This window comes from Euleptes europaea, chromosome 20 (assembly GCF_029931775.1).
Source record: "Euleptes europaea isolate rEulEur1 chromosome 20, rEulEur1.hap1, whole genome shotgun sequence".
Classification (NCBI taxonomy): Eukaryota; Metazoa; Chordata; class Lepidosauria; order Squamata; family Sphaerodactylidae; genus Euleptes; species Euleptes europaea.
Window position 1 is genome coordinate 9,101,772 of NC_079331.1, and position 143,670 is coordinate 9,245,441.

At 47.6% G+C, this 143,670-nt stretch overlaps 2 protein-coding genes across 3 annotated transcripts; one reads left to right on the forward strand and one right to left on the reverse strand.

The window, feature by feature from the left end:
• Positions 1 to 21,430: 21,430 nt before the first annotated feature.
• On the forward strand, positions 21,431 to 34,956 carry GLDN (gliomedin). Its single transcript, XM_056865881.1, has 7 exons — positions 21,431 to 21,526; positions 22,310 to 22,456; positions 23,785 to 23,913; positions 30,623 to 30,706; positions 30,805 to 30,930; positions 32,383 to 32,533; positions 34,486 to 34,956. Exons 1-7 carry the CDS (start codon positions 21,448 to 21,450, stop codon positions 34,943 to 34,945), a joined length of 1,176 nt encoding a protein of 391 aa, XP_056721859.1. The 5' UTR covers positions 21,431 to 21,447; the 3' UTR covers positions 34,946 to 34,956.
• A 3,662-nt stretch (positions 34,957 to 38,618) lies between these two features.
• Positions 38,619 to 112,135, reverse strand: DMXL2 (Dmx like 2). Of its 2 annotated transcripts, XM_056865695.1 has the most exons (44): positions 112,032 to 112,135; positions 98,903 to 99,028; positions 95,743 to 95,814; positions 93,180 to 93,258; positions 92,413 to 92,563; positions 91,494 to 91,560; positions 87,153 to 87,331; positions 85,771 to 85,954; positions 84,653 to 84,827; positions 82,984 to 83,214; positions 81,414 to 81,691; positions 79,740 to 80,433; positions 77,451 to 77,572; positions 77,199 to 77,288; positions 75,538 to 75,655; positions 74,434 to 74,553; positions 71,747 to 71,974; positions 69,184 to 70,860; positions 68,680 to 68,790; positions 68,006 to 68,175; positions 67,335 to 67,432; positions 67,019 to 67,184; positions 66,256 to 66,520; positions 64,476 to 65,524; positions 63,306 to 63,497; positions 61,715 to 61,791; positions 61,084 to 61,214; positions 59,849 to 60,097; positions 55,364 to 55,545; positions 54,960 to 55,090; positions 54,085 to 54,170; positions 53,280 to 53,481; positions 51,841 to 51,958; positions 49,759 to 49,821; positions 49,282 to 49,368; positions 48,286 to 48,407; positions 47,252 to 47,402; positions 46,218 to 46,278; positions 45,961 to 46,088; positions 44,444 to 44,521; positions 44,226 to 44,317; positions 44,091 to 44,143; positions 40,152 to 40,369; positions 38,619 to 38,836 (listed from the first exon to the last, which is right to left on the reverse strand). In XM_056865695.1, exons 1-44 carry the CDS (start codon positions 112,116 to 112,118, stop codon positions 38,627 to 38,629), a joined length of 9,168 nt encoding a protein of 3,055 aa, XP_056721673.1. In that variant the 5' UTR covers positions 112,119 to 112,135; the 3' UTR covers positions 38,619 to 38,626. The 2 variants fall into 2 exon arrangements, with proteins under 2 accessions (XP_056721673.1, XP_056721674.1); XM_056865696.1 differs by lacking the exon at positions 49,759 to 49,821.
• Between the last annotated feature and the right edge of the window lie 31,535 nt (positions 112,136 to 143,670).

Sequence of the window (143,670 nt, forward strand, 5' to 3'; positions counted from 1 at the left end):
TTGAGTCCCAGTGGAGAGAAAAACAGGATGTTAATTAAAGAAGAAGGAAGAAAGTAGATTCCTTTGAAATGTGGTGTTGGAGGACAGTGTTACGGATACTGTGGACTGCCAAAAAATACGAATCAGTAGGTTATAGATCAAATCAAGCCTGAACTGACCCTAGAAGCTAAAATGACTAAACTGAGGCTATAGTACTTTGGTCACATTATGTGAAGACAAGAGTCACTAGAAAAGACCGTCATGCTCGGAAAAGTTGAGGGCAGCAGGAAGAGAGGAAGACCCAACAAGAGGTAGGTTGACTCAATAAAGGAAGCCACGGCCCTCAGTTTGCAAGATCTGAGCGAGGCTGTCAAAGACAGGACATTTTGGAGGACATTGATCCATAGGGTCGCCATGAGTCGGAGCTGACTTGACGGCACTTAACACACACACACACACACACACACAAACTGAGGCTATCATACTTTGGCCACGTGATAAGAAGACAAGACTCTCTGGAAAAGGCAATAATGCTAGGAAAAGTTGAAGGCTGCAGCAAAAGAGGAAGACCCAACATGAGATGGATTGAGTCAATCGAGGAAGCCACGGCCCTTCGTGTGCTCAACTTGAACAAGCCTGTTAATGATAGGGTGTTTTGGAGGTCATTCTCATTCACAGCGCTGCCGTAAGTCGGAAGCAACTTGATGGCACATAACACACACATAAATGAAATCTTAGGGCTGCAGCCCTGCCATATACAGAGGTTGAGACAACATGCTGGATCCTCTGGCCTGCGGCATTTTGCAAATCAATCCATTGACTGTTTTGGGGGGTAATCTGTTATCTGTGGGGTTGCAATAGACTGCCTTGCTTTAGGAAGAACACTGCTGTCTAGGGGTTAGATTAGGATCTGAGAGACTTGGGGGTCAAAGCCCCACCCTGCCATAGGTGACTGTAGCCCACCTCCCTCACAGGGATGTTGTTGTGAGGATAAAGTGGGGCAGGGTAGAACAAAGTACACTCCCCTGAGCTCCTTAGAGGTAGGTCAGGATAGAAATGTGATCGGAAGGCCCATGACCAAAGGTGAAGAAAAAGAAAAAGAGTTGGTTTTTATATGCCATTTTTTTCTGCCTTTTAAGGAAAATCAAATCAGCTTACAATCACCTTCCCTTCCTCTTCCCACAACAGACACCTTGTGAGGTGGGTGGGGATGAGAGTTCTGAGGGAACTGTGACTAGCCCAAGGTCTCCCAGCAGGCTTCATGCGGAGGAGTGGGGAAACCATCCCGGTTCAGCAGATTAGAGTCCGCCACTCATGTGGAGGAGTGGGGAATCAAACTCGGTTCTCCAGATCAGAGTCCACCGCTCTTAACCACCATGCTGACAAAAATTTCTCCCACACAGCCTACTGCATGTTTTGACACACAATTGATATCAACAGCGCTCGATCATTGCCTGTTATCTACCCACTGCCGGAGAATTTTTGATAGAATTTGCTGTCTGGTCAATGGTTCTACGATGGAGTAAACCAGGACAAAGCCTCCGTTCGGCTGTTCGTTCTGCAACATACAGCAAGCTTCTCGAGGATCTCTATCGGCTGGAGATCAGTTGCAACAGCAGGAGATCTCCAGCTAGTACCTGGAGGTTGGCAACCCGTCTGGGCCTGACCCCATCAAAGGTTACACATGTTATCTGATCTGGCAGAGTTCCCATTTTAACTGGCCAGTGGAAGCGGAAAACCTGTCCGCTCCCGCCGTTTTTCCATTCCAACGGCAATTTCGTTTCTCAGAGCTATCAGAATTTGCCACTTGAGCGCATTAACGTCCGTTCAGGAAATACGAGCGGGGCAGGATGCACCTGTGTGCCGGAGGACGCGGCGTACAATTAGACGCCATTGGGTTTCATTCACGGCTAATCCAACAAGATTACAGACATTACCTCTTAGGCATCGGTGCACAGAATTACCTCCTTGTGAAACCTTAAATGACTGACGGATTCGGTGCGCCGCAAGAACAGGGAAGTTGATTGTTAGCGCTGGAGAACATAGCTCAGCTTCAGAGAGCTGCAAGAAAGGCAGAGGGAGAGGGAATCTTTCAAAACTAACCGCAATTGTGAGAGTATTAACCAGGCCCCAAATAGAGGAAAATGCAATCTCATCAGAACGAGAATTTCCAGAGCACTTCGGTCGCCCGCAGAATATTGGGTTACCGCTCCCCGTTCCAAAATGAGCAGCTAAATAGGAATACGTAGAGCCATTCCCCAGTTAAAACAACCTTACTGTTGCTTCGTCATACGAGTTTTGAATTTTTAATGCTGTTAAAGTTAATCAATTCATTAACTGGTTTAGCTTGAACGAACGAATGAATTTATTGACGGCAAAAGCCAGAATAAAACGAACAAATGCAACCTGTGAGAGATTAGGATCTCTCTTGTTTAAAAATATCACAATTTGTGTGTGTGTTAAGTGCCGTCAAGTTGCTTCCGACTCATGGCGACCCTATGAATGAAAGTCCTCCAAAATGTCCTCTCTTTGACAGCCTTGTTCAGATCTTGCAAATTGAAGGCTGTGGCTTCCTTTGTTGAGTCAACCCATCTCTTGTTGGGTCTTCCTCTTTTCCTGCTGCCCTCAACTTTTCGTAGCATGACTGTCTTTTCCAGTGGCTCTTGTCGTCTCATGACGTGACCAAAATACGACAGCCTCAGTTTAGTCATTTTATCTTCTAGGATCAGTTCAGGCTTGATTTGATCTGTAACCCACTGCTTTGTTTTTCAGGCAGTCCCCGGTATCCGTAACCCTCTCCTCCAACACCACATTTCAAAGGAATCTATTTTCTTCCTATCAGCTTTCTTCAGTGTCCAGTGTCCCCACACTGTATGCCTTGGGCCCCCAGCCCTACGCGCTTGCGGCCTGGCATTGGCCCAGCAGAGGTTGAGATCCAAGCTGGAAGTCAGCTAAAACCGTGGCCGTTCTGTGGGCCGCGGCCAGAATGGAGTCATGGACTTCAGTTGGATGAAGCACCTCTGGAGCAACCGCTTTGGTGCCCTTTTGCGAGACACTTGCTTTCATCCCTCGATTTGGGTCCATGAATGGGTGAGTTATAAATCCTGGCCTTTGCTTCCGTTTGATTCATTCATTTGCATGGTGCACTTTGATCCTTTCTGATTTCTCCCTCTGGGTCACCTTTCCTGTCTGATTCATCTTTCCTTTTCACAAACAAACGGACGATTGTTTGCAGGAATTCTCTGCAAGTTTTCTGGGAAAAGTGTCCTCTGGCTGCCAGAGAGCTGGTCTTATTTTTAACCGTCGCACCCTAGTTCTTTGTTCCAGACACTTGCCTCACTGAATAGCTGGCTCTCTTCAATGTGTCCTGCTGCAGCTTCACATCGAACATAAATAGGAATTTGGGATATTTTTAATTTTGGGGTGTGGGGGGAGATGGAAAAAAAGGGTACGGCATCGTAGAATATGATAATGGGAGGATGCGAGAGACTTTTCTTGCTGTCTCCTAAAACTGGTTCTCCTCACAAATGGCAGTCTAAAGAAAGTACTTGTGCAAACTTATGGAACTCACTGCCGCAAGGTATGAGGATGGCCTGCATCTTAGATGGCTTGATGGGAGAGTCAGCGTGGTGTAGTGGTTAAGAGCGGTGGTTTGGAGTGGTGGAGTCTGATCTGGAGAACCGGGTTTGATTCCCTACTCCTCCACATGAGCGGTGCAGGCTAAACTGGTGAACTGGATTTGTTTCCCCACTCCTACACACAAAGCCAGCTGGATAACCTTGGGCTAGTCACAGCTCTCTCAGCCCCACCTACCTCCCAGGGTGTGTGTTGTGGGGAGGGGAAGGGAAGGCGATTGTAAGCCGGTTTGAGTCTCCCTTAAGTGGTAGAGAAAGTCGGCATATAAAAACCAACTCTTCTTCTACCTCTTGAGAAGGGGGTTAGTCACATGCAGGGTGGAAGAAAGGCCTGCTATTCCATTCGACGGGATGACTAAATGGAACCTCCAAGGGCAGAGGCAGTAAACTTCTGATACACCACGTGGAAGAACAGGCAATGGTTTTCACCCCCGTGTCCTGTTTGTGAGCATCGAGGCAAAGCAGATCGGCAGAGTGAAGTAGTGGCTGCGGTATTGGACAGGAAAGACCTGGGTTCAAATCGCTGCTCAACTCCAACCTCCACAATGTAATCCTAAACAGAGACACACCTTTCTAAGCCCCCTGACATCAATGGGATTGCAACGTAAGTGGCCCTGTGTGAGCTATGCACCAAAGGCCTCAATGTGGGCTAGTCACACGTCTCTTCGAGCTCTCTCAGCCCCACCTACCTCCCAGGGTGTCTGCTTTGAGGAGGAGAAGGGAAGATGGTTGTAAGCCGGTTTGAGTCTCCCTTAAGTGGTAGAGAAAGTCGGCATATAAAAACCAACTCTTCTTCTCAATCGTATGCACGTTTAGCTGAGCATAAGGCCGGGGGGGGGGGGGCTTATTTCCTAGTCTAATTTTTCAGAGGATTGGATAGGCATCCAGTTTTAAGAAATCAGTATCCTAATTGCTTTGCCGTTTCCTGCTGTGTCCCTCTGTATTTTTTTGCCTGACCGCATCCTGCGTCACACTTGTCTCTTTGTTTTCTGCTGGCCGCCGATGCCATCTGCATTTTAAAAACCTCGCTGCAAAAATTCTTTCTGAGGCCCGACCGAGAGGCATTTCTTCCCGCTCTCGCTTTCCGGCTCCAGCTGCCTCCCTTCTGCCGGCGTCTCCCGTCGGGTGCAATAACACGAAGGATTTTTGTCACTCTGTCGAAAAGTGATCATCACACCTGACCTCTCAGGAGGGGTCTGGTATTTCTTGGCAGGACTTGTGCATGCTAAATCTTCATCTCTCTTCCTCCTTTTAGAAAAAGACTTGGCAGACAAAGGTCGCCTTCTAGCTTTATCTGAAGAAGTGAGCTGTGTCTCACGAAAGCTCCTACCCTGCCAGAAACTTTGTTAGTCTTTAAGGTGCTGCTGGACTCTTGCTCTTTAAACAGAAATAGTGCACAGCTATCCCTGTGGATGCACAACTTTAAGGTTGACAATGAGGAAAGCTGAAATTGTTGAAGACTTTCTATTCCTGGGCTCCACCATCAACCGAAAGGGAGACTGCAGCCAAGAAATCAGAAGGAGGCTGAGACTGGGAAGGGCAGCCATGAAGGAGCTAGAAAAGATTCTTAAGTTAAGGATGTGTCCCTGGCCACCAAGATTAAGTTAATTCGTGCCATCGTATTCCCTATGACTATGTATGGGTGTGAAAGCTGGACATTAAAGAAAGCCGATAGGAAGGTAGTTGATTCCTTTGAAATGTGGTGTTAGAGGAGTGTGTTACGAATACCATAAAACAAATTAGTGGGTTATAGATCAAGTCAAGCCTGAACTGACCCTAGAAGCTAAAATGACTAAACTGAGGCTATTGTATTTTGGTCACATTATGAGAAGGCAAGAGTCACTAGAAAAGACGGTCATGCTAGGAAAGGTTAAGGGCAGCAGGAAAAGACCCAACAAGAGATGGATGGACTCAATAAAGGAAGAAGCCACAGCCTTCAATTTGCAAGATCTGAGCAAGGCTGTCATAGATAGGACATTTTGGAGGACATTGATTCATAGGGTCGCCATGAGTCGGAAGCGACTTGATGGCACTTAACACACACAACACATCCCTGTGGATAGTATTATATTGAAGGGGGGATTATAGCTGTAGCTGAAGAAGAGAGCTGTGGCTCACGAAAGCTCCTACCTTGCCAGAAATTTTGTTAGCCTTTAAGGTGCTGTTGGAGTCTTGCTCTCTTCTAAAGGTTTGGACATATGGGACACCCAGTGTGGTGTAGCGGTTACAGCATCAGACTGTGGGAGACTCTGTGTTTGAATCCCCCCAATGCCATGGAAGTGTGCTGGGTGACCTTGGGTTGGTTACCCACTCTCAGCCTAACCTACCTCACAAGGTTGTTGTGGGGATAAAAGGAAGAGAGAAGCGCAATGTTAAGCCGCTTTGCATCCCCATTGGGAAGATAGTTGGGGTGTAAATGAAGCAAAATAAATTTTAAAAAATGGGATCCTAGACGTGTAAGTCCAACTAAATTCAGTGGGGCTTACTCCCATGTAAGTGTGTAGGATTTCAGCCTTAATTTATTCCCCTGTTGTTATTTGCTTCCCAATGAGGGCCTAAAGCAATTTACAACGTCATTCTACTCTCCTCCATTGGATCCTCACAACAACCACCCTGTGAGGTAGGTCAGGGTGAGACAGAGTGATTGGCCCAAGGTCACTCAGTGAGCTTTCATGGGGATCCGAACCCAGGTCTTCCAGATCCTACAACAATGCTCTAATCACTACACCACACTGCCTTAAGCTTGAGCAGATCAACAAAGGTTTAGCAATCAGCATACTCTGCTCCAGGTCCAAATTTTTATTAACTTAAAAAGTATTTGGATATTATTCAGTATATATCCCACCCCTCGACTAGTCCCCTCACGACAAGCCTGTGAGGTAGGCGCCACTGATAAGTAGCTTGAGGTCACCAGTGAGATTCATCCCAGCACACCGTGCTGATTTCATAGCTGAGCAAGAATCTGAACCCAGGTCTCCCGTCTGTCATCCTATCTGCCACTCCCACCATTTTGTCAAAACAGAATGGGATTCATTGAAAGTGGGGCAGGTTTTCAACAGCCGTTAGCCAGGGGTTGCTAAATGGATCCTCCACAGCTAAACGCAGTATACCTGTGAAACTGTAGACGCTAAAGACAGGAACATTTGGAATCCTAAACAGCAGGTAAGAACCGTGGCTGGCGCCTTCCCATATTTGTCCCTAACTGGGGTGGGGAGGGGGCAGGTAAGAACCAGCTTTTAAAAATAAGTGTAGTAAATAAAGAAAACATCACCGATAAAAGGCAGACCCGCCCCAAGATGAGACAGACGGAGAATCTGGGGTGCTGTTTCTCTCCTGCTGCGTTCCAAATGGCGCCCTGTGAGGGCTATTTTTGCCTATCCCTCTACTTTAAAATGGATCGTTTTAAATATCAAGACCTACACTCTCCCCGGCCTCCAACATGCAACCCCATTTAAGGTTTGCTCGTGATCGAAAAGTGGTTTTACTTGGCGGCTCTGCTTGGGCATGAACTACTTTTGTTAGTGGCAAACGGTAAATGTATGCTTTCTTTGTTGAGGTTACGCTGGCTACATGTCTTCGGTTTACTGTTACGTTTCTAGTTAGTTTTTTTTTTTTGCAAGCTGAACGCAGAGCGGTGCTTTTTAAGCAAGAGGGGATCGGTTCTGCAAAGGAAATCCATGTTCATCACTCTCTCCAGCGATCCAGAAGAACCTTGCCCCTGCAGGTGAAACCTCTGAGTAGATGGGAAAGCCCTAACTTAGTGCTCCAAATGCCAATTTTTAAAATGTTGAACACATGAAGCTGCCTTATACTGAATCAGACTCGTGGTCCATCAAAGTCAGTATTGTCCACTCAGACCGGCAGTGGCTCTCCAGATCTCAAGCGGAGGTCTTTCGCATCACCTACTTGCCTAGTCCCTTTGACCGGAGATGCTGGGGATTGAATTTTAAGAAGTATCATATAGTTTCAGAGGGTAGCTGTGGTGGTCTGCCGTGGAAAAGCTAGCTCCGAGTCCAGCAGCACTTGGAGAGACCAACGAGATTTTCGGGGTCCGAGCTTTGGAGAGTGGAAGCCCCCTTGGTCAGCTGGAAAGGAGCAGCGATTCCAGATCTCCAGACTCCACCTAGAGGTTGGCAACGGGGCCCACTCTGTCAGGATCAGGCCCTTGAACACCTGAAGCTGCCTTCTACTGAATCAGACCCTCAGTCTGTCAAAGTCAGTATTGTCTACTCAAACCGGCAGCAGCTCTCCAGGGTCTCAGGCAGGGGTCTTTCACATCACCTCCTTGCCTGGTCGCTTTAACTGGAGATGCTGGGGGTTGAATCTGGGACCTTCTGCATGCCATGCAGATGCTCTACCACTGAGCCATGGATTGTCCCCATGAAGCTGCATTCTACTAAATCAGACCCCTGGTCCATCAAAGTCAGTATTGTCTACTCAGACCGGCAGTGGCTCTCCAGGGTCTCAGGCAGAGGTCTTTCACAACACTTACTTGCCTGGTCCCTTTAACTGGAGATTCCAGGGATTGAACCTGGGCCCTTCTGCATGCCAAGCAGATGCTCTACCGCTTAGCCACAGACCCTCACCACTTAGTGCTAGCCGTGCCATTTTTTTATTTTTTAAAATATGTACCATATAGGTTCTTGTAGGTTATCCGGGCTGTGTGACCGTGGTCTTGGTATTTTCTTTCCTGACGTGTCGCCAACAGCTGTGGCAGGCATCTTCAGAGGAGTAACACTTGTCCTTCAGTGTTACTCCTCTGAAGATGCCTGCCACAGCTGCTGGCGAAACATCAGGAAAGAAAATACCAAGACCATGGTCACACAGCCCGGATAACCTACAAGAACCAATGAACTCTGACCGTGAAAGCCTTCGACAATATTTTTTACACTGGCATTTGGCAAAAAACAAAAGTTCCTTTAGAAACACAATTGATGTAGGTTTTATTGTATTTGTTCTTTTTATCTGATATTTCGGAAATGTACATCCAGTCCCCCCCCCCCACTTTAAAATTTTTTTTTAGACGCGCTTAGATGTCAATCCGGTACTGGCTGTGAACCCAGATCCAGAACTCTAACCTTTAAACCAGTAGCCAGTAAGACTAGTTGCGAATGTCCCGCACTGTGCCGGGGGGTTGGACTAGATGACCCAGGGGGGGAACCCTTCCAAGACTACGGTCACACAGCCTGGATAATGTACAAGAACCAATGAACTCTGACCATGAAAGCCTTCGACAATATTTTTTACACTGTGTGTGTGTTAAGTGCCGTCAAGTCGCTTCCGACTCATGGCGACCCTATGAATGAAAGTCCTCCAAAATGTCCTGTCTTTGACAGCCTTGCTCAGATCTTGCAAATTGAAGGCGGTGGCTTCCTTGATTGAGTCAATCCATCTCTTGTTGGGTCTTCCTCTTTTCCTGCTGCCCTCAACCTTTCCTAGCGTGACTGTCTTTTCCAGTGACTCTTGTTGTCTCAGAATGTGACCAACATACGATAGCCTCAGTTTAGTCATTTTAGCTTCTAGGGTCAGTTCAGGCCTGATTTGATCCATAACCCACTGATTTTTTTTTTTTGGCAGTCCAGGGTATCCGTAACCCTCTCCTCCAACACCACCTTTCAAAGGAATCTATTTCCTTCCTATCAGCTTTCCTCACTGCCCAGCTTTCACACCCATACATAGTCACAGGGAATACGATGGCACGAATTAATCTAGTCTCGGTGGCCAGGGACACATCCTGACACTTCAAAATCTTTTTTTTCCCCCACACTGGCATTCGGCAAAAAAGACAAAAGTCCCTTTAGGAACACCACTGATGTCGGTTTTATTGCATTGGTTCTTTCGATCTGACATTTCGGAGATGTACATCCCGTTTTTTTTTTCCCTCCCCCCTTTAATTTTTTTTTTTAATTTTTTTTTCTTTTGAGACGCGCTTAGACGTCAATGCTGCACGGGCTGGGAACCCAGATCCAGAGCTCCAGGCCCTGCCGGGAGGTTGGCAACGGGGGCCCCCGCGGCAGGGTCCGGCCCCAGCCTGCCCACGGCCGCTGCCCCACCCTCCGGCCGGCCCCCCTCCCATCCCTTCCGACGGCCCCCGGGCATAAGAGGCTCCGGGGCCAGGCAGGAGGCCGGCAGGGAGGGCGCGATGGGCTCGCTGCGCTGCCTGGTGGCGGCGGCGGGGCTGCTGGCGGCGCTCAGCGCGGCCGGCACCGTCTTCCTGCTGGGCCAGTGGCGGGAGCTCAGCGCCGCCGTCCGCCGGCTGCAGGAGGGGCCGCCGCCGGGGGAGCCGGCCAGCCCCAGCGCGCTCCGCCGCGCCGCGCGCCCCCCGGCCCCGACGGCCGCCGACGGCCGCGCCCCGCGGAGCCGCCGCTGCGCCAAGCTGCGCCTGCGGGTCGCCGACGACGCCTTCCTGCTGATGGGCTCCTCCGCCGTGCCGGTAGGGGGCGCGCCGGGCCGGGGGGTTGGCTCCCGCGCCTGGCGGACGGCGGGCTGGGGGACGGGGGGGAGGAGGGGGGCCGGCTTCGGAGGAGGGGGGGCCAGCCTCCGGGTGCTGTGAGCAAAAAATTGGATTCAGCTCACACTCATTATTGCAAGAGTGTGATATTGTTAGATGCAAGTACAAGAAGCCAACAATATTGGAGATACGTGCAACGAACTATACGCAAGGATAACCTGCGGAAAAAATAGGATTCCGCTCACACTCATTATTGCAAAAGTGTGATGTTGTTATATGCAAGTACAAGAAGCCAACAATATTGGAGATACGTGCAACGAACTATACGCAAGGATAACCTGCAGAAAAAATAGGATTCAGTTCACACGAATTATGCAAAAGTGTGATATTGGTATATACAAATACAAGAAGCCAACAATAATGGAGATACATGCAATGAACTATATACAAGGATAATCTGTAGCTAACCTGTAGAAAAAATAGGATAACCTGCAGAAAAAATAGGATTCCGCTCACACTAATTATGCAAAAGTGTGATATTGTTATATGCGAATACAAGAAGCCAACAGTAATGGAGATACGTGCAACGAACTATACACAAGGATAAAGTGTAGCTAACCTGTAGAAAAAATAGGATTCAGCTCACACTAATTATTGCAAAAGTGTGATATTGTCATATGCGAATACAAGAAGCCAACAATAATGGAGATACGTGCAACGAACTATACACAAGGATAAAGTGTAGCTAACCTGTAGAAAAAATAGGATTCCGCTCACACTAATTATGCAAAAGTGTGATATTGTTATATGTGAATACAAGAAGCCAACAATAATGGAGATACGTGCAACGAACTATACACAAGGATAAAGTGTAGCTAACCTGTAGAAAAAATAGGATTCAGCTCACACTAATTATTGCAAAAGTGTGATATTGTTATATGCGAATACAAGAAGCCAACAATAATGGAGATACGTGCAACGAACTATACACAAGGATAAAGTGTAGCTAACCTGTAGAAAAAATAGGATTCAGCTCACACTAATTATTGCAAAAGTGTGATATTGTTATATGCAAATACAAGAAGCCAACAATAATGGAGATACATGCAGCGAACTACATACAAGGATAAAGTGTAGCTAAAGTGTGATATTATTATATACAAATACAAGAAGCCAACAATATTGGAGATACGTGCAACAAACTATATACAAGGATAACCTGCAGAAAAAATAGGATTCCGCTCACACTAATTATTGCAAAAGTGTGATATTGTTATATACAAATACAAGAAGCCAACAATGTTGGAGATACATGCAACGAACTATATACAAGGATAAAGTGTAGCTAAAGTGTGATATTATTATATACAAATACAAGAAGCCAACAATGTTGGAGATACATGCAACGAACTATATACAAGGATAAAGTGTAGCTAAAGTGTGATATTATTATATACAAATACAAGAAGCCAACAATGTTGGAGATACATGCAACGAACTATATACAAGGATAAAGTGTAGCTAAAGTGTGATATTGTTATATACAAATACAAGAAGCCAACAATGTTGGAGATACATGCAACGAACTATATACAAGGATAAAGTGTAGCTAAAATGTGATATTATTATATACAAATACAAGAAGCCAACAATAATGGAGATACATGCAACGAACTATATACAAAGATAAAGTGTAGCTAACCTGTAGCTACACGTTATCCTTGTATATAGTTCGTTGCATGTATCTCCAATATTGTTGGCTTCTTGTATTTGTATATAATAATATCACACTTTTGCATAATTAGTGTGAGCTGAATACTATTTTTTCTCACAGCTAGTCCATTTAGTATTAGGTGCTTCTTTTTGCTAAGCAACCTCCAGGTACTAGCTGGCGATCTCCTGCTATTGCAAAGGATCCCTGCTTCAGAATAGGGTTGCCAACCTCCAGGTACTATCTGGCCATCTCCTGCTATTACAAGGGATCCCTGCTTCAGAGTAGGGTTGCCAACCTCCAGGTAACTAGCTGGCGATCTCCTGCTATTACAAGGGATCCCTGCTTCAGAGTAGGGTTGCCAACCTCCAGGTACTAGCTGGCGATCTCCTGCTATTTCAAGGGATCCCTGCTTCAGAGTAGGGTTGCCAACCTCCAGGTACTAGCTGCCGATCTCCTGCTATTGCAAGGGATCCCTTCTTCAGAGTAGGGTGGCCAGCCTCCAGGTACTGCAACAGAGTCTCCAGTACCCACTGGCTGAAAGGTGTGTGTGTGTGTGTGGGGGGGGCTGGCCTAGCTCCTCCTGAGTCCCTTGAGGTGCAAACGCAGCATCGGCCGCTGCGTGAAAACCGCATGCGCCTTGCTAGCTCATGGCTCTGCAAGCGCCGCAAAGGTGCTTGAAGCCAGCAGTGGTGGCATGAAGCACATTCAAGTTCCAGGACTGAGGCATGCAGAAAGGCACGTCTTAACTTTTTCTTCTTTTAAACCTGGCTCTTCTCCCGTGCCTTCAATAGCAGCTTAATGCAGACATTTTAGCAGGCAAAGTCGTTCTTGGCATGGAGACCATCAGCGGGTTCAGCAAAATCAGCCGCTGTTTCTCCGTCCCCCCGGTTTTTTTGCCAGCCCCGCGCTGCCAGGCCAAACCCCCCTCTTTTTTTGCGCTTTCTTTTAATAGAATCTCACAGCGATCACCGTTGACAAAATACACTGATGAGGAGGCGCGCCGAAGAGTGGGCAATCACGCCGCCATTGTGCGCAAAGGAGCGCGCCGGGTGTCCCGATAATGATGGTCTCGCGGCTGTGAATTTTCCGGCCGCGGGGAAACGAAGCCCCAAATTTGCAATAAGCGGCTCATTGTTAGTTAAGCAAGAAGCTCGGTCTGGAATGTAAGAACGGGGGCACGGCCCCAATTCAGCGCTCATCAAAACAATCTGTTTGCTTTATTTTCACCGCGTCGATTATGACTCGCCGACGCTTTGTTCTCAAAGGCATCGGAAGGAAAAGAGTCACAAAGGTGACTCTATACCAGTGTGGTATAGTGAATAGGCCCTGGGGGAGATCCAGCATTCTGTGAAGTTTGCCGGAAGACCTTGGGCTAGGCTGAGAGAAGAAGAAGAAGAGTTGGTTTTTAGATGCTGACTTCCTCTACCTTTTAAGGCGAATCAATCCGGCCTACAATCTCCTTCCCTTCCTCTCCCCACAACAGACACCTTGTGAGATAGGCGGGGCGGAGAGAGTTCGGAGAGAGCTGTGACTAGCCCAAGGTCACCCAGCTGGCTTCATGTGGAGCACCGGGGAAACCAACCTGGTTTTCCAGATTAGAGTCCGTGGCTCATGCAGAGGAGTGGGGAATCAAACCCGGTTCTCCAGATTAGAGTCCACCACTCTTAACCACGACTACACCATGCTGGCTGGCCCACCTCTCAGGGCTGTTGTAAGGACAAAATGGAGGTAGGGAGGATCCTGCATGCTTCCCTGAACTTCTTGGAGGAAGGAAGGACTGACTGTAGTAACTGACTGAATGCATTTAGTAAATGAACGGAAAAGATTCGTGACCTGGGCAGTCTATCCCCACCATAGCCTTTAATGTCTACAAGTTCATTAAAAAGTGCAACGTCAGCCAAAAAGGGGGGGGGGAACGGGGTTAGGCTGGAGTGTGCCGAACATCCTGGTCCAAGTCACAACATCGCCCGCCGCAACTTCCCAAGTCACAACAAAAGAGGCTTTACTCAGGCATGTATGTTTGCGATTGGGACACTGTTTGACCTAATCATTATGGGGTGTGATTGTAAAACGTGTGTGTGTGTTAAGTGCCGTCAAGTCGCTTCCGACTCATGGCGACCCTATGAATGAAAGTCCTCCAAAATGTCCTATCTTTGTCAGCCTTGTTCAGATCTTGCAAATTGAGGGCCGTGGCTTCCTTTATTGAGTCCATCCATCTCTTGTTGGGTCTTCCTCTTTTCCTGCTGCCCTCAACTTTTCCTAGCATGACTGTCTTTTCCAGTGTAAAACATGCCCCCCCTTTTTTGGAACAGCCTCAGCGAGTAAGGTCAGCCAGCGGCCTTCTTCCGAAAGTTAGTTTGGCTTACATGTGTGAAAGAATGGCCAAATTTGCCTTTCTTTCAGGGCGTTACTATTTGTTCAGCGTAAGCACTGTTATCTGTACAAAGAGCAACTGGTGGGGCGCTCTGGAGAAAGTAAGGCCTGGTCTTAGGCGGGCTCAGGGGCCATTAACAAATGTGAGGTGGGGGATCCGGCAAGCGGCTCGAGTTACGCAAAAGCCTGATGGCAAAGACTGCAAAAGTTACTAGTCCTGAAGAAGCAGCGTTGGTTTTTATATGCCGACTTTCTCTGCCACTTAAGGGAGAATCAAACCGGCCTACAATCGCCTTCCCTTCCCCTCCCCACAACAGACACCCTGGAAGGTAGGTGGGGCCGAGAGAGCTGTGACTAGCCTAAGGTCACCCAGCTGGCTTTGTGTAGGAGTGGGGGAAACCAATGCAGTTCAACAGATTAGCCTCTGCCGCTCCTGTGGAGGAGTGGGGCATCAAACCCGGTTCTCCAGATCAGAGTCCAGCGCTCCAAACCACCGCTCTTAACCACTACACACTACACAAACTACTAGCCCACCTGTTAACGTATGCTATGGTAAAGGGATGATTTTTAAATTATAGGTCTTTGGGGGGGGGGGATCAGTTTTTAGCTTTTCACGGTTGATTTTGTAATGTGGCCTAAACCTGATACACCCCAAAGTACCTAATTCAGCACAGTCCTGGGTTTGAGAGCATCTGAGGTCAGCCTCCTAAAAGAGATATGCTTTCGGTCAACTGCTGAGTGGCTAAGAGGTGTGCTGCAATAAAACGTTAATGTCCAGTGGAGTAAATGCTCAAGGGTCGATAGATCATTAAACCTGATATGGTGGCAAGGCATAGGGTTTTCATAATATGTTGTATTGTGATTAGCTCAGTGCCCAAATGGCGGCAGTTAGGGCAGTGTTTACCAGATGATGGCAGTTAGGTCAGTGTTTACCAAATGATGGCAGTTAGGTCAGTGTTTACCAAATGATGGCATTTAGATCAGTGTTTACCAAATGGCGGCAGTTGGGTCAGTGATTACCAAATGATAGCAATTAGGTCAGTGTTTACCAAATGATGGCAGGTAGGTCAGTGTTTACCAAATGATGGCAGTTAGGTCAGTGTTTACCAGATGATGGCAGTTAGGTCAGTAATTACCAAATGATGGCAGTTAGGTCAGTGTTTACCAAATGATAGCAATTAGGTCAGTGTTTACCAAATGATGGCAGGTAGGTCAGTGTTTACCAAATGATGGCAGTTAGGTCAGTGTTTACCAAATGATGGCAGTTACGTCAGTAATTACCAAATGATGGCAGTTAGGTCAGTGTTTACCAAATGATAGCAATTAGGTCAGTGTTTACCAAATGATGGCAGGTAGGTCAGTGTTTACCAAATGATGGCAGCTAGGTCATTGTTTACCAAATGACGGCAGCTAGGTCAGTGTTTACCAGATGATGGCAGTTAGGTCAGTGTTTACCAAATGATGGCAGTTAGGTCAGTGTTTACCAAATGACGGCAGCTAGGTCAGTGTTTACCAAATGGCGGCAGTTAGGTCAGTGTTTACCAAATGATGGCAGCTAGGTCAGTGTTTACCAAATAGCGGCAGTTGGGTCAGTGATTACCAAATGATAGCAATTAGGTCAGTGTTTACCAAATGATGGCAGGTAGGTCAGTGTTTACCAAATGATGGCAGTTAGGTCAGTAATTACCAAATGATGGCAGTTAGGTCAGTGTTTACCAAATGATAGCAATTAGGTCAGTGTTTACCAAATGATGGCAGGTAGGTCAGTGTTTACCAAATGATGGCAGTTAGGTCAGTGTTTACCAAATGATGGCAGTTAGGTCAGTAATTACCAAATGATGGCAGTTAGGTCAGTGTTTACCAAATGATAGCAATTAGGTCAGTGTTTACCAAATGATGGCAGGTAGGTCAGTGTTTACCAAATGATGGCAGCTAGGTCAGTGTTTACCAAATGACGGCAGCTAGGTCAGTGTTTACCAGATGATGGCAGTTAGGTCAGTGTTTACCAAATGATGGCAGTTAGGTCAGTGTTTACCAAATGACGGCAGCTAGGTCAGTGTTTACCAAATGGCGGCAGTTAGGTCAGTGTTTACCAAATGATGGCAGCTAGGTCAGTGTTTACCAAATGGCGGCAGTTAGGTCAGTGTTTACCAAATGATGGCAGTTTGGTCAGTGTTTACCAGATGATGGCAGTTAGGTAAGCATCTATTTATTTATTTATTTATTTATTTATTTATTTATCGGGGGGAATAATAAAAAGCCAACAGAGAGAATCAAAACTAAAACCATTGAATTAAAACAACCGATAAAGATCCGAGAGCCTTCAATTAAAATCCCAGTTGGAGTCGGTCAGCATCTGTTAAAATCATGCAACCGGTACAGAGACAGTAACCATGCAGAGATGCAGCGGGGTAGCCTCCTCTGTGTACAGGCGCAGTCCATAAGAGCATTTAATGGGTGGGTGAATTTGCTCCTTGGGACACATCGGCATGACCTCAAAACCAGTTGGAGAACCATGAAGTTACATGCTGGAACTGAGGTCAAACAGGGAGAAACGTCTGTATGAAATGTTTCCTCAAAATGCTAATCTTGTGCGTTGTCTTCATTCTTTTAGGTCCGGGTGATGTTGGAGCTCTGCAACGGCACGAAAGGCGTGTGTTTAACAGGTAGGTTGTCAAAAAATGGGCCTGTGAACTGATGGACATACTTCGTCCCCTTCCACATCAAGTGGTCCGAGAGGCCAAGATGTTGGAAGTTTTAACTTCTGTTCGGTTGGGTATTCCATAAATATCCTTGGGTGGGTTTCTCCTGCAGAGGGTTCAGACAGACAAGACAATTATCAAGTGTCCTTGGTCCCATGAACACCTGAAGCTGCCTTATACTGAATCAGACCCTCGGTCCATCAGTCAGTATTGTCTACTCAGACCGGCAGCAGCTCTCCAGGGTCTCAGGCAGAGGTCTCTCACATCACATACTTGCCTAGTCCCTTTAACTGGAGAGGCCGGGGATTGAACCTGGAACCTTCTGCATGCCAAACCGATGCTCTACCACTGAGCTGCAGCCCCTCCCCCTAACACATGAAGCTACCTTATACTGAATCAGACCCTTGGTCCATCAAAGTCAGTATTGTCTACTCAGACTAGAATTGGCTCTCCAGGGTCTCAGGCGGAAGTCTTTCACATCACCTCCTTGCTTAGTCCCTTTAACTGGAGATGTCAGGGACTGAACCTGGGACCTTCTGCATGCCAAGCAGATGCTCTACCACTGAGCCATGACCTATCCCCATGAAGCTGCCTTCTACTGAATCAGACCCTTGGTCCATCAAAGTCAGTATTGCCTACTCAGACCGGCAGCGGCTGTCCAGGGTCTCAAGCAGAGAAAGGTCTTTCACATCACCTCCTTGCTTAGTCCCTTTAACTGGAGATGTCAGGGACTGAACCTGGGACCTTCTGCATGCCAAGCAGATGCTCTACCACTGAGCCATGACCTATCCCCATGAAGCTGCCTTCTACTGAATCAGACCTTCGGTCCGTCAAAGTCAGTATTGTCTACTCAGACCGGCAGCGGCTCTCCAGGGTCCCAGGCAGGGGTCTTTCGCATCACCTTCTTGCCTAGTCCCACTTTCTAGAAACATTTGGTGGGCACCAAAAAAGGTGTGGGTAGGCACCATGGCGCCCACGACCACCACTTTGGGGACCCCAGCTCTAGAGCGTGTTAAAGTTAGGCATTTATTTTCAAGCTATTTTGGTCTCCTCTTGGCTGGCCCAGTCTTCCCAATGCTGGTCTCCAGTTCAGCTGGCACCGCCCTTAACGCTAAGAACTTCCTTCTTAGTTTTAGTGTCAAGGCATGCTTGTATTTATTTTCTGTTCTTTGTTTGGTTTTGTTCTAGGGCCCCCGGGATTACCAGGTAATTTGCCTTTTTTCCCCTCTCATGTTACTGTCAAACCACTGATGTAGCTCCAGTTTTACAGTGGGTAAAAAACGGGCGGGGGCGGCATGAGGGGGCGGGTGTTTGGGGTGAGTTGCCAAGGCCCCATAGCCATGGGAGGGCAATGGTAATCTCAGCTTTCCTTTCCCCCTCCTGAATGATGGTAGCGCTGACATTAGGCTAGGGTTGCAAGCCCTGCACCAGCGAAAGCCGGGAGTTTTTTCGGGCAATGCCTTGGAAAAGTGGAATTTTGGAGAACCGTGATATCATTTCCGGGTGATGCACTAGGAATTTCCATAGAGATTGGGGAAATTCCTAGAACTTTACCATTGGCACCATCCCCCATTTTTCTTCTGCTGCTATTATTGAGGGTGGGGACTGAGAGCAGGGGCAGGAGAGGGCAAATGGTAAGTCAGCATGGTGTAGTGGTTAAGAGCGGCGATTTGGAGCGGTGGAGTCTGATCTGGAGAACCGGGTTTGATTCCCCACTCCTCCACATGAGCGGCGGACGCTAATCTGGTGAACTGGATTTGTTTCATCACTCCTACACATGAAGCCAGCTGGGTGACCTTGGGCTAGTCACAGCTCTCTCAGCCACACCTACCTCACAGGGTGTCTGTTGTGGGGAGGGGAAGCAAAGGTGATTGTAAGCCGGTTTGAGTCTCCCTTAAGTGGTAGAGAAAGTCGGCATATAAAAACCAACTCTTCTTCTTCTATGTTAGACCTCTCCTTGCCTTGAAGGAGCAAGCCAAGGGAGGTTTGCGGGGGGGAGGTTGTTGTGAATTTCCTGCATTGTGCAGGGGGTTGGACTAGATGACTGTGGTGGTCCCTTCCAACTCTATGAGTATGATTCTAAGAATGGTGGCGGAAGCTTACATTAAAAAAAAATCTGATTCCAATCACAAAAATTCAATTTTTACTTTTTAAAAAATTTGAATTTTTCTGCTTGCAGATGAGAAATTCACATTTCTTCTAAAGGCGGTTCCTGGGTGGTTTCCCCCCCCCCTTTTTTTTGAGAACTGATGTTTTCTAAACAACCTTTGGAAAAAGTTGTCAATGGAGTGTCAGTAAATGTCTTTACACAATAGTGCACTCAGCATCTTTTTAACCACCGGCATTTCAGAACCATCCAAAGCTGCCCACTCCCAGCAAAAGCCATTGGAAAGCCAATTTAACACCTCTGTTCTTAATTTCCGCTGCATACGGGTGCCCTTTTCCTCCAGAAGGCATCAATTAAAATCCGAGAGATTGTGAAACTTGAAGGATGCAATTGCTGCCCTCGCAAACCTTTAGAAGCAATTCTTCCTTTCACTTCGGGTGGTTTCATAGCTTTCAATACTTCTTCACTGGCCTTCAGTCTTTTACGGGGATTCATATATTTAGCAATAACAGCAAACAACAACAACCAAACCCTTGGGTTTTTGTACGATTCTGCAGCATCCGTAGAAATCACCGGCGCGTGGTTAGGGTTGCCAGCTCCGGGTTGGGAAATACCTGGGGATTTTGGGGGTGGAGCCTGGGGAGGGCGGGGTTTGGGGAGGGGAGGGGCTTCAACGCCAAAGAGTCCGATGGCCAAAGCGGCCATTTTCTCCAGGGGAATTGATCTCTGTTGCCTGGTGAATTGTATTATTCAGACCTCTGAAGAAGGCTTCACAGCCGAAACGCGTAGGGTCTGAGCTATGATATTGTCGGGTATATTGTCACACTGTTGTAATTTTGTGTTTTTATGTTTATTTGGCATGTTCAGCACAGATACGTACAGGCTAGAACAGGGCTATATACAAGTTGTTTACATTAATCTTGTGTTTGTATTAAATTTATTATATATTATTCACAAAATCACTTGCATTGATATTAGCACATGATTTCATGTTGATTCCTTACCTTTTGGATACCTTATTGTAGTTTTTTAGGGTTAAGGTTCCTCCCCTTTTGTTGTTGCCTGGTGATCAGTTGTAATAGCGGGAGATCTCCAGTCACCACCTGGAGATTGGCAACCCTATGCATGGTGGTGGGGAGGTCAATAAAAATGTAGACGACAAGCACGGAAAAGGGGGCCATGCCCTGTCTACTCTGGGGGTTTTGCTCATCAAAGTTTGCAAACTTCAAGTGAAAATGTTGGAATGAATCTCCAGCGGTTGCTAAAAAAGGTTGCTCCTGCTATGGGCTGAAGCTGGGAGGATCTGATAAGAAGAAGAAGAGTTGGTTTTTACATGCCAACTTTCTCTACCACTTAAGGGAGACTGAAACCGGCTTACAATCTCCTTCCCTTCCTCTCCTCACAACAGACACCCTGTGAGGTAGGTGAGGCTGAGAGAGCTCTAACAGAGCTGTGACTTGCCCAAGGTCACCCAGCTGGCTTCATGTGTAGGAGTGGGGAAACAAATCAGTTCCCCAGATTAGCCTCCGCCGCTCATGTGGACGAGTGGGGAATCAAATCCAGTTCTCCAGATTAGAGTTTCCCTAGTACATTTGTGAGCATGAGCAAAATTGTGCTCTGAATATGTGATTAGGACAGATGTTGGGACAGTTAAACCTCTTCTTCTTGTCCTCTCCTCTGAGGAGATTGGATCAGACCCTGGCAGGATCCAGCTGTGGTCCTTGTTAGAGCAAAAATCATGTCCTCATTTGCAGGGGAGCCTAAACCGTTGCGTCGTAACAAGGCGCTAGATCTGTTCAATTTTAAATCAAAGTATTCTGGCTAGGTTAGTTTGCATGTGGCTGCTTTTGAACACGTGAAGCTGCCTTATGCTAATCAGATCCTTGGCCCATCAAAGTCAGTATTGTCTGCTCAGACCGGCAGTGGCTCTCCAGGGTCTCAGGCAGAAGTCTTTCACATCACCTACCTGCCTAGTCCCTTTAACTGGAGATGCCGGGGATTGAATCTGGGGCCTTCTGTGTGCCAAGCAAATGCTCTTCCACTGAGCCACAGCCCCTCTCCATGGTTCTCCAGGGTCTCAGGCGGAGGTCTTTCATATCACCTACTTGCCTGGTCCCTTTAACTGGAGATGCCAGGGATTGAACCTGGGGCCTTCTGTATGCCAAGCAGATGCTCTTCCACTGAGCCACAGGTCATGTCCGTGGTTCTCAGACGGAGGTCTTTCACATCACCTACTTGCCTAGTCCCTTTAACTGGAGATGCCGGGGATTGAAACTGGGACCTTCTGCGTGCCAAGCAGATGCTCTACCACTGATCCACGCCCCCTCCCCATGACTTTGGGGTCCCAGGTTGGTTTCCTTTGACTCCCTGCTGGGCTCGTGAATTGCTGGAGCTTGCTTTTTGGTGTAGGATTTCCTGTTCTCTGGGGTAAGACTCTCAGACACCACATTTCATTGATTTCGTCAGGTCCTCCTGGTCTGGATGGGATGCCTGGTTTTAATGGATCCGATGGAATTCCTGGCGTTCCTGGGCAGATGGGAGAACCCGGAAGACGAGGGAAACCAGGTATGCTTCTATGTGGACGGCGTTGTCTCTTAAATTCCCCTTACCCTCTTCCGGTTCCTTGAGGCTGGCTCACAACTCCTGTCAAATCACAGTCCTCCTTTGCAACACTTCAGAGGATGGCAGGTTTGAAATTAGTTTCCAGCGTCAGGACTCTTGGAAAATATGAGTACAAGCAAAATAGAGTTCTTCTAAACACGTGCAGATTATACTCTTCGGAGAGCATCCCTGGATCCCTTTTTGTTTGGAAATTGGCACCCCCCCAAAAATCGGACCAAACATGACAATAGAGGCAAAATTCAATGGCCATTTTTGCATGGTAATTAGCAGCCGTTCCAGGCTGAATTGCCCCGCAATTTTTTTTGAATTTTGCACGCAGAACCATCATTCCGGAAGTGACTGCGAAGCCGGCGCATACCTGCTTCGCATTACTAAAGAGCCCATTTAAGGCGATCTTTGGTGTTTGCCTCGAAGAATCCCTCTCAAGGAACAATGCAAAACAACAGACGCGCGTTAGCTATGCATATGCTAATGGATATGCAAACAGGAACAAAGGAGCAGGCGAGTGGGGGGAGTGGAATGTCTCCTTTTGCGCAGGAACCGTGAAAAGGCATTTTTAAAGTCGCATTTGAAAAAAGAGCTTTGAGCGAGCATCAAAATTGACCATGCAAAAATGGCCAAGGTGTACTTTTGATGGATACCTGCATGTATGATTCTTGCAGCATCTTGAGAAACCTAAGTGGTTCTTCCAAATATATTTTCTAAGTCATACTTCTTTTTTACCAGGACCAAAAGGTGACCCTGGAGAGAAAGGAGAAAAAGGAGACCCTGGTGAAATGGGCCTACCTGGGAAAAACGGGACGCCGGGAGAAAAAGGGTCGAGAGGGGCCAAGGGAGATAAAGGCGACACCAGCAACGATGTTGCAGCAGAAGGTGAGAGAAGATGTGCTTTATGTTAGGCAGGAAGCTTCCTGGGGCCAGCAGCCGAACCCTCCTTGTGTTTACAATGCACTTCTTGACCTGAGAGCCAGCGTGGTGTAGTGGTTAAGAGCGGTGGTTTGGAACAGTGGACTGGGTTTGATTCTCCACTCCTCCACATGAGCAGCGGACGCTGATCTGGTGAACCGGGTTGGTTTCCCCACTCCAACACATGAAGCCAGCTGGGTGACCTTGGGCTAGTCACAGCTCTCTCAGCCCCACTTACCTCCCAGGGTGTGTGTTCTGGGGAGGGGAGGGGAAGGCGATTGTAACCCGGTTTGAGTCTCCCTTAAGTGGTAGAGAAAGTCGGCATATTAAAACCAACTCTTCTCCTTCTCCTCCTCCTTCTCCTCCTCCTTCTTCTCCTCCTCCTTCTCCTCTTCCTCCTCCTCCTCCTCCTCTTCTTCTTCTTCTTCTCCTCCTCCTCTTCTTCTTCTTCTTCGTTCATTTTTACATGACAAAGTCCATGTGTTGGGACGACATGAGGACTTTTGCATCTGATGTACAAGAGGGGTTTTTGTACCTGCTGGCAATCAGAGTGGGGGGAGAAGCACCTTCATTCTCCCCACCCCACTGTTCTCATGGCCCCCTTTCCCTTTTTGTTGTTATGGTGGCTTACGAACCCACACAGAACAGTTTACGTACACTGTGTGCTAAGGTCTGTACATGGGAACTCCATAATTTCCTCTAGCTAGAGGTAGAATGTCGATGGTGTGTGGAATGGGAATGGTCTTAAGTTATGCTGCAGATCTTCTGTTTCTGGAATTGTGCTTTTGATTCGTCTTTGACCTCTCTGGTGGTGGTGTGGCTCATGGGGAGGCGATTGAAATCACAGCATTAGTAGTAGTAGAAGAAGAGTTGCGTTTTTATATGCCGACTTTCCCCACCACTTAAGGGAAAATCAAAACAGCTTACAGTCTCTACCTTCCCCTCCCCGCAACAGACACCCTGTGAGGTAAGTGAGGCTGAGAGAGCTCTAAGAGAGCTGTGACTAGCCCAGGGTCACCCAGCAGGCTTCATGTGGAGGAGTGGGGAAACCAACCCGGTTCACCAGATTGGCATCCGCCGCTCATGTGGAGGAGTGGGGAATCAAACCTGGTTCTCTGGATTAGATTCCACTGCTCTTAACCACCACACCATGCTGGCTGTCCAAGTATTTGACTGTATTTAAATTTAGGTCAAAGTGAGAGGAGTTTTTTTCCTAGATGGGTTTTCTTGAAAGCATCTACTGTGCTAGAAACACCGAGGCCCACCTCAACTTGATTCCTGTGTGTCTTTTTTAGGTGTGAAAGGTGAACCAGGCCCCCCAGGCCCCCCCGGCCCCCCAGGGCTTCCAGGACCTCCCGGGCCGCCGGGGAAACGGAAAGCAAAAGCCCAGGTGGAGGAGAATATGTTCAGTGCCAAGTGTGTAGGTGAGTGAATCTTAAGGTCATGTTGTCCTTGTCTTCACTGTCTATTGTACACCCTAAGCTAAAGTTTCCAAGCTGTGTTGTGTTATTTTGTTGCGCCTTTCAGAAAAGGTGTGATGGGGCTTTTGTGTTTGGGTTCATCCATGGACCCACATAGCTGCCAACTTTTTCATCCGCTTCTACCGGTCTGTGCTGTTTCCTTGCAACCGGTCTGTGCTCTTCCCTCCGTCTTATGAAGGCTGAATTACAAACTACGTTCGACGCAGGACTGCTGCTGATAATGGCAGCTCTGTGTCACGTTCTTGCCAGTAATGTGCAAGACAATGTGGGCCGGGTCATGTGTTTCTCCACTCCCACGCTGCATTATTGCCTGGCAGGTGGGTAGGAAAATGTTGACATTGGGCAACAGGCCAGATGGTCCTACATATTATAGGGGAGGACTTACCACAAGAGGTCCCATTTTAGGGGGCATCTCCATATCAAGGGAAATGTGTTTTGTCGCCTAGAGCAAAGCTGTATGGCGGGATTGTAGTGCCATTGTGTTCAGACCAGCCAACAGATTGCAAAATAGAATAATAGAATCATGGAATCATAGAGTTGGTTGGGGCCATAGAGGCCATCTAGTCCAACCCCCTGCTCAATGCAGGATCAGCCTAGAGCATCCCTGACAAGTGCTTGTCCAGCCTTGCTTAAAGACTGCCAGTGAGGGGGAGCTCACCACCTCCCTGGGTAGCTGATTCCACTGTCGAACAACTCTTACTGTAAGAAACTTTTCCCTAATATCCAGCCAGGACCTTTCTTCCCGCAATTTAAACCTATTATTGCGAATCCTCTGCTGCCAACAGGAACAGCTCCCTGCCCTCCTCAAAGTGACAGCCCTTCAGATGCTTAAAGAGTGCAATAATGTCCCCTCTCGGCCCCCTCTTCTCCAGAGGAAACATTCCTAACTCCCTCAGCCTTTCCTCATGGGGTTTGGTCTCCAGGCCCCTGATCCTCCTTGCGGACAAGTTTTAGTGTCCTCCAGAAGTTCGTCACCAATGAACAGAATGTGTACGTTTTGGGGAAGGGTGTTTCAGGCTACAATCAAAAGATCTGGCGGTCTGCAGTTTGTAGACCCTTGAAATGGGACAGGGGACGTGTGTCAGAATGCAATCGCTTTGATGGTGCCCGATGTAAAAAGGGTTTCACGAGTCGGTAGAATAGTGAAGCAGTCACAAATTGATCTGCTTTGTTAACATAAGGACCATCGCTTTTCCCACCCCCCTGTTATCTGCCTTACAAGGGACCGACCTGTTCTGTTTAGCGTCGAGGAAAATCTGATTAACTGGTGACGTTTATAGTCTCCCGGAGGGAGGGGGCATTTTTTTATTTTATTTTGGCTGCTCCGTTCCTGTAGCCTTTGGTGCAGCCGTGCGGGTCAAAACCAGTTTGGCACCAGTCCCTTCTGATCTGATTAAATTTGCTGCCGCAGCCTGTATTCCATTTCAAGCCTCTACATTGACGAAGAAGAAGAGTTGGTTTTTGTATGCTGACTTTCTCTACCACTTAAGGCAGAATCAAACCAGCTTACAATCGCCTTCCCTTCCCCTCCCCACAACAGACACCCTGGGAGGTAGGCGGGGCTGAGAGAACGTGATTGGCACAAGGCGACCCAGCTGGCTTCATGTGACGGAGTGGGGAAACAAATCCAGTTCACCAGATTAGCCTCCGCTGCTCATTTGGAGGAGTGCAGAATCAAACCCAGTTCTCCAGATCAGACTCCACCGCTCCAAACTACAAACTACAGAGGAAGGGGCTTCTTCAGCATGCTATTTATGGCTATCCATGGCTACTAGTCAAAATGGATACTAGTCATGGTGCATACCTATTCTTTCCAGGATCAGAGGAGCATGCCCAGTATATGAGGAACACAGGCAGGATAATGCTGCTGCAGTCGTCTTGTTTGTGGGCTTCCTTGAGGCCCCTGGTTGGCCACTGTGTGAACAGACTGCTGGACTTGATGGACCTTGGTCTGATCCAGCAGGGCCTTTCTCTCCTCTTTTTGTTCCCTTTGGTTTTTGTACTGAACTGACAAACTGTTCCGGGGAGATCAAAAGCTTGCTAACTGCTAGTTTGGTTTGTCATTAAGAAGAAGAGGAAGAGTTGGTTTTTATATGCCGACTCTCTCTACCACTTAAGGGAGACTCGAACCGGCTTACAATCACCTTCCCATCCCCTCCCCACAACTGACACTTTGTGAGACGGGTGGGGCTGAGAGAGCTCTAAGAGAACTGTGACTAGCCCAAGGTCACCCAGCTGGCTTCATGTGTAGGAGTGGGGAAACCAATCCAGTTCACCAGATTAACCTCCGCCGCTCACGTGGAGGAGTGGGGAATCAAACCCAGTTCTCCAGATCAGAGTCCACCGCTCCAAACCACCGCTCTTAACCACTACACCATGCTGGCTCTGTGGTTTTTTGAAGGAGGGAGGCAAATTTGGAAATTTCAGTGCAGTATTGGAGTATCTCCCATCTTGGTCCATATCTATCAGGTACATTTTTATCCCACCCTTCTCCCAAGGATCTCAGAGTATACTTGGCTCCCCCTTTCCCATTTTATCATCGCAACAATCCCATGAGATTGGTTAGGCTGAGAGTGAGTGACTGATCTTCCTGGTGGAGCAGGGATTCGAACCGGTGTCGGCTTGATTCTAGTCCATTACTATACCCACGACACCAGACCAGCTTTCCTGTTTGTAATTCTGTAAGAGCGAGAGAAATATGCTCCTTCAAAGGGGAAAAACAAACGGACGGCATTTCCCTCCCCTGTTTTGTGCTATCAGTTTTCTCTCACTTTGTGGGTCCCTGTGGGAAACAGTGGAAGCTGGAGGGAAGAAAACAAGTTTAATGTTACTCCCGCATCGATGCTAGAAAAAGCAGGATGAAAAAGGCAGAGGAAGCGATCTCTTTGGCTAGACCAGCTGGAAATACCACCCAAGATTGTAAGCTTTTTTTTTTTTTTTAAAGCTTGTTATATAAAGGCTTTCTTTTCGACGACGAATAAGAAGAAGAATCTTGAGTAGAAGAAGAAAGAGAAGGAGAAGGAGGAGATGAAGGAGAAGAAGAAAGAGAAGAAGGAGAAGAAGAAGAGTTGGTTTTTAGAGGCTGACTTTCTCCACCACTTAAGGGAGACTCAAACCGGCTTACAATCACCTTCGCTTCCTCTCCCCACAACAGACACCCTGTGAGATAGGTGGGGCTGAGAGAGCTCTAAGGAGCTGTGACTCGTCCAAGGTGACCCAGCTGGCTTCATGTGGAGGAGTGGGGAAACAAATCCAGTTCACCAGATTAGCGTCCGTCGCTCGTGGAGGAGTGGGGAATCAAACCTGCTTCTCCAGATCAGAGTCCACCGCTCCAAACCACCGCTCTTAACCGCTACACCACGCTGGCTCTCTACAGGGACCAGTAGCCTGACATGATATGACAGGTTCTCATGTTCAGATTTGCTGGCAAAGCAGGAGAGCAATCTCTGCCGTCTGCTCTTAATTTTTAACCTCCTAGCCCTAGCTGGTGTGCTATCTCCGACAACACCAATGGTGCTTTTGGCTATCAAGTTTAGTAACTGCCAGTTGGCCGATTCTCTGTACATTCATAACATGCTGAATATATTTACTTCTTGTATTTCCCCAGTCTTACCCTGACATGGATGGGCCAGGCTAGCCCAATCTTGTCAGATCTCAGGAAGCTAGGCAGGTTCAGCCCTGGTTGGTCCTTGGATGGGAGACCACCAAGGAAGTCCCGGGTTGCTACGCAGAGGCAGACAATGGCAAACCACCTCTGTTCATCTCTTGCCCTCACCTGGATGGCCCAGGTTAGCAAGATCTTTCCAGCTCTCAGGAAGCTAAGCATGGTCAGCCCTGGTTGGTCCTTGGAAGGGAGACCACCAAGAAAGTCCAGGGTTGCTACGCAGAGGCAGGCAATGGCAAACCATCTCTGTTCGTCTCTTGCCCTGACCTGGATGGCCCAGGCTAGCAAGATCTTTCCAGCTCTCAGGAAGCTAAGCAAAGTCAGCCCTGGTTGGTCCTTGGATGGGAGACCACCAAGGAAGTCCAGGAAGTCCACCAAGGAAGTCCACCAAGGAAGTCCAGGGTTGCTACATAGAGAGACCACCTCTGTTTGTCTCTTGCCTTGAAAACCCTGTGGGTTTTCAAGTTGGCTGCCCTTTGACAGCTCCCTCCACCACTACCCCAGTCTTTCTTCAGGAAGCTCAGACCAATGTGGTGGGGGCTTCAAGGCATCTCCCATCCAGCTGCTGGGGGTGGTGGTCTAAAGCAAAGCCCCCCCACCGCACACCTTTCACCTGTCCCCTTTGTGCTCATTGACTCCTCTGCCGGTTTTTATTCAGTATGATTTAACATCTTGGTCAGGCTCCCCTCAGTGGTTGTCCTCTAATAACCCCCCCTGGTCCGCCACAGAAATCTCTGGTTGCCGCTCAGCGCTCTTAAAGCCTTCGAAGCGAAACGCCATAAGGAACTGCTGTGCTATTTCTGAACTGTCTCACCTTTTCTGCGTGGAGAAGATGGACACCGTCGGCGAGCCGAGTAATGAGCCTGTGAAGTGGGAACATGGCCCTCTTCCAGCGTTCGGAACAGAACGTGCCACTTCAAGGATCTTGCAGGAGAACGTTGGCCTCTCCTCCTGGTACTATTTTGGGGGCTGCTTGATAGCTCGCGGTGGGAGCTGGCGCCCCACTGTTTCCCCTTCCCTGCTGTGTCTAGCTTCTGGCTTTATCTACGACAGAAGAGAAGAGAAGGAGATAATTGTCGATACGGGTTTTCAGCAGCCATTTGCAAGGCTTCTAGGAGACGGCGACCCAAATCCGGCCATTTTGTGCTGCAGCCCAAATCCGGCCGTTTCTTCTCTTGTGGTTTTTACAGGGTTAGATGCCTTTGAATTTCCCCACATCCGATGTCCCCCCTCCCCCGGGTTTGGAGTTCCAAATCACCTGGTCTAACTTAAGAAGTACATTAGTAGCCTCCCTCCCTTGAATCAGAGTTGGAAGGGACCACCAAGGTCATCTAGTCCAACCCCCTGCACAATGCAGGAAACCCACAATCACCTCCCCGCTACACCCCCAGTGACCCCTACTCCATGCCCAGAAGATGGCCAAGATGCCCTCCCTCTCATCATCTGCCTAAGGTCATAGGATCAGCATTGCTGACAGATGGCCATCTAGCCTCTGCTTAAAAACCTCCAGGGAAGGAGAGCTCACCCCCTCCCGAGGAAGCCTGTTCCACTGAGGAACCGCTCCAACGGTTAGAAAATTCTTCCTAATGTCTAGATGGAAACTCTTTTGATTTAATTTCAACCCGTTGGTTCTGGTCCTACCTTCTGGGGCAACAGAAAACAACTCCTTCCTTCCTTCCTCCCTCCGTCCCTCCCTCCACGTTTATGAATTTTGCGTACAGTGCAAGATTTGCCTCACTGCCCCTTTTTATCATCTCTTTCCTGATGTTACTGACATAAACTTGTACGTTAATAAAACACTACAAAAAAGCACTCCCGACGTGAGATGGTTTGTATTCTTGCACCAAGGTTCTCTTTTGTGTGCTTTATCACGTGTGCAGGAAAACACGGCACAAAAAAAATCTTTGTGCAGCCACGAATATGATCCAGTCAAGAGTGCTTTTTTGCAGTGTTTATATCTGTGCGCTCTGGCACTTAGGTAATGGGGCGGGGGGTTTGGAGAGATAAATGAATGAAAGGAACTGACAGCTGCAGCAAATCACACAGACCTCAATTCTGGCATTAATGTTTGAAATCCTCGGAGTTAAAGCAAAATGAAAGAAGAGCTGGATTTCAGCACAGCGTGAGCTTTTGAAACGAGAGTAGCCGGGAGAAAAATTCCCTTGAACTAGTGGAGAGGGTGAAGATTCTGTGGGCCAGAGGCACAGCACAAAATCTCTCATTTTTCTGGAGGATAAAATCTTCAAGCATGAATAGAAAATTGCTTTTTCTGTGTGACCTGCTATAGAAGAATCAGCAGATAGAGCTGGTGTGGTGTGGTTGGAGCAACCCCCCCCCCCAACACTGTTGACCCTGGGGACATTGGAAATTTTGAGAACTGGTATCTGGTGGAACAGTCAAGGTCCGTGCCACCTTTAGCCAAAAGAGACAGCCTTAAGGCCAGTGATGTTTTCTGCTGGGTGCCATCCAAGGCCTGAAGATCTTGGGGAGGGGCTGTGGCTCAGTGGTAGAGCATCTGCTAGGCATGCAGAAGGTCCCAGGTTCAATCCCCGGCATCTCCAGTTAAAAGTATCAGGTAGCATGTGATGTGAAAGACCCTTGCCTGAGACCCTGGAGAGCAGCTGCCGGTCTGAGTAGACAGTACTGACTTTGATGGACCAAGGGTCTGATTCAATATAAGGCAGCTTCATGGGAGGTGCTGTGGTAGAGCATCTGCTTGGCACGCAGAAGGCCCCAGGTTCAACCCCCGGCCTCTCCAGTTAAAGGGACAAGGCAGGTAGGTGGTAGGCAGGTAGGTAGCTGAGACCCTGGAGAGCCACTGCCAGTCTGAGTAGACAATACTGACTTTGATGGACCGAGGGTCTGATTCAGTGTAAGGCAGCTTCATGTGTTCTTTGTGAGACTTCCCCTTCTCATCTTTGACATCTGTCTGAGAATCATAAGCAACCCCATTGTTCCAACTGTTCTCTCTTCTGCCTGCAAATTTAGGGGAGACGTGTGCGGTTCCAAATGACGACACTCTGATAGAAAAAGCTGGAGAAAAGGCAAACCTCTATCACCACAAAAAATCAGGTAACCTTTTTGCAAAACTTGAGCTAAACCGTTCTTTTGCCGTCTGCTCGATTCCTTAGAGACCTCAGGTTTTGCTGACGGTCGTTTCCCTCTGTTAGAATGTATCGTCAAGTCAATCGGAAGCCCTGCCGAGATTAAGAAAATGAAAGAGACTTTTGGGGTGTGGATGGTGGATCCTGCCAATCACAGCGACGAGCGGATTTGGACGACGGAACATTTTACAGGTATTGAAGTGTCTCTGGAGGACAGAAGGGGGCTTTTTAGGTCGGGGCACCTCAAAGCATTTAAACATGAGCGTTACTGTTATAGATCCTCCAAATCTCACGTGTGGTACCAACGGTGGACAAAATGGAACAGATTTGCCCTCTCCCCGAGAAGGTTTACAGGTTCTTGCAGCAAGGCAGGGACGGGCAAGAGGAACGACTGGTTGAGTTTACTCCTGGTGGCGGAAGAGCAAATGCTTAAGGCGTTGGCTGTTGGAATTAAGACTCCAGCCCGGGGGTGTTGAACTCAATTGTTACGAGGGCCGGCTATGACATAAATGTCACTTGGTCGGGCTGGGCCATACCTCACCAGCCCAGATCGGGACTGGGGGGGCGGGTGGCTTGACACACACTCATAGGTAAAGGTAACGGTAGTCCTCTGTGCAAGCACCGGGTCATTCCTGACCCATGGGGTGACGTCACATCCTGACATTTACTAGGCAGACTGTGTTTACGGGGTGGCTTGCCGGTGCCTTCCCCAGTTGTCTTTCCTCTACCCCCAGCGAGCTGGGTATTCATTTTACTGACTTGGGAAGGATGGAAGGCCGAGTCGACCTTGAGCCGGCTACCTGAAACCCGACTTCTGTAGGGATCAAACTCAGGTCGTGAGCAGAGCTTGGACTGCAGTACTGCAGCTTTACCACTCTGCGCCACGCGGCTCCTAACACACACACATAAGGAGACGATATATCCATGATGGAAAATAGTCATGTTTCATTTGGACCAAATGAGGTGGGGGAAGACTGCAACCCCCTCCCCTGGAACTTTGGGTCAAACTAAATGTGGTCCTGAGAAGTCCGTCCTTGGTACTTTTGGAAAGTAAAGAGTAGCAGTGAGCTGTAATTTGGATTGGGCACATGGGGTACCGGTGGAGGGGGCACCCCTTTTATTTTCTCACATGGCCTCTTGTTCCATCTTGGACTGTGGCGCTGATCTGAACCCCCACCTGCTATTGATACTTCAGAGACATTAGGAGATCTAATCTCGGCTCCGTCAATGTGACATCGAGCTTGACCCTCAACCGTGCCTCTTCCCAAAGCCAGTGCAGCGGTCTGTCCCCTCCCCCTTGGAGAAGGGAACTTTGCTCTAATCCAGCTCTAGCAGTTAGAGTGGTTCCTCAGTGGGACGGGCTTCCTGAAGAGGTGGTGAGCTCTCCTTCCTTGGAGGTTTTTAAGCAGAGGCTAGATGGCCATCTTTCAGCAATGCTGATTCTATGACCTTAGGCAGATGGTGAGAGGGAGGGCATCTTGGCCATCTTCTGGGCATGGAGTATGGGTCACTGGGAGTGTGGGGGGGAGGTAGTTGTGAATGTCCTGCATTGTGCAGGGGGTTGGACTAGATGACCTTGGTGGTCCCTTCCAACTCTATGATTCTATGACTTTCTCCACACCTTGTTTTTCTCCCTCTGCACAGGCAGAACAGTCAAAGAATACGCAGACCTGGCTGCCTTGCTGAATGACAGCTACGAAGTCATTGCTCTCCCGTGGAACTTCTACGGATGCGGCCATACCGTCTACAATAACGCAATATACTATCAGAAAATAGGGACCAACAGCATTGTGAAGTAAGTAGATTTTGTGTATGTGTGTCTTAAAAGACACATGAAGCTGCCTTATACTGAATCAGGCCCTCGGTCCATCAAAGTCAGTATTGTCTACTCAAACCGGCAGCGGCTCTCCAGGATCTCAGGCAGGGGTCTTTCACATCACCTACTTGCCTGATCCCTTGAACTGGAGATGCTGGGGATTGAACCTGGGACCTTCTGCATGCCAAGCAGATGCTCTACCACTGAGCCACAGCCCCTCCCCGACAAGGATCTTCAAACACTTGGATGCAAGGCTGATGGGTCATGATCTATTAACTTTTTAAAACCATGCCAGCATATGGCACGGATTAGCGAGTTGCTGCCTATCAAAATAGGGAGCGCCCAAAACCTGTAAAAACAGTGCCATGAACCATCAAGTGTGATGGGGCTCAATGGGGAAGCATCTGCTTGGTATGTGGAAGATCCCGGGTTCAATCCTCGGCATCTCTAGTTAAAAGGATCAGGTAATAGGTGATATGAAGCAGCTCCACCTGAGCTCTTGAAGCTCTCTCAGCCCCACCCACCTCACAGGGTGTCTGTTGTGGGGTGGGGGAGGGAAGGTGATTGTAAGCCGCTTTGAGTCTCCCCTAAGTGGTAGGAGAAAGTCGGCATATAAAAACCAACTCTTCTTCTTAAATTATGGGCTGTTGGTTGCAATTCAGGAAACCCATTCAAAAAACTAACTGTTCCCTTTCCTTTGGACATATATTGTGAAAGTTCTTCTGTTTTCCTGGAAAGAGAAGTTACCACGTGTTCTGTTTTTAATTCCTGCTGGGAATTCCAGTAATAAATCTTCTGACCGGAAAAAAAAGGGACTTTCATATTAAGTTTTTAATTGCCCCTCCCCTTTTGACTTGGCTTTTGCTGTTCAGAAGTCTGTGTCCTGGTTGTTGCCCACACGGAAGGACCTTGCTCAATCGGAAAGCCACCAGATGCCTTTCCCCCATATCTCACTGTGGTCTAGCATCCCTTTGGGCATAGCTAGCTTATCTAGAAGGGCATCCGGGTCTGAAGATGGGGAGGTCACAGCTGTGGTTTTGTTGGGGTGGCCGAAGGTTGTTCTTGAAGTGTGAGCCAAAGAAAACATCCTCCTTTGCAAGCAGGTGGGAGGTTCTCCTGGGCCTCTCCCGTGGTGAAAATGGGCCAGTGAGTGAGAACATGTTCCTAGCATTGTGTGTTGTCCAGCCAATGGTACTCCTGCCCTGCCCTGGATGGGCCCAGGAGAAGAAGAAGAGTTGGTTTTTATATGCTAACTTTCTCTACCACTTAAGGGATAATCAAACCGACGTACAATCACCTTCCCTTCCCCTCCCCACAACAGACACCCTGTGAGGTAGGTGGGGCTGAGAGAGCTCTTAGAGAGCTGCGACTAGCCCAAGGTCACCCGGCTGGCTTCATGTGGAGGAGTGGGGAAACCAGCCCGGTTCACCAGATTAGCCTCCACAGCTCATGTGGAGGAGTGGGGGAATCAAACTTGGTTCTCCAGATCAGAGTCCACCGCTCCAAACCACCGCTCTTAACCACTACACTACGCTAGCTCAATCCCGTCAAATCTCAGAAGCTAAGTGGGGTGGTATTTGGATGGGAGACCACCAAGGAATTCCATGGTTGTTATGCAAAGGCAGGCAATGGCCAACCACCCCGGTTCCTCTCTTGCCTTGAAAACTCTTTGGGGTCACCATAAGTAATTCTAGGCTTCACTGGGCCCTCAAGATGACTTGGGCCCCAGGAGTTTTGTACCCCCAGTCTCCCACTCTCGGTGGTCCTGCACCCAGCTAGCTTCCATGGCAGAGTGGGGATTTTAACCCAGGTCTCCCTGATCCCTGGTCTGACTCTCTAAGCTTTGCAGCACCTTGGCTTTCTTCTGCACCATGCTGTATCCGCTTCAGTAGTGCAGTTGTGCTTAACTGTTTTTTGAACATCTGTTGCAGATTCGACCTGGGGACAAAGTTGTCCCAAGCTCTCCTGATCGAGCAAGCGTGGAGCCACATGCGCCATTACCTCTTCGCTTATTCCAAGACCTACTTCAACATTGCGGTGGACGAGATGGGATTCTGGGTGATGTACGTGGAGAGGTTTCACGAAAACATCATGGTGGCCTACGTGGAGGAGGAGAAGTTCTCGGTGCTGCTCCACGTCAACACCACCTACCCGAAGTCCAAAGCTGGCAACGCCTTCATCGCCTGCGGGGTGCTGTACGTCACCGACAAGGACGATACCTACGTGGCGTTTGCTTTCGACCTGCTGAGCGAAAAGCAGATCGACGCCAGTTTCGAGCTGAAACGGAGGCCGTCCAACCTGGCCATGCTCACCTACAACCCGAGAGATAAACACCTCTACACCTGGGAAAAGGGCTCGCTGATGCGATACCCTGTCCATTTTACCAGCTGAGCACGTCCCGTTGGAAAACCATCCGCCGCTCGGCCTGTCTTTGCCTCTGTTAAGCGATAATCCGTAGTGGAGGGCCCTTACCCAGACTCTCGTACATTCGTCTCTCCTGTCTAAGGAAGGCAGAGATTTTCAACTGCATAATGTTTGTGCATCGTAGGGCAAGTTATGATCAAGTTATGTGTCAGTCATGCCTGTTTAGCTTTCAAAGGCCATTCTGGGCTCTGCAGAAGAAAGGACTGCTCAGTACTATATAGTCAGTCTTACATGTTAGCAGACTCAAGAAAGAGTTTGCTGTTGTTCTACTGCAGGAGTGCACAATATATGGCCCAGGGGCCGCACGAAACCTTCCAATGCTCGTAACCCCCCAATTCGGTCGCTCAGCGGGCATTGCTGGACTCCGTGCCTCCGACTGGCAGCGTCTCTGGGCGTGGATCAGCTCAGGAGGGCCGGATGCCAATGAAGCAGACGGGTGGCTTCTCGAGGCAAGATGCTGAGGCACGGCACCTGGGACAATCCCCCCCCCCCCGTAAAACGGTTTAAAAAAAAGCTGGGAGCGAGGTTCCAAACGCCAGCGAGAGGTGGCAGCCTAACAAGATTCTAACTATTCCAGGGATTACTTTAGGTCGTTGGGGTTACTTGAGGCCATTCTCTGAAAATTTCAGTTAACTATGGGGTTACTGTAGGTCATTGGGGTTACTTGAGGTCATTCTCTGAAATTTTCAATTAGACTTGGGGTTACTGTAGGTCATTGGGGTTACTTGAGGTCATTCTCTGAAATTTTCAATTAGACTTGGGGTTACTATAGGTCATTGAGGTTACTTGAGGTCATTCTCTGAAATTTTCAATTAGACTTGGGGTTACTATAGGTCATTGGGGTTACTTGAGGTCATTCTCTGAAATTTTCAATTAGACTTGGGGTTACTATAGGTCATTGGGGTTACTTGAGGTCATTCTCTGAAATTTTCAATTAGACTTGGGGTTACTATAGGTCATTGGGGTTACTTGAGGTCATTCTCTGAAATTTTCAATTAGACTTGGGGTTACTATAGGTCACTGGGGTTACTTGAGGTCATTCTCTGAAATTTTCAATTAGACTTGGGGTTACTATAGGTCATTGGGGTTACTTGAGGTCATTCTCTGAAATTTTCAATTAGACTTGGGGTTACTATAGGTCATTGGGGTTACTTGAGGTCATTCTCTGAAATTTTCAATTAGACTTGGGGTTACTATAGGTCATTGGGGTTACTTGAGGTCATTCTCTGATATTTTCAGTTAACTATGGGGTTACTGTTGGGTTTACTTGAGGTCATTCTCCAAAATTTCTTATTCGACTAGGGGTAACTATAGGTTACTGGGGTTACTTGAGGCCATTCTCCGAAAATGTCCAATTAACTCCGGGGTTATTATAGGTCATTGGGGTTAGCTGAGGTCATTCTCTAATTAGACTTGGGGTTACTATAGGTCTGCAGCCGTGGTTACGATACTTCAGCTGTACAAGGCAGCTTTGTTTCCCAGAGAGAGCTTCCAGGTCTGCCCTCTCTTTGGTGACCAACGTGGCCTCCTCACCCAGGGCACATGGGAGGCACAAGTGACCTCTAGAGTACAGAGAGCAGTTCCCCTAGAGGAAATGGCTGCTTTGGAGGGTGGACTCTATAACATTACATCCCACTGGGGTCCCTCCCCTCCCCAGGCTCCACCCCTCAAATCTCCAGGAATTTCCCACTCCCAAGAGTTGGCAACCCTAGGAATATTTCCTCTCTCAACTCCTTTGCACGCGACCAGCCTCCCTTGTTTGCTGGATCAGACCTGTGGTCTATCTAGGCCATCATCCTGGTGGCCGCCCATTGAGTACAGAGGCCGAGACCCTTTAGTCGCCATGGCTAGTTGCCACGGATAGACCCCCTCTTCCACGAATCCGTCTAATCCCCTTTTAAAGGTGTCTGTGGCCATGGCTATATCCTCTGGCAGCGAATCCCACATTTTATAACCCCCAGCTAACACGGGGAAATGTGAAAGCTAAACGGATCGGAGGTGTTTCCGTGAAATAAAACGTATTTATTTAACTTACAAAGGTAAAACTAACAAATTACGTTTGCTTTCCTTTAATATACATACTTCACATCTTGCAACGGAAATTGCCTTTAGACAAAAAGGTGCTTTTATATCCCGTTGTAGCGGTTGCATTTTTTTTTTTTTACAATACACCACAGACACCAAAATTCTCATCGGAGAAGTGGGGGGAAAAATAACAATTTGTTAACATTTAAATACACAGATGTCAGCTGTAGTATCTTAAGTAAGAACGTGTCTTTCTGTTTACAACGGAGAAAAATACATCTAGATATGACAAAAACGAGAGCTGGTATATTACAAGCAAACAATATTGACCTCTGCATAGTTTTATACAATATGCCGTGGTAATTCCAATTACCAGGTTTGTCAGCTAGCTGGCCACAAGAAAACCTGACATTCATCTGAAATGCGGTGTTGTATGGGGTCTAGCTGTAGTTATCCCCCCCCTCCCCATAGCTTGGTTTTTTCTTGGATAATTTTAAAAAAATGAAAGTTCAGAAGAGGGCTAGAAATAGGTTTCTGTTCACGACAAACATTTAACGCTCACAATACATTCCTAATGCAAAGGCAGGAGCGAGTAGGGGTCAAGAGGCAAAAATAGACATCACGCAAGACACAGGCCTGCCGCTGAACTGGCAGCCTGCGTCGAATCCCTCTCCCCCCTACACAATCGCTCATGAAACTGACCCCGCGTTCTGACGGCATCTTGCTGGGTCTCGCTGGAAGCTGATGATAAGGACCAGGGTTGGTGGTGGAGGAAAGCACATCAGAACGACATCAGCAAGCTAAGTTGTGCAAAACACTGTGGAAGGAGGGGGGGAAAAACGCAACCCGATGCTGCCGTTTTCAGCAGCAGCCATGAGTCTTCTGTTAATTTCTACCCAAGGACACAGAAAACGGAAGGCTTGTGCAATTTCAGGAAACCCCTCCCCTGCTCTTGCGAAACGTGCTTCTGTGCATTGTACAGTACGAACTGTGCATGGGTACGAAGTCAGGAGGAGGAGGGGGGAAAGAGAGAAGGGGGATCTCAGCCTTCACAGTGTACATTCCTTATTGCACATTGGCCCGATTATGTCACCATCCCCACTTTCTGGAAATTCACCTCCCCCTACCAACGATCATGAATAAGATCACTCTGGCATCCTTGTTACACTGAATTGTTTCCAACACAAAAAAGGAGTGGCGGACATGCTTGAAATCAGTGGCAAGGACTCGGAAAAAATATCCAGAAATTACGTCCCCAAAAAGAGAGAGCGAAAGAGAGGACTTCCTCGATTCGCATCAATTGTACATCTGCAAACGCCCGTAGGCTAGCTTAATAAGTGAATGGGGACTTCGATTCTAGCACAGTGCATGCATTTCCCAGCCCGTCAATCCATAGATGCAGTGCTCAAAACAACACAGGTGGGTTTTTTTGTTTTAACAGTCCAAACGTGGCTCGTCTTTGCAATTTCAACTACAGCGCATGGCGACTTTGAAGCGAAGTCCTGCAGCGTCGCTTCTAGAGCCCTAGCTAAAACCAGCCTTGCGCTGTTTCACCTAGAATATATATATATATATATATTTAAAAACACCTGCTTAAGCCAGGACCGAAAGCAGCATGAAGCCCTACAGCATGTCGCAAAGGCCGGAAGGGAGGCTGAAAGGGTTGGGAAGCACCCGCATCTTCAGGGTGCCGTCCGCCCCGCAGGAGAAGGTGCGGCTGCCGGGCGCCATTTCGATCTGCATGACCCCGGCGCTGAGGTTCCGGAAGAGGGACTGCTTGGCGTGCTCGTGCTTGAAGGAGTGGATCAAGCCGTAGCCCGTCAGCCTCCACACCTAGGGCGAGAGAGAAGGGCGGAGAAGCGCCCCGTCAATACATGATCTGGGCAGAGGAAAGCCGACTGTAAGGCTGTGCACGTAATGTGCGCCTGTACTGAATTCGTGCCGAGTGGCCTTTAACGTATGAGGCCAAGGACCATCACAATTAAAAGACACACATTGAATTACTGCACGTAGAGGGAATGTGGAACCTAACTGGTCCCGATGGCACTTATGCACCAGTGGGGGTACAGTGCATATACATGCAGGCATAGTCTCTCTTTCCTAGTGAGCCAGAAAAACAAATCAATGGGTTGTAGATCGAATCAAGCCTGAACTGACCCTAGAAGCAAACATGACTAAACTGAGGCTGTCGTATTTTGGTCACATTACGAGAAGACAAGAGTCACTGGAAAAGTCATGCTAGGAAAAGTTGAGGGCAGCAGGAAAAGAGGAATACCCCACAAGAGATATATTGGCTCAATAAAGGAAGCCACAGCCTTCAATTTGCAAGATATGAGCAAGGCTGTCATAAAAGAGGATGTTTTGGAGGACACTGATTCATAGGGTCGCCATGAGTCGGAGGCGTCTTGATGGCTCTTAACACACACACACACACACACACACACACACACTCCTAGTGATTGGGAATGCTGCTTTCAGGCTGTACCTGACCAAGCCTATGCGCAAAGGCGCTCTCCCCACAGTGGCCCAATCATGCACAGGGATGTATGAGGGGCAGCACATTCTATCATCCCTTCTATGTTCTCCATACACACAACCTCAAAGTTTTTGGACTTGGCGAATCCCATTTCTGCCTTAAAGGCCAGCTGGACCCAGCTATATCAACCTGGCATCTGAAAACTTGGAACATAAAATTAAGGACACATACACACAAAGTTTTCTTCCAGACTACAAAGCGTTTTGTGAGCCCCGCGGCGCAGAGCAGGAAGCTGCAGTGCTGCAGTCCAAGCTCTGCTCACGACCTGAGTTCGATCCCGACGGAAGTTGGTTTCAGGTGGCCGGCTCAAGGTTGACTCAGCCTCCCGTCCTTCCGAAGTTGGTAAAATGAGTACTCAGCTTGCTGGGGGTAAAGGGAAGAAGACTGGGGAAGGCACTGGCAAACCACCCCGTAAACAAAGCCTGCCTAGGAAATGTCTGGATGTGACGTCACCCCATTGGGTCAGGAATGACCCGGTGCTTGCACAGGGGACTATCTTTACCTTTTTACAAAGCGTTTAGTCAACTGCCCACATAGAACTGATGTCTCAGAAATCATAAGCATTGGTTATTTGTATGGAAAAAACACTTTTGCGCTACTGGACTTCTTTACCTTCATGTTACCTTCCGCTGAGCCTGTGGAGAAACATTCTTCGGAGGTGTCCAGGGAAAGGGCCTTAATCGCGGAGTCGTGCGCTTGGAAGGTATGAAGGACCTGCCGCTGTCTGATGTCGAAGATGGAGATATAACCTTTCCTGCCTCCGGAAATCAACAGCTGGTGCTTTGGTGCGTACTGAAGGACCGTAGCACCGTTATCATGACAGGTGAAGGCTGGGTGAGAAACACAGCGTTAGCAATTTCCGTGCAAAGCAGAGGCTCTACCACTAAGCCACTGCCCCATCCCTACCTCACAGGGTTGTGATGAGGATAAAATGAAGAGGGGTGTTTGTGGGGGGAGAACTAGGAAATTGCCCTTACGTACTTGCAGGAAAAGTGTAATACCAACATCTAATAGGAGTAGTTGTAGAAGGAGAAGAAGAAGAAGAAGAAGAAGAGGAGGAGTAGGAGTTGGCTTTTATATGATGACTTTCTCTACCACTTAAGGAAGAATCAAACCGGCTTACAATCGCCTTCCCCTCCCCACAATAGACGCCCTGTGAGGTAGGTGGGGCGAAGAGAGCTCTAAGAGAGCTGTGACTAGCCCAAGGTCACCCAGCTGGCTTCGTGTGGAGGAGTGGGGAAACAAACTAGGTCCCCCAGATTAGAATACACCGCTCATGTGGAGGAGTGGGGAATCGAACCTGGTCCCCCAGATAAACTGTAAAACGATAGCCAGTGTGATGTAGTGCTGAGAGCGTCAGAGCAGGATCTGGAAGACCCGCGTTCAAATCCCCATTCTGCTGTAGAAGCTCACTGGGTGACCTCGGGCCAATCACACTCTCCGCCTAATCTACCTCACAGGGTTGTGGTGAGGGTGAGATGGAGGAGAGGAGAGTGAAGCTCCTTGGGTCCCCGCTGTGGAGAAAGGCGGGATATAAATGAAGAAAATAAACCAATCGAAATAAAATCCTTGCTGTGAAGGGAGGCTGAATTAAGTGCCGTGAAAGTTCACTTTGGAGACAGCGGTGAAGTACTTCACACTTCTGCAGGGCCTCCATTCATAGAATCATAGACTCATAGAGTTGGAAGGGACCACCAGGGTCATCTAGTCCAACCCCCTGCACAATGCAGGAAACTCACAACTACCTTCCCCACACACCCCCAGTGACCCCTACTCCATGCCCAGAAGATGCCCAAAATGCCTTCCCTCCCATCATCTGCCTAAGGTTACAGAATCAGCATTGCTGACAGATGGCCATCTAGCCTCTTCTTAAAAACCTCCAGGGAAGGAGAGCTCACCACCTCCCGAGGAAGCCCGTTCCACTGAGGAACCGCTCTAACTGCTAGAAAATTTTTCCTTATGTCAAGACGGAAACTGTTTTGATTTAATTTCAACCCGTCGGTTCTGGCCCGACCTTCTGGGGCAACAGACAACAACTCGGCTCCCTCCTCTACATGACAGCCCTTCAATACTTGAAGATGGTTATTGTATCCCCTCTCAGTTTTCTCCTCTCCAGGCTAAACATACCCAGCTCCTTCAACCTTTTCCCATAGGAATTGTTCTCCATTAACAACAACAGCAAAAAATCTTTTCTCCCTCCTTTCTCCCTGCTTGGCCTCTCCTATTAACTTTTCCCCCCTAGTTCTCTGGCCAAGTATGAGCTCCCCTAACCGAGGCTGCAGCATCACGACACATTTGGCAGGGCTCAGGATTATTATCGCAGCGATTAGCCGATGTTGAGTCTAGCCCGGGGAGAGTGAGCGGCTGCAGCTTTGAGGCTGCTCCGTTCGCCAGGCAGCCTTCGGCGGGCGGGAGGCGCATCTGGGCCGCACAGCCCAACCGGTCGCAGTGGGAATTAGAGAAACGTTCGCTAACACTGAATGGAGGAAAGGAAAAAGCCAGTGAAGTGGTTCACAAAAAAAAAAGGAGACTGGTGAATACACCAATATGACGAGACTCACCGATCTTCTAAAAGACAGAACATACGAATACCATCAAAAACATTGGGCACCCTTTTATATATTCCTGAAAGGTTGTGAATGATGAAACGATAAACCCTTGATGTATAATATTACATAGAAACCGAAGAGGATAAGGGAGAACAAGGGGATAAAAAAGAGTAAGAATAACTCATAAGTAACTATAGGGCAGGAAAAAAAGTTCTTGAACAACACAAAACTGGTTTAATGGGGAATAAATGTTAATTAAACCAATGTTTGATGGAGGTTAACCTTAAACTCAAGCAAATATGTATGCATAAATGTATTTAGATTGACTATGTCCAGAAAAAGGGAATATATCTGTAACTCAATTAGGATGTTAGAAAAAGTGGGGGTATCCCTTCCCCCTTCCCCTTCCCTTTATTTTTTATTTTTTTGTTTTGTTTTTTGTCTTCTTTTCTTTGTATTACAGTTTATATGTAAAATTAATAAAACTTGTTAAAAAAAAGAGAGAGACTGGTATGCTCTTCGATATTCGCAGAATAAGCCTCATTCCCTCTTCTGATGCATCACAGATCTGACAAGTAATGGTTAGAGGAAGAGGAGGAGAAGAAGAAGAAGGGTTGGTTTTTATATGCTGACCACTTAAGGGAGACTCAAACCGGCTTACCATCACCTTCCCTTCCCCGCCCCACAGCAGACACCCTGTGAGGTAGGTGAGGCTGAGAAAGTGTGACTAGCCCAAGGTCATCCAGCTGGCTTCATGTGTAGGAGCAGGGAAACAAATCCAGTTCACCAGTTCACCCAACATGGTGCCCATGGGCGTTGTGGCTCCCGCTGACACCATTCTTGGCGCCCGCCAAGATTTTAGAAGCGGGTGGGGCCAGGTGGGGCTTTTGCCCAGCAGGGCTCCTGATTGGCTGTGCAGGTTTTTAAAAATGTCGCTTTGGCAGCAAGGGGCACCACAGTACAAGGAGCCAGCATGGTGTAGTGGTTAAGAGCGGTGGTTTGGAGCAGTGGACTCTGATCTGGAGAACCGGGTTTGATTCTCCACTCCTCCACATGAGCGGTGCAGGCTAATTCAGTGAACTGGATTTCTTTCCCCACTCCTCCACATGAAGCCAGCTGGGTGACCTTGGGCTAGTCACAGCTCTCTTAGAGCTCTCTCAGCCCCACCTACCTCACAGGGTGTCTGTTGTGGGGAGGGGAAGGGAAGGTGTTTGTAAGCCAGTTTGAGTCTCCCCTAAGTGATAGAGAAAGTCAGCATATAAAAGCCAACTCTTCTTCTTCATCATCATCATCTTTACTTTGTGATGGAATGGGGATGGGTGAGTCCAGAGCTTCCCTGGGAAGAGGACGGAATAAAACTGTACTAAACAGATGAGTGCCCTGACCTGGATGGCCCAGGCTAGCCTGATCTCGTCAGATCTCAGAAGCTAAGCAGGGTCAGCCCTGGTTAGTATTTGGATGGGAGACTACCAGGGCTGCTGTGCAGAGGAAGGCACTGGCAAACCACCTCTGTTAGTCTCCTGCCTTGAAAACCCCATAAGATAAAAGCAATCGAATATATTTTTATGCATATTAGACAGCCAATCTAAATAAGATAGTATGGCCCAGGCTAGCCTGATCTCGTCAGATCTCAGAAGTTAAGCAGGGTCAGCCCTGGTTAGGATTTGGATAGGAGATCACCAAGGAAGACCAGGGTTGCTGTGCAGAGGAAGGCACTGGCAAACCACCTCTGTTAGTCTCTTGCCATGAAAACCCCAAAAGGGGTTGCCATAAGTCGGCTGCAACTTGAAGGCACTTTACAGACACACAAACAGATGAGTAGAGGAAAGCCTTTCCAAACTCTGTGACTAGAAATCTGGAAGAGCTGAGGATTTTTCTTGGGCACCTTCTGAATTCAAACCAAGTGCTTAAGCTTTGAGCTACAGTCCCTATGTAAGCACGCCAAGTCTTTAAAGGAACCCCCCTTCCACGAACGACCCCCGACACACAGCAATCAACCTACCATGTATGAGGCTATTCGCGGGCGACACCAACGTGTCCCACAAACACACGTTCCTGCAGGACACAAAACACACAGAGGTTATTCACCGAGTCGCAACGCCACTGCGGACTTTCCTGCTGTTTCGGCAAGACGTACCTGTTGTCGCCGGACTGCCCCGACGTCGCCACCAGACTCGAAGAGGTAATGAAGGCAAAGTCACTGGTGGTTTTGCTGTGGCACTGCCAGCTCTGCCGAGACAAGACACACCGATATCAGCGGCGCGGGATGGACTGTGAGCGATTCCAACCGTTCTAGGCTCAGCGCGTCATGAGCTGAACAGCTGATCAAAAACTGAAATTCCTCTGAGTGCTTACCAGATACGGTTTAGGATTAGTTGCCGTTTGGTTGACTTGCCAAACGCTTAAGAATCCTTCTCCGTCCGCTACGCCACACTGCAAAAGAGATCGATTTAACTTGTTCGGTTAACAATATTCGTAAGCTTTGAGAAAACAGGGTCAGAATTTTCAGCAACGGGGTTATTGCTGAAAATATCTGGCACCCTTGCATTATTAATTCAGAATTTTATTAACCTAATATTTTCGTTTATTATGTATCTGTGGTATCCTTGATATGTTTGTAATGGCCTATGGCTAAATGCAAATAAAACCATTCATTCATTCATTCATCTGGCACCCTTGGCAACATACTTAATTTTCTTAAATGACAGCTTTTAAAAACTTGTGCATTAGAACATTCTCTGGAAGCCTGGACCCGTTCAAAGTTTTGTCACCTCGACTGTGTCGCCGCTGGTCGGATACCAGCCAAGCCGCTGTGGCATGCCCACATGATCCTGGCTTAGATCCAACAGGTGGCCAGGCAGATTTTGGAATCAATGCCCATTGCCTTCTGCGCTGCCAATGACCAGGAGCAAGCCAAGCCCTTTGTGCCGGCCTTGCTGTGCTGCCCCAAGCACGGGTAGCTTGGAGGGTAGAAATTTCCCTGTCCACATTTTGTAAAATGTATTTCAATAACGTGTGTAAGTAAAGCTTCAGAGGGTAACCATGCTGTCCTTCAATAGAACAGCTGGATTCGAGTCCAATAGTACCTTGCTGTAGGAAGCTTATATGTGACGAAGGGAGCATTGACTCTTGAAAGCTTGTGTGTGTGTGTGTGTGTTAAGTGCCATCAACTTGTTTCCGACTCATGGGGACCCTATGAATGAAAGTCCTCCAAAGTGTCCTATCCTTAACAGCCTTGCTCAGATCTTGCAAATTGAGGGCTGTGGCTTCCTTTATAGAGTCAATCCATCTCTTGTTGGGTCTTCCTCTTTTCCTGCTGCCTTCAACTTTTCCTAGCATGATTGTCTTTTCCAGTGACTCTACTCTTCTCATAATATGTCCAAAGTACGACAGCCACAGTTTAGTCATTTTAGCTTCTAGGGTCAGTTCGGGCTTGATTTGATCTAAAACCCACTGATTTGTTTTTTTGGCGGTCCTGGGTATCCGTAACACTCTCCTCCACCACCACATTTCCAAGGAATCTACTTTCTTCCTATCAGCTTTCTTCATTGTCCTGCTCTCACACCCATACATAGTAATAGGGAATACGATGGCATGAATTAACCTGATCTCAAAAGCTTACACCCCCAAAATCCTAACGGTCTCTAAGGTGCTACTGGACTCGACTTCAGATGTATAAATAAACTCTCTCAATTGGCAGTTGTGAGAATGAGTTCCTCTCTCCCGGGCCCCTACTTTCTTTTGCCTCTATTCCCTCTGGAGGGGAGCGGTTGCATTGTAAAGACTGCAAACGTTTTCACTTCGACTGATGGAGGACCAAATGTCCGCGGAACCATTAAATGCCTATTCAGAAGGGCAGTGCGAGCACTGACCTTATTCCCCTGAGAATTAAAATACATTCGAGTAACTCTCGCGTTGCCCGCTTGCCGGAAGCACACCAGTTGCTGGGGCCTCGTCCACTCAAACATTCGCACGCTCCCGTCCTGGGCTCCCGTAAGATCTGGGGAACATAACCAGAGGCCAAGCCATCATATAACTGATGAAGAAGAGGGGAAAAAAAAACACAACACACCGGAATTTGGTGTTGCCACCTCAACGTGCCCCCCACCGTTCTGTTCGCTTAACTTACAGTATTGATGGACTGGATGCGAAGCCATTCTCTTCACGTTATTCAAGTTCCGCTTGATCAGCTTCATGCAAAAGAAATATTGCGAGAGGTTTACGATCCCCTTTTCCACACATGGCACAAGAACATGATAAATTAGTTATGTTTATGGCCAAGAGAAGGGACTCCTTGCAAATAATAATGAAGAAGAAGAAGGGTAGGTTTTTATATGTCAACGTTCTCTACCACTTAAGGGAGAATCAAACTGGCTTACAATCCCTTCCTCTCCCCACAATAGACACCCTGTGAGGTAGGTGGGGCGGAGAGACCTCTAAGACAGCTGTGACTAACCCAAGGTCAACCAGCTGGCTTCACGTGGAGGAGTGGGGAAACCAACCCGGTTAATCAGATTAGCCTCCGCCACCCATGTGGAGGAGTAGGGAATCAAACCCGGTTCACCAGATTAGGGTCCGCCGCTCATGCGGAGGAGTGGGGAATCAAACCTGGTTCTCCAGATCAGATTGTTGCACATAAATTTTAAAAAAAGGTGATTCTCCCTACATCTGCAATTGGGAGCGGTATGGCTTATTACCAACCGAGGGACTCTACCACTTCTTCCCACTGCTCGTGAATCAATGCTCTAGGCCAGTGGTTCCCAAAGTGGGCAGTACCACCCCCCAGGGGGTGGGATTACCTAGGGGGCCCACCTCTAGTGCCCACCTCTAGCGCCCCTTCAACTGTGTTGTTGGATAGGGTAGGGGGCGCTGGGGTTGAGTTTGTGGAGCCAAGGGGGCGGTGTCCCAAAAAGTTTGTTAATGACAGCTGTAGTGGATATCATTCTGAGAGACAAGGGAGCATATAGAAATGTATACTCATGTTGTTCCTGTAAACTATACAGGGCCATTACATGATCAATCTGAGGTCCCTACAAGTGGGTTTGGTATCTCTTGCCATCTAGCGGCCAGTCTTGCCATTTTTACAGAAACCACGCAAGAACACAAAATGTGTTGACCATGTTACAGAATGCTACAGTCACATACAAGGAGAAAGGAACCTACCACGCCTGCTCCGGTGCTGGTCTGCCCGCTCCCTAACCATGGCATCGATGAAGTCGAAATAGAAGGCGGCGTTTGCATCTGGGCCATGCCGAACGATGCCGTGCTCTGAGTGAGCGTCGTGGTGGAACCGCGGAAGTCGACATCATCTGAACTGGGAAAGGCGACACAGAGAACATTCTTCTTATCTGTTCCTGGCAATTAGGTCCTTATTTATTTGCACTGCTCCAGCTACACACAAGGTAATGACAAATTACGCTCCTGCCTTGAGAAACGTCTACTTGAACAGAAGAAGAGTTGGGTTTTATGCTCAGATTTTCTCAACCTTTTAAGGAGAATCAAACCAGCTTACAATCCCCTTCCCTTCCTCTCCCCACAACAGGCAACTTGTGAGGTAGGTGAGGCTGAGCTTTAAGAGAGCTGTGACTAGCCCAAGGTCACCCAGCTGGCCTTATGTGTAGGAGTGGGGAAACCAACCTGGTTCACCAGATTAGAGCCCACCATTCATGTGGACAAGTGGGGAATCAAACTTGGTTCTCGAGATTAGAGTTCACAGCTCCAAATCGCTGCTCGTAACCACTACACCACGCTGGCAAGATAAGGCCAGTTCAATTGTTACAATTTTGGCAATCCAGCCAAATGTAAAGGGGGGATCACGGCTGGCTCAATCTTTTCAGTATGCAAGGTTATCATTTCGGGTGAACAGGGCAACGCGTGTGTTCTCCAACTGTGGCACAGGCAAATGCGTAACCTAAAAAATCTGGGTTTCCAAAGGGGTGTGCCAAAGATGGAAATTATATGCATTGCCTTGTTTGTACAAAATGGTGACCAGATGTATCGAGAAGATTGCGCATGGCATGAAAACTGTAACAACTGGACAGGGCTGTAGAGAACACCCCGAAAGGGAGGAGAAGATAAACAGCAGAAGAGAAGACATACCCTTCCAGGAACGCGTGCAAAAATCACACCCACAAATTTGTACGTATGGAATTTGTATCTTTCCAGGGAAATACAATCACCAGGTAAGAATTGCCAACCTTTTAGATTCTCGGTCATATTCTTCCCCGATCCATATGTACGACTGGGCAGCCAACAGCACCGATACGTCCAGTTCTTGAACGTCATGCGTCGAAGCTAAAACTATCTCGTTTATGTTGGCCTGAGCGGCAGAAACACAAAAGCGACAGCGGAAATTAAGACCCCCCCACCTGGGGCAAACCCAATGCGCATCACAAGCTGTATCGGAAGGGTGCTCCGGCTGTCCCACCACTGGCCAAGAAGGAGGGAAAAGGGCAGGGTTTGCCGGCAGCCTGTGGATGGGAGGAAGGCAGGTGTCCAGCATCAGTGCGCATCAGTGTGCACTGATGCACTGCATCTGGGGAGGGCAGGGGAGGGCTATTTATAGAGCTGGGGGCTGCCCTTGCTGCCATTTTAATCTTGAGAAGAAGAAGAAAGAGAAGGAGGAGAAGGAGGAGATGAAGGAGAAGAAGGAGGAGAAGAAGGAGAAGAAGAAGGAGAAGAAGAAAGAGGAGAAGAAGGAGAAGGAGGAGAAGGAGAAGGAGAAGGAGGAGAAAGAGGAGAAGAAGGAGAAGGAGGAGGAGAAGGAGAAGAGTTGTTTTTTATACGCTTACTTTCTCTACCACTTAAGGAAGAACCAAACCGGCTTACAATCACCTTCCCTTCCCCTCCCCACAACAGACACCCTGTGAGGTAGGTGGGGCTGAGAGAGCACTAAGAGAGCTGTGACTTGCCCAAGGTCGCTCAGCTGGCTTCATGCACAGGAATGGGGAAACCAACCTGGTTCACCAGACTAGCCTCCGCCGCTCATGTGGAGGAGTGGGGAATCCAACCCGGTTCTCCCGATTAGAGCCCACCGCTCCAAACCACCACTCTTAACCACTACACCACGCTGGCACAGAGGAAGCTGCACACAGGGACCAAGCGGCCTTGGATTGATTGCCTCAGTGCCCACTGGACCCTGGAGAGGGGAGGAAGGCCGGGAGCGGGCCCACTGGGGGCAGAAGGACCTTTACCTTATTGATGGCAAACGCCATGATCATATCCGACTCCTTGTGTATGATTTTTGCTTTCCCCCCCGGGTAGCCAAGTTCTGCCTCCACCTAGAAGACATCAATCAAAACACTCCGTTTCAAAACGGGAGCCGTGGAAAGGTTCGCAGCGACATGAACAGATTGGAAAAACACACACAGAGCGAGCATGCAAGGAGCTTAGGAGCGACGGCGTTATGAAAATGATGCGCAGGGTTTCTTGAACCCCTCCTGGGGTTTCAAGAAGCCACACTGATTCACGTTTCAAACCTGGCGCACAAACTGGTGCGATGCTCTAGTGCTCTCAAGAGGACAGCGTGGCTCCGGTTACTGTGTATTTGGTTCACAGGTTCGGCCTCGGCCAGAAAGCTGACAAAGACCACAGATCTCCTGGTCGGCCATCGAGAGAGAAAGGAAAGACGAGAGAGACTCGCAGATGCGCCTGGGAGGTAAAAACGCTACCTTGGTTTTTTCATCTTCCGCTACGGTGTTTTGTGTGACCTGCTCCTCACGGGCTTCTACGGACTACACAAACGCCACACGGCCACGAACACAAAACACAACACATGCACAAACAAATATGTAAAAGAAAAAAAACGGATGAAAACGTTCCAAAAGAGTTTTTAAAAAGGCCATCCTGTTACGTCTGCTAATGACAAATGCATAGTCGTTTCCCCCCCCCACCATTTGTCTATTAAACAAAACTTAAAACGAAAGCGTTTGGAATGCAGTCCTTCCTGGATTAACACAAAAATTACAGCATAGTAAATGAACTGAAGCAAAATACACACACACACAAACTTCACACTAGCAGGAAGGGTATTTTTTGTTTTTTAGCTGCTAAGCAGCCAGCTCCTGGCTTCTGCAGTGCGGGAGAAGCAGAAAACGGACTGCGGTGGAAGAGATCTGGGGAGGGGGCTTTCCAAGGGTTGGATCCAGACTACATTTTCCACTCATGGAATGGAACTTTCCCTTGTTCTCCTCCTTCTCACTGCGGTTCATGGATCTCCTCAAAATTGGCAACAGGGGACCTTGAGGAAAAACACACGTGGGTCTTCCCTTTTGCTTAACACTTTCCCTGACCGGCCAGATGAGTTTCTGGCTAAGAAGCTCCTAACTCAGGGGTGGGGAACGTCAGGCCTGGGGGCCGTTTAAGGCCCGCAAAATCATTTGGTCTGGCTCTTCGTGGGTCCTGGCAGATCTCTAGCTCAGAAGGATCTAAGACTGGTGATCCGCCCCCTCCTGCGGACAGGAATAGCCTCTATTCATGGTGGATGTGAGTTTGTTTTGCCGAGAAAAGGAACCTTTTTTCCCCCTTGCAGAAGAGTTGTTAGCTATGGAGCTGCTAGGGCTGCCCAAGAAACTGTGTTAACCCTTTCTCACCCAGGCCATGGAGAAACGTATTCCCTCTGTACTACAAGAGGGCTGGGGGCGGAAGTGGCGACAATGGAGGGGTTAAAGGGGGCAGGGCCAGAATGTGCGTGGGGAGGGGAGTTCTTAGCCAGTGTGTCTTCATTTTATCCCTGCAGGCAGAGGTAGCAGGAGCTGGCTGTAGAATCCGGCCCTGATCGTGCGGAGCAGGAGCAACTCCGGCGTACGGCTATGCCTGGCTGATGCAACAAACCATCCTGTGCCACCAGGTGGGTGAATGCACCACCAGTTGGATGCCTGCCTGCTTGCCTGTGCCGGAGGGGGAGTCATCTGGGGCAGCTGCCTGCTTGGGGTTGGCTAATTTTTAAGTTGATAATTTTGCATGGCCCGCGAATGATGTTATAAATATCCAAATAGCCCTTGGCGGAAAAAAGGTTCCCGGCCCGTCCTAACTGATGAAAAATCAGTTTACACTCTTGACTGCTAAATTCTGTGCTGCGGCTATTAAAATACGTTGTACCCTAACAGGATAAGAGTAACAAAAATACTTTATCACTCAAAATATTAAGGGGGCACACCAAGTTATACAATGTTTACATAAATTTTATTCATACGTGTAATGTGTAATTTTTAGGCTTAGATTATTTGTAGTAGCAGTAGTAGCTGTTGTTGTGGTTCTCTTTTGGCTGTTTTTTTTGTTTTGTTTTTTTGCTGGTCAGTGACGGTATTAATAAATTATTATTATTAACATTACATATGGGGGTCCGTGGCGGGCAGGGGGAGTCGGTGGAAGATGCCAATTTAGTCTGGATCCAACCCAGCGTTCAGGCCAGCTCTGTACGCGTACAACTGGCCAGATGTTCAAACCGCAGAGAAAGCTTCGCGTTTGCACAAGAGGCGGCGTGCGCACTAACGGATAACATCAAGCCAATCAATGACATCTGTTGATAACATCGAACTACCCGCGCTGACACCCACGCGCACATACACACCCGCTATTTTGCAAAGTTCGTCTATGCTCCGCTAAGAACAATCATTCCTGCAAAGCAAGAACACTGCAACGCTAAAATAAAACAATTCACACAAAAAGCATCACACTTCCTAAAAAAGGCAGCCGGGGGAAGAGCACGATTAGAACATCTGCCGAAACCATTTGCGGTGGATTCTGTGTACCTCACTTTGCTTCCTTTTCTTGGCAAAGGTGTAGCGGAGAAAGGTGTCCTGCAATAGTTCTTGTTTCACCAGAAAATGCCACAGCCTCTTAGCTGGCAGCGCAGAATAATCTTTGGATCTGGAAGGAGGGGAAGACGAGGGCATTGGTGTTATAATACTTCCATGTAATTTTTATATATATATATATATATATATATATATATATATATATATATATATATATATATATATATATATATATATATATAACAGGAAAAAAAGTCTGATGTAATTTTAAACAGAGCTGAATGGAACATTGAAAGTTGTCTGAATAAATCCGGTCCTGTAGGTTATTGGCAAAGGCTGTGTGTTCACAAATTATCAAAGCCTACAATGAGTTCTCTAATTCTATAGAACTCAAGAAGCAATCTCATAAACTACGGAGAGACGCCATCAAGTAATGGATTCTTTTCTCATCAAAGGGCATGTTCGTTGAATGAAAGAAAATTGCTGAAATGAAACAAAACAACCATGGACCACACACAAATCCACATAGTACAGCTTCAAGGAAACTGGAAATAAAGAGGCCCGTTCTATCTTTTTGTTTCAGTCAAATGGTAGCTTGACGTTAGTTAGCAGAAGGGCACAGTACTGTTTCCAACAGGGATTTGACTTTTAAACTGGACATATGAAAAGATGAACTGTTGAACAGGAAAAACAAAATACTGTGCTAACTAAGGAGTTGTAAAACTACAGCAACTCTGTCGAGCGTAGTCTTGAAAGCCTAAATCTGACATTTAAAAAGACAAAGCTAAGAAAAACAGTGAGAGAACAGTTCCACCTCCCAGAAACACTGTAGCTAATCTGAAAGTCCTCATGGTCTGGCAAAGGAACTTCAAAGGGAGACTCCAGCGTGGAACTGCTGAATTATAATTCATTATAAAGTCAGAAAATACCACCTCCCAAGGCCACAAAAAGAATGTGGGATTCCTTAGCCATGACAGATGCTAGCTAGAAAGTTTGTGTTAACACCGATTAATGCTATTGCGAATTGCCCCTGTACTTTCCTTGAGCACATTTGAATTTTATGTAATTTACGTTTTATCTTGTACTTCCTACATTTCACAGCACCATGGTCTCTGAAGTATGCAACTTAGAAGGTAAGGACATAAGAAGAGCCTCGCTGGATCAGACCAATGGCCCATCTAGTCGGGCATCCTATTTCACCCAGCAGCCAAACAGTTGGTAACACGGAGACCCTCTTTTAAGAACGTAAGGACATAAGAAAAGCCCTGCTGGATCAGACCGAGGCCCATCAGATCCAGCAGTCTGTTCCCACAGTGGCCAACCAGGTGCCTCTAGACACCATTTTTACTGAGACTAACAGAGCCACCCCCCTAAATGGCTGCAATTTGTTCATCACAAGCATTATTTCCTTCATAAAAGATAATCTCTCATACTTGAACGGTGTGTTCTCAGGGTCAACCATGGCTTTTATTCGCGCAGCAGCTGCTCCGGCGCCCGTTCCAAGCTCAGGGAAATAAGTGTTGATGTAATTTGGAGGAGGGCCTTCAAACTGGTCGATTCTTTCCTGCAGGATCTGCTCCCAGTTCTCCAAGTTTTTGATCACAGCAATTCCCAGTGGTGACTTGACTGGAAGATCTGAACGAACATAAAAAAAAAAAAAAACCTATTCACCCAAAACTGAATTTTGACAACCATCAAACATCCCCTGCAGCAAAAGAATAGTACCGTGACGCCCCTTAGCCAGAGCTAAGCTAGACTTCGGCAACCTCAAAAGGAAACCCCAAGTCTGTAGAAGAAGAAGAGTTGGTTTTTAGATGCCAACTTTCTCTACCACTCAAGGTAGAATCAAACCGGCTAACAATCACCTTCCCTTCTCCTCCCCACAACAGACACCCTGTGAGGTAGGTGGGGCTGAGAGAGTGTGACTAGCCCAAGGTCACCCAGCTGGCTTCATGTGTAGGAGTGGGGAAACAAATCCAGTTCACCAGATTAGCCTCCACCACTCATGTGGAGGAGTGGGGACTCGAACCCGGGTCTCCAGATCAGAGTCCACCGCTCCAAACCACCGCTCTTAACCACTACACCACGCTGGCTCTCTCATATAAACATATAAAATGTTTAAAAGGGTTTAGGAGACAGAGAATCAAGAACGGGCTAACCGGAAAGGGCTCTGAAGGAACTTCACAAGATCAGGAGAGGTTTTAAGGTAGTATAGATCGGTAAAACAACTCAACTCACCAGATATTTCTAAACCAGTAATGGGGAAAAATGTCTTAATGTTGTTCAGGGCTAGTTTTACCATTGCCAAATGGATGAGAGCCCAGCTGCAGGAAGAGAAATAAGCATTACACATTGCATGGCAAAGGCATTTCCGAATAAAGGTTCCCGTTTAGCCCCACTGTCCTACCCATATTTTTAAGGAAACTTTTCCTGAAAATTAAGAGTAAATGGACAACAAGCGTTTGCAGGTGTGTACGTGCTTGAGGTCGTCTCGCTGGAACACTGTGTTCTAGGATTAGACAGTTCCCCGTTCGCAAACAATTTAAGTAGGGTTAATCGGCAAATCCTATTACAGTTGATTTCAGACTATCATCTCTGGGTCCCCCTCCCCCATGGATTGTGAACAGTGTCGAAACGCGATCTACAGGACTTCTGATAAATTGTCTGACCGATTGACGCTCCCCTCCTTGAGAGAATAAATACTGGGGGATTTTTATTTTTAAGTACTGTGAATGAGCATTGCTTAGATCCTGTGACTGAGGGGTTGTTTGCAGAGGACACCAGGGAAATGAGAGGTTTTCTTCCCTCCCTGGGTGGTGTGAGTCTTTCTTCCTTGCGTTCTCCTCCTCAAAATTTGCTGGAAGTTCACTGGAGTACAGTAAGAGTTGTACAGAGAGATTGAATCCCAAATGGGATGGAGATGGGTGACCAAACTGATAGAGGGTACTCCAGACCCTGCGGTATTGGTGGACCCTGCGGTATTGTGGATTCCAGACCCTGCGGTATTGGTGCAATCAAAATACGTCTTAATGTATTGGCTACAGGGAAGTCCACAAGAGTCCTGGCAACATGCATCTCTGATATTTCTTAGCCCAGTTATCGGTGCTACCTACCTGTACGAGTTGGGATCCTTGTGCTCCAGGATCTGTGTATCCGAGAGGAAGGCATCATCGTCCTCGTCTTCGCTATGAATGCTTTCGTCGGAGTCGTAGATCACCCCGCTGTCGGATAAAGGAAGGAACGGCTGCAAATATAAGATTATAATAATGATAACGCTACACGCTGCTTGCATGTCCCGTTTGAGGGTTTCTAACAACATCACATACCTCCTCTGGGTGCGATCCTGACAACAATCCCATAACCCAAAGCGGTATTATTGAGGATAAGAGAGCAGAAGGGGAGAGAGGACAGCTCTCGTAAGGCCCATCTAGGGAGTTCTTGCCAGTGGCATGATGGGAACTAGGCATTTTAAAATGAACCCCCCCCATTTATTTCTATGATACAGAAAACAACCTACCTTGGCAACAAAATAGTCTAGCATGCTGAGCTCCGGAGGGATGAATTTTTCTTTGTAGGAGGGTCTTTCCGCAGGCACAGGTGGGGGGACAACACTGTCTTTCACCGGTCTCCCGGGCACCAGCATCCTCATGTTGAACCTGCGGCGATGCTTATCCATTTCTTCGGAAGGTACTGGAGGAGCTGAACACAGAGCGGTTAGATAGCCCCAACGGTGGTTACCAACTGGTGCCTTAGTTGTTACTTAGAACGTTTTGTGCAAATTTCAATCAAAAGTGCACTAATAATCAAAAACTGAGCAGGAAAAAAATGCTAAGTTGTTTGTAGCTAAACCACAGCTAGACAAGAGGTGTCTGTAATCTTCAGATCGATCCTACAAGTCGAAAAGCTACTTCATATGTGACGAAAGTTAATCAGAGTAGCAACCACCAGAGTATCATATATCATCTCAAGTCTAAAACGAGTATCTCTTTAACAGCGTAAGCCTGTAAGAATGCTTACGTTGAAGATGTTACTAGAGCGCTGAAGTACTTTTTAAGTATTAATATGCAAAATTGGATTTTTCCATTCATGCCTGAAGATTACACTTACCTCATTCCAAACATGCTCAGATTTAGGAGTATAGACTCCTCTACCAACACACAAAGGGCTGGGTATTGAGTCAGCCAAAATATTTAACCAAATTGATTTTGTCTAATACCAGCCAAACATTGTCAAATATTGGTCAAGCATTTAAAAAATAAATAATAGAAGGGAACCCAGACATTTATTCCAATTTTTAAAAATGGTTATTGGGAAATAACAAAGATCCCCCCCCAATTGTAATGATGCATATTAGTAATGTCAGATTAGCGTGATTGTTAGAAGACTAAACAGTTTTCCTCTGTACTTGGCTTTTAGCCTGGAACTCCAGGGTTATCCCTGAACGGTTACAAAATATTTTTTAAAAAGCAAAAGTAAAATGAGCACACCAAGTACAGAAAACTATTCTCTAAATGCAGTTAAATAGATAGCAACACCATTGGTCCGATTCTAAAGTAATAACAAATGGAAATTGACCCGAGGGATCCTACTCCCTCCACAGGTTTCCTTCCCCAGTTCCTTTCCTGTGTGGCAACCTAATTTCCAAACTCCAGTTTTAGGGAAGACAGCAAGCACCGGGTCATCCCTGACCCACGGAGTGATGTCAAATCCTGAAGTTTACTAGGCAGACTATGTTTACGGGGTGGTTTGCCGTTGCCTTCCCCAGCCATCTGCACTTTACCCCCAGCAAGCTGGGTCCTCATTTTACCGACCTCGGAAGACTGGAAGGCTGAGTCAACCTTGAGCCGGCTACCTGAAACCGACTTCCGTTGGGATCGAACTCAGGTTGTGAGCAGAGCTTGGGCTGCAGTACTGCAGCTTACCACTCTGTGCCTTGGGGCTCCTTTATGTACTTAATCCTTTCTCTCTGAGATGAATTACAGAATTAGAAGGCAATGCAATAAAAACAGTGTAATACATAGTGCATCGTTCAGATATGACGGGGCTTGCCGTAAAAGCCTTTAAATTGCCATGCGCGAGAGGAGGGATGGAGGAACCACACGAATCTCGGGATTCTTCCCCCCACCCGTTTCATGTAGCAACAAACCATGTGCTACAGTTGTAGGGGCTCTAGCATTTTGTCCCTCTACAGAGCTTCAGAAAGCAAACCGGAAATCCTAAGCACTTGGGAACACGGTTGGGATCACATGTGCTCGCTGTCGTTGAACCCTGAATTCCTTGGAAACGCGGGCAGTTACAGTGGATGACCCACAGAGGAAACTGTACTATCATGCTGGACCTGAGGCCAACCTTGTCTTCATGCGATATTTGACAATATTTGGTTGTGGTGAAACAACGAGCCCTCATCCCTTGATCGATCAAACTGGTTGACCGCCCGTCTGTCAGAACAAGCCAGTTCCATCTACTCTGCACACCTTTACAGACCTTTGTTAACGTCTTTTGTTTCATCAGAAGCCGGATCGGCTACTAGATTGAAAGAAAGTTAGCTTCATCAGAAGGGAAGAGAAGGCACTTTGGAAATTAAGAATGAAGGTTGGCATTCTTTTCAATCATTTCTGGTAGTTGTTTTAAAAAGTTACAGCTGAAAATTTTCAAGAACAAACATTGACAGCCAACAGTGACTTATGCCTAAAATTCAAGTCAACACACACACACAATTTCATGTTTTATGCTTGTCATTTTGACGAATAATTTCAAATTTTTCAGTTAGCTCTTAGAAGAATTCTGGATGATTTAACTTACATCCCCACTAAACTGCTTTGACGTGGCACGGACAAAGTTTGTTTTTTACGGTGCACTTACGTACAGCTGACGTAATGAAACCAATCTAGACAGCTCATAATATGGAGCAAATCTAGACTGTCTGACACATTCATCGCACTTAGGGCCGTGCACCAAGACATATGCTACAGCAGTCATTTGTAACTGGGGCTGGCAAAGCTTAGTAAAGTTCTAGTGAAAAAGCTAACCCTGGTGAGCATATGCACAGATTTGGCACAGCACCGAGGTTAAGTTTAAGAAAGGAAAGGACAGCAGACAGAACACAACCCCGCCTAAGGGTTTTCCAGTGCTGAGTCTTCCCCAGGATTGTTTGATAATACAATCGTGATTATATTTACCTACACGTAAGTCAGATTCTGCAAGCATCACCCAAGATTCAGCATATCACAGCAAGGCTGCTTCCACATGGAACGCAGACAGATTCAAATTGGAGTGTCCACATTATCTAAGTGTCCACATTCTGTAAGCCGCCTTAAGGACGAAAAGTGGCTAATAAATGTTTTAAATAGATCCAACAAATAAATTATGCCATTTGGGCTTCCAAGGCCTACCCCTCGGATCAAAGCAGGTGAATGTAAAGATCAGCCACCCGTCCCTTTGAATAAAACCTCAGCAAGATCCAGGAGCTTGCAGGGAATAACAAAACCACCATCGATTCACCGCCTGGGTCAGGGATCCAAAAACGATAACCCGATGCCTGAATTTGAAGATGACAGCCGGCCAAATTTTAAGGCCCAGCTACAGAGAAAAAGCGACGCACTAAGTAAAGAAACGCAGCGAGCCGAAAACAATCTAGCGAAAGCCCCAGCAGAGTATTCAGTCCTGAACGACAGTTCGTAGGGAGAGGAAAGACACAGCAACCAATGCACAGAGCGGCTCACCGTCCTTCTGGCCTAGATGCTCTGGGCTGCCGCCAGCTGCCATTTCATTGCTATTTGACAAAGTTGTTTGTTGCGACAACTGCTGATGTTTTAAGGATGTTACATTTTCTGCGTTGACGGGTAAACTCTGGGGTTTATCTGAATTGAATCAATTAGAGGACCGATCACTTTATTGTCTAGGACGGCGAGGCATTCTTGCAACCTGACAGTACCGAAACCCGGGTCGCTTATACCGAGCACTAAATCAAACTCTGCATCGAGAAACAGAAGAATTCTAAGGTGGGTAAAAATTTCTAAGGTACGTAAGCCAGGGGTGTCGAACTCGATTGTCACGAGGGCCGGATATGACATAAATGTCACTCGGTCGGGCCAGGCCAGACCTCTCCAGCCCAGATCGAGAGTGTGGGGTGGTGGTGGTGCTGCCTCAGCTGGCTTGCAGACCGGATATGAACTCTCAAGGGGCCGGATCCGGCCCCCGGGCCTTATGTTTGACGCCCCTGACGTAAGCTACGTTATGCAGGCTACTACATAATGGTTCCTTAAAGCTTTCCATCTGTGCATCTGGAATATTGACAAGATACACACTGGCCAATTAATTAATGATCTACTAAGTAGTTTTAAATATCATGTTATGCATAGTACTCCATAAGGGAATGGCAATATATTATAGGCCACTATTAAGACACAGTTTTAAGAACATAAGAACATAAGAAAAGCCCTGTGGGATCAGACCAAGGCCCATCAAGTCCAGCAGTCTGTTCACACAGTGGCCAACCAGGTGCCTCTAGGAAGCCCACAAACAAGACGACTGCAGCAGCATTATCCTGCCTGTGTCCCACAGCACCTCATATAATAGGCATGCTCCTCTGATCCTGGAGAGAATTCCTGGAGAGAATAGGCATGCATCCTGACTAGTAGCCATTTTAACTAGTAGCCATGAATACCCCTTTCCTCCATGAACATGTCCACTCCCCTCTTAAAGCCTTCCAAGTTGGCAGCCATCACCACATTTTGGGGCAGGGAGTTCCACAATTTAAATAAATTTAACACAATTTAACTAAAATTTTAGAATTTTAAGGAAGAGATTGAAGCTGATGTACGAACGGATTACTTTGTTAATGCTTGGACATGGACATGTGTTTGTCTTTTTCCTTTTTAACCCTTTTTTGTTTCTGTATCCCATTAGATAAAATAAAATAAAAATAATAATAAAAAAGATACACACTGGCCATTTGCAATACCGTTCCTCTATAGATACAGGCTGTTCGGATATATAGTACCTGGAATATTTTCAGACTGCCTTCTTGGCTTTATGACTAGCTTTGCCCCTCCTCCAAAGATGGCTGCCCACATGCGACTGTTCAGGGGATGGGCCCCCAGCCGAAACAATTCATTGCACGAGTTGGTCGCCAGAGCGTGGACCAGCAGACTCAAGTAGACAGCCACGACAGCTTCACACAGTAAGACGTTTAGCTTGGGTTGGTCCTCAGCCTGGGCTGTGTTTAGGAGACTGATAAGGGAAGTCACACCTGCAGAAACAGAGGATGAGGAAGGGAAAGCGCAATTCGCAAAGAAACCTTGGGACGCCTGGAATACACAAGGCTGCCATTGGTTCATCAAGGTCAATGTTGTCTATTCTGACTGGCAGCCGCTCTCCAGGGTCTCAGACGAATGTCTTTCATGCTACCTGCTACCTGATCCTTTTAACTGGAGAAGTCAGGGACTGCACCTAGGACCTTCTACATCCCAAGTAATAAGAAAAGCCCTGCTGGATCACACCGAGGCCCATCAAGTCCAGCAGTCTGTTCACACTGTGGCCAACCAGGTGCCTCTAGGAAGCCCACAAACAAGACGGCTGCAGCAGCACCGTCCTGCCTGTGTTTCACAGCACCTAGTATAATAGGCCTGCTCCTCTGATCCTGGAAAGAATAGGTATGCATCATGACCAGTATCCATTTTTACTAGTAGCCATGAATACTCTTCTCTTCCATGAACATGTCCACTCCCCTCTTCAAGCCTCCCAAGTTGGCAGCCATCACCACATCCTGGGGCAGGGAGTTCCACCATTTAACTATGCGTTGTGTAAAGAAATACTTCCTTTTATCAGAGTCGAATCTCTCCCCCTCCAGCTTCAGCAGATGACCCCGCGTTCTAGAATTACGAGAGAGGGAGAAAAGCTTCTCCCTGTCCACTCTCTCCAAACCATGCATCATTTTATAGACCTCTGTCATGTCTCCCCTTAACCACCTTCTTTCCAGGCTGAACGGCCCTAAGCGTTTTAATCATGTCTGAATGACTATATGCCCACAAATGAGTACATGAATGATAGAACACACCAGTGTGGCAACAACCAGCATCCTCTTAAGTTAGCAAGCTATTTGATAACTGGACATGGGAATCTTATTGCACGCTCTCCTCCAGGGAAAACAGCAGTGCATAACCAAGGATCTTGGAAAATAAAGCATGGGATATTGTTAAAGCACGGGATATTATTAGCAAACGTGGCTTTTCTTACCAGGCCACTGAGCAGGTAATGAATTTGGCGTCGCGTGCTCTTCGATGCTTTCTGTCCTCAGTCTGCGACGGTCACTTAATAACAGCCCTTGATAAACCATTCCTGTAAACTGATTTGTCTCCGTTTGACTGCTGAAAAGAGAGAGACGCCGTTTTAATTTTTTCTTAATGTCAGACGATATCATTTTACGTCAAAAGAAACTATGGCCAGTTATTTAGAAACCAAGATTTCAGGTTATCGGTAAAGATCCCAGGTTCCTGTTGTTAGTTAAGAACGCGGTTTTCGAATCCAGGTCCCTGGGCAAGGAACAAACTCTAATTTGTTAAAGTGCCCAGATTCTGACACGGTCACAAACCGGAGTTGAATCAAAGACTTCCTTAAACCAATGTTTGTCTCAGCGCACTGTGAGAAGGGGAGGGCGGGCGATTGTGTGAGCTGCAGGGTTGCAGGGCTGTTCACACACACAATCAAACTGTGGTTGGTTTGTGACCGTACGAACGCAGCCGAGTGCAAATCTCTCCCACCGAAGTCAACATGATATACAATCGGTGGAAGTCAGGTCATGCACGGAACCGTCAAGAACAAAACACATCTGAAATGCAAATGCCGGAAAGAGCAGTATGGGCCTTACCTATAGCTGTGGCTATCGCACAGTGCTTGGTAAATAGACGCAGAAAGGGAAGCCGCTAACGAATAAAGAGTATGCACCTAAAGGGGAAAAAATAATAATTTTCTATTTTAAGCCACTGCAAGTATAAACCCAAGCAGTCAGACAGAAATCCTCAGCTGGGAGATGGAAGTCGCTGAATAACAAAGGCTCTGCCTTCCCTTCTCTTTGTCTGCTCTGCTGCAGTTTGAGATGAGAAGATCCTCTAAGGTAGCATGCTTAGCAACTGCTTGGAAGAATTCAGGGCATTTACAGCCACCGGAAACCGCTGCAATGCAACCCGCAATATCTGAACACAGCTTCACTTCTGGCCAATATCCTCATATTCTCTACTATCACCTGCTCCCTCTTTGCCTTGAGCAGATAACAGTGCAAGGGTGTGGCTCCTAGGGGGCACACAAAGCTGCCTTATACTGAACCAGACCCTTGGTCCATCAAAGTCAGTATTGTCTAAGATAGGCAGGGGCTCTCCAGGGTCTCAGGCAGGGGTCTTTCCCATCACCTCCTTGCCCAGTCCCTTTAACTGGAGATGCCGGGGATTGAACCTGGCACCTTGTGCATGCCAAGCAGATGCTCTACCACCGAGCCACGGCCCCGTCCCCCTCCTCTGCCACACTGCAGAGAAACGGTATGGCTCCATTTGACATCGACACAGTTGACACCGCTTTCCATTAGAGGCTTATGTGTAGATTGTCTAATGTCGTCATGACTGGTGCCTCTCAGCTCTATGGCTTGGAGTTTAACTGTGCAAACCAGACCGGTGCTTTTGGTCCAAAGCTAGGGTTGCCAGCCCTTGGTTGGGAAATACCTGGAGATTTTGGGGGTGGAGACTGAAGAGGGAGGGATTGGGAGAGAGGAGGGACTTCAATGGGGTATAATGCCATTTCCAAAGTCCACTTTCCAAAGCAGCTATTTTCTCCAGGCGAACCAATCTCTGTTGCCTGTTGTAATGGCGGGAGATCTTCAGCTACCATTTCTCTCATTTCTCTCATAATTTCTCCCATTCTGACATGTGAGCCGGCCACTGAGCAGTCCATGTCCTGGTCTGAGGAAGATTAACCATCGAAACAGGAAGATTACCGGATCCCTGTTTGCCTATTCTCTTGATAGAGGTCAAGGGAACCCAAAAACAGCACTATATGTCCAAGAACGCATGCTACATAGCAAGCTGGTGGATTGCCCTGGAGGCACCCTTACAAGATTCATGTTATGACCAAAAAGGACTATTTATCTTGGACACCTTTGTATTTTGCATATAAGCTGTATATTGTTATATATTCCTGCACTTAAGTTGATACACTTTTTGATATTTTGATAACAACGTCCACTTTTTGCATACTATTTGTGGTTCTGCCTTTCTGTTGTTTATTGTTCACCACCTGGAGGCTGGCAACCCTATCCAAAGCATCAAGGAAGCCCAAGGTGGACGGGACCCTGGCCCATCCACAAGAAGATCATATTCAGCTAGAACCTTGTCTACCCACAGTTCATTCCATGCTTAATCGAGTCAAATCCCAATCGAGTTTTAGGAGAGAGACCCTTGCCCTTGTCTTACCTTGACATCTTCAACGTTGGGATGCGGAGGGGCTTTCATCTGCACGATCGTGTGAAGGATGTCATGGATGTGGTTGTTTAAGTACAGCACCGGGTTGGCTATGACTGTTTTTGTAGACGCGATGCTTGCGGAGAGCAACGGCAGGGTTGTAGGTAATGGAAGAGGGGACTGAAGCTGCTTGACGGTTGTTTCCTGATGAAATAAAACAAAACGTGTCCCTTCTCTGTTGTGGTCTCCACCTTGTGGAAAGGCCTGTCTGAGGAGGTCATGAAGGCTCCCATTCTCCCGGCTTTCTACAAACTATGCAAAACTGAATTCTTTTTTTTTAAAATTGATTTATTAAACAAAAATTAGAAGCAATATGCAACAAAACATACATGACACAAACAGAATATATAAAATATAATAGAAACTAAATTGAAAAATCCACCCCCAAAAAATATCTGGCCCCAAACTACAAATCTAAACAACACAATCATCAATGCCAGTGCAGCTGACACCCCAGTTCAACTCCTCAAAACCAGTGTGCAGACTCTGGAAGAATATTGATCCCTAGACTAAACTTGCATTCCCAAGGCCCCACCCACACTATAACTTGGACACATTGTCCCAATCTGTAATTAATGCAGGACAATAAAAAATTATATCTCTTACCCACAGCATGTGCATTGCTTTTGGCTACATGGGATTCCCTGGTCTTTTTAGGATTTTGAACACTGCATGGCGAACATAAGCCTTTTAATGCAGGTATCTATTAAGCACATTACTAATTGTCCCATTAACCTAGCCATTGAGGCAAACTGAGCAGCTGCCTAGAGTACTACAATTTGAAGCAAAACGGAATTCTTCAAGGGGGCTTTTCTATGCAGGCAACAGAATTGTACTGTACTAAATGTGGTAGCAGCTGCTACTGAAACTATGTTATTTTAATCTGCCCAGCCAATCAGATCTCTAGTGGTCAGTCAGAAGCCCAGCTGGGCAGCAGCCCCACCTGACTCCGCCCACTGTCTAAAAACACTTGGAGGGTGCCAGAAGAGGAGTCGACAGCTGCCACGGACCCCTGAACGAAGTTGTTAACTCAGCTTGTATCATTCAAGTGAAGCCAAGTGAAATTGCTACCAAAGCTGCTACCAAAAAAAAAGAAAGCCTCAATAAAAAGGATGGCCTTACTTGTTGTGATTCTTGCAACAAAAACTTCAGCTCCATCCTCACGGACGCGAGGCCACCCCCCTGCGCTCCATGGAGGCTGCAGTAGCTCAGAAAGACTCTCAGGAGCGCCTGGTTCCTCTGCAGCCACCACTTCCGCCGTTCGGCATGCTCGCGCTTCGCCTGCAGCCTCCGCCTTTCAATCTGGTGCCGCTCGTACGGGCCGATCTCCGGCTTATCCGCCGCTTCTTCGCGCTCGAGCAAGTCCCCGTTGATCTGGGCGTCTGTATAGTCTTTGCCCCGTGCTCCATGGTTGGAGATTTCGTGGAGCGCCGCGATCTCTTTTTCCAGCCAGTTGTAAAGCTGGAAACGGAGCTTCCCGCCGTCGACTTCGTAACCGGTGGCCAACGTTCTTAGTTCGGTCATGAGGATTTTCAGACACGCTCGGAACTTGAGCTGCTCGGCAATCACGTCGACTTCCGTCTCCACCGCGTCCGCATCTTGGCTTTGATCAGCATCCGGGCTTTTCTCATCGCGCTTTTGACTTTCGGCTTCCAGTTTTGAATCCTTCATTAGCAAACCTTCCCTCTCCTCATCTTCCTGGGAACCACTTCTGTCTTCGTCCCAATCAAGTTTCAAGGGTTCATCCTCAAACGTTACCGCTGGCTGACTCCAGTCGATAAGGGACGCAGACTCAGCCGATTGCTGCGACCAGTCTGCGGTGCTCCCTTCCTTCAATCCCTTTGGCTCCAATTTCACACCATTCTGCACAAGACTCGGGCTGGCTACCTCTTCCTTGGCAGAAAGCATGGATCTGTGGCTTATTTGGGGAAGTTTGGAAAGGACTTCAAGAGCTAAGACGGGACACCCCACTTTAAAATGAGCATTCGCGGTGGTGAAAAAGAGCTTCCTTTCAATGAGATTAATTTTATCCACAAAGCTTTTCTCTGTTTGTAAACCTACAATGGCCAAAGTCCCCTCAGGGGAGCAAAAATTTCGGCGGATGAGCAAGGGGTGGGTACGAAGGTAGTTGTAGAAACTGAACACCACTGGATTGCATGATTTGATGATGACTAGAAAAATTAGAGAGACATCAAAATGCAGTTAAGGAATGAATGCTTTGCAAAACTGAAGACATGAATGGGACATTGGGGGAGGGATGGGAGGAGGGCTTATGAAACTGTCTAACAGACCCCATCTCAACCGGGTTCAACAATAATTTTCTAGATCACTATTCATAAAGCCACTGGGAATACCACCTATTTCCAAATGTGGATCATACTGCTGCTTGAGAAATACCCACCATACTAAAACTCCTTTTGATTAAAGATACCCACATGTACTTCCATGCAAGGAGGGAAAAAAATATCCAGAACTGCAATTATTCAGGTGAAGAAATTCTGCATGCAATTGGTAACACACAGAGAGTAATTCACACACACTAAAAGTCACTAAAATATGGTGTTGGAGGAGAGTATTACGGATACCGTGGACTGCCGAAAAAACAAATCAGTAGGTTATAAATCAAATCAAGCCTGAACTGACCCTAGAAGCTAAAATGACTAAACTGAGGCTATCATACTTTATGCGAAGACAAGAGTCACTGGAAAAGACAATCACGCTAGGAAAAGAGGAAGACCCAACAAGAGATGGATTGACTCTATAAAGGAAGCCACGGTCCTCAATTTGCAAGATCTGAGCAAGGCTGTTAAAGACAGGACGTTTCGGAGGACACTGATTCATAGGGTTGCCATGAGTCGGAAGCGACTTGACAGCACTTAATGCATGCACGGTGTTTCTTTACCTGGATTTTCATCATCTTCCTTTGGTGTCTGTTCTAGTAAAGTGTCAAGTGCTCGGGTGTACTCTTTCATGACCCAGTAAGCAAGGCTTCTCAGGAAAGGATCAGGGTGCAGCTTCACACACCTGAATCCAGTCCCATCTTTCTCACAGCCCAAAATCTTCTCGTAAAGGATGGCTGTGTAGGTGGAGGAGATCTCAAATTCAGACTCGTACAAACGAGCAATAACCATAGCCAACTGGATGTCTTCCATTTTCTCAAGACACACCTACAAGACGAAGTATGACATGTTGCAGCGATACAAGTTCTAGCACTCATACTGGGAAATACAGATTAAAATATGTAGGGTTCGTTGACATCTGGGATCTCTTTTGACAGCCAAGCTAGTAAGTAACAAACAAAACAGATTCACACCACCTCTGGACGTTCGCTAGCTTTCAGCTGTTATCGTATGGTAAACTATGCCCACAGAATTACCACCAGATGACGACCAACGTATTAGACGAAACCCGCACAAACGTATCCCCATTGCGTTGACTCCTTTTGCATTACACAGAACAGAAAATAAAGATTTGTGTCATATCTGAAGAATTACCATGGCATCTAATAGAACAAAGAAATGACTCCCAAATGGACCACCCAACAGTCAGAATGTGGGCTAACGGGAACCTCTGGTATCCCCACTACTTTTCTTTCCCTTTCGTTGCGTGAAAGTAGTAATAATAATTACATTGGGCAAGTCTGCTAATGCTGTTTAGTTAAATACCTCTATCGCATCCTTTAAAGACCCTGCTAATAAGAAAAAGGCGGCCGACTGTTCAAAGCGCTGTTTCCCCAGCAAGGCAAAAGCATTTTTCAACGCCGCTTTGCGCCACCGATCTTCACTGAAGTTATGGCTGAAAAACTCCGTCATCTTCTTATCGCGTTGAGACCTGTTTGTAAACAAAAAAAAAGGAACAGATACGTCGCTACGTGAAATAGGACGTTGGATCCAGGAAGGTAACAGGAATTGCTATCACTTCCGCAAGCTTTTTTCTTCGGTTCTAGCTGTTTCGAAGTCCGAGGCAAAGGAAGGAACGTACCGAAACAGGCCCCAGACCACGGCCTTTTTCTTCATCGCAAGGTAAAAGAGGGCAGCGTCTAATGCTTCGTTGTTCCTCTGGAAGGCTGCTTTTGCAACCTATAACATTCAAAGAAAGGAAACAAAAACTCCACATCAGCAAACTGACCGGAAGACACTACCCCCCCACCCCAGAAAAGCAGAGTGGACGTGTGAGATTTGGGATTTTATAACCTTAGACAAATCGTCACAGCAAATCAGGACTCCACAAGGACGCAAGAAAACTGATCACCGGACAGAGCAGGAGCCCCCAACCTTTTTGAGCCTGTGGGCACCACTGTAATGCTGACACACGGCGGTGTGGGCAGCCACAAGACGGCCGCCACAAAATGGCTTTGACAAGAAGTGGAGCCAGTCATACGCGGGCTGCCGCAGGTCACCCTCAGCCACACAATGAAGATCCCTGTGTTGCATTGGCAACATTTTAAAAAATCTGCACAGCCTATCAAATGTCCAATGGCCAGTCAGAAGCCTTGCTGTACCTGGCCCCACTCACCCCTTAACATCAATCAGAGGGCACCACAAATGGGGACCCCTGATCTAAGGCGTTTTGGGTCCCCATTGGGGAGAAAGGTGAGATATAAACGAAGTAAACCATTTCCCATGAAGGCAGGCAAAGTCGGGCCCAATTACCTTTTCCATGCACCTTCGAAGCGTGTTGATATTTCTGACCCACCAGCCTATGCCCATGGCTCTAAGCTCGGACCACTGTGGGTCTCCTCGTTGGATGGCAGGAATCATGTTGATCAACTCTTCCTCGGCCTCCGAATGAAAGGCCCAGGCAAAGTGGCAAGTGGAAACACCTGCGCAATGACACAGAACATCCCCCCCACATTGGCATAAAATGAAAAAAAACCCAGTGACATTTCATAAGAGAAATAACACTGGGGTGGGAAGAAGCTAACTGTTTGCGTGGGCCAGGCAGTTTGTTCAGCCCTCCAATCCGAACTTGTGCCTGGGGTGACAGGGGGAACGTAGAGGGTGGAAATGATTATGGGAGCATCATGGGGCCAGCCGAAGTAAAAGCAGAGGAGCTCTCCAGACACAATGAGCAACTATCTTCCTTAATGTACTCCTGCTAACCTTCATTACCAACTCTGTCCATGTAACATAAGACTATGCAATCACACTCCACAGGTCTATGCAACTGCAGCACTGTCCGTTGCACTACCAGATCCCCACAGGTAGCTTATAGTGAGCAGACGACTTATTTCCTCTAGACCTACCTGAAATTATTTCCATTATTGCCTCCCCCCGACCCCCTACAAGACTACCGAGCAATGCTTAAAAATGAAATGATGCATTACCTTGATGGAGTAGCTGAACACGGTACAGAGGTGGGAGTGATGTCAGAAGACACGTATGTAAACGCATCGCTAACAAATACCGCAAGCCACACTCGTCTAGCGTGTCTCTCCCTGTAAAACAAACATTTTTGTTGCATGTGCCTTCAAAAATATACAGATCAGCTGGTGCAGGTGTGCAGAAAGACACACGTTCGGAACTATCAGGATGCATCGTTTTGACTGGTCTTAATAAAAATTATTATATGCTTTTCTAGTTAGATTTTTTTCTTTGGAACAACTTGGCTTCTCTGAAACTCTGCCTGAGAAAAACCTTGGTTGCCGCAAAGAAAATCTTACGGCAGAAGTCAACTGCCCAGATGAAAATCTCAGATTATTAAAAGAACACTGAATAGGAAGGGATAATCCTCCAAGCTTGCATTTGCACATAATTACTTCACGTTCAATTCTGCTTTCGTTTGTTCTAACAAATGGAGTATTAACCAGAAATTAGGCCAACCCATTTACCTGAGTAATGCTTCTCCCTGTTCTCATCAAGTTCAGTGCTTGTTGTGGCCACGGTGTCTGCCAATGCGACCAAGAACATCTGTTCCAGTCGGGTGAGTCCTGGCAAACTCGAGTGCATTAGATGGCTTGAAAGGACACTGGCATGTTCTCGGCCAAAGCAAGTCGGCCCATACTGAGACAGGTTAATTACTTTGGATCTGTTCTCTCTCCTTTCTGGCTCAAAGTCAACGAAGTCATCAGTCGTGACTTGCTGAACCTGGAAAAGGTCCGAGTACTGGTCCCCGGTTTTCCTTTTCTTGTGATCTTCCGAGACTTGCGGCCCTTTGGTGACTTCCTCGGTTTTGTACGTGGAATCCTGGTCCGCTGAAAGAAGTGCGTATAAGGGCAGTGGAGGAATAGAATCTATCTCTGTGTAGTCCCGAGTGCCGTCTTTTCCCGTAGTGATGGCATCTTTTGCAGTGCTGCCGCTTACACTAATGGTACGGGAAAGATGCCGTTTGGAGACACCTTCTCCTGCCTCTGGATCTTTAACAATTGCAACTTCCCCTGCGATACATTTCACTAAATGCGAAAGAATGGCTTTTGCTCGGCGAACCTTGCCCAGATCCATCAGTTCTAACAGTTGGGTGGGGTGATACTGGGGGAGTGTAGGAGAAAGGACGTGAGCAGCTTCAAAAAGGCCGCCGTCTTGAATCACAGTGGGGGTACCAAAGACATCATCCATAATTCCAGCCCCGTCGATTATACTGGCCTTTTTGGCGAGCAGACTTGTTTTCAACGGATCCGGCATGGGTGACTCTTCGGCTGAAAAGGCATTGTTTCCCCCGTCTCCTGATTTCGTGGCATGTTTCCACTGTGCATATACATGCATTTCACAGTCCATCCCCACTACCAATATTCCGTCCCGTACCCAAGATAGAGAGACAGGCAAGGAAGGGGTACCATCCACTGAGGAGACGAGGTCAATTGATCTCAGAAGCACCCATTTGGACTTGATACCTTGTTTTATGCTACCACCTAGTGGTAAAGTAATGACAGCCACGCCATCCTTGCTGCTGGTTTGCTCTGTCACGATTCCCGAAAGGCGCCCGTACATGAAAATGTTGGCGCCCATGCCGACCGTAAGGATGTGCGAGCCATCTTCCTTTGAAACCCAGTCCAGGTGGACCAGATGCTTGATGTTCGGCATGAGGTACCTGTCCTTGTTCAAAAACACATCCGATTTACTGTACACAAATAAATTACTGTCCACGCTAACTCTCGAGTCAAGGACGCTCCCCACTTTCACCAGATCATCCAGATGAATTGTCTGCTCCAACACCCACTCGGACCCTCCGGTCGACTCGCATTCAAATATACAAACGTGCATAGAAAACTCTTTGGAAAGAAACCCGTTATGCTGAATGGGTTGCTTGTAGGCCACGGCCAAGCGCCCCGTGTAGGAACAGCTGACCGCAACCGGCCTTCCCACAATAGACACGGTGCTGCTGTCTTCTTCTCTTTCGTCATTCATTAATGGCCACTTCTTCCAGTGATAGGTCTCTTTCGTTCCGTTTTTGCTTCTTGCCTCTGTCTCTATGGAACACCTCCAGAATCGCACTTTATTATCAGAACAGGAAGTCACCAGCAAATAAGGGGCAAGACAGACGGGGTAGATGGACGAAGAGCTCAGGTGTCCTACATTTAATCAAACAGTTCAGTATTAGTGACGGGGAAGAAGTGCATTGAAACAAATGCAGCCCTGAAAGGAAGGAGGAGAACCTTTCTATAAAAGTAATGGTGGTGGTGGTGGTAATGGTGGCGACCCGTAGGGTTTTCAAGGCAGGAGACGTTCCGAGGTGGTTTGCCATTGCCTGCCTCTGCTCAGCGACCCTGGAATTCCTTGGGGGTCTCCCATCCACGTACTAGCCAGGATCAACTCTGCTTTGTTTCTGAGATCTGACAAGACTGAGAATCGTGTCAGATCTACTATCAACAGGGTTAGTGTGGTCCCCGACCTTTTTGAGCCTGTGGGCACAAATTCTGACGCGGCATGGTGGGCGCAGCTACAAAATGGCGGAGCCAGCCACAAAATGATTGCCGCCGCTTTACTTGGGTAACACAGTGCAGAATCATGTTCCCAAAGCAACATTTTAAAAAAAACTGCACAGCCAATCAGATCTCCAATAGTCAACCAGAAGCCTCGCTGGGCAAAAGCCCCACCTGATCCTATCCACTTCCTAAAAACACTTGGCAGGCACCAGAAAAGGTGTCAGCGGGCAGGGGGATAACCTATTGCTTGTTTCGGGCAAGCATGAATATGGGTGTGGTTCAGGCGCCATCTTGAGTTTGTGATTTGAGGATTATTTTAATTGGGATTTTATTGTTTTAACTCAAAGTTACCGTTAACTTTACTGTTATCGCTATTGGTGTATTTTTAAATGATGTCTCCCACCCTGAGCCTGTCCTCAGCTAGGGAGCGCGGGCCATAAGTCGCAAAATAAATAAAATACAGAGCACAGATTAACAAGCTGTCAAATATGTGAGTTAAGTAACACACAGCCCATTTGGCGCACTGGTATACCCGCAGAAGGAGTCGCTCTTATAACTTCTATGCCAGCAGGAAGATCCAGGGGGTAACTGTAGACAAGGTTGGAGCTCAAAATAAGTTTACTAGCTGTCTGAAGGTTTGCGACGGAGGACGAACGCGGCATTGGAGTGGCGTTGGGTGACGTCTCCGGGGATGAGTCCACAATCTTTTGGTCCGGGATGGTTAGCTGGTTTTCGGATGAATGGACTTCAGTCGATTTTGCTTTTAAAGAAGCATGATGCATAATCAGCACAGTGACAAATAATCATAGCACATTTCTTGTTTTTAAATCTAGGCAAAAAAAACCCTTTAGATAACAAAAAGCAGGCTGGAAAATAATCCCCCAAGTTCTTGGAAACGAGCCAATCTATTTTGCTGGTATACTCGACGAATATTAACACCAAACCACTCCTTAACGCTACAGGAATGAGCCCAGAGAGATCTAAAGCATCACTTAAGTGACCCACTTCCCTATATGCACACTGAGCTAATGCCAAACATCCATACCAGCAAGCCGTGGTTTCAAGGACATGACCATGTTTCTTGAGCAAGCCTGGCAGATTTAGGGGAATCCCAGGGCAGCAGAGGTTATGTCCTGTGGCTCTCAGGTTGCTGAATCTATTACACATTTTCTGTTTTCCTCTAAGATGCACACTGAGCAAAATGCGAATGCATTAGCTCTGCTTATGGCAACCTTTCCAGCCCGCTCTGTGGATGGCCATCCGTTAAATCTCGTTTTGGGGATCTGATGAGAGGGCTATAGAAACAGCAGCAAAATTTAATCATAGAATCATATACTTGGAAGGGACCACCACGGTCATCTAGTCCAACCCCCTGTACAATCCAGGAAATTCACAACTACCTCCCTCCTCACACCCCCAGTGACCACTACTCCGTGCCCAGAAGATGGCCAAGATGCCCTCATGATCTGCCTATGGTCATAGAATCAGAATTGCTGACAGATGGTCATCTAACTTCTTAAAAACCTCCAGGGAAGGAGAGCTCACCCCCTCACGAGGAAGCCAAAACACTGCGACCAAGTCTAACTATCTTGACTGGGTTCTCAGGACTTTGATCTAATTCTTATAGTAGGCTGAAAGATCTTTTAGGTACCTTTTTAACTGTATTAGTTCCATCCTTTTCCTGGGCTGCAATTCTGCACACAGCCACAATCCTACACTGAGTTGTACCTGTTGACTTCCACGGGCTTAAGCCCGCTGAGCTCAGGGTTGGACTGTGACCAGTGTTTAAGCAACCCAACCACGGACCAACAACGTGTGCCGGCCGTTGACCTCGAAAACCCAGCCATGTTTCGACACGCAGTCCTTCACAGTCCCCGGGGCCACTGTCAAATGCTTACAAATCTTATCCAGGCTGACCTTTAATACCTCTAGACAGGCTGACTTCTAGCCTGGGAGATCAGGCATACAAACAAAGCCCCCTTGCCCGAAAATGTTGCGCCTGCTGAGCACACAGCAGGGTTTTGCCGGTGGCTAAAAGCAAGGCTCAGTATCGGAGGCCTTCCTTAGAAACAAGCCTCCGCTCCTCTCAGCGGAGCTTAATTCCAAATGACCGGTTGGTTCCTACAAGCTTCTCTATTGACAATAAGGGGAGAAGGGGTCCCACCACCAAAAAGCTACGTTCGTGACCATGCGACCTGCATGGAAAAAAGACATGTAAGACGGGAGCTGCATCGAGGAAGGGTATCAGGCAAGACTGAAGGGGATTTTTTACCCAAGATAAAGAGATTTTCTACCCAAGATATTTTTACCCAGGAGGAAGAAGCTCTCCTGACTGTCCCCTCAATCAAAGAAGCTCTTTTGCTAGGCACATGAGAGAGGAGAGGGCCTTTTCAGTGGTAGCCCCATGACTATGAAACAACCTCCCCAGGGAGGTGAATTTGGCCCCCTCACTTTCAATCTTTAGGAGGCAGTAAGGGGAAGGTTTTATTGAGGGATGCGTCTGATTTACGTGACTCGCTGTCCTAAATTGTGGTTTTAAATTTTGACTTTTATGTATTCCATTTTACGTGTTTTATATATATTGTAAGCCGCCTGGAGCTCCACAAGGCAGAAAGGCAGATAAGCGTTTTAATGAAATCAATAAAATAAATACATAAAAGCTGGTAGGATCCAACCCGCAATGTTTAGGATGAGTTACAAAATAGGCACAGAAAGGAGATACCACCAGCCATGGTTTCTGTTTGCAAGAGGACCAAGTTCCCAAGCACTGAACTGATCATCCAGCAAGCCTGGTGTAGTGGTTAAGAGCGGTGGTTTGGAGCGGTGGAGTCTGATCTAAAGAACTGGGTTTGATTCCCCGCTCCTCCACATGAGCTAATCTGGTGAGCTGGATTTGTTTCCCCCCGCTCCTACACACGAAGCCAGCTGGGCGGCCTTGGGCTAGTCACAGCTCTCTCAGCCCCGCCTACCTCACAGGGTGTCTGTTGTGGGGAGGGGGAAGGGAAGGCAATTGTAAGCCGGTTTGATTCTCCCTTAAGCGGTAGAGAAAGTCGGCATATAAAAACCATCTCTTCTTCTTTAACATCCATTTTACAGCCGAACAGGTACAGAACAGACAATGTTAGCGTTCCAAACGATATCGGAAGCTCTGACCTTCTGGAAGAAACAATTTTGGGATACGGAAAAATCCCGTTGTTTTTCTAGGAAATTTTGACTCACCTACGCAGGCTTGCACAGATCTAAGGTGAAGATGCCACATGTGAAGTGTTGAGCAGCCATTGATGTCTTTTTCAATGACAACTAGATAGAACTTCTCAGAGAAGGGTGGTGGGCGATAACCTGTAAAAAAAATAATCAAATATTGTCCGAACTTGACATTTTAAAGAAAAACAAATTTTAACAATTGTTATTCTAAAAGCATCATGCAGAAGATCCTCTTTTTAAAAAGGAAAAAAAAATGTGTATGTAACAATTCGTGTTACGGTTAATAACTTGCAAGTAATTAAAAAAATGTCCCAGGCACAACTATGGCTACAAGAAATAAACAGTTGTAGAATGCCTTAAAAAAAAAGATAAAGGTCCCCTATGCAAGCACCGGGTCATTCCTGACCCATGGGGAGATGTCACATCCCGACGTTTCCTAGGCAGACTTTGTTGACGGGGTGGTTTGAAAGTGCCTTCCCCAGTCATCCTCCCTTTACCCCCAGCCAGCCGGGTCCTCATTTTACCGACCTCGGAAGGATGGAAGGCTGAGTCAACCTTGAGCCGGCTACCTGAAACCGACTTCCGCCGGGATTGAACTAAGGTCGTGAGCAGAGCTTGGACTGCAGTTTACCACTCTGCGCCATGGGGCTCCTAGAATGCCTAATCTATCCTTTATTTATGAAAGCGAGGCCACGGCTTGGTGGAAGAGCATCTGCTTTACACGCAGAAGGTTCCACGTCCAATCCCTGGCATCTCTAGTTAAGAATGTTGGAGTAAGTGATGGGAAAGACCTCCACTGGAGACCCTACAGAGCAGCTGCCAGTCAGAGTAGACAATACGGATCTGGACGGACCAATGGTCTGATTCAGCAGAAGGCGGGTTCATATGCTCAATACAGAAAGATACAACGGGTTTGGACCTACTGGAACATTTCCGTGGCCAGAACCATAAATCACAACTTTCTCTTTGTGTTGCAGCTGGGGGTGGGGGGGGGGAGGAAGAAAGTTATGCCTTATTGACATAAATCGTTCCTTTCACAGAAATGCTCTGGTAGATTCAAACCATCCTAAGCCATTTGTTGTATGGGGGCAGCATCAACTTTCGGTTACGCCACTATACCTTTAGACGGCTGGAAAAATATCTCTGTTTCTTTTAGCTCGATATCTTCCTTATTTGGCTTGTATCCCAAAATGAAGTCCTCTTGGAAGACGTGAAGTAACTGTGTGTTTGACCCACACTGGAAATACCAAAAGACAGTTATTAATAACCTCACCCAGTTAAGGAATTGTGTGTGTGTAAAGTGCCTTCAAGTCGCAGCTGACTTATGGCGACCCTTTTGGGGGTTTTCATGGCAAGAGACTAACAGAGGTGGTTTGCCAGTGCCTTCCTCTGCACAGCAACCCTGGTATTCCTTGGTGGTCTCCCATCCAAATACTAACCAGGGCTGACCCTGCTTAGCTTCTGAGATCTGGCGAGATCAGGCTAGCCTGGGCCATCCAGGTCAGGGCGTTAAGGAATTAAACAATGCTAAATTCGTAAAGAACCTTGATAAATGACACAATGCACTAGCATACCCCCCTTTTTTACTTCAATAATGGGAAAGGCCACGGGTTAATACATTTTTTAAAAAGAGAGAAAGAGCTAAAAATTTATTTGCCTGCTATACTGGTACTAAAATCCTCAAAGAATTCCAAAGCAACCTTGAACACGACAATTGTTTATTCGAAACATGCAGTTCCTAGACAAAGCACAAAATAAAGCATCTCTTTTTTTAACGGATGTAGTAGTCACTAGGAACATTTTATTATGATTCCCATGTCAATGAATTTCTTGTGGAAATACTCTTCTCTCTTAAAAAGAAAACAGGCTCAAATCCAGCAGCAGCTAGATGGTCCCGATGGAGGGCTAAACCAGAAGAGATTCTGGGAGTTCGGCGTCAAGGATTTTTAAAACTCAATTGTTGGGCGCACGTAGAACCAATATGGACGAGGACGACAGGTGGTGGTGGTGAAGCCTTTTCTGATCGAAAACAGCCCTGGGGAGTCAATCTTTGCCCCACGGGGGTAATAAGATTGCCAGGCCTCTGCTCTCAGTCCCCAGGAGATTTTGGGGCCTGGGCACAGGGAAGGGAAATGTTTTTTTTTAATTTTTTATTAATTTTTATAACTCAAATAAAAAAAGATTACAATAAAAGAAAAAACAAAATACAAAAAAAAATGCAAAAGAGTATCATTATATACTAATTATTACTTTCATGTTGACCAGTGCTGCGACGGCACGCTGGTGTGAAAACACGGCAGTCTAGGAATTGCCCAAAACTCAATGGTAAATCCATAGAATTTTGGGAACTTCCTAGAGTACTGTGATATCACTTCCGGGTGAAAACTGGAAGTGATGTCATGGCGCCAATTGGCCTCCATACATACAGCCCCCTTTTAAGATTCGACTCTTAAGGTTATTTGGCTGGCCCGCAGGAAGCCTCTCTTGGCCACCCTTAAAACCACAATTAAAACTATGGGAATAACAGTCACCTGATGACATACTTCCTTCGCAAAGCCTTAGAAGTAACTTGACTATTACCACTGCATTTTTTAAACTGTACTTTTACTTGCGTGGTTTGTTTATAACTTTTATAACTTTTACCGGGCTTTAAATGTCTTATCATTTCTGAATTGCAGCGGGCATTCATTGGGAAAAAACGGCGGCACAGAACTCTGCTAAATAAGCAAGAAACAGATACCTACTTAAACGACCCCTTATAATAATTACCCACTATTTACCTGGTCAGTTATGACATCCAATTCGATAATGCACCCTGGTCGAGCCGTCGACTGCTGACTCACAATATTAAACACCTCGCCGATTAATTTCTAAAGCAGAAACAAGATCTGATGAGATCGGGTTAGCCTGGCATACAATACAACACACTTAAAGGCACAACACATATTTCATTGCGACGGAAAGAAGAATCGTAGGGAGAAACTTCCTGGGGTTTAGTCATGCTCCAAGAAGTCCCAGCGTTAAAAACTTACGGAGGACCCGGGGTCACTCAGTTCGTCCAAAAGTTTCCGGGCATCCACCACAGCTTGGTATAATCGCAGGTTTTTGCCGTCCGAGGCGACGAAGCAAGCGCTGGCAGAATTGCAGTAGGTGCCTGGTTTAAAAACATGCCAAATGTCAGCCTGCCATGCCGTGCAACTTTTAAGGCTTTACTAATTATCGCTATGAAGAGCATGAAGGAACTAAGTAATTTCATTCAACAATGTTCCTACCACAGTAGAATCCGGAGCAGAGTTTGAAACAAGGTTATATTTTAGCACCCATTTCTTTCCAGATAATTCACAGTGGGTAGCCGTGTTAGCCTGCCTGCAGTAGTAGAAAAGGGCAAGAGTCCAGTAGCACCTTCAAGACTAGCAAAAATATTTTCTGGTAGGGTATGAGCTTTCGTGAGCCACAGCTCCCTTCTTCAGAAAGCTCATACCCTACCAGAAAATATTTTTGCTAGTCTTTAAGGTGCTACTGGACTCTTGCCCTTTTCTTTCCAGATGGAATCGTGAAGGATTAAAAAACAGAACCATCGACACTATCTAGACCAAAGCTTTTAAAACTGTGGGTTGTGACCCCATGGGGGTCACATAACTGAATGTGGGGGTTGCGAAAAATTTGGCAATATAAAATAGGTATACAAATCAAACATTTACTGATATATATACCTATATACCTGGGGTCGCGTAAAAAATTCTCAGGCGAAAAGGGGTTGTGAGTGGAAAAGGTTTAAGAAGCCCTGATCTAGACTCTGTTAGCAAGTCCGTATATACAAGCAAAGGCAACTTCATCCAACATCACATCATAAAGATTTACCGAGAAATGACTTTGGGGGAAAAAAATCTCCCCCAGACTCAAAAGCCTTTCCCATCCCAAATTTGCCAGGAGGACGACGTCGTATCTGGCTTGTAGAACAAATAGAATTTCTACGCTGAATCATCAAGGACGCATAAACCAAACTAGAATCAGGATATGTGAAAACCGGGTTTGCAGACAAGGGCTTCCATAATTTTGAAAACAGCAGAGTTATTTGAAGCATCGAGCCCTGAACCACATATTTTCAGAGAGAAAGCAAACAAGCCGAGACCAAAAGAGCGCTCACATTGTTATGTGCAAAATTTCAGAGTCGCGTACCATCGCCATATGACAAAACCTTCTTCAGTTCAACGGCTATGCGGCTCCACTGGAGAAATCAATTTTCAGTAGCTGAATTGACTTTCTTGCTTACCTCCCTAGCAAAACTAAGGGTGGCTGTTTCCAACATGCCTCGAGTTAAAAACAGCAAAAATGTATTTCTGGAGAGCGGCTCAAGTGGCAGCACGCAATCGGTTGACTCCAGAGTAGACCAAGGCACTTTGGCTTGTGCAAGAGAAGGTGCGGGGTTGCTAGGGATTTCCCTCTTGAATTATGCTGCGTCCCACTTTGTGCCCAAGAGTCCAATAGCCCTCAGCAACTGGTTTCACTTTGGGGTGTGTGTGTTGGTTTGCAGAAGACATGGGAGAGGGCAAGAAAGACCCCTTCCATGAGCTCTGCTTGAGGTTTTCGGGATTCAACTCAACATCATTTACAGAAGTGCGTATCCAATCACGCAGTTCTTTCAGATGGAATACCATTTCCGCTTGTGGAAGAGGGTGGTGGTTATCTCCACCACTTCCCTCTCCCGCTGCAGACCCCCCCTTTGCAACTCCTAAGTGTCCACCGCCTCCCAGGAACAAAATTTCTGGTGCGGGGTGGGAGTTCAGTGGGCTGCACAAAGGGGAGAAAGCGGGAGAGACCTGGTCATCAGTCCTGGTTCATGGATGGTTGGATATACAGGTTGAGTATCCCTTATGCAGACTGCTTGGGACAAGAAGTGATCTGTATTTCAGATCTTCCCGTATTTTGGAATATTTGCATATACATAGTATCATAAAGTTGGAAGGTACCACCAGGGTCATCTAGTCCAACCCCCTGCACAATGCAGGAAATTCACAATGCAGGAACCTCCACACCCCCAGTGACCCTCTACTCCATGCCCAGAAGAACGCCAAGATGCCCTCCCAAGATGCCCTATGATCTCCCTAAGGTCATAGCATCAGCATTGCTTACAGATGGCCATCTAGCCTCTGCTTAAAGACCTCCAAGGAAGGGGAGCTCACCACCTCCCGAGGAAGCCTGTTCCACCGAGGAACCGCTCTAACCGTTAGAAAGTTCTTCCTAATGTTTAGATGGAAACTCTCTTGATTTAATTTCAATCCCCACAATCTCGTTTTCTAGGCAAGCCCGAAAGCACTCACCAAGACAGTAGCTGGGAATCAGAGTCGGAAGCCAGGCCACGTTGGAAAAAGCTGAGGTATGAAGGGAATTAATACGAGCCAGCTCCGACACTCCTCCGGTGTACGAGAGGGGGCCGATGGGGTCAACGCGCCACAGAATAAGTTCGCTGTAGATCGCGTTCGGATCGTGGAAGGTCCGCGTGGCGGCGTTTCGGAGCTGCTGCCTGGAAGAGCCTTTGAGAAGCCTCATGGGGTCCACCCTTTTGTTCAGGCCGTCCGAGTCCCACGGCTGATCCGATTCGGGGGTCAGCAGAGCGTTATGGTGGGAAGACGTTAGCAGCAAGGGTAGTACCGAGTGACAGGCCAGGTCGTTGAGATGGAACCGGTGCCCGCAATACCGAAACTTGTGAGTGACGGTATGTACCATCGTAAAAGCGGATTTATCTGCAAAGGAGACCGCCCACTGGTTCAGGGAGCCGTCTATGTGTTTCGAAACCATCATGACGGTGGGGACGGTGATGTTGACGCTCGAACCATCCTGGGTACCGCGCGGTCTCAATCCAGAGACGTCGTCAAAAATGCTGGATCGCTTCTGTTGCAGGGCGTCACTGACTTCTTTCGCAGAGGTAGTACAGGCGTACATCATAATGTTTTTACTCAGGGAGCTCGCGTCTCCTGATGGAAATGCAACTGGAATCTGAGAGGAGAACGAAACCTTTAAAAAAAAAAATGAGAGAGAGAGAGAAAAAACAGAGAGAATATTAAGATAAATAGCGATATTTGTACCAAGGCGCCTTACCCAAACATGCATAAAAATCCCTGGCAGAAAACATTACCAATTAACTTCATGCTAAATCAGAACATATTTTACTCATACACTGATAAAAACCAGAGCTACTGAGCTTTTAAAAGCCAGTGTGGCTTAGCGGCTAGACTGCTGGATTAGGATCTGGGAGACCCAGGTTCAAATTCTCACTGTGCCGCAGAAGTTTGCTTGGTGACCTCGAGCCAGTCACACAAGCTCGGCCTGACATACCTCACTGGAAGGGTGTGAAGATAAAATGGAGGATAATGCAGTGAAGACACTTTGGGTCTCCATTGAGGAGAACGGTAGGGTATAAATGAGTTAAACAAGTACATAGATTCAGGTGATAATGAATAAACGGAACGCGGTAAGCTACTTTACATGAATACGCCCATCTTGACTCACAATGGAAAGGTGGGGCATAAATAATAATAAGAGTTGGTTTTTATATGCCGACTTTCTCTACCGCTTAAGGAAGAATCAAACCGGCTCACAATCACCTTCCCTTCCCCCTCCCCACAACAGACACCCTGAGAGGTAGGTGGGGCTGAGAGAGCTGTGACTAGCCCAAGGTCACCCAGCTGGCTTCGTGTCTAGGAGTGGGGAAACCAACCCAGTTCACCAGATTAGCCTCCGCCGCTCATACGGAGGTGCGGGGAATCAAACCCGGTTCTCCGGATCCGAGTCTACCGCTCCAAACCACCGCTCTTAATCACTACACCATGCAGGCGCTCTTATTTAAATATTTAAATATTAAATAAAATATTTAAATATTTAATAAAAATAAATAAATAAAATAAACAAACATGATTCATTAATAAAAGGTACAGTGAAATATGCAATTTAAAACATGAACCATGAGGACTTAAGCTTTTCTAACGCCCCTTTACCTGAACTTGTCTAAAGATCCCAGGGTTGTATTCGTCCAGATATTTCACATGCCACACTAGAAAGGTACCATCGATAGGATGGATGGTGAACAGCATGTCCGGATTCTTGTTCCACTCTTTCAGGAGCGTTTCTATCTTACGATCTAGCAAAACGGTGGGAAGTGGTACAGGCAAGGCAGCTGGTGAAAGGATTTTGGGGCTCCCCTCCCTCTCCCCATCTTCGTGTTCAGAGGAACCAGTTCCCGTCCCCGTCTCGGATTCTCTATCGAGAGACAACTCTGAAACGAGATGTGAAATTCGTTGGCTCAGTGCACAGGTCACGGTCAAACCCACAGGTCTGGGACTCCCACGCTCCTCCCTCCGGCATGCTCCAATTCCCACCTCCCTTTCTTTTGCCAAAAATTCCACACCCTGTGCTATTATACCAGAATCAGACGTGGTGTGGTTTGGTGGTTAGAGTGTGGGACTAGGATCTGGCACAACCAGGTTCGAATCCTTCGCTTAATCACGGACACCCATGAGGTGACCCTGGGCTCATCACCATCTTTCAGCCCAACCTATCCTCACAAATTGTTTTTGTGAGGATTAAGTCAAGGAGGAGGGAAACAATGGGCGAAAACGCACGGTCACTTTATCCTCCTTTAATCCCTGTTTCAGCCAGGATTCAGCCAGGATCGAACACATGCGTTTCACTTAATGTGCGTTCGCTCCTGGCTAAAACAGGGATTAAAGGAGGATAAAGCAACCATGCATTTTCGCCCAATGTGAAAAGCCGTTTTGAGTCCCTGATCAGGGAGAAAAGCCGGATAGAAATAAAAAAAAAACACACACACACGTGTCATGCTTGTCCCGCAAATCAAAGTTGGAGACCAACCAAGGGTCCCAACGGACCCAGGATTTGAAGCTGGATTTCATTGAGTGGGGAACCTGCTAAGGTTCTTAAACAGATCCACTCTGGGGCTGACGTAACCCTCTTAAGTGGAATGAACGGGCGTGCAAGGAATACCAGTGGAAATTCGCTTTGGTCCTGCAGCTGGCTTCTAGTCACTTAACTGCAGAAAATGGAAGGATCCAGTGGTAAATTTCCATGATTGGAACTGGGGGCAGAGCAGAATTTCCACTGATTCGTCCTTCCCACCACAGACCCCCAATCTATTATTTGTGAACGTAAGCTCTTTGGGGGCAGGGACCCATCTGTTTTTGCCGGTATAACTTTAAAGGTGCCATGTACCTACTGCAGAATAAATCAGCTGTACCAGCAATTTAATGCCGCTCCACAGTATCCTGCATCGCTATTCTCACATAGAACTCATGAAGCGGCCTTCTACTGAATCAGACCCTTGGTCCAGCAAAGTCCGTATTGTCTGCTCAGACCGGCAGCGGCTCTCCAGGGTCTCAGGCTGAGAAGGTCTTTCACATCACCTCCTTGCCTAGTCCCTTTAACTGGAGATGCCGGGGATTGAACCTGGGACCCTCTGCTTGCCAAGCAGATGCTCTGCCACTGAGCTACGGCCCTTCCCCATTCTCAGTAGTCAACTGCAGTGGTCAACACGGCTGACGAGATACTGACCGTGGTCGAGTTTCATGTGCAAGCCCCTCTCTTTCTCTTCCGGCTCGTCCAGATCCTCAACGTCCTCCTCTTCTTTTCTCATCTGTTCGTCGGTGAGCTGCCGGAGGTGCTGCATAAAGATCTCGATGCAGGACGTGAAATGGAACTCTTTATTATTCAGCCAGTGAACCACAAAACCTTCATTTCCTTCATCTACGTTGAAAGCAGTCTTAACCAACGCTGGCGGGATGTCTGAGAAAATAGAAGCGTTTTTGTTCCGGGGTGTGGAGGGGTGGAGAAAAGAACAAAGGTTGAATTAGATAGCTGAGATTGATTTTATTTCAGGGCAGGGAAGAAACAATAGATTTCTATAGAAGGAAGGAGGGAGAGAGAGAACAAAAACTGGAGCACAGACTAGGACTGCCGATCTCCAGATCGGGGTCGGAGTCCTCCCAGACCTACAACTGATCTCCAGACTAGAGAGATCAGTTCCCCTGGAGAAAATGGAAATTTCAGAAGGTGGCCTCTAAGGAAGGGGTGTCAAACATAAGGCCCGCAGGCCGGATCCGGCCCCTTGAGAGCTCTCATCCGGCCCGCAAGCCAGTCAACCCCCACATTCGATCTAGGCTGGTGAGGTATGGTCCGGCCCGACCATGTGACATTTATGTCATATCCGGCCCTCGTAACAATTGAGTCTGACACCCCTGCTCTATGGCATCACACCCCTGGTGGGTTCCCTCCCCAAACTCCACCCTCCTCAAGCACTGCCCCTGAATCTCCAGGAATTTCCCAACCTGAAGTTAGCAACCCTGGCACAGTCGAGAGTAGAAAAAGAGGGCTTCTAGAGATAGTTAAGCTCATTTTCAGTTGCACAAGTGAATGTGAAACTAACAGGCACACAACAGGAGGCACACAACCCAAACGTGTGCGTGTCAAAACATTTAAGAAAGGTCAGGGCAACCCTGCTTTAAACAGAAAAGGGCTTTCCAGGAAGTACAATGAATACAAAGTACAATTATTACAATATCTAACTTCAGCATGTGCCAAGATGATAAATGTTAATGTCAGCAAAGAAGAAGAAGAGTTGGTTTTTATATGCTGACTTTCTCTACTAGTTAAGGGAGAATCAAAACAGCTTACAATCACCTTCCCTTCCCCACAGCAGAACAGACACCCTGTGAAGTAGGTGGGGCTGAGAGAGCTCTAAGAGAACTGTGACTAGTCAAAGGTTACCCAGCTGGCTTCATGTGTAGGAGTGGGGAAACCAACCCGGTTCACCAGATTAGCGCCCACCGCTCATGTGGAGGAGTGGGGAATCAAACCCGGTTCTCCAGATAAGAGTCCACCGCTCCAAACCACTGCTCTTAACCACTACACCTCGCTGGCTCTCAGTAGGGGAAGGACACATCATCTCTTTTGCATTTTCACCCAAGACAAAGTACTCAGCTCCAGCATTAGGGGTCTGTGTGTCTGGGGCACCTGGAGGTCACGGCCTGGGGGAAGGCCCTCCGATCCAAGAAATGTGGGCCCCTCCAGAAGGAAATGACACACCAGAACCTGGGTTCCGGCAGGAGATTCAAGACAGACAAAAGGAAGCCCGCGCTTGTCCACAGCGTCCCCCTCTTATATCGGAAGCTGACCGTCAACGGGAAACTAGGCTTCTGAAGGAAGAATCAATCGCTGGTCTCACCTGTGGCCGGATTGATGCTCGCAGCAATATGGAAATGACAGAGGGCATTCGCATGGTGCGAAATGTGCCGCTGGACTTCGTGGGTCCCCAGCTGGTGGGCCAGATCTTCTGTGTGCGTAATGAGGACGGAAGATCTTCGCTGCCCCTTTCGCATGTTTTTCAAGTGGTGGATGGTCTGAAGCCGTTGGGGGTGGGGGAGAAACGAGAGAGAGAACACACAGGTTCACATTCGTAAGAAAAAAGTAGGCTGGTCGGTCATGAGAATTCACTTTCCAAAAATTGCAAAGATGATGATGATGAGGAGGAGGAGAAGGAGTAGAAGAAGAATAGTTGGCTTTTATATGCCGACTTTCTCTGCCACTTAAGGGAGACTCAAACCGTCTTACAATCACCTTCCCCTCCCCACAACAGACACCCTGTGAGGTCAGTGGGGCTGAGAGAGCTGTGACTAGCCCAAGGTCACCCAGCTGGCTTCGTGTGTAGGAGTGGGGAAACAAATCCAGTTCACCAGATTAACCTACACCACTCATGTGGAGGAGTGGGGAATCAAACCCGGTTCTCCAGATCATACTCCACCGCTTCAAACCACTGTTCTTAACCACTACTCCACGCTGGCTCTATATGGATCAAGATATGGATCAAGTAAACAATTTTTAAAAAATCTATACTATATTCTTTTCTAACTGAAGAAAACTTTGAAAGGCTGAGGCATGCCCTTAGGGTTGCCAGTAGGGTTGCCAACCTCCAGGTTGTAGCTGGAGATCGCCTAAACTGATCTCCAGCCGATAGGGACCAGTTCACCTGGAGAAAATGGCTGCTTTGGCAATTGGACTCCAATTGTTACGAGGGCTGGATATGAGTCCAATTGGGGAAGTCCCTCCCCTCCCCAAACCCTGCCCTCCTCAGGCTCTGCCCCAAAAACCTCCTGCCGGTGGCAAAGAGGGACCTGGCAACCCTAGCTGCCAGCCCTGGCTCGAGAAATTCCTGGTAATTTGGGGGCAGAGCATGGGGAGGATGGAGTTTGGGGAAGGGAGGGTTTCCATCGTTAATAACTTTTATGATTTCAATGTTTATCCATGTTTTAATTCAGAAGCTGCTTCATGTATATTCCACAATACCTCCAAAGCGTGCCGAATGTTGTCTTTGTGTCTCCCAGAATGAGAGAGGCTGGTGCCAATGCTGGACGTGCTCGTCTCGCAGATCTGCTCCCCTAAAAGACTGTCTTCCGGCAACAAAGTCTCCGCCCACAGCCGGCAAATGCCGTCGAGGCACGAAGTGAGCAACACATTGCAGATCGAGCCCCTAAAGACACAAAATGGGATTATCCTCTCGTAGCTTTCATGGAATGGGCAGAGCCAAAGGCTTTGCCCACTAGACCGATGTGGTTGTTAGCAACCACTAAGTGTGCAGCGCCTTAAAGACTGGATACAGTTAATTTGGCTAGCAAATTATGATTACCTCCCCTATTGGGTTGAACAGGGATCCACTCCTCCCCACCCCCCAATCTCCAGGCTGCTCCCTTGCTGGCCAGCCCACCCATCTGCAACACTGCTACCTCTGCTTGCCTGGGTCACTTGATGGTGGTGGCTCCTCCCTCTTCCCCCTTACTGCAGTGCCCTCTCCTCCGTTCCTCCATATGAGTGGCTCACGCAGTTGTACGGGGGCTCCCACTTTTCCTGCCCGCCCACCTACCAGTCAAGGGTAGCTCCCCTTCCCACAGTGCGAACACCACCTCTCTGGCTTGGACAATGGCTCCCCCGCCCTTCTGTTTCCTCAAACTGGCGGCCAAGATTTTGGGTTTTCCACCTGAATTTTTCACCCCTTTGGAGATATTCGTGCAAACCGTTGACCCAGGGTTGTACAAGCATCCCCTACTCTGTACCTGGCCCCAATATGGAGCTTTAACAATCCACATTTTGAGGTCTCGGTGCAGAATTAGATATAGGATTTTACGTAGCCACATTTCATTATTAACATTTACAATGTTTTCCCTGAACATATTCACAAATCTATTGTTATGTACAGTATAAAATCAGCCATCTATATAATAGATGTTTGCAATTCAGATGTAAGGAATGGACAATATAGAATCATAGAATCATAGAGTTGGAAGGGACCACCAGGGTCATCAAGTCCAACCACCTGCACAATGCAGGAAATTCACAACTACCTCCCCTCCACACCTAGTGACCAGAAGATGGCCAAGATGCCCTCCCTCTCATCATCTGACTAAGGTCACGGAATCAGCATTGCTGACAGATGGCCATCTAACCTCTTCTTTAAAACCTCCAGGAAAGGACAGCTTACCACCTTCCAAGGAAGCTTGTTCCACTGAGGAACCGCTCTAACTGTTAGAAAATTCTTCCTAATGTCTAGATGGAAACTCTTTTGATTTAATTTCAACCCGTTGGTTCTGGTCCGACCTTCTTGGGCAACAGAGGACAACTCGGCACCATCCTCAATTGAGAGGAGGCAATGTTTCTTGTACGATCCGTCTAACCTGGGCATAAACTTGCTGGTGTTTCGCCATGAAAATCCGGTCACTGCTCGAGGATGTGCCAAGTACACAAAGGCAAAGTGCATGGGTGCTGAGATCTTCCTTTGCTCTTCTCCATCTTGGGGCAGGAGAGATGACTTCCAGCCAGTCATTGGATACCAGACTTTTAAGAGACAATCGTCCTAGGCAAACAGACAGAGAAAAATCTGGCAGTGAAAATGCAAACACAGCTCTATGCAATCGGACAAAATTCTCATTAGCGCTGGAACGCTCTGCTGAAACCATGGCTTGGGAGGAGAAATTTAACAAGATTTATGAGATTGTCGGTAATAGATGGCACAGACTTCAAGGAGCTCGCTTTCAGAGACCGATCTCCGGTTAATATTTCAATTCACGAGACTGGGTAATTAAAATTCATCTTATGTGACAAACACATTAAGCGAAACATTAAACAGTTAAATATCCACAGTGGCATGGCTGCTATTATAGATTACATTGCTTAACTCAACGCAAGAGCCAGGAGCTCTTGAAATTTAGCTGGGAGTCAACACGAACTATGGCGGCGGCATGTACAACTCTATGATAAAGACCTTAGAGGCTGGGGAAATTCCTAGAGTGACTGGACGTGATGCTGCCACGTCCGCAGTGTCATTCCCTCACCCCCCCAAGAGCGGGTGGAGCTGCTGTAGGCAGGATGTTACTGCTTTGGTTAGCCTAGTGGACATCAACATCTCTTCTTGTAGAACTACATGCCCTTTTTGGTTTCTTTTGGAGCACTGATACAGCTGTGCCTCTGGCTTAAGCAGTCACTCTATGCCGATGGGATGGATGCACCAAGGATCGGATTCAGAATAAGACTCTTCCATATATTTCTAAGGTCAGCATTTTAACAGACATTTGTTATACAGCTTACGGCGCACTCTTTCAACATCCCCTTGCTATTCTGCTGATTTCTTACAGTAGTAGTAGAAGAAGAAGAGTTGGTTTTTACACCCCACTTTTTCTCTACCGTTAAGGAGTCTCAAAACGGCTTACAATTGCCTTCCCTTCTCCTCCCCACAATAGGCACCTTGTGAGGTAGATGGGGCTGAGAGAGTTTGGAGAGAACTGTGATTGGCCTGAGGTTACCCTGCTGGCTTCAAGTGGAGGAGAGGGGGAACAAATCCAGTTCACCAGATTAGAGTCCGCCGCTCATGTGTAAGACTGGGGAAACCAACCCGGTTCACCAGATTAGTGCCCACCACTCATGTGGAGGAGTGGGGAAACCAACCAGGTTCACCAGATTAGCGTCCGCCGCTCATGTGGAGGAGTAGGGAATCAAACCCAGTTCTCCAGATTGGGGTCCGCCGCTCCTAAACACTACATCACGCTGGCTCTTCTAAGAGTTCGTAACCTACTGGTGAGTGGTCAGGGATCCTGTTGTTGGACTCCTTTTGAGTAAAGCGCCAGAGAAGGCCCAAAGGGAGATCTACAAGTGTCATTCCACTCTTGGTTCATGCTATTCCGCCTGGTTTCCTATTCATTTGATTTTTTTCTGTTCATTTGATTTTCATCAGGCAATATATGATTTTGCTACGGCGTTATCAGGCTGCCTGCTTTTGTTAATCTCTTATTAATACCGGCCTTGCATACAACATCCCTGATCTTAGCCAAAAGGCCGAGAAGCAATTACGCCAACTATGTTGAAAAACTCAGCTGGGGGGATCAAAGTTGGATAATAAAACCACTAGACGTTCGCGTTTGCAAAGAACTAGCTGAAGATAACAGAACCTGAAAAAAGAACAACAGCAAAGATAATTTCTGACCAGGAATACGAAAAGTGTCATGACAATACAACTGTCATCCGATCTCAGAATTGTGATCAGCGCTCTTAACCTTGAATAGAGTTCAACGCTGTAACTCAAATGGAAACCCTCCAGACAAAGCAGAAAATGGATTCTGGGACCATCTGCTTCAGTTATTGTGCGTCAGAAATCTGGCACTACGCAAGTCCAGGCAAACAGATGGGAATCGACGCAGAAACAGCCTTTGGAAACCTCAGTTTAGGCCAGTTACTGCTCAGAAGAGCCTCAGTTAAATGGAATATTACTGAACAAAACAGGACATGGCTATCTGGCGCTCCTGGGCACCGATCCTGAAAAACGGCCTCGACAGATGAGCTAAGTACAGAGCACACGTACAGGTCAACCCTACGCAGGGTTACTCCACTCTCTGATTCACTGGCATCCGTAAAATTCCGATGTAACAACTTCCATTCAAGTTCTTACAACATATATAAAGCTCGATTCAATTTATTATTACGGCCTTAGCCAGCAAAGATACAAACCTTGTCAATAAAACCGATTACATAATAAAATAATCTCTTTGTACAAAATACATATATATCAGTTAAAACTCACCTTATTAACACTAATACCCTTTCCCAAGCGGATTTTAATTGCTGCAGAGTAATACTTGGCTACTTGCAAATAACACTGAGAGTCTCCCTCCCATAAGAGGAATTTAATTTTCTCTTCCTCCAAACTGGCTTCTTTTGTGTTAATAAGAGGAAGAATTAGCCATCAAGTCACTGTCAAGTGCCGTCAAGTCGCTTCCGACTCATGGCGACCCTATGAATCAACGTCCTCCAAAATGTCCTATCTTTGACAGCTTTGCTCAGGTCTTGCAAATTGAGGGCTGTGGCTTCCTTTATTGAGTCAATCCATCTCTTGTTGGGTCTTCCTCTTTTCCTGCTGCCCTCAACTTTTCCTAGCATGACTGTCTTTTCCAGTGACTCTTGCCTTCTCGTAATGTGACCAAAGTACGACAACCTCAGTTTAGTCATTTTAGCTTCTAGGGTCAGTTCAGGCTTGATTTGATCTATAACCCACTGATTCCCCCCCCCCATAATAGATACACCTAAATAGTACATGACTTGTACTTTCCATTTCACCTGACCCACAAGGGCATGCCCACTCAGATCTTGATACCTTCCTATACTTTCCCTCCAGGACTGCTGAAGGCAAGGCTGACCCTCTTGCCAAGGTTAGGGCTCTCCTTTGCTTATTTAGCTCTATAACAGGGCTGGGGTAATGCGGTGGCGATTCCTTTTTATAAGAAAGGGAATAGGAAGGATCCCAGTAATTACAGATCGATTAGTTTATTAAATATATAAAGCTCTATTTCATCTCAGAGCTGAGGCACACGTACCCGACCATTTTCGTCTCAACCCCTCAAGGTCAAATGGGACGAGGAGGAGATCACAGATCTGATTCACTGGCATCAATGGGCTTACACTGGAGAAATTCTGCGTAGGACTGCATATTTACAGTGCAATCCTAAGCAGAGTTGTGCGTGCGTGCCGTCAAGTCACGGCTGACTTATGGCAACCCCGTAGGGCTTTCAAGGCAAGAGACGTTTGGAGGTGGTTTGCCATTGTCTCCCTCCACATCACGACCCTGGTGTTCCTTGAAGGTCGCCCATCCAAATAATAACCAGGGTTGACCCCGCTTAGCTTCTGAGATCTGACAAGATCAGGTTAGCCTGGGGCTATACTCTACTAAACCCACTGACTACTGTGGACTTAGAAGGGTGTAGCTCTCCTTAGGACTGCACACTAAATCCCTTGCAGAATCACCACTCCATGCCAAGTATTGGATAGAACGTCACTGCCTTTCCCACTCTGGGCTTCCTCACCTGTGACCTCAGGGTCGCTCCAGACACAGGCTAAATCCTGACCCCACAAGGGGACCCGAGAAGTGGCCGACCAGACCCTGGTGTGAATGCACAAGCGAGAGCATTTCTGGGTTTCACCAGCGGCATTCACCTCATCATGTTGTAGCAGGTGTGAGTTGGCACGGCATTCAACAATATAATGGCCTGGCAAAGGAGGGGATGCGGCTCAGTGGTAGAGCACCTGCTTGGCATGCAGGAAGTCCCAGGTTCAATCCCCAGCATCTCCAGTTAAAGGGACTGGGCAGGTTAGATGATGGGAAAGACCTCAGCCTGAGACCCTGGAGAGCCGCTGCCGGTTTGAGTAGACAATACTGACTTTGATGGACCGAGGGTCTGATTCAGTAGAAGGCAGCTTCATGTGTTCATGTGACACACAAGTTCACTGCCCTCGTCTCTGCAGAAGAAGGGCAGGAGAGAAACGTGACAAAATGCACGCTAATTCGACTGGCTGCCAATAGAGGCAACATGGCGTGCGTTAGAAAGAGCGGCCCCCGAACATTTTTGCCCAGTCGCAGAAGACAAGAGGGAGTTAATATTCTGATGCGGCATCCGGCAGTTTCGTAGGGTAAAGTGTTCTAAATTCACTGAGCACAGATGACGTTGTGAACACGTCCCTTCGCTCACCCTTACCTTCCCGGCCGTCGCAAAATATTCGCCGTCGGGTGACCACTCCATCAGATGTACAGAAACCGCCGTCCTAAAGCACAAAGAGCGTATGAGACTCTTGATTTAAGCAACGCCGGAATCGCCTTAAAGACCAACAATATTTGCCGGCGTATAAGCTTCAGTGAGTCAAAGCTCGCTTCGTCAGATTGGAGCAGAAATTACTATTTTAAGTATTCGTTAAAGCAAATTTAAGTAATATGTATGCGTGTGTGTAAAGTGCCTTCAAGTCGCAGCCGACTTATGGTGACCCCTTTTGGGGTTTTCATGGCAAGAGACTAATAGAGGTGGTTTGCCAGTGCCTTCCTCTGCACAGCAACCCCGGACTTCCTTGGCGGTCTCCCATCCAAATACTAACCAGGGCTGACCCTGCTTAGCTTCTGGATCTGATGAGATCAGGCTAGCCTGGGCCACCCAGGTCAGGGCAAGTAATATTTATAGAGGATAAAAACAAAGTAACGTGACAGAGTAAGGAGACAGCTTCGGGGTGGGGGGGAGGAGGAGGAGGAGGAGAAAAGTTGGTTTTTCTATTCTGACTTTCTCTACCAGTTAAGGGAGACTCAAACCGGCTTACAATCTCCTTCCCTTCCTCTCCTCACAACAGACACCCTGTGAGGTAGGTGAGGCTGAGAGAGTTCGGAGAGAACTGTGACTAGCCCAAGGTCTTAATGTGGAGGAGTGGGGAAACCAACCTGGTTCAGCAGATTAGAGTCCACCACTCATGCGGAGGAGTGGGGAATCAAACCCGGTTCTCCAGATCAGAGTCCACCACTCTTAACCACCACACCATGCTGGCTCACATACAGGGAATTACTTCTGAGGAGCTGTAGACACGAACAGCCTCTCTCTTTCTTTCTAGCCCATCTCCCACTAACTGCCAACTTACTTGCACTGCCAAACACATTTCCAATCATTTAGAACAGGATGAATTTTATCTTCTTTGAGGACATCTTCTTCCTCCTCCTCTTCTTCAAGGATATCGCTAGATGGAGGGGCCCATAACTGCAAGAAATCTGTTGCCGTCAGCAGCCGGTTACCTGGAAGGATTTAACCACAGTAGGAGATCAAAATAAAAGAATTCCTATCATACACTCATTTTACTTATGGGGGGTGGGTGGGTTTGCAATGTTTAAATATCTCAGAAAGTGAAATTTGTGTCCCTAAGAACCAAATAAAGAAGAAGAGAGCCATGCAAATAGAGTCTTATACTCCGGTGATCTTCTGCAGACATTTCTCAGCTCCCATTCATTAAAAACCCATCTAAAACTGACAGACAACCCCCACAATTCTGAAGGTTTTCCCAAGTCTAACAGGGACAGGCTAGGCAGAGTTACACCCTTCCAAGACAACTGGCTTAGAAAGCGATAACTCTTCTTAGCATGGCCACAAGCTTCCTTGCTATGGTCTTCTCTCCAGGACTGCCAAGGCTGGCTCCAAGTGATGCTCATTTCAAGGAAGCTGTCTGGTTACACAGATGCACCAATACTGTCCGCGATCTAACACTAAGCATCGCACAGGCAAAGAGTAGACGCATCCCCAACCAACGTTTTCCAGCTGTACTCTTCCCCCATCCACTGGAATCAAAATATTGTCCCTTGGAGAGGAACCCAACGGTAATATAATACACAGTCACGGAGGACGATTCTCTGTTACCTTGGGGGTCCCACGCCAAATTGAAGGTCATAGAACTGAGGAAAAACTGCCCCGTTTTCAACCACTGGCACTTCAGTTGCTGCAAGAGAATAGTTAGAATTAATTCTTAGGGAAGGAAAAAACCTCAAAAGAGGCTGGATTAATTACGGTAATGGATAAGACTGCGGTTTACAAACAGACGAGACGGGGAGAGAAATAGCCACAGTCACTCTTTATGCAAAGATGGTCTTTATTTTTCAACCACTGGAACAAAGTTAAGCCAGAGGAGGCGACAAAACTTGGGAGTCTTAAAACAACAGAAGTCGTGGACGACTTTCTATTCCTTGGCTCCATCATCAACCAAAAGGGAGACTGCAGCCGAGAAATCAGAAGGAGATTGAGACTGGGAAGGGCAGCCATGAAGGAGCTAGAGAAGATTCTTAAGTTAAGGATGTGTCACTGGCCACCAAGATCAGGTTAATTCATGCCATCGTATTCCCTATTACTATGTATGGGTCTGAAAGCTGGACATTGAAGAAAGCTGATAGGAAGAAAGTAGATTCCTTTGAAATGTGGTGTTGGAGGAGAGTGTTATGGATACTGTGGACTGCCAAAAAAAACAAATCAGTGGGTTATAGATCAAATCAGGCCTGAACTGAACCTAGAAGATAAAATGACTAAACTGAAGCTATTGTATTTTGGTCACATTGTGAGAAGACAAGAGTCATTAGAAAAGACAGCCATGCTAGAAAAAGTTGAGGGCAGCAGGAAAAGAGGAAGACCCAACAAGAGATGGATTGACTCAATAAAGGAAGCCACAGCCCTCAATTTGCAAGACCTGAGCAAGGTTGTCAAAGATAGGACATTTTGGAGGACACTGATACATACCATGAGTCGGAAGCGACTTGACGGCACTTCACACATACAAAGAATAATGAAATATTTCACTTACTATGGCTTCGTTTATCTATGCTATGTATTTGTAAGCTATGGATATTATCGGTTACTGTCAAAGGAAAGGCAATTTTAGAGGTCTGGTCTGCAGTAGAACATCGAGATTCGAGTCCAGCAGCACCTTAGAAACCAGCTGTCAAAGGAAAGTAACTTGATGATATATGTATGTTATATTCTAAAGGTTTATAATAATAATTAAAAAGCTGGATCCTGCAAGAACACATTGTTGGGGGAGGCTTCTTTGGCTAGAGGACATCGCCTCCGCCAGTGGAATGAATCTGCACGATCGAACCCTTGGGAAAAAAATATTTGTTTCGATACAGAATCACAAAGCAGTGCCTTAGATCTTCATTTCCTACAAGTGTGTTTGACTACTTTAGGCCCCTGCTTTCCGGAAAAACAGCATTTTTCTGCTGCGATGCTTAGATCCAGATGATATAGCCAAATTAAATACTGCTTAGTCACAAGGCACAGTGTTGGGTACGAGCAGCAGAAAAAAATGTTCTTGAACTCGCGCTGTCTGGCATGAATAGCTCATTCTCTGTACGCCATTAAAGAGGAGGGGGAAATTAGCGCATGTTCCATTTCTTCATTACAAAGAGCAAAATTAAAGAGTCCCATAGAGGGGAACACAGAAGAAAATGGTTTCCTTTCTTACAGGGACATCTCGATATGCGCAGAAATGCCACTGCAAACCTTTTCCCCCCTACAACTCCAATAATAGCTATCCCTGTAAAAAAACAAAACTGATTTTTTTATATATATAAAAAAGGGGATTCAGGGCACTAAAATACAGAGGCCAACTTGTATTTCAAAAGCCTCAGCCGCTGCTCTTCCACAAAATGACTGGAAAAATGGAACTGGGGAGACAGCACAGGGGCAGGGGGAAATAAAGTCCCAGAATAGTCAAGTCAAGTTTGTTGATACAGTCTATTTGACCAGCCAGGAGTTAGTATATCATATGTTCAGCTTGATAAAACTGTAAAAACTATTACAAGTTACAAAAATTGATAAAAAATCTGGTATTAATAAGCTATACAAAATTAGTGCATGACACAAGAGTGGCTTGCCAACTTAAAATTACTAAAAATATAGACGTATAAAAGAGTTTAACCATTTTTCCCCCACCCTATTTTTGCGTGTTTTAATTGCGATGGTGCAGAATTCAGCAGTGGGGAGCGAAAGATGAGGAGTCTCCCCCATCAGAAGCTTCTTAGACAGGAACTCAGCCGACTTATCTGGGAATCCGCTGGTCAGGGGATCAATAAGTCTAATACGAGCCCAATGATAAGACAGCTGAAGAATACATGTTCGATAGTTTCTATGTCACCTGACCTTCAAGGGTACAGACTTTCAGATCTTGGGATCTTCTTATATTTTCCATCTAAAACTGGTGATGGCAGGGCTTGCCATTGGGCTAAAGTGTAGGCCTTCCTATAGTTAATGAGTTCCAAGTTCCAGAATACCTTTTTGCAGAGTTGGTGACCCTACAGAATGTACCAGTTGGCCGTGGAGCGTGGGCCTCTGGCCTTGGCAACCCCCTCTCCAGAACCACCCACCAGGAATGCTGTTACCTGCTCAGAGCAATGAACAACCTCTCAGTCTTTTGTAACGTGCAATAAATACTTACACAATTCCTCTTGTGGGAATTTATACCCAGGGGCTCAAAGATGCAGACAGCGTTTCCGTAAGAGGCCGCAATCTAGAACAGATTGAGCAAACCAAACATTAAAGCCGTCCGTAAAACGCGTGCGGATCATTTGCTATTTATAGGCACAGAAACACATTTCCCTACACAGTGTTGTACACAAGGATGGGTTCTGGCAGAAAGCAAAAAAAATGTAGACGAGCGTTACTTGACTGTTGTACCAGAGGGCGCATTTAAAAGGGACCCGTTGCGTTGCGCTCCCCTCCCTTGTGCAAACAGGCAGTTGGGAAATCAAAAAACACAACCTGTGTTCTACATCCTGTAACTTCCAGAGCAAGCCCTGTTCGCATGCAACGAAGAAGTGGAGTCGGGCTCATAAACCAGTTAACAATCTGGACCTCCGAAGGGGATCCGAAAACACACATGGAACGGTTACCGAGCACAACTTCCTAGTCTATGCAACACTGACTAGGCAATGCTACACAAGCACACGAGGAACTGTATGACATAAACCAGGAAGCTCTTCCTGAATAAAAAGGACTGTGAATGGGGACTCCCTCGCAGGAGGTCTTTCCAAATGGAGGATGGACAGCTGTCTGTCAGGAATGATTTAGAAGAAGGAGAAGAATTGGTTTTTATATGTCGACTTTCTCTACCACTTAAGGGAGAATCAAGCTGGCTTACAATCACCTTCCCCTCCCCACAACAGACACCCTGTGAGGTAGGTGGGGCTGAGAGAGCTCTGACAGAGCTGGGACTAGCCCAAGGTCACCTAGCTGGCTTCATGTGGAGGTGTGGGGAAACAAATCCAGTTCACCAGATTAGCCTCCTCCGCTCATGTGGAGGAGCGGGGAATCGAACCCGGTTGTCCAGATCAGAGTCCACCGCTCCAAACCATCGCTCTTAACCACTACACCACGCTGGCTCTCTACCGCTCTTAACCACTACACTGCGCTAGCTCTGGATTTCCAGCATCGAGCCAGGGGGTTGGAGCAGATGGCCTAGCAAACCCCTTCCAACCCTTGTACCACGAGAGTGGAATCTGGGGCATCGTTGCGATTCCTAGTTCCATCTGCTGTCACCTGAAATAAAGGTAGACAGAGTAAAGGAGTGTGGTTTACAGTGACTATAAGGATACACATTCCATCTACATGGAAGGATTTAAAGCAACGGCAAGAGTGACCCCAACACAATCTGCAAAACGTGCGTGCTCAAATGTAACCCGCGCAGTTCTTCCGTAAAACAACCGCCACGCAAGAAAGCTTGCAATTTTAATGGCAACCTTCTTAGAGGAATGCCTTCTCGGGTTACAAAGCCACGACGCTAGGTATGAAAGAGACGAACGGCAGATCTATCTACCTGTCTTGTGAGATACCTGTTGTTCGTTTCTGTTATACATGTTAGGCGATGGGGGCGCTCCTGTAACCTTTCAGAACGGAGTCAGTAGCTAGTTTTGGTGTCTGAGCACAGAGCCCTCAAAAAGGGGGAAGAATCATGGGTAGTGTGGGGTACTACAACCAGTAGGGGGAAGGTAGAGCATCTGCTTGGTATGCAGAAGGTGCTATGATGTATATCTATCCTCTCCAGGATCAGAGGAGCATGCCTATTATATTAGGTGCTGTGGGAAACAGGCAGGATGGTGCTGCTGCAGTCGTCTTGTTTGTGGCCTTCCTAGAGGCACCTGGTTGGCCACTGTGTGAACAGATTGACTAACTTGATGGGCATTGATCTGATCCAACATGTTTTTTCTTATGTTCTTATGTTCTTTTGACATCTGGAAGGAACTGCTGAGGAACTGAAGTTCTCATTCCACGGCATATGTAGGGACTACGTCGGCCCAGGAAAATAAACCCCGTCCGTTTTACCCAAGAGACATTTGATATGTATGACCAGTAAATAAATAAGCAAGCCAGCCAGCTAATATTAGCAGGATTTTCCACAACAGAGGACTTGATCAATAGAGGCAGGATGAAGGCAATGGAGAGACCACAACACGTCTCACTATTTAACACTTCAACACTAAGAGAAATGTGAAATTCCGTTTTCCACTTGCCTATTCAGAAAGCCTATAATCCCACTTGCCTATTCAAAAAGCCAGGCACACCCCGATGATTTAATTTGCATCTGGCTTCTCTCAATGACGATCAGAGAGGTTGATCAATAAACTATTTATAATCAGAGGCGAACGGAGCAATTTTGTTCATGTAAAACGGTCCCCCTTTTATACTGAATGTCAACAGAAAGGCTATGAAATAGAATCAAGCGGCATTTCCCAGTTAGGCAGAATTTTAAAAAGATTTTAGACTCTATACCCCTCTTCAACATAAGCTACACAATCTTCTCTAGTTCCAGTTGTGAAATTAAGTTTAAAGCAGACAGAATTTTAGGAGACTGACACTGAAAAGTTGCACTGCCCCTTCATAGACTTGCTTGAAGCGGGTTATAAAGCAGAGTAATACAACGAAACCACAAACCGCAACATTAAAATTTTCAATCAAACCCAAGCTAATCCAATAAAAGGTACCGAAGCCCTACATTTTAATTTCACAGATCATCATAATTTTGATCTTTAATTAACCCAGTTGAAACACTTTCCCGGCAAAAGAAACGCTAAAGATTCTGGCTTTACCAGTACCTGGAGGTTGGCAACCCTAACCATGACTAGTAGCCATGGATAGCCCTCTCCTCCATGAATATGTCCACTCCCCTCTTAAAGCCTTCCAAGTTGGCAGCCATCACCACATAAGAACATAAGAAAAGCCCTGCTGGATCAGACCCAGGTCCATCAAGTCCAGCAGTCTGTTCACACAGTGGCCAACCAGGTGCCTCTAGGAAGCCCCCAAACAAGACGGCTGCAGCATCCTGCCTGTGTTCCCCAGGACCTAAGATAACAGACATGGTCCTCTGATCCTAGAGAGAATAGGTAAGCATCATGACTAGTATTCATTTTGACTAGTAGCCACGGATAGCCCTATCCTCCATGAACATGTCCGCTCCCCTCTTACTAGCTAGACGACCCATTGGTCGAGTTGGTGTAAAGCAACCATCTCCTACTATGGGAAAACATGTTCAATTTTAGCCTCAGAACTTGAAAACACCCACTGCCGTTCTGCCCGTGTGGCAAATGCTTTCACGTCCTTACCCTTCCTTGGTGTTGGGAGCACTCCACGCAGCTGACTTGGATGTTTCCATGCTTAGCACCAGGAATAATCTGCACACATTCGAAGTCATGCGCCAAAATAACAATGTCGCATCCGGAGCCGTACGCCTGAAGCAAATGTGTCAAAAAGAAAGCGAAGAGTCTTGTTAATTTCTTCTTAAAACGTGCGTTGCAAATTCAAGCTTATATTTATTTCTCGCCCTTTGCTTGGGGGGAAAAACACACTGTGTCGTCAATGTATTGTAAACCAGTTTCTCGTTCTGTACTGTCAATTAGTCATAGAGTAGACAAACCTCTTCTGGAAGAGCCTTTTTCATTCATTTGTTAGAACATCTTCCTTCATAATACAGAACGGAGGGTGTCTTATGTTGCCCGTTTAAAACAGTAGTTGTACAAAACATACAAGTAAAAGGTAAGGGTCCCCTGTGCAAGCACCGGGTCATTCCTGACCCATGGGGTGACGTCACATCCCGACGTTTACCAGACAGGCTTTGTTTACGGGGTGGTTGGCCGGTGCCTTCCCCAGTCGTCTTCCCTTTACCCCCAGCAAGCTGGGTCCTCATTTGACCGACCTCGGAAGGACGGAAGGCTAGTTGACCTTGAGCCGGCTACCTGAAACCGAATTCCATCGGGATCGAACTCAGGTCGTGAGCAGAGCTTGGACTGCAGTACTGCAGCTTACCACTCTGCGCCACGGGGCTCCTAAACAGACAAGACCAACAGCTAAACATAGCAGAAAAGCAACCTTCCCAGAGATGACAGTTTTCCATTTGCAAAGATGTGACAGCAATTAATATCCAGAATGCCTCTCCGTTCTGATATACTCGCATGAAAGGGGAAGGATCCGGACGTCCCTGACCTGGAGTTATCTGGAGATTCTCTCTTTAACTGTTCCAGATTTAATCAGATCTACCTGCGTCAAAAACGATAGCCAAGCCCTGCCTGAACCAGGCCGAAACAGGACAAAGGCACAAACTCTAAAGCTAGCAGCTTGCTTACGAGCCCGGTTCGAGAGAATTGTGCCAAACCTCCTGTTTTCTCCAATGTGCCAGAAAGGTACTGACCCAGTGTGGACGTTAAGATTGCTAGTTGGGTTGCAAACTCCAGCGTGGGAAACCCCTGGGAATTCGGTGGATGATGCCTGAGGAGGGCAGGATTTGGAAACTCGGGGGTGGGGGGTGATGCTACAGAGCCCATCCTTAAAACTGCCGTTTCCTCCAAGAGTACTGATCTCTGACTAGAGAGCACTTGTAATCCTAGGAGAAATGGCAGGGGAGGGGACTTCAATGCCATAGAGTCCAATTGCCGAAGCGGCCATTTTCTCCAGAACTGATCTCTATTGGCTGGAGATCAGTTGTAACAGCAGGAGATCTCCAGCTACTACCTGGAGGTTTAGGTAAATAAAGGTTAGCCTGCTATACAGTTAGTTAGCAAATACAAAATAGCAGAAAAACAAAGTTTTTATACAAAAACTATATGCCTAAATTGAACAAAGACATACTTTGCATTTATTGAATGCTTGTTTTTCTGCTATTTTGTATTTGCTAACTACCTGGAGGTTGGCAACCCTAGCCATTATACCACTCTGGCTTCACAAAGGCCACTGGGAAATCCAGGAGAATCCCCTGGAGTAGAGAGAGATGGAATCCCATATGGGACGAGGGAATTAGACTATTTTTAGCAAGGACAGAAGACCATGACTGATCGGAGGAGGAACAAAACAGCACAACCCCCAGGGTAAGTCAGAACAAAAATGTATAAATAAACCATGTCAGGAGAATCCACAAAGAATTCTTACTTCAGCCATGAAAGTAAGCAAGATTACTATGGAAGTACGTCCCAGTCCCGAGGGGTAAGTACATTAAAGTCTGTGGGACTGGCTCCCGGATAAAGGCGCGTGGGGTCAGAATGCACATCGGTCTTTACAGCTGCTAGCCCGTTTCAAAAGAAAAAAACACCCGGTGTGGAGTTCACCAAACAGGAAACCGCGGCCAGCCTCAAACCGACTGATGATAAAACTTCAACTGAGCCACAAGAACAATTTGGGTTTTGTGCTGTTAACCGAACCCAAGAATCCGTTATCTAAACATAAGCTATATGTCGCTACTGCCGATCCCTCGATCTATAAAAACAATGCCTAAAATGAAAAACCCGCATATGTCATGAATTTATACCATGCAGACGTCGGCTTTAAAACGAAGATTTCAAGCTAACTTCTGCAAGGGGGTGGGATGTGTTTTGAACCTGTGGCCCATGAGTCACCAAAACAGCAGCAGCGCCCTGAAAATCTGTTTCCCCCAGTACAACTTAGGTCCCACGAAAACCTAAGCCTTTCCAATATATAATTTCCTTCCGCAAAGGAGCACATTGACGTAACTTCATTGTAAGTCCTTTCTCAAAACGGATCAAATAGATAACGTTCCAGTTATTAGACTGAAAGGTTGGGGGCTTCTTATCGGCGGTTACCATATTTCTGGCTCACCCTCATTATGGGATGCTGTGTCTGAAAAAGAAGTGATAAAAACATGTCCTTTGGTACGGCGACTACAGTTCCCGACTATTAAAGATAAAGAAAAGTAACTAAGTACAACGATTCCCTTCGCCCTCTCTCTCCAGAAAGTTCACAGAATCATAGGATAAGGAAAAAATATCTCGGGGTTCACAAGACAAAGAATAAATGGAAAAAACTAAACCAGAACGTTTTGGGCCGGTTTTTCCTCTTTGGGGAAGTGAGCGCACATCTGAGCATCCCACTTCGTAGACAACTGGAACATAGGGTTGCCAGGTCCCTCTTCGTCACCGGCGGGAGGTTTTGGGGACGCAGCCCGAGGAGGGTGGGGTTTGGGGAGGGGAGGGACTTCAATGCCATAAACTCCAATTGTTGAAGCGGCCCTTTCCTCCAGGTGAACCGATCTCTATCGGCTGGAGATCAGTTGTAATAGCAGGAGATCTCCAGCTGGTACCTTGTGGTTGGCAACCCTACTGGAACAAGGTAAACATAAAATAAAACCCGAGTCCAGTTAACACCTTAAAGAACAACCAGATTTTCCAGGGTATAACTTTTGACCATCCAGATTCCGCTCTGCTGGATTGTGGAGTTTCCAAAGTTGGAAGGGGTGTCTTAGGACACCTCCATTTTTGGGTTCGTTCTAGTTTTGAATTCTGTTGGGAACAACAGCTGTAGTTTTCAGCTCACCCCCCCCGCCCCACATCTTGCCAATGCAAACACATGCACCAAAAAAATGCGCCCCCCAGCAATCCGTTTTTTTTAAAAAAATATTTATTCAATAAAATAAACAACAACAAAAACATACAGCAATCTTCATAGTTTAAAATACATTATATATGTGTAAACTCAAATTTTTTAACAGAATTTCTATATTACAACTTATTTCAATATGCTCATTCATACTACCACACCGAATACACGGTTTAGTCCTCTGTAAAATAGCTAGACTATCATTGCAGCACATTGTCCTTTCTCACCCTTGAATATAAGATTTTCCATTTGATTTACAGCTCGTAACCATGGCTCATCTAGACTCATTGTATCACCATTTTTTTTGATGTGTTGTTAACTGATTTAATACATATATTTCTTTATTTTTAACCAACCATTCCTCTATCTTTGGAGTCGTTTTTTGTTTCCTGGCAAAAGTCATTCTGGCAGCAGTATGTGTAACCCCATACATCGTTTCTCTTTAGTTAAGTTAGGCCCCCCCACCAAGCAATCTTAATGCGATTGTTCATATGATCATATCAAGATTCTGCTTGCGGGGGGTTTTCACCAAAGCACAAATGTGCCTCCGTAAAATGCCACAGAAAAATATTTATGCAACTTTAAGTAAATATCGGTGCATGCGTGGCAGTTTCCTGACACAGGCGTGTACGTCTGGCACATTGGTGCAACAGACGCACCAACAGAACGTGGACGCCACCATAATGCACTCCCATTGAGATTGCTTCATCACTGTGCATGCATGCATCCGTAACAAAGAGGAACAGGGATGTCGCAAACGGAGCAAACTCAAATCGCGATACCAGCCGCAGCCAAATTTCAGAGCGGGAGGAAAGTCCGCTTTTTGAGACCCTGACAGCGCATTCCTGAGCTGAGCTGGCGGCCAGGACAAAAGCTGGGCACCTCCTTTTTTTCTTTCGGCCAGGACAAAAGGCCTTTGGAGGCTGGCGAAGGCCTGTGCCGGCGCAAGGGCCCACAGCGGCGGCCGGTCAGTGTACGCCGGCGTTTGTGGCCCCAGCGCCGGCGTGCAGGCCCGGTCACCGGTCGCCGCCGGACCCTTCCTACAGCGTCCGAATGCTGGCAAAGTCTGGGGCGTCCCGGTGTCCTGGGTGGTGTTCCCGGGGCGTCACGGCGCCAGCTGGGGCCGCCATTAGGTGGCCTCCTGAGCCGTTACAGCTCTGGAACGCCCCCTTTTTTCCTGGCCAAGATATGCGGGTTGCATGGATTTTTGGCACCACCGCATTGCCTCCTAAGCCCGGCGCAGGCACTTCTCTTAGGAATGCGCCATGAGTGACTAATGCAGGCCTGTGCAGACAGCGACGCTCACAAGAAAATGTGTAGGCTCATAACATTTCCAGAATTATTTTTGAAAGAAGGGTGCAGTCACCACGAAGCCTTCAGTTAACACCGCTTTTCCGTCTCAGTCCTACTGAAGAACTGGCAGTCCCCTCCCGCCTCGAGAAGACCTCATCCATTCGGGAGCCTGGAGAGAGCCAAAAGCGATCTAAATCGGGAGAGATCCCCAAAAGAGAGAGCGATACTGCTGCAAGCTCTCTCCCAGTCCTTCTGATGGCAATGCATCAGCACTGCAGATTAGCAGGCTTGGGAACGGCAAAAAAAGAAAAGAAAAGAAAAAACCCTCGACAAAAACGCTCCATGAAGTCAGCAGGAGGACCACCCACACACCGCGTCTGCTCTGCTTTTCTGTCACGACTGCGGCTACCTGCAAGGGAGAGCCGACCGGAGCCTCCGAGCGGACAGAGACGCCAGAATGACTTTGCAGGAGCCTCCGCAGGCCTCGGCAAAGGCCAGTGGGAGAGCTGAAGTCTGGCCCCATCCCAGGCAAAGGCGAGGAGACCCAGAGGTGCGCGGAAGGTTAAAGATGCCAGCCTCCAGGTGGGACCTGGGGATTCCCCTAGAATTACAGCTCATCTCCAGACTACAGAAATCAGCTGCCCTAGAGGAAATGGATGCTTTGGAGGATGGACTCGGTGGCATTGTACCCCACTGAAGTCCCTGTCCTCCCCAGGCCCCATCCCCAAATCTCCAGGAGTTTCCTAACCTGGAGCTGGCAACCCCATCTCCCCCACCAGTGGCCAGGGGGTCTTAGCCACCCTAAGCCAGCTTCATAGACTCATAGAGTTGGAAGGGGCCACCAGGGTCATCTAGTCCAACCCCCTGCACAATGCAGGAAACTCACAACTACCTTCCCCACACACCCCCAGTGACCCCTACTCCATGCCCAGAAGATGGCCAAGGTGCCCTCCCTCTCATCATATGCTTAAAGTCATAGAATCAGCATTGCTGACAGATGGCCATCTAGCCTCTTCTTAAAAACCTCCAGGGAAGGAGAGCTCACCACCTCCCGAGGAAGCCTGTTCCACTGAGAAACCGCTCTAGCTGTTAGGAAATTCTTCCTAATGTCTAGACGGAAACTCTTTTGATTTAATTTCAACCCGTTGGTTCTGGTCCGACCTTCTGGGGCAACTCTGCGCAAGGCTTCGTATAGTTTGCTCTAACTTAGCCACAGTTCTGAAGAGTTTTAGGTACAGAGAGGACGCATTCAGCACCTGCTACTTGAGACCAAAGACTGACCCCGGCATGTTCTGCGTTCAAAATGTGCGCTCTCCCACTAAGGCACTACCTCTTCCCAAGTAAAAAATTAACCCTGGGGAAGCACAGGGGTTTTTGACTGTAGTTGCAGCAGCGGGCGCTGACCCAGTCTGCAAAAAAATGCACCCCTCTCAGAACTTCAAGCAATGGACAGAACTGAAGGCAAATTCAGCAGACGCTGGGAGATTCCCCAGCGTGCAAAGACACCAAGCACCGCTCTGCAAATGGACAGTTTGTTCCCATCCGGCAGGAGAAGAGAATGCTGCATTATTGCTCCATTCCTGCACATCTGTGCTTTGTTCGAGAACACCGCAATACATTTCTGCAGCAGCGTTCAACGGGTATTTTACGTTCCCAATTAACCGTCACAACTGATGGATGTTCTGGACTAATAACCTTTCACTGTCAAGTTAGCCTTCGGGGTGATCCCCCCCCCCCCCGCCGCACCGGGGCCATTAAAAAAAACGAACAACCCAGACTGACGTACTTTTCCCATGTTGCTTGATGTTAGGGGACCGGCGGTCTCTTATGAGGCTCAAGGTTTTCCTCAAAATCGTGACCAGTGATTAAAAGGGTAGGAATTTCGTGATAGAAAGGTACAGCGCAACAGGAAAATGCTCATAATATCCAAGCCGAATATTACATTGAAGACATGAATCCGCCCTATACTGAATCAGACTTTTGGATCTATCAAAGACCCATGAACCCATGAAGCTGCCTTCTACTGAATCAGATCCTTGGTCCATCAAAGTCAGTATTGTCTACTCAGACTGGCACCGTCTCTCCATGGTCTCAGGCAGGGGTCTTTCACATCACCTCCTTGCCTAGTCCCTTGAACTGAAGATGCCGGGGGATTGAACCTGAGACCTTCTGCAGGCCAAGCAGAGGCTCTACCGCTGAGCCACGGCCCTTCCCCATGAAGCTGCCTTATACTGAATCAGACCCTGGGTCCATCAAAGTCAGTATTGTCTACTCAGACCAGCAGTGGTTCTCCAGGATCTCAGGCTGAGGTCTTTCACATCACCTACTTGCCTGGTCCCTTTAACTTGAGATGCCGGGGATTGAACCTGGGACCTTCTGCCTGCAAAGCAGAGGCTCTCCCATGGAGCCCCCCCACCCGAGATTAAAATGTCTGGAGCCAAGTAGCATTAGAGTTATGACATTAAACTGCCTTAAGCAAAAGGGCCTTATTGGTGGCAGCCCCACAGTATGGAACAACCTTCCCGAGAAGGTGCACCAGGCTCCCTCAGTTTTGATTACCAGGAGGCAGTTGAAGCCCGTTTTATTTGAGATAGCATTTGGCTAATTTAGGCTTTCCCCCCTGTTTATTGGAAGTTCTAAATTGTGATTTTAAATGACGGTCTTTGGTGTATTTTTTGTAATTGTTGTTTTATTTATATTGTAAGCTGCCGTAAGGGAGAAAGGCAGCTAATAAACGTTTTAAGTAAATAAATAATACATGTTTCCTGACCTTACGAACATAGTTCAGAGACTGGGAGAGCCCTTTATGTTTGTGGCTTCCTCATATGTACAGATTTCCTCCACTGACCAGTTGTTTTCTGTTGCCCCAGAAGGTCGGACCAGAACCAACGGGTTGAAATTAAATCAAAAGAGTTTCCGTCTAGACATTAGGAAGGACTTTCTAACAGCTAGAGCGGTTCCTCGGTGGAACAGGCTTCCTCGGGAGGTGGTGAGCTCTCCTCCCCTGGAGGTTTTGAAGCAAAGGCTAGATGGCCATCTGTCAGCAATGCTGATTCTTTGACCTTAAACAGATCATGAGAGGGAGGGCATCTTGGCCATCTTCTAGGCATGGAGTAGGGGTCACTGGGGGTGCGGGTGGGGGGAGGTAGTTGTGAATCTCCTGCATTGTGCAGGGGGTTGGACTAGATGACCCTGGTGGTCCCTTCCAACTCTATGATTCTATGAGTTGGACTAGGCCATCCTACAGTTGGAAAAGGTCCCCCAGGCGATCTCCTTGGCAAAACCCGCCTTTTGTTTTTTCAGTTAACTGGGATGCATCGCTACGTCTGCATCGTCGCAAAGCTAACAATGGTCAGCTTCAGGCCGCAGTATGAAGCCAGGAGATGAAGCCTCCTTAAAAATATGTTGAAGGAAACCACAGCATTAACCCCAGCACACATGTAACTCTCCTCTGTGGATAACACCAAAAATCAACAAGAAAAAGGCCAGATGCTCAGGAAGAGGAGGCAGCCACAAACTTCCCATGGGGTATTTCTGATCTTTTAACCAAGGCTAAAAACTCAGAACACGTCACATCTATACCTGGCGGCATGCCAGCAGAATTCAGGCTTCCTCCGTTTGCAAGACCTGCGCATGGTTGTTAATCATAGGACATTTTGGAGGTTGTGAATTCACAGGGTCACCACAAGTCAGAAGCGACTTGACGGCACATAACATGGGTAGCTTTAATTACCCTCGAACATTTGTGCATAGAATATCATTGTTACGCGCACAATTGTGAAGCTTGTAACAATACAGTCCAAGCTATAAGGGATATTGAATTATTAAAACCAATGCTTAGAATCAGAGGAAAGAAAGGCTAGGAAAATCTTAGGCATTTTGAACACCGGTGCCAAACTGGATAGGAAACATTTTTCAAACTTGAGCCAAGACTACAGGTTTCTGCACGGGCCACAACCCCTTATGCTTATTTAGATTATCGGTGTTTTCAGATGCCTTTTTTTCTTTCCCATTAAGTGCTATTGAAATTATCCCCATTGCAGAATCCATGCAGAAACCCACATGGATTGAAAACGTTGACAGAATGCCTTCCACGAGGATTGTCGTGGATATCATTGCAAAGAATCCCCATGGCCGAAAACATTGCTTGAAACACAACCAAAGGCCCACGATGCCTTAGAAGCACACCACCACGTCTCTGATGCTACAATCTCCTTCTGGGACCTGTTCTCAACAGCTCATACCCCAAACATCTTGTTGGGCCGTAAGGTGCTACCGGATGAGAATCTAGCTGTTCCACTGCAGATCAAGATGACTACCCTCTGAAACTATCTTCCCAAGCAGGATATTTGACCCTGTGACACTTAAGAGCCAGTTTTAAGATTTAGAAGAAGGAGAAAAGTTGGTTTTTATATGCCGACTTTCTCTACCGCTTAAGGAAGAACCACACCGGCTTACAATCACCTTCCCTTCCCCCTCCCCACAACAGACACCCTGGGAGGTGGGTGGGGCTGAGAGAGCTGTGACTAGCCCAAGGTCACCCAGCTGGTTTCGTGTGGAGGAGTGGGGAAACCAACCCGAGTCTCCAGATTAGCCTCCGCCGCTCAGGTGGAGGAGCAGGGAATCAAACCCGGTTCTCCAGATCAGAGTCCACCGCTCTAAACCGCCGCTCTTAACCACTACACCCCGCTGGCTCTCATTTAGGCTCTGAGACAGCTAGAAAAAACAACCATTACAGTGCTCACTGCTTTGGAACTAAAGGAAAAAAATAGCCAACAACAGCAATTAAAAAGATTATATTATTGGACGAGGAAATTCACTACAGAGCGGTCATAATTTATGGCCGAGGCCAGAACGGGACGTTTTAGCATCACCACCCATACGACCAACGGCAATGCTTTTTACATTTTCCGATCAACATTTTTGCCCATCGTTCCTTAACCGGGACGTCAGGGTGGCACGGAGGATAGACTGTCTCCCTGACTCCCCTCAACCTCTTCTGTTTCCGGCCTGCTATTCCGCAAATCGAAACAACCACCGGGAGCATTTTCACGGCCGTCTGGTCTACAACGCGGTCAGTTCCTTTGGAGACGCAGGCCATTTATTCACGGAAGGTTTTGCATTGGCTTTGTCGCTCTACGGATGCACATTTTCCCCATCCGAATTCTCAAAACTCTGCATGGGGGTTTATTGTTGAGTTTTGAGAATATGGATGGGAGGAAAAGTGCATCTAGAGAGCGGCAAATCCAAGGCAAAACCTCCCATGCATAAATGGCAGCAGAGGACAGGAAGGGATTAAAAAACAAAAAGCACCCAGCCAAAAACTGCTCCGTAATGCAGCCTGCTGGTGATTAATGGGGTCTGAAAGCCACTGTGAACAGGATATTACAATGTGCTGGGTTTTTAAAAAATTATTTAAAGTCGTGGAAGCCGTGCAACACCCCAAGACGTTGGCAGAGCTGCATAACCGCAAAGGGAAGACCCCAAGGTTGCTTCCTTGTATATTTTAGAGAATTTGCAACAAGCCCACCGGCTTCATAACAGAGCCCCGTCCCTAAGCCGCTACAACGGTCTCCGCCAAAGATTCCCACACCATTTGCAGCACATTGCTGTGTGGGTTAACATGTCCGCCTCCCTCCACACTTCCCCTTCAAAGAGCAGCGTTTGGTATCCGCAAAGTTTTTTTTCCCTGGAGCTCTTTTTCTCACTTTAAAATAAGAATCTGGATTTTTTTTTTTAAATGTTTCTTTCGGCAGCAGAGCAGACCCCTGCACCCATATCGCCCGTTCCCCACCGCAAGCCATTTTTTCAGGGCCGAGGGCATGCCGTTTCCTCTCCCCACGTGGACCTCGACGTCACATCTCGAAACCGGAAGTACGTCTCTGTAACCATCTCTCCTCGTCCTCCTAAAGACAAGTGCCTCGCCTCTAACCTTCCCTGGAGGTTTTTCAGCAGAGGCTAGATGGCCATCTGTCAGCAATGCTGATTCTATGACCTTGGGCAGTTCATGAGAGGGAGGGCATCTTGGCCATCTTCTGGGCGTGGAGCAGGGGTCACCGGGGGTGTGGGGGGGAGGTAGTTGTGAATTTCCTGCATTGTGCAGGGGGTTGGACTAGATGACCCTGGTGGTCCCTTCCAAGTCTATGATTCTACCACCCACCATCACAGATCAGAACCACATTCCTGGGCCTCAGGTCGCCAGAAATACCAATTCAGGCATCGTCTTGGAGTTTCACCCAATTCCCCAGGTGGCCCGAATGAGCGATGAACTAGCCGAACCAAATTCCTACATCCTTACCTACAGTCCTGGCTCAGAAGCGACCGCCCCTGCCGTTCCCGTCTATAAATAGCCCCCACACAAAGACGAATTCACTCAACTCCATTATAAATCACCTTTCCCCTTCCTAAAAATAGACACCGAGGAAGATGGGGAATATTATCAAAATTAAACCAAACGCATGTTCCTAGACACACTACAGGCCCAGAAGGACTCCACGTCCGGCAGCGCTGGGCAAAAGCCGCCGAGGTCCATCCCGGTATCGTGAATAAAAGGTCGGATTCGGATCAGGGAGCCCCGAGTTCCGATCTCTCGCTGGGCCGCAGAAGTCCCCGGGGGACCCTCCTGCCGGTCTCTTTCTCAGCCCAACCTACCTCGCCGGATTGTCGTGAGACAAAAGTGAGAGATGGAAGGGGAACGAAGCAAAAGAAGCACCTCCGCCACCAGAGAATTTCAAATAAATTCTCTCCAAATATTAATTACTTAAGGCATCTGTTAGGAATAATTTAGCAGGCTTTTTAATCGAAATTCCTTTATCCCCCCCACACACATGTCTATTCCCTCCTGCTCAATGCAGGACAGCCAAATTATTCCCCCTTTAACAGGTTGGCCATCGAGCTTTTTTTTTAAAGTGCCCCACCCCAGACATTTTAAAAAATCCTAAAAACATCCTCATCCCCCCCCTCCCCAAAGGCCTAGGAAGACAGACCAGCTTTTTCGTCCTGACAAACAGGAATGTAGTGGCCCCTTCAAGACTATATTCAAAAATATGTTTTATTCCAGCATAAGATTTTGTGGCCTGCAGCCCACCGCTTCTGAATAAATGGAATCCTAATAATGATAATGGCCTTAGGCAGTTCATGAGAAGGAGGGCATCTTGGCCAGTTTCTGGGCATGGAGTTGGGGTAATTGTGTGTGTGTGTGTGTGTGTGGGAGGTAGTTGTGAATTTCCTGCATTGTGCAGGGGGTTGGACTAGATGGCCCTGGTGGTCCCTTCCAACTCTACGATTCTTCTGGGCGTGGAGTAGGGGTCAACAGGGGTGTGTGTGGGGGGAGGTGGTTGTGAATTTCCTGCATTGTGCAGGGGGTTGGCCTAGATGACCCCAGTGGTCCCTTCCAACGCTACGATTCTTCTGGGCGTGGAGTAGGGGTCACTGGGGGTGGGTGGGAGCGGGATTTCCTGGCTTGTGCAGGGGGTTGGACTACATGACCCTGGTGGTCCTTTCCGACTCTATGATATAATAATATCACTGGGGGGTGGGTGGGAGCGGGATTTCCTGGCTTGTGCAGGGGGTCGGACTACATGACCCTGGTGGTCCTTTCCGACTCTATGATATAATAATATCACTGGGGGGTGGGTGGGAGCGGGATTTCCTGGCTTGTGCAGGGGGTTGGACTTCATGACCCTGGTGGTCCTTTCCGACTCTATGATATAATAATATCACTGGGGGTGGGTGGGAGCGGGATTTCCTGGCTTGTGCAGGGGGTCGGACTACATGACCCTGGTGGTCCTTTCCGACTCTATGATATAATAATATCACTGGGGGGTGGGTGGGAGTGGGATTTCCTGGCTTGTGCAGGGGGTCGGACTACATGACCCTGGTGGTCCTTTCCGACTCGATGATATAATAATATCACTGGGGGGTGGGTGGGAGCGGGATTTCCTGGCTTGTGCAGCGGGTCGGACTACATGACCCTGGTGGTCCTTTCCGACTCTATGATATAATAATAATGATAATAATGATAATAATAATAATGTGCCCCACCCCAGACATTTTAAAAAATCCTAAAAACATCCTCATTCCCCCCTCCCCAAACGCTTAGAAATACAGACCATCTTATTATTATTGTTATTATTGTTATCATCATCATCATCATCATCATCATCATCATTATTATTATTAGGATTCCATTTATTCAGAAGCAGTGGGCTGCAGGCCACAAAAGCTAATGCTGGCATAATAACTATTATTATTATTATTATTAATTATTATTATTATTATTATTATTATTCTCTCTTTAAGAGTCCTGTTTATTCTAAGGCTGCAGCAGAATCAACGGCGCACGTTTACTCAGAAGCAAGCCCCCCCGTCCTTCCATTGCACCTACCCCCAGGTAAGCGGGGAGGCGGGCTAAGGCGCGGGAGCCCTTTCGGTCCTAGGGGTCGCCCTCCCCGGGGGACGAGTCCATCACCCTAATCCCGGGGAATAATCCTCCTCCCTCCCCCATCCCGGTGTGGGGGGGTGACCCCTCCCAGTCGCCTTCCCCCCCCCCCCGCTCACCGTGAAGGGGGTGTCCTCGAGGCTGCCCACGGCGTAGCAATTGTCGCCGGGGTTGACGGCGCCGGTGAGCACCTGGTGGAGATGCATCGCGGCCTCCGGACGCCGCCCGGCCCGAGGCCGCCTCCGGCCCCCGCGGCTCGGCCGGGGAGAGACGCCGGCGGCGCCCGAGCGGCCCGGCCCGGCCCCGGCCGGCTGGAGAGGCGGACCGGGACGCCGCGGGGACGCAGCGAGCGGGGATCCCCTCGGCCGAGGGATGGAGACGGGCGGAGGGGCGCGCTCGCTGGAACGCGCGCGCGCTAGGGGGAGGGGGGAGAGAGCGCGCGTCGGGGGCGCGCGCCGGGCGGGGATCTCCGGCGCGGGCGCGCGCGTTCCGGCGGCTCGGGAGCCGCCCGCTGGGGGCGGGGGCGCGCGCGCTCGGCCGGCCTGGCGCGCCTGGGCAGGTGAGCGCGGACGCGCCGCTCCCCAAGGAGAAGGGAGGGATGGAGAAGGGCGCAAAGGGGGGCTGGCGCGCTGCAGGCTGGGCAAAGAGGTCTACATCATCATCATCATCCTCATCATCATCCTGGGGGTTGCCAACCTCCAGGTAGTCATATGAATAGACTATAAACAAGAGGACTACTGAAATTGGCAAAGAGATCTAGATCAGCATCATCCTCATCCTCACCATCATGTGGGTTGCCAACCTCCAGGTAGTCATATGAATAGACTATAAACAAGAGGACTACTGAAATTGGCAAAGAGATCTAGATCAGCATCATCCTCATCCTCACCATCATGTGGGTTGCCAACCTCTAGGTAGTCATATGAATAGACTATAAACAAGAGGTCTACTGAAATAAGGTTATGGAAATCCCTATACAGGAAAATTATTTTTCAGTACACAACCAATTATCAGTCTAAATATTGGTTCTTCTGGTTATCGGGCTGTGTAACCATGGTCTTGGTATTTTCTTTCCTGACGTTTCGCCAGCAGCTGTGGCAGGCATCTTCAGAGGAGTAACACTGAAGGACAGTGTCTCCTCTGAAGATGCCTGCCACAGCTGCTGGCGAAACGTCAGGAAAGAAAATACCAAGACCACGGTTACACAGCCCGGATAACCTACAAGAACCAATGAACTCTGACCGTAAAAGCCTTCGACAAACTGTATTACACTTTATACATATCAACGTAGGATGAATTATTACACTAAGACATACAATACTGAATGCATAAGATGGACCATTTAACATCAGTTATATGAACTTTGGTTTATGGACACTTATATGTTATGGTCCATCTTATGCATTCAGAACCGGGAATCAAACCCGGTTCTCCAGATCAGACTCCGCAACTCCAAACCACCGCTCTTAACCACTACACCACACTGGCTAATGTGCGGACTGATTTGTTTGCAAAGGACTGTATAATGGGATAGGGCCGGAGTCGTTTAAAAGGTGAAAAATGGTGACCTGTGGACTTTGGAGACACAAAAGTCAACTAGCTCATCAAGATAACAGCAAAAAATAAACACACCCACCCCACACGGAAAGGCTGAATGAAGCAGGGGGTAGGAAAGTCGCTTGTACCAGAATTGTTGGCTGCCGTGGACCCTCGGAGTGCTGAAATGCCAAGCAAAGTTTGGGAGTTTCTCAAATAATGTTGACTTGTGTGTGTGTGTGTAAAGTGCCGTCAAGTCGCCGCCGACTGATGGCGACCCCTTTTGGGGTTTTCATGGCAAGAGACTAACGGAGGTGGTTTGCCAGTGCCTTCCTCTGCACAGCAACCCTGGTATTCCTTGGTGGTCTCCCATCCAGATACTAACCAGGGCTGACCCTGCTTAGCTTCTGAGATCTGACGAGATCAGGCTAGCCTGGGCCTAACAGGAAGTTTATCCATGCATTTGTAGTACAGAACCATCTTGGCAGCACTTCGGCAATAAAGCGATCTCTAATTGGGGTGCAGAAACACAACTCACATGTTTCACTTTGGTCGTCCGGTCACCGGGAGTAAGGGTTTTGCGGTGGAGTTCTTGGTCTTCATCTCTAATCCGCAGCCTGATCCCTGGTGAGAGGTCTGAATCACCTTCTCAGTGCCTCTTGCCTTGAAAACTTTATGGGGTGGCCATAAGCCGGCTGTGACTTGGCCACCACCGAGAACGTCAAAGGAGCCCGGCTGGATCAGACCAGTGGTCCATCTAGTCTGTCCTCTTGTTATGCATAGTGGCCAACCTGTTGCCCTGGAGGGCAAACAAACGGGGCAGGGAGGCCAAGGCCTTTCCTCAATGTTGCCTCCCATGCCAGTAAATTTAGATCCAAATATGAAAACTGCCTTCGCAAGCCTGGTGCGACTGTCCTAGAAGAAGAAGAGTAGTGCTTGGTTCAGATTATGGAGGAGGAGAAGAGGAAGAAAAGGAGGAGGAGGAGGAATTGGTTTTTATATGCCGACTTCCTTTACCACTTAAGGAAGAATCAAACCGCCTTACAATCACCTTCCCTTCCTCTCCCCACAGCAGACACCCTGTGAGGTAGGCGGAGCTGAGACAGCGCTAAGAGAGCTGTGACTAGCCCAAGGTCACCCAGCTGGCTTCGTGGGTCGGAGCGGGGAAACCAATCCATTTCACCAGATTAGCCTCCGCCGCTCATGTGAAGGAGTGGGGGAATCAAACCCGGTTCTCCAGATTAGAGTCCGCCGCTCCAAACCGCCGCTCTTAACCACTACACCATGCTGGCTCTCTAGTCCTAGTCCTTTCTGGCCGTGGCTTTCTGGGGTCTTTCCCCCAATCCTGGGAATCTTTCTGAGGTCTTTCCCCCAATCTAGGGAATCCTTCAACTGAGTGAACCGGGGACCTTCTGCATGCAAACTGGGAGCTCTACCACCGAGCTTCTCCGAGTTGTCCCTTGTCGCGTGGTTGGACCAATGACAAGAGACACTGCAGGCGCCGCACCAGAGACGGAGAAATAATTGGCCTAAAGAAGGCATCGTTTTTCATTTGGGGCTGGTTGGCAAAGGTGCTCTGATTAATTTTGTTTTTGAATTGGCACGCACGTTTTCCATTAGGGAGTGCACCCCTTAGGATTAGTCATATCTTCCCCTGGCTCAGGATGGATTCTGGTCCGGAGCCTGCTCTTCCATTCTTTAATGATGCTCGTGTCCGCCAGTGCATCTTGCTCCTGTGTCGAAGGCAAGGTAGCCACCATGAGTCATGCTTTTGTCCAAGGCTGGGGAGATATACCTTTGTGGACACATATTCTTTAGGACTTTGATGAGTTTGCTTACGTATCTGAATGCTTCAGCTGCTGCAAGGTCATTTTAACCGCTTACCCCCCCTATTTTTTTTTTTTTACTGCATTGTCAAACTGTATCCCTGTACTTCTAAAAGCCTAGGTCAAGCACGCTTTATCCAAGAAACCCCTGGAATTTTTGTTTTCTGTTATACACCCAAAATGATACCCCGATCATCACCCGCCAAGTTGGGAATTTGAAAGTTACTCATATGATTCATATCCCAGTTGAAAGGGAAAGCTGCATCCGTAATCCCGTCCATAAAAAGCAGAAGACGAATTCTGCAGGTTTGTCAAATGCATGTCAGGTTTCAGCCTAGACGTGGCCCAGTCCAGACCCAGGTTTACGGTGAGAAGTATTGTTATTCAACACAATGGAAAACATGAAAAGGTGAAGCTTAGTTTTGGTCAATTTCTGCATTTCCTCTGTCTCATTTCATTCCTTGGATGTGGCGTAATGAGAATGAAACAATCCTTTGTGATGCAGGAGTGTGTGTGTTATGTATAATACTAACGTTTGCTTTTATTGCAACATTTCATCTCCACCAAATGCAGACCCACAATAAAGAAATAAACAAATGCAAAACACCATGCAATTGCCCAAAGAATTCTTCATTTGCAGATGACAGTTCTCTCCTTACCAAACGGTGCTTCCTCCTGAACTCCATTATAAATATAGAAGAAGAAGAACAAGAAGAACAAGAACAATAATTGGTTTTTATATGCTGACTTTCTCTACCACTTAAGGGAGACTCAAACCGTCTTACAATCGCCTTCCCTTCCCCTCCCCACAACAGACACCCTGTGAGGTAGGTGGGGCCGAGAGACCTCTAAGAGAGCTGACTAGCCCAAGGTCACCCAGCAGGCTTCATGTGGAGGAGTGGGGAAATCAAACCCGGTTCTCCAGATCAGAGTCCACCGCTCCAAACCACCGCTCTTAACCACTACACCATGCTGGCTCTCCAGAAGAACTGTGCATTGCAAAGAACCATGCATTGCAAAGGGACAAAAAGGGTGAAAATTAGTTTTTTTCAAAGTTAAAATGTACATCTCTCCTTTGTAGTGGTAAATAGCAAATGTCCCTTAGCTGCGCCCATGCTCAGAATGTGGCTTTCTGTCTTTAAGAAGACAAAGGTGTATTTATAACACAGGCAGTCTTCCACAAAGTGGGGAAAACCGGAAGGGACATCCCCCCACGGCCTATTTCTCATGTTATCACTTCGCAGCCGAGCAGTAATTCCCCTATTAAAACTGTGTTAGTTTGAAACTGCAGTTGACTCATGCACATGTTTTACAAATAGATCCCCCCCTCCCCACACACATGCTGGAAACTTGGAGCCCATGGTTTGACCTCACCTGTTTTACTTCGGAATCAGCCGTTGACCTTCTCCTTTCAAGAATCTGCTTATTTTGACAACTTGCAAGGGAACTGAGATGCATTCATCCCGTATTGTCCCAGAACAATCCTATTATAAGTAGTAGATTTATTGTGCCGCTGAAAAGAGAGATTAGAACGTGGGTCTCTTTATTCCCCAGCGAAGTCTTGACTCTCCCGTGTAATTGGGCCGCTAAAAAGCGAGAATGTTTTGCAGGGAAGAAAAAGGAGATTTGGGGGGCGGGCGGGGCAGAAAGGAGGGGCAGATTAATTCCTCATGTTTGTCAAGTCAAGCTTCGACAACGTGCTCCTCCTTCGGGGTGAGCAGATTCCTCCCCCATTGTGTTTCCTTTGTTCTTCTGCCATTTTATTAAGTGCAGCGTCCCCCTCCTCTTGAATTCCCATTGAACTAAGTGCGTTGTGAAAATTAATTCCAAAATTGGAGCCTTGCTGTGGCCCTGATTTTATTTCCTTGATGGCAACTCAAGCCCGGGTTTCCTCATCCACGTTAACACCATACTGATGACATCTCATGGTCTTTGGCCTACTGGTGTAAGGGGGGGACTTCATTGGTGGGCGGGACTAATCTCCTTGTAGTTCTGCTGTTTGGCCTGACCTGGGATGGTGGTCAAACCAGACTAAAACCAGGCTGGCAGCTGCTCTCCAGGGTCTCAGGTGGAGGTCTTTCACATCACCTATCACCTCATCCATAATTGGAGAGGCTGGGGATTGAACTGTGGACTATTTGCATGCAAAGCAGATGGTGGTGGTAGATAGTACCATCAAGTGACAGCCGACTTATTGTGACCCCCTGGTGGGATTTTCAAGGCAAGAGACATTAAGAGGTGGTTTGCCATTGCCTGCCTCTGTGTAGCAACCCTGGTATTCCTTAGTGTACTCCCATCCCAATATTGACTGTCCCTGCTTAGCTTCTGTCACCCAGCGTGGTGTAGCCAGCATGGTGTAGTGGTTAAGAGCGGTGGTTTGGAGTGGTGGACTCTGATGTGGAGAACTGGGTTCTATTCCCCACTCCTCCACATGAACAGCGGAGGCCAATCTGGTGAACTGGATTTGTTTCCCCACGCCTACACAAGAAGCCAGCTGGGTGACCTTGGGCTAGTCACCGCTCTCTTAGCGCTCTCTCATCCCCACCTACCTCACAGGGTATCTGTTGTGGGGAGGGGAAGGGAAGGTGATTGTAAGTTGGTTTGAGTCTCCCTTAAGTTAATAAGTCAGCATATAAAAATCAACTCTTCTTCTTCTTCTTCTTCTTCTTCTTCTTCTTCTTCTTCTTCTTCTTCTTCTTCTTCTTCTTCTTCTTCTTCTTCTTCTTCTTCTTCTATCTGAAGAGATTGGGCTAGCCTGGGGCAAAGCAGATGACCTTCCATTGGGTGATAGCCCTTTCCCATGCTGTATTGTGATTGTAGTCAATATACAATCAGAGTTGTCCAGCAGGTGGAATATTGTCTGTCGCGCTGGGAGACCTCGCTTTACATTTTATCCCGGCTCAGCTCTGAATTAGCTCCAGTTGGTCCATCAGAAAGAAAGTATAACAATCACTCAAAGGAACGCTGCAAGAATGCAAGAGATAAGGACTGTTCTTTGCCCGCTGAGATCAGAGGGCGTTATAAATGATTCACATCACCTTTCTGTAAGGAGTACCTTGTGAGTAACCTTGAAGGTGACAGTGATCGAGTAGGACCAAAGACGCCGTTTGACACAACAAAAGCCGGAATGTCCTATCGGCACAGAGGGGTGTGGGGAGGACGCAGCAAATGGTTGAGATGTCTGCATTTTTATGCACTGAATGGTGCCGAGAACAGAAATTTAGGAGCAGATTTAATTCCAAAGGGAAGCACCTACAAGAACTGGCAAAAATGGCTGGTTTTTCCGAACGGTCAGATTCCTATGCTAAGATATTCCAGTCTAAATCCATTGCTATCAAAGGACTGAGACTGGAACAACCCTGCCCAGGATTGCATGGAAATCGTACTTTTTGTTTGGGCTTGCTTGGGCCCGAGGGTTGCCAGGTCCCTCTTTGCAACCTTGGGGCAGAGCCTGAGAAGGGCGTGGTTTGGGGGAGGGACTTCAATGCCACAGAGTCCAATTGCCAAAGCGGCCCTTTTCTCCAGGGGAAGTGAGCTCTATTGGCTGGAGATCGGCTGTAATAGCAGGAGACCTCCAGGAACTACCTGGAGGTTGGCAACACTATTGGGACCTGCATTGCCTGCCCAGCCCATGCTGGAGCTGTGGAACACACATACCTTCCCTTGCCCTTGTTGGGCAAATATACTGTAGCCCCTGGCCAGGATCCAAAGAATGGAGCAATAAATTGCTACACACTCAAGGGGTGGGGTGGGGGACTTCCTCAAATGACAGTCCCTTGACCTGTGTTGCAATTGCTTTTGACGCCGCCGGGGGAGGGGAGGAAATTCCAAACCACGTTTGCACGGTGGTTTGCTATTTAAAGGACGCGAGTAAAAAAACAGCGTTGCCAACTTCCAGGTGGTTACCAAAGAAATAAAACCCCTCTATGTTAATGGGGTCAACACTGAAAATAAATCAACATAGAAGGGCTAAATCACAACATAGCCAAGTACCAATTATATCTCTTCATATATTAAACCCACATCATTGGTACAGTGTAATACATATGACAATTGCGCACACAAATTAATTATAGCAAATATGCATAAGTCGATTGCAATAAAGGGGAAACCGTAGCTCCAAAGCCCCGATGAAGCTCCGGTAGTGGGTACTTGGCAATGTAATTGGTACTTGGCTATGTTGTGATGAAGCCCTTCTATGTTGATTTCTTTTCCGTATTAACCTCCAGGTACTAGCTGGAGATCTCCTGTTATTACAACTGATCTCCAGCTGATAGAGAGCCGTTCCCCTGGAGGAAATGGCCGCTTTGGCAATTGGACTCTACGTAGGGCTGCCAACCTCCAGGTACTAGCTGGAGATCTCCTGCTATTACAACTGATCTCCGGCCGACAGAGATCCGTTCCCCTGGAGGAAATGGCCGCTTTGGCCATTGGACTGTATGGCATTGAAGTCCCTCCCCAAACTCCGCCCTCCTCAGGCTCCAACCCCAAAATCTCCAGGTATTTCCCAACCCAAAGCTGGAACCCTAGCAAAAAAACCTGCAGTTTGTTGAGAAATGCAGCAGAAGATGTCCTATCACTGTGGTTCTAACTCAGACTAGGTGGAAGACGCCAACGGATTCGAATGTCCAAAGCTCCTGAAGATTTTCTCCATTCTCCTCTTGTCTGGCCTCTTTTGAAATCATGATCGCATCGTTATATAACAGGCTTCACCTCTCTTGATAGGAAGGAAGCTGGAAATTCAGAAAGCTTGCAGGCATTCGGCCTGGGGGGCGGCAGCTGAACTCTTGGGTTCATGCCATCTCTTCCCGTCCCCAAACCACAGCACGCAACTTTAGGGGATGCCATCTGCCTCCCCCTGCCAACACACAAACACACACACAACCGTAGGGAATGGGACCAGAAGGAAGCATTTGTTCAGCTGAGCAAACACAAAATGCTTTTTATCAAATTCTGGAGTATTCCAATATGCATTTGTGGGTGAAATTCAAGAAGGTCAGAGGAATGGAAAGCTGATACGCTGATAAAGAAAGGAAAGCAGAGGAATCTCTCTCTCTCCACCCTCCTCGTGATGGCTTTCCAATTTCAGGGGGTAATCTGAGGCTGGATCCATTGGTTCTTCTGGATTATTATTATTATTACTCCTCTCAAACCTTATTAGCTCGCCACTGGGACAGAGCAGTCCTGCTTTCCACCACCGAACAGCGAATTCAGATTTTAGAAGAAGAAGAGTTGGTTTTTATATGCCAATTTTCTCTACCTTTTTAAGGAGAGTCAAGCCGGCTTACAAGCTCCTTCCCTTCCTCTCCCCACAACAGACACCTTGTGGGGTAGGTGGGGCTGAGAGAGTTCGGAGAGAGCTGTGACTGGCCCGAAGGACACCCAGGCGGCTTCATGTGGCGAAGCGAGGAATCAAACCCGGTTCTCCAGGTTAGAGTCTGCCGCTCTTAGCCACTACACCACACTGGCTCTCACCAAGAAATCACCAAGCGTACAGGGTAAAACCGATCAATGACATCCTGTCCCCCCTCTTATCCCCCTGACCCTCAAAACTAGCAGACAAGGATGTTAACGCCAGGATCGCTGTCAGAAACTCAGCAGCAGAGTGGGAAATGAAAGCCGCTCTGGAGCAAGTCAAGCTGAGGGGGCCACTGGTGGTATGAGTCAATACTGCAAGGGCTACTCTATTCAGCTGGGCAAAAAAAAAAAAAAAAAGATCTGTTGCTCCTAGGGTTGCCAACCTCCAGGTACTAGCTGGAGATCTCCTGCTATTACAACTGCTCTCCAGCCGATAGAGATCAGTTCACCTGGAGAAAATGGCCGCTTTGGCAACTGGACTCTATGGCATTGAAGTCCCCTCCCCAAACCCCATCCTCCTCGGGCTTATTTTTTTCACCTGGAGAAAATGGCCGCTTTGGCCATTGGACTCTATCGCATTGAAGTCTCTTCCCTCTCCAAACCCCGCCCTCCTATGGCTCCGTCCTGAAAACCTCCCGCCGGTGGCGAACCTGGCAACCCTCTCTGGAGACCAACTGTGATTCCAAGAGATCTCCAGGCCCCACCTGGGGGTTGCAACTCTAGAAGTAGGGTTGCCAACCTCCAGGTAGTAGCTGGAGATCTCCTGGTATTACAACTGATCTCCAGCCAATAGAGATCATTCCCCTGGAGAAAATGGCCGCTTTGGCCATTGGACCCTATGGCACTGAGGTCCCTTCCCTCCCCAAACCCTTCCCTCTGCAGACTCCTTCCCAAAAACCTCCTGCTGGTGGCAAAGAGGGACCTGGCAACCCTATCTAGAAGGTCCACTGGGAAATTACCCTGTAAGATAAAGGGCCTGGCCACCTTTGCCAAAGTGTGTCTTTGTCCATGGGGGTTACCGCACTTGTATTCCCACCGATGTATTAAGAGTCTGAAAACGTTATAAAAAATACTGTTCGCACTGTGTTTGGCCCCTTTAGCTGTGAAGACGTCTTCCAACCATTTATAAGCCGTGGTATCCAAAAACCCTTTTAAAGCGATGTTTTTTTTATAACATTTTCAAACTCTTAATACATCGCTTGGAATACAAAGTGTGGTAACCCCCCATCTTTCTAAACAATACTGCTTTTTCTTGAAATCCATCCTGGAGAAAAGGTCCTGCGACCTTGAAAACCTGCAGGTTATATTGCCAGCCAGAACAGGTCGGTTCCAATAATGGTACTTTTACCCACCATGTAAACGTAATTATAATGGACCGATAGTGTTAGTGAATGTTCTTCTATCTGCCCAAGCTGCGGTCATATAAAAGTTTCGCTTGTTATTGCTATGTCGGTATGCCCCCAAAATGCATTTTCTTTGAGCAGATTGGGCTTTCTCCTTCTGATGGATCAACAGTGGCATCTAGTGGCAGACTAGTTAGTTCTGAAAACAAACGATTGAAGGCCTTAATCTAGAGCAGGGGTGTCAAACATACGGCCCGAGGGCCAGATCCGGCCCCTTGAGAGCTCTTATCCGGCCCATGAGCCAGCTGAGGCAGCCACCAGCCCACTCTAAATCTGGACTGGCGAGGCATGACCTGTCCCGACCAAGTGACATTTATGTCATATCCGGCCCTTGTAATAATTGAATTTGACACCCCTGATCTAGAGGCTTTGACCATTGATGCATGGGAGGTTTTGCCTTGGGGTTTGCTGCTGTCTAGATGCACATTTTCCCCCATCCGAATTCTCAAAACTCTGCATGGGGGCTTATTGTTGAGTTCTGAGAATCTGGATGGGGAAAATGTGCATCTAGAGAGCGGCAGATCCAAGGCCAAACCTCCCGTGCATAAATGGCCAATTGCATCATTTCTCAAAGACAGTAATAAAAGCACAAAAAGGAAAACGAATGCATTAATTAAAATAATCAGGGACCTCATCAATCTTGCAAATGAATCTTATCTGGATTTTCTGGAGCTATTTCAATCCGGCTTCAGGCCGGGTTTCGGAACAAGGGTTGCCAGCTCCAGGTTGGGAAATACCTGGGGATTTGGGGGTGGAGCTTGAGGAGAGTGGGGTTTGGGGAGGGGAGGGACTTCAGTGCCCTAGAGTCCACTTCCCAGTGTGGGCATTTTCTCCAGGTGAACTGAACTCTTGTCTCCTGGAGATCAATTGTAATTGCGGGATATCTCCACCCACCACCTAGAGTTTGGAAACCCTATTTTGGAACAGAGACTGACCTCTACCAAGAATGAGAACCTGACTTCTAATTCCGCTGGATCTCTTGGCCGCCTTCTGTCCTATTGACCATAGTATCCTACTGAGTCACCTCTCAGCACACTGAATCCTATCTGGGGAGACAGTCTCAAAGGTGGTGCTGGAGGATTCCTGCTCTGCCCCATGTCCATGGGCCTGTGGGGTTCTGCAGGGTTTGATCTTATCCCCCATGCTATTTCATGCCTACATGAAGCTGCTATAGGGCCAGCGGTGGTGTAGTGGTTAAGAGCGGTGGTTTGGAGCGGTGGACTCTGATCTGGAGAACCGGATTTGAAGCCAGCTGGGTGACCCCACTCCGCCACGTGAAGCCAGCTGGGTGACCTTGGGCTGGTTATGGTTCTCTTAGAGCTCTCTCAGCCACACTTACCTCGCAGGGTGTCTGTTGTGGGGAGGGGAAGGGAAGGTGACTGTAAGCTGATTTGAGTCTTCCTTAAATGGTAGAGAAAGTCAGCATATAAAAACCAACTCTTCTTCTTCTTCTTCTTCTCATGGATCAAGGGAGATCAGTGCTGGCTTCCCTACTCCCCTTCCCCCCTCCTAGTCTACAATCAACTTATTGGGGGGGGGTACCCAACCTGGTTTTAATTATTATTTATGGTTGGCATCATCTACGGCAGTGGGCACATTATATATATGGCGGCCATCGTTTTATAATTAATAGAATGGTTTTAATGGTTTTATATGTTTTACAGTTACATTGTAAGATTTTAATGTTGTAACCCGCCCTGGGCCCGGCCTTGGCTGGGGGAGGGAGGGCTTTGTGTGTGTGAAGTGCCGTCAAGTTGCAGCTGACTTATGGCAACCCCTTTTGGGGTTTTCATGGCAGGAGACCAACAGAGGTGGTTTGCCAGTGCCTTCCTCTGCACAGCAACCCTGGTATTCCTTGGTGGTCTCCCATCCAGATACTAACCAGGGCTGACCCTGCTTAGCTTCTGAGATCTGACGAGATCAGACTAGCCTGGGCCATCCAGGTCAGGGCGGAGGGCGGGCTAGAAGTATGAAAATAAATAAAATAGCAATAAATAAATCTCTCAGTGTCTTGCTAGTAAGGCCTAGGAGCTTTCCAGATTCTCCTTTAGACCTTGTCTACCCAGTTAATTTTGCAGTCAGTTCATTTTAAGTGCTTAGTATTATAATGTTTCTTTAACACCAAGATAACGTTGCGTTCACTCTTCTATGGTTTATTATTTTTATATTAACAAGCTCTTTGCTCTTGAAGTTGTCATGATAAACCAAAACCACTGGAGGGCTCACTTATACTCTCTGATTCACTGGCTCACCTTATTTACTCCTGCCTTCCAGAAAGGACGGCCAGCCAGTTCCCTTGTTTATTTAAACATTTATGTACCACTTTCCTCTAATTCCAAAAGGCTTTGCATTAAAAATATTGAAAATCAATGCAAAAAGACCAACCATAATTCAAATTCAACAAAACTCTACAGAAAAAGGAAGAGTGAATTCCTAAACCGAGTAATACTCTACCAAGTCTGTTGACTTCATTGTGTTGGTGTTCCCCCGCCCTCCATGTCATCTTGAGAACTGGTATGCTAAGCCTTTCAGGGCAGCAATCTAATAAGCAAATAAATCGAACCTGGCTCTGACATATACTCCCAAACTAACCTTCAACATCTCGGGTATAAATAGGGCTGCCAACCTCCAAGTATTAGCTGGAGATCTCCCACTATTGCAACTGATCTCCAGCCGATAGAGATCAGTTCCCCTGGAGAAATGGCTGCTTTGCCAATCGGACTCTATGGCATTGAAGCCCTTCCCCTCCCCAAACCCCGTCCTCCTCGGGCTCTGCCCCAAAAACCTCCCGCCGATGGCAAAGAAGGACCTGGCAACCCTAGCCCCTCCCCTCCCCAAACCCCGCCTTAGGCTCTGCCCACAAAAATCTCCAGGTATTTTCCAACCGGGAGCTGGCAACCCTAGGTATAAAGACTGACAAAGTTTGGCCGATCCCCCAACTGGGTTCAGCCCCTTGCGATACAGCAACTGAATCGTAATATGTGCCCGAGAGGTCCGTGGGTCAGAATGGAAGGCTTAATTGACTTGCAGAAGGGTTAACGCCATCTGATGGCCTAAGAAAGCTCACTTTACCCTTTTTGTTCTATTAGCCCATAGACAGAGTGGAGTAGTGGCTAGAGTTCTGGATTGCATCGATCTGGGTTCACAGCCAGTGCTGGATTTACGTCTAAGCTAAACAAGCTATATCTTAGGGCCCCACTCTCTTGGGCCCCCCAAAAAAATTTAAAGGAAAAAAAAACTGGATGTACATTTCCAAAATAAAAGGTAAAAAACAAATAAAATAAAACCTACATAAATTGTGTTTCTAAAGGAACTCTTGTTTTTGCCAAATGCAAAAACCACTACACCACACTGGCTCTTTTAAAGGTAAAGGTCCCCTGTGCCAGCACTGTGTCATTCCTGACCCATGGGATGATGTCACATCCCGACGTTTGCTAGGCAGACTTTGTTTACAGGGTGGTTTGCCTTCCCCAGTCATCTTCCCTTTACCCCCAGCAAGCCGGGGACTCATTTTACCGACCTCGGAAGGATGGAAGGCCGAGTCGACCTTGTGCCGGCGACCTGAAACCGACTTCCGTCGGGATTGAACTCAGGTCGTGAGCAGAGCTTGGACTGCAGTACTGCAGCTTACCACTCTGTGCCACGGGGCTCTTGCTGGCTCTTGTACCATGGGCTAAAAATGCCATAGTAGATAGCCTGGATAATCTGTGTGTGTGTGCGCGCGTTTTTTTAATCCATGTTGCAGCCGGAAAAGAAAAGCAGCGTGGTCACATTTCAGCAGAATGATTTAGGGAATCTGTTGTTCTGACATAAGTGCATCCAAAGGCGTAGCTAGGGAGCCGAAACCGTCCGAGAGCATTTGGCGTAAAGCTGAGGATATTACCCCACCTCTTCTCTTTGTTTATGCAAATAGGGAAGAGACTACCTGCCTTTGAATTGGCTTGCAAGATGAAAACAGCCTGCAGAGCTGCATCGAACCGCTGCTCTTTTTGACCGCTTCTGCTTTCCTTACGCAAACAGACCACTGAGTTGTGTACATGCCGCTTCTGAACAACATTAACCCTTTTAGGGCAGGCGATATCCATTTCCGCTCAGCGTCGCCCTGGCGGCTTCCTTTGAACGCAAAGGAGAATTCATAAAAGCCAAATGAGGACAGCGGCGGGGGATTGATACCCCCCTTCTCATTTTGGTCCAAGGATGATCTCTAATGTCCTTTTTATTGAATGCATTCTGTTCGCAACAGGCATGCGTTCGTCGGATCTTCCGGGGAAATGCACCCCACCGCAAGGCGGCATTTAATCAAAAATGTGTACAGACCGCCTCGCTTGAGATAAATCCAACGAGGAAGTAACCAAAGGGGTCATTCCCCTTCTGCATCTGGGAAACAGTTGCATTGAAGGGAACACGGCCAGCACGAGGCGTTACGATTTTCCTCTCCTGAACTCGGCTCAGCATTTCCGCAATGAAACGTCCGTAGGCCCAGATTGCTTTAGGATGGCTAATGACCTGCCAGAGGCCGTTGTCATCTTTCACACCTGGGAAGGAAAAGGAGGCAACCCTAGAGGTTTGTTGCTAACCTAAATGACAATATCCCTCATCGTCACGTTAGTTTCTTACTGTAATCCCCCCATTGATCTTTTATGGCTTTTATGCACAGGGAATCTTAGAATCATAGAGTTGGAAGGGACCACCAGGGTCATCTAGTCCAACCCCCTGCACAATGCAGGAAATTCCCAACTATCTCCCCCCCACACCTCCAGTGACCCCTACTCCATGCCCGGAAGATGGCCACGATGCCCTCCCTCTCATGAACTGCCTAAGGTCATAGAATCAGCATTGCTGACAGATGGCCATCTAACATCCCGGTACTAGCTGGAGATCTCCTGCTATTACAACTGATCTCCAGCTGATAGAGATCAGTTCCCCTGGAGAAAAGGGCCGCTTGGGCAATTGGACTTTGTGGCACTGAAGTCCCTCCCCTCCCCAAGCCCCGCCTGCCTCGGGCCCCGTCCCCAAAACCTCCCGGCAGTGGCGAAGAGGGACCTGGCAACCCTACGAAGTGAAGACGTGGGCCCAGCAGGGCCGCCAGCGTCAACAACCCAGCTCCTCTGGATGTGGCAAACTCTTCCACTCGACCGGACTGGGAGGTTGCCTGAAAGGGCCCTGCTGTAGTACCAAAGAATCCACTATTTATCATGGTCGCTGTGGGTTGTGTTGTGTTTTAATATTGCCTGTGCAGCTGCCAAGAGGACTTCAGGGCTTTTGGCCTGCCTAGTCATGTACAAAGGTCTTCCTTTAATTCTGACTCAGGGGCTCCGTTGAAAAATCTCAGTCCCGCCTGGAAAGTTGTAGGAAGGAGGCAAAACACGTTGTAAGAGGGTGAAATAATGGGCCCAGATCAGAAAAACGCAGGGACTCCTCTTGCCGCTGCACTTGCCGGCATCTATTTGCATTCTGAAAACCGACTCGGGTCAAGTATTTTCCTGACCCCCCTTTTAAAATTCATACATTTACAACTTTTTCGACCAATAGAAATGAGTTTGGATGAATGTTTAGAGAATGGTAGTTATTGGCAGAAATACACTTTTGTATGGGCAGGTAGAGTGAAAAAAAAAACAAGTGGAAGAAGAAGAAGAGTTGGTTTTTATATGCCAACTTTCTCTACCACTTAAGGGAGAATCTAACCGGCTTACAATCACCTTCCCTCCCCCTCCCCACAGCAGACACCCTGCAAGGTAGGTGGGGCTGAGAGAGCTGTGACTAGCCCAAGGTCACTCAGCTGGCTTCGTGTGCAGGAGTGGGGAAACAAATCCAGTTCACCAGATTAGCGTCGGCGGCTCATGTGGAGGAGTGGGGAATCAAACCCGGTTCTCCAGATCAGAGTCCCCCGCTCCAAACCACCGCTCTTAACCACTACACCATGTTGGCAAAGTTAAAAGTCCTTTAAAAGTCCTCATTGGCGATAGCAGCTAGGAACATATCCACGTTTTCAAATTGTTCACCACTGTATGGAAGCATGCACATATATTGTGCCTTAAAGCCACAGTCTCTTTGGGTGCTTTTGTTAGAATTTAAAATATACAGCATTCAATACCCAGCTGAATAAACCTTGGATGAAATAGTGGGGGAGGAGAAGTTAACTTTGGGATTAGGAAGCTAACGAATGTCAAGGCTATTCAGGCATGCAAAATCTCCGGCTGGAATTAATAATTACGGGCTGAGTTTTGCTGCCTCAGCGCTTTCCCGGCGCGTGATTTGAGCAAACTACATCCTAAGCAGAGTTACATTTTTCTCAGGCCTTAGAAGACAACGGGCTTGGAGAAAGTGCTAAGTCCACTTGGGACTGCATCGTCAGACGGGTGTCTACGCCACACAACAGACAGGAGGATGAGTACGAAACCTGCGCCTGGAGGCGATTTAAAATGTCCAACCCACAAAATAATAGGGAACTAGTGTGATCTTGGAAGAGCATAGCAGTTAGGGAAGCCAGCCCCCAGGTGAGACATGGGGGATCCCCTGGAATTACAGCTCGTCTCCACGCTACAGCGATCAGCTCCCCTGGAGAAAATGGCTGCTTTGTACCCCACTGAGGTCCCTGCCCTTCCCAGGCTCCATCCCCAAATCTCCAGGAGCCTCCCAACCTGGATCTGGCAATTCCCGCCCCCCCCCCATCCCCATGAACACATGAAGCTGCCTTATACCAAATCAGACCTTTGGTCCATCCAAGTCAGGATTGTCTACTCTAACCGGCAGCGGCTCTCCAGGGTCTCAGGCAGGGGTCTTTCACATCAGGCAGCTTCATGTGTTCATGTGAATGCTCTTCTGGGAATCAGCTAGTCGGTGATGTGCAAGACCTGTGCCTGAGACCTTGTAAAGCTGCTGCCAGTCAGAGTAGACAATTGTGACCTTGGTCGACCAACAGGTTGCTTCAGTGGAAGGCAGTTTCATTTGGGGGGGTAGGGCTATGGCTCGCTGGCAGAACATCTTCTTTGCATGTGGAAGGACGTCAGTTCAATGATCCCAACCATCTCCAGGTAAAAGGATCAGGTAGCAGGTGATGGGAAAGACCTCTCCCTGGTACTCTGGAGAGCTGCTGCCAGTCAGATCAGACAATACTGACTTGGATAGTCCAAAGGTCTGATTCAGTATGAGGCAGCTTCAGGTATTTAAATTCCTTCTGACTTTCCTAGGGGCCGGATCAGCATTCTAGCCGCTGATATGCCAGAAGTCCCTGATGCCTGTTGTCAGTGTATTTAAAAAATGCTTAATGAGTCTGGATTCCCAATTTGACTTTCAGCTTGAACGAAAATGCATCAGTTCTTTAATAGCTTATTAGGGGCAGAATAAAGTGCCGGCGTTCCTTACTATCTGCAGATGCGTCACTGGGTGGCAGGAATTAGCTGGCTATGGTATTCCCTGCGTTGAACAGAACTAAAGGGAAGACGAAAATGAACCCTGTGCGCAGTGGGGATATGCCCATTTACTACGGCTACCTGTCAAACTTGTTGGCTGGTAATCTCCTTTCCCACTGGCCACGGAAGTTGTAAAAAAACGGGCCGTGGACCACACAAACTGCACTGTCCCATTAGTTCACGGTGCCTTGGCTTGGTTTGGCTTCCAGAGGCCATTTCTGTCAATGACACCCCATTATAGACATAATTTTCTCATCTTCTGCATCATTTAAGTTCCTGCAGAGGCAGAGTGGAATTTCTTTTCTGCTGGATAAGGTAAATCTGTAGGAATCCATTTTTAAAAAATCATTAAGCAGTTACAGCCGCCTGAACTTCATTAACATTCAACTTCTTTCTTGAAATTTCCCCCTAAGTTAAGAAGGAGGAGGAGGAGGAGGAGGAGAAGAAGAGTTGGTTTTTATATGCTGACTTTCTCTACCTCTTAAGGAAGAATCAAAGCAGCTTACAATCCCCTTCCCTTCCCCTCCCCACAACAGACACCCTGTGAGGTAGGTGGGGCTGAGAGAGCTCTAAGAGAACTGTGACTAGCCCAAGGTCACTCAGCTGGTTTCATGTGTAGGAGTGGGGAAACCAACCCAGTTCTCCAGATTAGAGTCCACCGCTCATGTGAAGGAGTGGGGAAGCAAACCCGGTTCACCAGATTAGCCTCCGCCGCTCATGTGTAGGAGTGGGGAATCAAACCTGGTTCTCCAGATTAGAGTCTGTTGCTCTGAACCACTGTTCTTAACCACTACACCATGCTGGCTCTCTTAATTGGGGAAACTTCAGGCAACAGGGAGTGGGGTGGGTGAGTTGTTGATTGATAGCTGCCTCAAGCATTTGGGGAAGCTGCCTATATATTTTTTGAAAAAGCTGAGAAGCCCTGCATTTAATACATAGCTGTGGCATGCAGATTATACAAATAGCATTGCCAGTTTTTTATTTCCCATGTAGAGTTTGGCTCAGTGGGGAAGGAACTCATGGGACAGCAGTAGAGCCAGAAATGAACCTGACGGGTCGCATACTTGCCTTATACTGGATCAGGCCATTGGTCCATCAAGGTCAGTATTGTCTAGTCAACTAGCAGCGGCTCTCCAAGGTCTCTGGCAGAAACCTTTCATATCACCCACCACCTGGTCCTTTAAACTGGAGATGCTGGTGGATTGAACCTGGGACCTTCCGCGGGCAAAGCAGAGGTTCCTCCATTGAGCCACCAATCCTCCCCTGTTGAGTTTAGGAACCTGATAGGTCTAGGGCTGAGATTAATATGAGATCCTTGTTAGTCCCTCTCTGATAAGGTTGCCAACCTCCAGGTACTAGTAGCTGGAGATCTCTTGCTATTACAGCTGATCTCCAGCCGATGGAGATCAGTTCACCTGGAGAAAATGGGCGCTCTGGCCATTTTCCTTCCCCTTCCCAAACCCCGCCCTCCTCAGGCCCCACCCAAACCTCCCCCCCACCCGTGGTGAAGAGTGACCTGTGGCAACCCTACTCTAAAACTGACTAGTTTCTGGCAGCCTGTTGCCAAAAACAGTTAGGGTTAGAAGGAGCAACCTTCAGATCAGTGCACCGCTGCCTCCCTGGGGTGAGCCCCCCGAACTACAAGTTAGACCATTCTCAGTGAAGGATTCCTGGATTCTGGATCAACACCGCACCACACATCCAAGCTGGCCATGAGCTTCCTCTCACCTAGTATCAAGGCTTTCAGTTGTCAACAGGCCAACAGCCATCTTTACTGGCCCTGGGCGTTGGATTGTAACTTCCAACCTTCCCATCTGGCCTGGTTCCAATCCCTTAACTCTCACTTGACAGCTGCCCGAATCTCTGCTCTTGTGACAGCATATGATTAGTTAAGAATGGGTAGTCATTAATCCTAAACATTAAAAAAAAAACCCTCCGGAAGAAAGCATACTATGCTCCCGCCTGCACACTGCTTGATGCTAAACCACAATGACATGGCAATTCAAACAAACAAATAGATAACTGGGGAAGTTAGCAAAACAGACAATCTAATATTTCCAAGTGGAAGAGATCACACTGACTTTCAGTGTTATACAGTTGGGGCAGGAGAGGGAATCCAAAGCTCCTTTAATTGCATTTCCCGTTAAAGTGGAAAACACGTCTCTCTCTCTCTCTCTCTCTCTGGAGGGAAACGTGATTGAATCATGTAAATGTAAAACTGACCTTTTTGAAAAGTTAGCCTCGATCAAGAAATCCTCCACTCGCCACAGCTTCGGCTTGTAAGGAAATTTGCACAAACAAAGCTTCCGCCCAAAGGGAAATTTAATTAACTGGTGAGATGCTGCAACATTCATTAGAAAAGCATTCAGCTGCAGGGAGGTGAAAAAGTCGTGACCTTAGACTGCAAGAGAAAGCAGTGGAGTATGTTACAATCATGCTTTATCATCTTGATGTGTCTGAGAATTATTCCAAGGAACCGTTTTTTTTTTGGCAGAGGAAGAAACACACTGAAACAAAATCAGAAGTGAAAATAGGGATGCTTAAAAAAAAAAACTAAACCACCTCTAATCTCAGATGAAGAATTATTGCCTGACCAATCCCTGTGCCTCATTGCTAAAGTCCCTTGGCTTACTATCACTTTATTAATTTACTCTGAAGTAGTATGTTCTGGCTTGGCTTCTGAAGCAAAGGTGGTAGTCAGCTGACTGCAACTCCCCCAAAACCGTAAGGATTGGGTTCATTTTTAATTTCTCATGCCTGCTTTTCCGCTCTAAAATCCCCATTATGATTTTTCTTCACTCTCACTTTGTTCTTGGTCACACCAGCCTAGATATTGTCCTGGATCTTCCAGGGTTCATTTAGTAAATAAAGAGTTCCTTGTGAAACACAGAAGAGTCTCTAAGGAAGCCATGGCCCAGTGGTAGAGCATCTGCCGGGCATGCAGAAGGTTCCAGGTTCAATCCCTAGCTTCTCCAGTTAATGAACCAGCCAGTAGGTGATCAACAGGTTATGGGCCCAGTATGCTTCCACTGCATGTATGTACCTTTGAACATTCTGCTCTTCTAAAGGCTAAACATCCCAACAGCCTCATGGGTGGAGGAGGACCCAGGCAGGCAATTGGGCACTCCATCATCATCTCTGAGCCTCTACCCAAGTTCTCTGTCCCCACCACTCCAGGGGCTCTGACCAAAAGGTAGGATTCCTGACGAAGGGTTGATTTTGCTGCTGGTTCTTCTGTATATCAACATCTGACTCCTGTTCATATGCCCGTTGGGTTTCTGATGCCATGGTCTCAGCAGGTGGCCCATCTGAGTCCAGGGTGTCGGAGGGCCCAGGAACTGTGGGGTCTTCTGGGATTTTGATCTCAGGATTAGTCATCACTTCTCCTTCTGAAGAGGAGCCATCAGGCCCAGCCCTGGCAGTGTGAACAGTTCTTTCGTAATTTGGAAATAACGAAGTGGCAAAGGAGGACATTTCAACTGATTGCATGTGTAGCTATTGTATTCCTTAGATTAAAATCGCAGTGGGGAAAGTTACATGTTATAACCACCCTGAAGGCAGTGAACTTTCAAATATAGTGTTATGTATAGCCGGGTTGGTGCAGGATCTGAGTCACTGTTTGATAGAAGACTCACAAACGGCATGGTGGCCATTGTTGAATCAAGCCTAAATCTCTGGCTTATTAGCGATTCAATAGCCCCAATGATTATTAAGCTTCTAGTGTAGTCATTTCCCCAGCAAATGAGAAAATTGACAATTACCAAGAGCATGAGCATGACAAGTCATCAAGGGAAAAATGCCCTAAGTAGCATCCTCATGTTATCAGCAGCTATTTATATTAATGCAATTCACTCAGCGCGAGAAGCAAATAAGATTTGTCTTCTCATAAAACATAAGGAGGGCTGGGATGCTCTCGTGACTAAGAGGGCTGGCTTGGGAAGCCCCCAGTCCAAGCCTTGGCATTGCCGAGTGATCTTAATAACAATTGTGTGCCGTTGAGTGCAACCGACTCACGGTGAGTCCAAGACCATGGGGTTTTCCAAGCCAAGAGGTGAGCAGGTTTGCCATTGCCTTCTTCACAGCAGCTCCAATCTTCCATGGGGGTCTCCCATCCAAGTACTAACCATGATAGATAGATAGATAATTTATTTGCGGCACTTAGCCAGTCAAAACATGATAAAATGGAAAGCATGGACTGACTAACCATGGTCAACCTTGCTTAGCTTAACCTTGAAAGGTTGTGGCACAGTAACTTGGACAGTTCAGGCTAGCCTCACCTCTTTGGATCTCAGAAGCTGAGGAAGGTCAGCCCTGGTTAGTACTTGGATGGGAAGCCACCAAGGAAGTCCAGGGTTGCTATGCTCGCAAATGTCTCAAATAGAGGTCCTTGGGAGATCTACCCACTTCACCTGTTCTGCGTGTAGATCATCCAAGGACATCTGGTGGGCCACTGGGGGAAATAGGGAGGCAGGGCCATGGCTCAGTGGTACAACATCTGCACTGCAGATCCCCAAAGGTCCCCGATTCAATCCAAAATCCATTTAAAAGAAACAGGTAGCAAGTGATGTGAAAGACCTCTATTTGAGACATTTGAAAGCTGCTGCCAGCCAGAGCAGACAATACCAGCCTTGATCAACCAAGGGTCGGACTCAGTATAAGGCATGTGCATGTGGCTATGTGAGAACATTACTGGAACTACTAGGACCCTAAACCAGATGACTTTTGGCCTGATCCAGCAGTGTTCTTATGTCTTTATGGCAACTTCTTAGCCGAGGTTTTCAGGAACTCTGAATTCATTTCGGGAGGGGTGGTGGGAAGAAGCCCATTTCTGTGAATAAAAAGAAAACCTCTGCAACGAACGTTGGAAAAGAAAGTGATTACGCTGCAGATGCAAATTCTATTTTTGCTTTAAAGAGCACACACTTGAGGAATGCGGCGCGAAGAGGGCGTTTTAAAAAATCATCGCAGCTGCTTTCTCTCCAAGCAGCAAAATTAACCATCTTGGAAATAATAATTTTGCAGTCACCAAAGCCTTTGTCCTTGTTGTGGGTGTCAAAGCTCAGTAATGGAAACTAACTGCATGGGGGGTATTACAGGCTAAGTGGACCCCAGAGACCGATTCCTGTAGCATCGCCAGATTACATTGCGCCCGTGCAAAACGTAGAGCGAGACGTCGCAATGACAAATGGAAAGCCCCGGTTCCCGCAGTCTGTGGCGCTTCCATCAAGATGCAGAGCTGGGCGAGTCTTGGAGGTTTGATTTGTGGGCCCCTCAGCTACCTGTGACTCCAATTGATTTCTGCGTTCTGTTCTCGGTTTGCAAATCAATGTGCCGAGACAGAAATAGCGTGGTGGTTAGGTTTGCTGCATCTCAGTCCTCGTCCCCACGAATGGCCCAATTTGCATATCATCCAAATTCGCAACCCTGATTTCCATATTATGCAAATGGCTGTTGATGCAAAGCATGTGCAGTGCTTGTTGCCTTGTTTAGTGGTTGCTTCATGTATGTCAGCTCTTGGCAACAACCCCTCCCCCTTGGAAAGTTAAGGGGGAAGCCCCTTTTTCATCCATTTGCTCAAGTCATGATTTGCTCAACCTTTTTCCCTTGGGTGACGACTGTAAAGCAAGTGTGTTCAGAGGCTGAGCAAATCATGGCATGAGCAACCACTAAACAAGGCAACCCACAAGCCCCTGGGATCCCAAAACCAACACGGCGAGCGAGTCTATGTAGAAGCTTGAGCCAAACGACTGAGCACAAACACCTATAGCAGGGGTGGGGGACCTTTTTTCCGCCAAAGGCCATTTGGATATTTATAACATCATTCGCAGGCCATACAAAATTAGCCGACCAAGCCCCAAGCAGGCAGCTGACCCTGATGACCCCCCCCCAGCATGGGCAAGCAGGCAGGCATCCAACCGGTGGCGCACTTGCCCACATGGTGGCACAGGATGGTCTGTTGCACCAGCCGGGTGCAGCCATCCAGCTGCACGCCGGAGTTGCTGCTGCTCCGCATGGCCAGGCCAGATTGTACAGCCGGCTCCTGCTACCTCTGCCTGCAGGGATGAAATGAGGACACACTGGCTAAGAACACCCCCGTGCATTCTGGCCCTGACCCTTTAACCCCTCTTATGTCGCCACTTCTGCCCCCAGCCCTCTTGTAGTACAGAGGGAATACGTTTCTCAATTGGCCTGGGTGGGAAAGGGTTAACACTGTTTCTTGGGCGGCCCTAGCAGCTCCATAGCTAAGGACTCTTCTGCAAGGGGGGAAAAGGTTCTTTTTCTTGGCAAAACAAACTCACATCCACCTTGAATAGAGGGTTTCCTGCCCATGGGCGGGGGCTGATCACCAGTCTTAGATCCTTCTGAGCTAGAGATCTGCCAGGACCCACAAAGGGCCAGACCAAATGATTTTGTGGCCCTTAAACAGCCCCTGGGCCTGACATTCCCCACCCCTGACCTATAGCAACCCAGGGACATCCGTCACAGAGTCCCACTTGGAGGATGAACCCAAATTTTGAGTCTTGGTTGGGTCAAAGCACCCCTCGAGACAACCAGAAAGGTGGGACAACAAGGTTCCCTATAACACTTTTTCAGCTGAGTCTCTATTGCACCTTTTGTGGTGTAACATTCTCTAGTGGCTATGGGTCTACTGGGAAGCAAGAGAAATCAGCAACGGAATGGCAAAATTGATGCACGTGTTTCAGTTGACCCAAGCAATATAATTGTTTTCGGAGCAATTGCTGAATTTCACTGCCAATACCACAGGCAACTCATTAGAAACCTCATTTTCTTTTTCTGCAAAAAGTGTTCGACGCAAAAAGATTTTTTAAAACTATTTTGGGAGATCTGGTACTTTTCTTTATTCTTGATTACTAGGCAATAATAATTTAAATTCTCAGTAATATATTCAGGGAAAATTTTGGGAACAAAATAACAGTCATTTCCTGGGCTTTCTTCCAGGGGGGAAAAAATTATTTTTGGAGTTGTCTTTACTTACAAGTGCCAAGGAGAGATTATTCTTGTGCACCATTTAATGGCTTCATTTCACGATGGGTCTGGGTAATTATTTTTTAACACTCTGAAAATTGTAATTTGCCTTAGACCGAGTTTCTTTTATTTCATTCTTCTGTTCAGGTAATTCTTGATCCGCACTGCATTTTAATGCCTCGTTTTCTGCAGAGGAAACCTTCCGCTGGTTCTTCTGCATATTTGATGGGGGAAAGTACGATCAAGTCACAGCCAACATGGTGACTCTTCATGGGGTTTTCTAGGCAAGAGGTGAACAGAGGTGGTCTCCTTGGGTGGTCTCCCATCCAAATACTAAACAGGGCCAACCCTGCTTAGCTTCTGAGAGCTGACAAGATCAGCTTCACCCGGTCCATCCAGATCAGGACAAGAGATGAAGGGCTGTGGCTCAGTGGTAGAGCATCTGATTGGCATGCAGAAGGTCCCAGGTTCAATCCCTGGCATCTCCAGTTCAAGGGACTAGGCAAGTAGGTGATGTGAAAGACCCCCGCCTGAGTCCCTGGAGAGCCGCTGCCAGTCTGAGTAGACAAGACTGACTTTGATGGACCAAGGGTCTGGTTCAGTATAAGGCAGCTCTTCATGTGTTCATGAGCAGAGGTGGTTTGCCATAGCCTGACTCTGCATAGCAACCTGGGACTTCCTTGGTGGTCTCCCATCCAAGTACCAATCAGAGCCAACCCTGCTTAGCTTCTGAGAGATGGCAAGATAGTGGTAGCCTGGCCATACAGGTCAGAGCAAGAGACAAAGAGAGATGGCTTGCCATTGCCTGCCTCTGCGTAGCCACCCTGGACTTCCTTGGTGGTCTCCCAACAAAATACTAAACGGGGCCAACCCTGCTTAGCTTCCTAGATCTGACAAGATCAGCCTAGCCTGGGCCATGCAGGCCAGGGCTCTTCAGATTTACTCAGAAGTAAATCCCGCTGATTTGAATGGGACTTCCACCTCTAGGACTCATTCCTTTCTAGTGTTCATTTTAAAACCTGCCAAAGCGAGAATCGATTCGGTCTGCAGTCCTTGCGTAGCGTTTTGCTCTGCACTTCTGCTGCTGGCAGTAGAAGCCGTCTGCAAGAATATCGTTTAATATTTTACCTTTCAGACCGGCCGTGTTTCTCAGATCGACATGGATCCTGCCAGTACCCTGTGAAGAAGGAAGTGGTGGAGGGGAGGCAGTGTGTGTGTATGATTTAAGGTACAACATCAGTAGGCAGAAGAGTTGGAACCCCCCTCCCAAACCATTTTTTAAAGCATTCCCCCCCCTTTCCCGGTAATAACTTCCAGTCATGGAGCTCATCTGAGGAAAAATGCCTTCAAAGAATCAGGAGGGAAGGACTGGGGGGGAAAGATTCCCTCCACCAAACCATGCTGAGCTCTACATTTCCATCTCTCTGCTCCAGATCAACTCTAAAGCCGGGGGGAGCAGATTGACCATTTAACGCAGTGGTTGCAAACTTTTCGGGCCACCGCCCCCTTGGTTCCACAAAATTGACCCCAGGGCCCCCTACCCTGTCCTAGGGGTTTGCATGACACACTAAAGAAGATAATAACAATAAAATTTCAAAACAGTAACAATTAATTGCACATCTATTCAAAATCAAATTAAAACTTTTTAGTTGAAATTTATTCAATAAAACCGATGGACTTGATCCAGCGGTACCAGCTCTTCAAAGTCGGGAAAAGAATTCTGATACTTTCCACCAAATTCCCCAGCACGGTGCCATAGCTTGATCTGTTGTAAATTAGTGAACAACACGGTTGAAGGGGCCCATCTCTTGCACCCCCCTGCTGCCCCCTTGCCTCTTAGTGTCCCCCATGGTAATCCCACTGCCCCCAGGGGGTGGTACTGCCCACTTTAGGAACCACTGGTTTAACAGGTAAGGCCAGTCCAGCAAGTCAAGGAAGTGCATCCATGCCCCATCACTGAGGGACCAAGGGAGCTGTCCAGGCAGGACAAGAAGCATGTCCATCTCTATATTTTGTACAAATGGCCAAATTAACTAATAGTCCACATGGAAATGATATAGAAGAGTTTAAAAGAGATTGGCATAAGGCCTTTGTACGCTGGGCTAACACGGCAAAGATTGATTTTAGGAAGATTGTGAAAGAGTTGTAAACAAAATATTGTAATAAAGAGAAACCAAATATATAGTGGATGATATAAAGTTAAGAGGTACTTCTCCGGACGTCACAATGGGGTGGGGGGTGGGCACATATAACATGGGAGGGAAGGGGACTTTTTTACTTTTAATTGTATAATTTCTTTCTGTAATTTCTTTTTGTTGTTAAAAATGTTTTCTTTTTCTGCCAATAAAAATTCTATTAAAAAAAGAAGCATGTCCATCTCTGAATAGAATCATAGAGTTGGGAGGGACCACCAGGGTCATCAAGTCCAACCCCCTGCAAAATGAAAGAAATTCACAACTACCTCCCCGCCCCACACACACACCAGTGACCAGAAGATGCCCAAGATGCCCTCCCTGTCATCATCTGCCTAACGTCACAGAATCAGCATTGCTGACAGATGGCCATCTAACCTCTTCTTAAAAACCTCCATGGAAGGGGAGCTCACCATCTCCCGAGGAAGAGTTGGTTTTTATACCCCGCTTTTCCCTACCGTAAGGAGTCTCGAAGTGGCTTTCGATCGACTTCCCTTCCCCCTTCACAACAAACACCTTGCAAGGTAAGTGGGGCTGAGAAGAGTCGGAGAGAACTGTGACTAGCCCAGGGTCACCCAGCAGGCCTCATGGGGAGGAGTGGGGAACTGAGCCTGGTTCTCCAGATTAGAGTCCGCTGCTCTTAACCTCCATACCATGCTGGTGTAGCTGCAGCCACAGTGGAGCTGTCCAACAGATCGTGACAAGGAAGCACATCTAGGCAGCCTCCATGCCACCTCTTCCCTGGTGCATGCATGGAGCCCATCCCAGCTGTACTTTGGCTAGGGATTCTTCCTCATGAGTAGGGCCACGGGAGGAAGAAGAAGAAGAAGAGTTGGTTTTTATATGCTGAATTTCTCTACCACTTAAGGAAGAATCAAACTGGCTTGAACACATGAACACATGAAGCTGCCTTATACTGAATCAGACCCTCGGTCCCTCAAAGTCAGTATTGTCTACTCAGACTGGCAGCGGCTCTCCAGGGTCTCAGGAAGGGGTCTTTCCCATCACCTACTTGCCTGGTCCCTTGAACTGGAGATGCCGGGGATTGAACCTGGGACCTTCTGCGTGCCAAGCAGATGCTCTACCACTGAGCCATGGCCTATCCCCATGAAGCTGCCTTATACTGAATGAGACCCTTGGTCTATCAAAGTCAGTATTGTCTGCTCAGACTGGCAGCGGCTCTCCAGGGTCTCAGGCAAAGGTCTTTCACATCACCTACTTGCCTAGTCCCTTGAATTGGAGATGCCGGGGATTGAACCTGGGCCTTCTGCATGCCAAGCAGATGATCTACCACTGAGCCACAGCCCCTCCCGTGAACACATGAAGCTGCCTTATACTGAATCAGACCCTGGGTCCATCCAAGTCAGTATTGTCTACTCAGACCGGCAGCAGCTCTTCAGGGTCTCAGGCAGGGGTCTTTCATATCACCTACTTGCCTGGTCCCTTTAACTGGAGATGCTGGAGATTGAACCTGGGACCTTCTGCACACCAAGCAGAGGCTCTACCACTGAGCCATGGCCCCTCTCCAGAAAGATTACCTTTTCAGTATTCCCCCCTCTCTAAATATGCTCGAATACCCAACATCTCTAATCCAGCCACAGATCAGTTTATAATCACCTTCCCTTCCCCTCCCTACTACAGATACCCTGTGAGGTCCGTGGGGCTGAGAGAGTTCAGAGAGAGCTGTGACTAGCCCAAGGTCACCCAGCTGGCTTTATGTGTAGGAGAGGGGAAACCAACCCGGTTCACCAGATTAGCATCCGCCACTCACGTGGAGGAGTGGGGAATCAAACCCAGATCTCCAGATCAGAGTCCACTGCTCCAAACCACCATTCGTAACCACTACACCACATGTGAAGAACAATTGTTCCTCTGAACATAAGAAGCCACAGAGGGGGATTATAGACAGTGTCTTTGCCCACCAGACTCTCCTGGCTCTCTTTCTCAGGGCATTTAATCTTGCCAAAGAAATACTGTAAAAAATAATACGCGGACGGTGAAAAATGGCACCGAAGAAATTAACAAAGTGAGCCGCCAGCAAAGAAAATGGGTCGGATGAAAACACAACAAATACATACGAAAGCCAAGATAAATGAAAAATGACAGATGTTTACATCCACAGAGGGAAACCTCTCCCTTAGTACAAGGACGTTGTTAGATCTGACCCATTAAAGTTGATAGGTTTTAAACCTTTAACGCCACTTTGAGGGTTTGGGCTGTAAAGTCGGATACAAATTTGATCAACACGCACACAAATAAAATAAAAATAAAAAACGACACTGTCATAAAGCATCCATGTATTTAACCGACTAGCTGGAAAAGAACTGGCGTGGCTCAGCCTTTCAGAATCATAACTCGGGCATTCTGCTCCCAAACTCGCAACCGATCCATGCACCAATCATGCAAACTCAGCCCAAGCAGTCCATGGACAGAGAAATAGTTACTCAGCAAACGGCGGGGCTCCCGGCGGTTCCAGTTCCCAAATTTCGCTCACCCTCTTGGCAGCAACTCTTAAATATTCTAAAAGACAGAAGATGTCAAACCAATGAACTCATCTGACCCAAAAAGCATCTCGATGCCTCTGTTGACTTGTCGTCTAACCACTGAACTGCAACTGGAACTGAATAAAATATTCATAATGGCCTGGTTTACTTTCTGGGACAAACACGGAGAATCTCAAAGTTCCTAGCAGGTTTCCCTTGTCACTTGAGGCCAAGCGAGACATGAGAACTGTAGACTTGAACGCAGAAGCCTATTAACCTTAGAAGCGCTATGAACTAGCAGGGTAGGTGTTATGCCCCATGACCCCTAGGCTCCTAACGCAGAAGGGTTATCCTGTTAGGAACATGCAACAACCCCCCTATAGTTTCCTCTGCTCATGTTGGGCAGGAGCCGTTCACATACCCAAGACAAACACAATGTTGGTGGGCAAGATAGCCTTACCTGTGCAGCATTTGAATGCCTTCAAGATTTCATTTAAACGGGGCCAAACTGGGACGTGGTATTTGCAAAGGGGCTACATGTGATGCATGAGCCTGCCACCACAATACCCACAGAAGCCAGAGATCTCTGGGATGTTACCATTTCATGGGCTGAAGGGCGTTGGAAGCATGCCGAGTTCTCTGAGCCCATTGAAGTGAGGCCTGACGTAAACTCAACAGGGAAGCATTCCCAGTGGGCCTTGCTGAATCCTGGGATCCAGATGTGGTGTGCATTCAGGACATCTGAGAACAGGGTTGCCAACCTCAAGGTAGTAGCTGGAGATCGCCTGCTATTACAACTGATCTCCAGCCGATAGAGATCAGTTCACCCGGAGAAAAGGGCCACTTTGGCAATTGGACTCTATCACACTGAAGTCCCCCCCCTCCCCAAACCCCGCCCTCCTCAGGCTCCTCCCCAGAAACCTCCTGCCGGTGGCAAAGAGGGGCCTGGCAATCCTATCTGGGAATCACCCCTTACCCTCAAGAAGGCCATGAGCCCCGTCTGAAGCTCACAGTGGAGAGGAAGCACAAGGCCTCCCTTCCAGAGCTAATGTGGTGTAGTGGTTAAGAGCGGTGGTCTGGGGTGGTCCGATCTGGAGAACCGGGTTTGATTCCCCACTCCTCCACAAGAGCAGCGGACTCTAGTTGGCAGACTCTAATCTCTATCGGCTGGAGTTCAGCTGCAATAGCAGGAGATCTCCAGCTAGTACCTGGTGTCTCCTTGCCCCTCCAGATTGCGGGAGCGAGAAAACAAGCCAGTCGCTCGCCCCTCCGGATGCAAGCTCATGCCGGCTCGAAAAGAGATGAAGAGATGTTGCATTTCTGAACGCGAGCGGCTTTCGGGCAGCTTCTGGGGCAAGGCGTTAAGGAAAAACGACTGCAACAGGTAAGCCAGGGCAGCACTCAGCCTGGCGAAGGCCTGTTTCCCCTAACAAAGCAATTTGCTTCCTCTCACATGGCCGATCTCTCCTGTCTGATCTCGCAAGACCCCCTTATTCCCCGGCGCATCACCATCTCATCAAACTCTGGATGATCACTTCCGAAGTGTCCTCCTTTGCTGACCTGGGGAAGCCATTTGCATCAGGCGGTAAATTAGTTTGGGTGCCGGTGACCCGTCTTGCTAATTGGCGCGGTGAATTATCCGCATGTTAGGAATAGGTGGGACAGAACGGGGGGGGGGGAAGGGGAGAAATAAGCCGTGCTTCTGCAGCCAAGATGCATTTCTAATGATCAGAGGCCAGGCTAATGTTGGACGCGGAGCTGCTCGTGTCTCGATGGCATTTGCTCCGCGAGGGAGAGGTTTTCAGCTGTGGCGTGGCTTCCCCTCGCTTTCCCTGCGCAATAGCGGCGTGCCTGCAAATATCTCAGTACCTGTTCTAATGTGCCGCTGGACCCGGGTTCGCGCATAGTGGGAAATTACTGGTGATCTCCAGACGACAGAGATCAGTTCCCCTGGAAGAAATGGTAACTCGGAGGGTGGGCTTTATGGCATCCCATTTCCGTTGATCTCCGTTCTCCCTCCCCTCCCTCAACTCCCACCTTCCTAGGCTGCAGCCCCAAATCTCCAGGAATTTCCCAACCCAGAATTGGCAACCGTCATCATCACCACCACCAGCAGCAGAAGCACAGCAGCAGAAGAGGAAGAGAGGAAGAGGAAGACTTGATTTTTATATGCCGACTTTCTCTACCACAAGGCAGGATCAAACCGGCTTACAATCACCTTCCCTCCCCCTCCCCACAACAGACACCCTGGGAGGTAGCTGGGGCTGAGAGTGTGTGACTAGCCCAAGGTCACCCAGCTGGCTTCAGGTATAGAAGTGGGGAAACAAATCCAGTTCACCAGATTAGCCTCCGCCGCTCATGTGGAAGAGTGGGGAAATCAAACCCGGTTCTCCAGATCAGAGTCCACCGCTCCAAACCACCGCTCTTAACCACTACACCATGTAGCAGCAGCAGCATTAGGGTTGCCCACCTCCAGGTACTAGCCGGAGATCTCCTGCTATTACAACTGATCTCCAGCCGATCGAGATCATTTCACCTGGAGAAAATGGCTGCTTTGAGCC

What these genes read in the sequence shown, in the direction of transcription:
- GLDN (XM_056865881.1), top strand. Translation starts at nt 21,448, where the DNA reads ATGCCTGGTTTTAATGGATCCGATGGAATTCCTGGCGTTCCTGGGCAG. An exon ending in CGGAAGACGAGGGAAACCAG is followed by an intron (nt 21,527 to 22,309) that starts GTATGCTTCTAT and finishes CTTTTTTACCAG; the next exon opens with GACCAAAAGGTGACCCTGGA. An exon ending in GTTCAGTGCCAAGTGTGTAG is followed by an intron (nt 23,914 to 30,622) that starts GTGAGTGAATCT and finishes CTGCAAATTTAG; the next exon opens with GGGAGACGTGTGCGGTTCCA.
- DMXL2 (XM_056865695.1), bottom strand. Translation starts at nt 112,118, where the DNA reads ATGCATCTCCACCAGGTGCTCACCGGCGCCGTCAACCCCGGCGACAAT. An exon ending in GCTCCCAACACCAAGGAAGG is followed by an intron (nt 95,815 to 98,902) that starts GTAAGGACGTGA and finishes AATCTGTTCTAG; the next exon opens with ATTGCGGCCTCTTACGGAAA. An exon ending in GCACATGAAACTCGACCACG is followed by an intron (nt 81,692 to 82,983) that starts GTCAGTATCTCG and finishes ATCTCGTTTCAG; the next exon opens with AGTTGTCTCTCGATAGAGAA.